Source organism: Abramis brama (assembly GCF_963993115.1).
Source record: "Abramis brama genome assembly, chromosome: 23".
Lineage (NCBI taxonomy): Eukaryota > Metazoa > Chordata > Actinopteri > Cypriniformes > Leuciscidae > Abramis > Abramis brama.
The window spans coordinates 2,171,370-2,311,805 of record NC_139985.1 but is presented as its reverse complement, the minus strand read 5'-3'; the positions used below and the strand labels follow the sequence as shown (position 1 = coordinate 2,311,805).

The 140,436-nt window shown below is 36.9% G+C and overlaps 7 protein-coding genes and 1 long non-coding RNA gene across 20 annotated transcripts; 5 read left to right on the top strand and 3 right to left on the bottom strand.

The window, feature by feature from the left end:
• The first annotated feature begins 7,371 nt into the window (after positions 1-7,371).
• LOC311074862 (uncharacterized protein) lies at positions 7,372-9,194 on the top strand. The gene is made up of 2 exons (XM_084101789.1): positions 7,372-7,459; positions 8,484-9,194. Exons 1-2 carry the CDS (start codon positions 7,426-7,428, stop codon positions 9,071-9,073), a joined length of 624 nt encoding a protein of 207 aa, XP_083957915.1. The 5' UTR covers positions 7,372-7,425; the 3' UTR covers positions 9,074-9,194.
• Positions 9,195-13,361: 4,167 nt separating this feature from the next.
• Positions 13,362-13,682, bottom strand: LOC311074866. Its single transcript, XR_014604378.1, has 2 exons — positions 13,609-13,682; positions 13,362-13,544 (listed from the first exon to the last, which is right to left on the bottom strand). It is a non-coding gene; the product is annotated as an uncharacterized lncRNA (long non-coding RNA).
• A 14,579-nt stretch (positions 13,683-28,261) lies between these two features.
• On the top strand, positions 28,262-52,787 carry LOC311074568 (uncharacterized protein). The gene is made up of 11 exons (XM_084101275.1): positions 28,262-28,489; positions 30,754-30,816; positions 33,587-34,255; positions 37,403-38,197; positions 38,317-38,424; positions 38,562-38,738; positions 43,864-44,553; positions 50,731-51,540; positions 51,663-51,779; positions 51,902-52,009; positions 52,146-52,787. Exons 2-11 carry the CDS (start codon positions 30,762-30,764, stop codon positions 52,322-52,324), a joined length of 3,708 nt encoding a protein of 1,235 aa, XP_083957401.1. The 5' UTR covers positions 28,262-28,489; positions 30,754-30,761; the 3' UTR covers positions 52,325-52,787.
• Positions 52,788-53,112: 325 nt separating this feature from the next.
• Positions 53,113-72,001, top strand: mfn1b (mitofusin 1b). 2 transcript variants are annotated; one of them, XM_084100621.1, is made up of 19 exons: positions 53,113-53,196; positions 53,873-53,909; positions 53,986-54,122; positions 54,321-54,456; positions 54,541-54,703; positions 56,786-56,910; positions 56,999-57,107; positions 59,367-59,474; positions 59,574-59,712; positions 61,193-61,254; positions 63,567-63,688; positions 64,682-64,808; positions 65,103-65,207; positions 65,322-65,424; positions 67,123-67,349; positions 67,995-68,177; positions 69,336-69,532; positions 69,881-70,015; positions 70,872-72,001. In XM_084100621.1, the coding sequence occupies exons 3-19, from the start codon at positions 54,008-54,010 to the stop codon at positions 70,939-70,941; spliced, it is 2,226 nt and encodes a 741-aa protein (XP_083956747.1). In that variant the 5' UTR covers positions 53,113-53,196; positions 53,873-53,909; positions 53,986-54,007; the 3' UTR covers positions 70,942-72,001. The 2 variants fall into 2 exon arrangements, with proteins under 2 accessions (XP_083956747.1, XP_083956746.1); XM_084100620.1 differs by having other exon boundaries at positions 59,574-59,727.
• Positions 72,002-74,577: 2,576 nt separating this feature from the next.
• Positions 74,578-91,437, bottom strand: gnb4b (guanine nucleotide binding protein (G protein), beta polypeptide 4b). The gene is made up of 10 exons (XM_084100366.1): positions 91,232-91,437; positions 85,505-85,603; positions 85,316-85,354; positions 84,114-84,220; positions 83,769-83,832; positions 82,432-82,594; positions 81,396-81,462; positions 80,849-81,050; positions 77,919-78,135; positions 74,578-76,847 (listed from the first exon to the last, which is right to left on the bottom strand). The coding sequence occupies exons 2-10, from the start codon at positions 85,559-85,561 to the stop codon at positions 76,741-76,743; spliced, it is 1,023 nt and encodes a 340-aa protein (XP_083956492.1). The 5' UTR covers positions 85,562-85,603; positions 91,232-91,437; the 3' UTR covers positions 74,578-76,740.
• Positions 91,438-97,279: 5,842 nt separating this feature from the next.
• shroom2b (shroom family member 2b) lies at positions 97,280-128,854 on the top strand. 12 transcript variants are annotated; one of them, XM_084100358.1, is made up of 11 exons: positions 108,222-108,268; positions 116,108-116,209; positions 116,583-116,600; positions 117,110-117,241; positions 117,321-119,583; positions 121,455-121,534; positions 122,948-123,505; positions 124,662-125,159; positions 126,128-126,293; positions 126,586-126,858; positions 127,944-128,854. In XM_084100358.1, the coding sequence occupies exons 2-11, from the start codon at positions 116,118-116,120 to the stop codon at positions 128,214-128,216; spliced, it is 4,353 nt and encodes a 1,450-aa protein (XP_083956484.1). In that variant the 5' UTR covers positions 108,222-108,268; positions 116,108-116,117; the 3' UTR covers positions 128,217-128,854. The 12 variants fall into 12 exon arrangements, with proteins under 12 accessions (XP_083956478.1, XP_083956482.1, XP_083956479.1 ...); XM_084100357.1 differs by lacking the exon at positions 108,222-108,268 and adding an exon at positions 113,559-113,802; XM_084100352.1 differs by lacking the exons at positions 108,222-108,268; positions 116,108-116,209; positions 116,583-116,600 and adding exons at positions 97,280-97,643; positions 102,542-102,690.
• Positions 128,855-129,062: 208 nt separating this feature from the next.
• On the top strand, positions 129,063-133,420 carry LOC311074075 (claudin-34-like). The gene is made up of 2 exons (XM_084100365.1): positions 129,063-129,504; positions 129,967-133,420. Exon 2 carries the CDS (start codon positions 130,141-130,143, stop codon positions 130,867-130,869), a length of 729 nt encoding a protein of 242 aa, XP_083956491.1. The 5' UTR covers positions 129,063-129,504; positions 129,967-130,140; the 3' UTR covers positions 130,870-133,420.
• A 3,286-nt stretch (positions 133,421-136,706) lies between these two features.
• On the bottom strand, positions 136,707-138,347 carry LOC311074383 (claudin-22). Its single transcript, XM_084100951.1, has one exon. The coding sequence runs from the start codon at positions 138,318-138,320 to the stop codon at positions 137,646-137,648; it is 675 nt and encodes a 224-aa protein (XP_083957077.1). The 5' UTR covers positions 138,321-138,347; the 3' UTR covers positions 136,707-137,645.
• Positions 138,348-140,436: the final 2,089 nt, after the last annotated feature.

Here is a 140,436-nt window from a genome sequence, read left to right as displayed (position 1 = left end):
TTCCTGGTCTGTCATATGTGTCGATCATGTCTGTGGCGTTGCCTAAACCAGCATTACAGTTTTTCTCAATCGATTTGGTACATTTCTCCAAACTCAGGTAACAGCTCTCAAAACAGTTAACACAGCAAACTAAACACACTCTTATGTTGGCGAAACAGTTAAGTATTCACTGCACAATGAAACACAGTATTTTATTCTAGTAATGCATTTATTAAAATTCAATATTAACATCAGAACTAAAAGTGTGTTCTCTGTTGATTTGATAACAAATTCAGCTGAAGATACACAAATAAATAAATGAAAATACATGTTTTTCATTAAGTTCTTTAATGAGGAGTTCAGGTGTATAACAATGAGTTGTCACCCCACAAAAAATATATTATGCAAATAAGTATATAGGTAAATAAAAAGTACTGCATTAATTGAATCAATTAATTTATTGATAATGCCTCTCAATTACGTCTGGCCAGAAAATTTCATCAACATCACAGCAAATATTTTCACGAGTCATGCATCATGGGAAAAAACGCCTTGAATGCTGTATCCATCCTTGACATGCTTGTGCCCCAATATCTCCACTGGCCTCTTCCATCGCTTGAAGACTTACTTGGTTGTAAGGGTTGCGATCATGTACCTTCCATCTCCAAGAGGAGAATAATTCCTCATTTGGATTCAGGAAAGGAGAATATGGTGGAAGGAACACTATCGTGAAATGTGGGTGATTCTCAAACCACTCTCGCACTAGTGCTGAATGGTGGAATTGGACATTGCCCCAAACAACTACAAAATTCTGCACCATTTGCTCCTGATCACCCTGCAGAAAGAGGATTTCATTGAGGAGGTTTAAATAATGTAGGAGCCTTGCTGTGTTGTATGGTCCCAAGACAGCATTGTGTGCCACAACTCCAGTTGTAGAAATTGTGGCACAGAGAGTGATGTTGCCTCCTCGTTGTCCAGGGACATTGACTGTAGCACGATGGCCAATCACATTTATCCCTCTTCTCCTTTTTTTGTGAAGATTGAAGCTTGCTTCATCAATATACAGGTACTCATAATGAGTTGCACTGCTATCCAACTCCAAGGTTCTCTAGAGTAAAAAGAACACAAGGTACAATACATTAAGTTAGTGTTTTACAGTAATGGCATTAATTGCGGTCAATACTACTGTGAAACTGTTGCTGAAGTTTGAGTTCACACTTTGAAGACGCAGTATACTGTACATACTGTAGATATGCCTAAATCTTTTCACTCACAGTAGCATGGAATAGTTTATGGACACATACTTAAAATTCAGGAAAAATATATATTTGTGTTGACAGTAAAAGTGCAGTAATTGGGTTGCACATACTTGAACAAACTGGAATCGCAACTCCTTCACTCTAACGGAGTTCCTCTCAAAGGGCACTTTGTATACTTGCTTCATTCGGATTGCATTTCTCCTTAGAAAATGATTAATTGTGGAGAGACTGCATTGGTGGATATTGTGGAACAGTTGATTGTCCTGTGTTATTCTTTGCTGAATTTCTTTGAGGCGGAGGGTGTTGTTCTGGACCACCATGTCAACAATGGCATGCTCAAAGTCATGTTTGTCCACCTGAATGCTCTCTAACTTCAATTCTGAAAAATGTTTGGACAAGCATTGTAGAAATCTAGTCGTCAAATAATCTAATGTCAAACAAGACTACATGGACCCTCATTGTAGAAGTAGAATGATATAATTAACGGTTTTCCCTCTGAAATGTGTGGATAATTGAAGCCACTGTGGATCTGTTTATATTGGGCTGAACTCTCTGCCCAGCTTCTCTCAGTGAGAGACCATGATTTATAACATGGTCAATAAGTGTGGCTCTGATTTCATTTGAAACACGTGTGTACCTTTATCCTTCTACCTCTCCTCCCTCCTCTTACACCTTGCGCTCCTCTTCCTCTCTGTCCATCTCTTCTTATATTTTCTACTCTTTCTCTTTCCACTGTACCATTGCCCTCCAATCTATCCATCTCTTCTCCCTCTACTCCTCTATCTTCTCCTCTTCCTACATCCTCAGCTCTTCTTTCTCTTTCTCCTACATCCTCAGCTCTTCTTTCTCTTTCTCCTACATCCTCAGCTCTTCTTTCTCTTTCTCCTACATCCTCAGCTCTTCTTTCTCTTTCTCCTACATCCTCAGCTCTTCTTTCTCCTACATCCTCAGCTCTTCTTTCTCTTTCTCCTACATCCTCAGCTCTTCTTTCTCTTTCTCCTACATCCTCAGCTCTTCTTTCTCTTTCTCCTACATCCTCAGCTCTTCTTTCTCTTTCTCCTACATCCTCAGCTCTTCTTTCTCTTTCTCCTACATCCTCAGCTCTTCTTTCTCCTACATCCTCAGCTCTTCTTTCTCTTTTTCCTACATCTTCAGCTCTTCTTTCTCTTTCTCCTACATCCTCAGCTCTTCTTTCTCTTTCTCCTACATCCTCAGGTCTTCTTTCTCTTTCTCATACATCCTCAGCTCTTCTTTCTCTTTCTCCTACATCTTCAGCTCTTCTTTCTCTTTCTCCTACATCATCAGCTCTTCTTTCTCTTTCTCCTACATCCTCAGCTCTTCTTTCTCTTTCTCCTACATCCTCAGCTCTTCTTTCTCTTTCTCCTACATCCTCAGCTCTTCTTTCTCTTTCTCCTACATCTTCAGGTCTTCTTTCTCTTTCTCCTACATCCTCAGCTCTTCTTTCTCTTTCTCCTACATCCTCAGGTCTTCTTTCTCTTTATCCTACATCCTCAGCTCTTCTTTCTCTTTATCCTACATCCTCAGCTCTTCTTTCTCTTTCTCCTACATCCTCAGGTCTTCTTTCTCTTTTTCCTACATCCTCAGGTCTTCTTTCTCTTTATCCTACATCCTCAGGTCTTCTTTCTCTTTTTCCTACATCCTCAGCTCTTCTTTCTCTTTCTCCTACATCCTCAGCTCTTCTTTCTCTTTATCCTACATCCTCAGCTCTTCTTTCTCTTTCTCCTACATCCTCAGGTCTTCTTTCTCTTTTTCCTACATCCTCAGGTCTTCTTTCTCTTTCTCCTACATCCTCAGGTCTTCTTTCTCTTTCTCCTACATCCTCAGGTCTTCTTTCTCTTTCTCCTACATCCTCAGCTCTTCTTTCTCTTTCTCCTACATCCTCAGCTCTTCTTTCTCTTTCTCATACATCCTCAGCTCTTCTTTCTCTTTCTCCTACATCCTCAGCTCTTCTTTCTCTTTCTCCTACATCCTCAGCTCTTCTTTCTCTTTCTCCTACATCCCCAGGTCTTCTTTCTCTTTCTCCTATATCCTCAGCTCTTCTTTCTCTTTCTCATATATCCTCAGCTCTTCTTTCTCTTTCTCATACATCCTCAGCTCTTCTTTCTCTTTATCCTACATCTTCAGCTCTTCTTTCTCTTTCTCCTACATCCTCAGCTCTTCTTTCTCCTACATCCTCAGCTCTTCTTTCTCTTTTTCTTACATCCTCAGCTCTTCTTTCTCTTTATCCTACATCCTCAGGTCTTCTTTCTCTTTCTCATACATCCTCAGCTCTTCTTTCTCTTTATCCTACATCCTCAGCTCTTCTTTCTCTTTCTCCTACATCATCAGCTCTTCTTTCTCTTTCTCCTACATCCTCAGCTCTTCTTTCTCTTTCTCCTACATCCTCAGCTCTTCTTTCTCTTTATCCTACATCTTCAGCTCTTCTTTCTCTTTCTCCTACATCCTCAGCTCTTCTTTCTCTTTCTCATACATCCTCAGCTCTTCTTTCTCTTTCTCCTACATCCTCAGCTCTTCTTTCTCTTTCTCATACATCCTCAGCTCTTCTTTCTCTTTATCCTACATCCTCAGCTCTTCTTTCTCTTTCTCATATATCCTCAGCTCTTCTTTCTCTTTCTCATACATCCTCAGCTCTTCTTTCTCTTTATCCTACATCCTCAGCTCTTCTTTCTCTTTCTCATACATCCTCAGCTCTTCTTTCTCTTTATCCTACATCTTCAGCTCTTCTTTCTCTTTCTCCTACATCCTCAGCTCTTCTTTCTCCTACATCCTCAGCTCTTCTTTCTCTTTTTCTTACATCCTCAGCTCTTCTTTCTCTTTATCCTACATCCTCAGGTCTTCTTTCTCTTTCTCATACATCCTCAGCTCTTCTTTCTCTTTATCCTACATCCTCATGTCTTCTTTCTCTTTCTCATACATCCTCAGCTCTTCTTTCTCTTTATCCTACATCCTCAGCTCTTCTTTCTCTTTCTCCTACATCCTCAGCTCTTCTTTCTCTTTCTCCTACATCCTCAGCTCTTCTTTCTCTTTATCCTACATCCTCAGGTCTTCTTTCTCTTTCTCATACATCCTCAGCTCTTCTTTCTCTTTATCCTACATCCTCAGGTCTTCTTTCTCTTTCTCCTACATCCTCAGCTCTTCTTTCTCTTTCTCCTACATCCTCAGCTCTTCTTTCTCTTTCTCCTACATCCTCAGCTCTTCTTTCTCTTTATCCTACATCCTCAGGTCTTCTTTCTCTTTCTCCTACATCCTCAGCTCTTCTTTCTCTTTATCCTACATCCTCAGGTCTTCTTTCTCTTTCTCCTACATCCTCAGCTCTTCTTTCTCTTTCTCCTACATCCTCAGCTCTTCTTTCTCTTTCTCCTACATCCTCAGCTCTTCTTTCTCCTACATCCTCAGCTCTTCTTTCTCCTACATCCTCAGCTCTTCTTTCTTTCTCTCTGCATCTTCAGCTCTTCTTGCTCTTTCTCCTACATCTTCAGCTCTTCTTGCTCTCTCCATCTCCATCTCCATCTCCTCTTCCTCTTCTTCTCCCTCTACCCTGTCTATTACCTCTCACTCTTACACCTCTTCCTTTTCCACTGCTCATTCTTCTTCTTTTTATTGTCTTTTCTCCTCATTCATCTTCTTTGTTGTTTTTCTCTTCACCTTTTGTAGTTGTTGTAATTAAGACAGCTGTGTGAACAATTAGGAAATTGGCTTTTTCTGTGTTGAGTGGATTACTAACTCATCAGATATCAATTTGGGGTTAATTGAGGACATAAGGTGTGCAACTGACTATTTTACAATTCACAGAGTTTTGTTTGTTGTGTTTTGAAAATGGTACAAAAATGCTTGTGATCTTTGTGAAGACCAATGAAAAAGCTGCAAATGTTTTTCCTGATATATTAAAGATTTGGTTGGCTGTATGAACTGCTTTGATAACATTAGGGAATTTTGTGCACAGTGTTTTGAGAAAATTATGCTTTTGATTTGTAATTTGTATGAAATGAAGGAGAATTTATTATCTGTTTAGGACAATTACAAAGTGTACAGATCACTGTGTTAAATGTTTTGAGAGCATTTACCTGAGTTTGGAGAAATGTACCAAATCGATTGAGAAAAACTGTAACTGATGCAGGTTTTACATTTGGCTTTTTTGTAATAACCTTTTTAAATTTCCAGGCTTCCGGTTTGAATAATTTCTTATTTATGTCACTTGAAATAATCAAATTATTGTCTCTATAAATTATATCATGATCTGCAAATAAAAAAAGCGCGTTAGTGCAGTGCAAATAGATACAGACATTTAGTGAAAAAAAAAAAACATGTTTATATGAATTTATGCTATTTCACACTGAATATTAGAACATTTTGAATGTGACAAGTTGGTTTTACTCCTGCAAGCTGTAAGTTCTGTATTTGTCTTGGTTTTGGTTTGCCTTCAATCATTCACACAACAGCACTAATTGTTCAAAAGAACTCTTAAAAGAAAGGAAGTGATCGTCTGCATCTTCATATGTTAGTAATGCTATATTTTACATAATTCTAGTCTCTAGAGTTCTAGTCTCTCAGTTTTTAAATCTCGTCTTAAAACGTATGTGTTTAGGCAGGCTTTTATGTGATTTAATGTTTTTGCTGTACTGGTTTGATTGTTTAATGTCTTTTTTATGAATTTTGTAAGGTGTCCTTGAGTGCCATGAAAGGCGCCTTTAAATAAAATGTATTATTATTATTATTATATATTTTTTGTTTAATTAAAAAATATAAATGACAACAATGAACTACTCCATACAGAGATTGCATTGTCAGAGTGTTTGGGAATATTCAGACAGAGATAATATTTACACATATACCACAGATAGAAAATTAAACATTTTAGAAGTACATACACCAACAAAATAAATAAATTAACACATAACACTTAAAAGTATTTTCTTCTTCTTCCAATTTTAGTGAATAAAGACCAATTATTAAAAAGCACTAACCAGTACTATATTCTTCTTCATCTACAGCGTTAAACCTTGGTTTCCGGACATTTCTGAGTGTCAGAAGTTCTCAGGGCTTTGATGGTCTCGGGTGGAGCGGTGTCTCAATCAGGTCCGCTGCTCCGTCCTAATATAGGCTCCAACTGAAAGTGCGGTGTGTTTTGTCCTGGATATCTTTGAACTCACTATATGGAGTTATCTTTATGTCCTGTTATTCATTAAAACAGAATTCCTTGAGCTTGACATCATGTTCCCTTTGTTGGAGTGTCCAAAAGTACAAGTCTAGTTTAACCATCCCTAAAAGAGATATATATATTATAACGATGACTATAAAATCAATCAGGATCTTAGTTTTCAAAAGAGCTGTGTTATATTCTAATAGGCTATTAATTACTTTTGTATATGTATTATCTGTGAAACCATCAAAACAAAAACAGAAACCTGAAATTAAAACTTTAACCAGTTTACTTATACTTTAACAATATAGTAACATGTTTATTTTATAATTCTACAACTGCTGAGACCCTTTGTTTTATTTCTCTTATTGTCATTCCTAGTGTATGTGAATCTCTGAATATGTGTCTATTTGTGTAATGAGTATATTTGTTTGCATGCAGTGCAGTGCTGAATTTCAGCAATGAGAGCAAATGCACTCTGCAGTATAAAGCCCACTTTTCTGTATTTTTCAAAATACAGTGAGAACAACTAACTGGCGAAATAGGTGGTTTTATGATCCCTTTATGCATTGTAGATTTATTAACTAAAAAATAAAATCTTTAATAACATTAAGTTTGAAGCACTGTAGTCCTATGCACTATTTTAAGGATGTCTTTAGCCTACTACCTTTCTGGGCCTTGAAAGTGGCAATAACGTTGCAGTCTGTTGGGGGGGTCAGAAAGCTTTTCATTTTCATTTTCATTTTTGGGTGAACTATCTCTTTTAGGGATGGTCAAACTAGTCTTGTACTTTTGGACACTCCAACAAAGGGAACATGATGTCAAGCTCTAGGAATTCTGTTTTAATGAATAACAGGACATATAGATCAGGACATATAGATAACTCCATATAGTGAGTTCAAAGATATCCAGGGCAAAACCCACCGCACTTTCAGTTGGAGCCTATATTAGGACGGAGCAGCGGATCTGATCGACACACCGCTCCACCCGAGACCATCAAAGCCCTGAGAACTTCTGACACTAAAAATGCCTCGAAGCCGACGTACCAACCGTGGAGATCGTAAGTGCTTTTTAATAGTTGGTCTTTATTTACTAAAATTGAAAAAAACTACATTTAGCATAGGCTAAGTGTTATTTGTTAATGTATGTATTTTATATTTAGGGTAATCGGGGTATTCTATAGGCCTACTTTTATGAATTCTATTGAGAAACCATGAGATAAAGGTGAATTAAGACTGAGAGTCAATGTTCATGTTTTGAACTATGATGTATAGCTGTGTTTTGCGATGTGTTTGTAGCCAAACTAAAAAATTACTTTATTTTGAATTATTACAAAATGCCATTATTATATTATAACAAATATTTTAGTTTGTCTTGTATTTTTTTTTTTATTATATCAGATAACTTTATAATCTGTCATATGGTCCTGTTACAGTGTGCCCCAGCCATGTTGTCACGTATCACTTTAATTCTTTCGGGGGAAATCAAGAAAAAAATTATACACTGTATTAATGAAACAAAACCCACATAATTGTATTAGACATGTGTGAATTTAATGTGAGGGGAAAAATGAATACTCTGAACCCCAAGTGAATTTACCCAAACTGAGAAAGTCAAAAAGTGTTAGGTTGTGCCCCGCTCTCCCACTACTTCTAAAATGTTTCAATTTCTAACGATGGTATATGTGTACATATTATGTGTCTGAATATTCCCAAACAGTTCATTGTTCAAACAGAAGGTCATTGTTGTCACATTTAAAATAAATAAATAAATATAAAATGTATTATGTAAAATATAATATTACTAACATATTATGAAGATGCAGAAGATCACTTCCTTTCTTTTAAGAGTACTTTTGAACAATTAGTGCTGTTGTGTGAAGGATTAGGCAAACCAAATCTCAGACTAAATCACACCAAATACAGAACTTACAGCTTGCAGGAGTAAACCCAACTTGTCACATTCACAATGTTCTAATATTCAGTGTGAAATAGCATTCATTCATATATGAACCTGTTTTTTTGTTTGTTTTGTTTTTCTGTATCTATTTGCACTGCACTAACACTCATTTGTTTTATCTGCAGGTGAACGTGGTATTCTTTATAGAAAAAAGAATTTGACTGTTTCAAGTGACATAAATAAGAAATTATTAAAAAAGGAAACCTGGAAATGCAAAACGGTTGTTAAAGAAAAGCTAAGTGCACAACTTGCATCAGTTAATGTTAGTTTAGGCAACGTCATAGACATGATCGACACATTTGACAGACCAGGAAAAGCCTATGCAGAAGGCACCTACACTCGATCTAGAGAATATGAAGACGCTTTTGAAGACAAACCAGGAAAGAGGATTCCCAAGTGTGGATTCTGTGCAGAAGCAGGAGTTGGACGAGCTCGAGCTGAATACAGTATATATGAGGCTGAAGCCAAAGGTCCCAACGCCTCGTTAGGAGTTGGAGTCAGTATGGTTGGAGCCGGAGTAATGGCTCGGGCAGAATTAGCCAGCGCATCGGCTAAAGCCGGTCCACTTGGTGTGAAAGTGGGACTTGGACTCGATACGGGTGGATCTATTGGTCTGGGTGGGGTGGAGGCCAAAGTCCTGGGAATTGGATTCTCAATTGGTCCAAAAACCAGTATATCTGTTCTGGGTTCAGAAGCGTCTTGTGCAATCATGTAGATATAAATGAACCTTTGATATTTTGAACATTTGCATGCACAATTATATACAGAAGCACAAAAACAGAAACCATAAAAAATAAAACCTTTAAAAAAAAGCAGAATTAGTGTTGTTGATGAGCTATAAATCCATAGTATTAAACTTTAACAATATGGAAAATTTTTTTTTTTTTATAATCATTACATTATAAATTTATAATCATTTATAATCATTACATTGTTGAGACTTTTGTTTGTATGTGGTTATGCAGGTATGATATTGCTTTTCTCTGTACTGTCATTCATCTTCATTTATATAGCGCTTTTAACAACGTAGATTGTTTCAAAGCAGCTTTACAGAGATATGTGTTCATTGCCATGTGTAGAACTGTTATAACGTCCACAGAACTTTCTAGAGACATCAATGTTTCCATTTATGCAAAACTGAAAAATAAAAACCTTTAAAGCGTTCTTTTGTGTAAATATTCTAGCAAATGTTTTTGTCTTTCCATGATATTGCATAAGATGGTGAACTGTGATTTTGTTTTAATCAATTAATTATTTCATCATTATGGCAAAAGATATAAAGAGGTAAAAAAGTTCAATAACTCTTGATAAGTGATTCTTCTGTGGTAAAAGCCATGAACTAATAGTCTACTAAATGGGGCAGACATTAGTAAAAAAAAAAAAATTTAAATAAACTTGGGGTTCTTATATAGAAAAATGTAATACAAATGAATATAGAAAATTGAAGATGGAGATTGTATTAATAATAATAGTGGCCGTTGCACTTTCAATGTTTGGGCTCAAATGATAGCAGCAAAAAAACTGATTTCAGAATCAAACTGAACTTCAGTCATTCCAAAATAAAAGTCACAGAAGAGCAGCGTCGACTCTCTGCGTCATTTGAAAAGAAACAGTTAATCAAAAATTCAATATGGTGTCATTTCTTAACATCATGTCGCCCCAAGCCATATGCTCATAGTTTATATAAATATTAAACATAGACAACAGTCTATGACAACTTTTAAAAGCCTGTATTTCACTTCGAGTAACATTGATTCAGTCTTGTCAAAAAATAAATAAAATGCAAATTAATTGTCTCATAGCCTTGAATATTTGTTGTTGTTGTTGTTGTTGTATTTGTATATATTTTTGTCTGTATTTTAGTGATTTAACATATTTTTTATTTATTAAACTAATAATAGAAATAGTTGCGATTTCAGAAAGACTGTTGTCTATGTTTAATATTTATATAAACTACCCGCATATGGCTTGGGGCAACATGACGTTAAGAAATGATGACACCATATTACAGTTTTTCTCGATTGCTTAAACACTATAACCAGCCTTTTGAGCAAAAATTTCAAAACCATAATGCCATTTATCAAAAATCCCTAAACTATAAACACTATTCCCTGTTTTGACACATGAGTCAGATTTGTTGAACTGTCACTGCAAAACTCTACACACAAATCCCTTCATTTCTCATTGCCTAGACCATGTTGTCCTTTAGAAAGCACTAGCATTCAATATTGTTCACTCAAGTCAGCACAGCTTCAGCTCAGTTAGACACAATTACCCAGGTGGAAACACTAACAGTCAAAATTTAACACACATCAATCAGATCCTTCAATAGATAGCCTAGATAAAAGGGCCCAAATCAGTTTATTGAGTTATGAATAATGGATCCAGAAAGCATTTAAGGAAGAGATCAAGGAGGGATAAGGAGGAGGAGGAGGAAGGGCAAGAAGACAAGCAGTCTCAGATGAAATTCAAGCCACTCTAGTTGCCCATGTCTTTGTCCATGGTATATGACTATGAGGGAGGCTGGGCTACGAGTAAGGCCAAATTTGAGTCGCTTTACCGTCGCCTCGAGAACCTTCAGGGAGGTGTGGTGGCAAACAAAATGTTATCACTGAATAAGAGACAAACATTTCCAATAGTCTTTGATGAGGTTTATTTTCTTGCAAGAAAAGGCCAGCAGTCGTACAGTCACACAGAGTGATTACAGTATTTCACAATTGCTAAAACACTAAACCCCATTCTCTGAACCCAATGCTCAGTGGCCTAAACCCATCTGTCGAATCAGTCACTCTGTAGGCAAAACCTTAAACAAGTTCAGGTAGTTACAGTTTTTCTCAATTGTTTACACACAAATACTGGTCCTTGAGACACAATGACCACAACATGTAACTCATTCACCAACCCCCTGAACCAATTCTGCTAAACTACAAGCACAATTCCTGCTTTACACTCAAATTGCAGATCTAAACACACTTTTTTCAAAACACTACACACAATTCTCTGCTTTTGGCACTATTTTTTATGCAGAAATTCTCTTGTTTCCACAAGGAACACACTGCCATTCAAATATGCACACTGACTCATCACATGGGCAAACACCCGTCACACAGTTTTACAATTAGCAATCAGAGCTTTAGCATAAAAGAGCAACAGGTGAGCTCTTCAACAGGTGAGCTCTTCAACAGGTGAGCTCTTCAACAGGTGAGCTCTTCAACAGGTGAGCTCTTCAACAGGTGAGCTCTTCAACAGGTGAGCTCTTCAACAGGTGAGCTCTTCAACAGGTCAGCTCTTCAACAGGTGAGCTCTTCAACAGGTGAGCTCTTCAATGGATCAATGGATGCCAACATTGGATTTTTTACTGTAGTAAAGGTGATGATACACAGGGCAACTTTTTGAGCAATGTTGCTGGGCAATGTTGCCATCAACGGGCAACCCAAGCAACAATCACTCGGCAAGATTGCCCTGCAACATTGCTCAAAAAGTTGCCCTGTGTATCATCACCTTAACTGTATACAGTCAATTCTTCTGTTGTTTTGTATGTAGACCACTGTATGTACAACTTTGTGTTGGTTGGGATGTACATTGTTTTTGTGGGAAAAATAAAATGTATTTGTTACCGTGTATTTGTGTGTTCTGAGTATAAAAACAATATTCTCAAATATTTTACAACACACTTGCAGTGGTGGTCAGAATTAATGGCACCCCTGGTAAATATGAACAAAAATGGTGGTAAAAAAATAAATCTGCATTGTTTATCCTTTTGATCTTTCATTCAAAAAATCTGCAAAAAATCTAACCTTTCATTGAAGTAAAAGAATCGAAATTGGGGGGGTAAATCACATTATGAAATAAATGTTTTTCTCCAAAACACGTCGGCCACAATTATTGGCACCCCTAGAATTTTTTATGAGAAAAAAAATCTCTGAAGTATATTCTCATTACAGTAATGTGTGCCTCATATACTTTGTGGTATGTTACAGTTTTTCTTGATTGTTTACACACATTTTCTGAAAGCATGCCTCATATTCTCAGAACTCTACACACAAATCCAAAAAAACACACAATGGGCAAAACCCCTCAATTCTCCTGCAAAATGAAACTTTACATTCAAAACAATGTTATTTCTTCTCAAAATGGTATTTTGTTTTCAAATGACACACACAAACCATCATATGAATAGACATTTATAAGAACACTGATGTGCTCAATGTAAAACACTATGATGAATGGAAAACACTTCTTCTCCATTTATCATAATGACTTAGGCCTTTTTTTGTTCAGTGTTACACTTTCTACAGACAGTACATACATAAGTGTGTTGTAAAATATTTGAGAATATTGTTTTTATACTCAGAACACACAAATACACGGTAACAAATATATTTTATTTTTCCCACAAAAACATTGTACACAGTGTACATATGTAATATACCAGCCATTCTCGACCTGACTTCCACTTTTCGTCGAAAAGTCTTTTGTTTTTCTTTGTCTCTTCTTCCTTTTTGGTTTCATCGTCAGGTTTTCTCTTGTGTGGGGTGTGACGGTTAGTAACTGTGAGACCGACGGTTATAGTTGAACACCGTCATTAGAATAACCGCAATTACAGTTTTTCTCGATTGTTTACACACATTTTCTGAAAGCATGCCTCATATTCTCAGAACTCTACACACAAATCCAAAAAAACACACACAATGGGCAAAACCCCTCAATTCTCCTGCAAAAGGAAACTTTACATTCAAAACAATGTTATTTCTTCTCAAAATGGTATTTTGTTTTCAAATGACACACACAAACCATCATATGAATAGACATTTATAAGAACCAGTTGAACACTGATGTGCTCAATGTAAAACACTATGATGAATGGAAAACACTTCTTCTCCATTCATTATAATGACTTAGGCCTTTTTTTGTTCAGTGTTACACTTACTACAGACAGTACATGCATAAGTGTGTTGTAAAATATTTGAGAATATTGTTTTTATACTCCGAACACACAAATACACGGTAACAAATATATTTTATTTTTCCCACAAAAACAATGTACACAGTGTACATCCCAACCAACACAAAGTTGTTCATACAGTGGTCTACATACAAAACAACAGAAGAATTGACTGTATACAGTTACAGTAAAAAAAAAAAAAATCCAATGTTGGCATCCATTGCTCCATTGAAGAGCTCACCTGTTGAAGAGCTCACCTGTTGAAGAGCTCACCTGTTGAAGAGCTCACCTGTTGAAGAGCTCACCTGTTGCCCTTTTATGCTAAAGCTCTGATTGCTAATTGTAAAACTGTGTGACGGGTGTTTGCCCATGTGATGAGTGTGTGCATATTTGGATGGCAGTGTGTTCCTTGTGAAAACAAGAGATTTTCTGCTTGAAAATTGTGCCAAAAGCAGAGAATTGTGTGTAGTGTTTTGAAAAAAGTGTGTTTTAGAACTGCAATCTGAGTGTAAAGCAGGAATTGTGCTTGTAGTTTAGCAGAATTGGTTCAGGGGGTTGGTGAATGAGTTACATGTTGTGGTCATTGTGTCTCAAGTACCAGTATTTGTGTGTAAACAATTGAGAAAAACTGTAATAATACGCATCACTAACTGTATTTTAAAATATGTTTGAAGCATTTCATAAGCTGTCATTTTCAACAACCTGATTTTAGACAACCTGTGGAGTCGGGGAAGATCTAATTTTTTAGTTTTGTTAAAAGCTGTTCATATACTGGCAATAAAAAAAGCGATTAATACATGAAAATTCTTTCATATAGCCTATATGTATTCAAACAAATAGTAGATTGTTGCGGTTCAAAGTTGAATTGAAACCTAGAAATAAACTAAAGTTTGATGATGATGATGGATGAAAAAAGAAATGCTGTTATTGTAAATGAGTAAGAAAAAAATGATATTCGACAACACCACCAGAAGGGGAGACAGAGAGAGAGTTCTGTTCATGTCTGGATAAAGATTATATATTGAATGAATTTATTAGGCTATTATTACCTTATTTTATTAATTACATGGCACTTTATTTTAATTCTATTCTATATTTAATTTTCTTGTCCTTATTTGTTTTGTATTTGGTTGTAGAGAAATACTGAACATCTGCTGAAGATCTTTATAGAAGATTTAAAAAGAAGAAGAGGAAGAAGAAGAACGTGACGTTCATTTAATAAGGTTGCCCCCCTGGACATGAGTTTATGGAGGTAGGCTAAAGACTACCACCGCTTAATAGAATAAAAAAAATGTTTCTGTTGCTGTCAGTATTGTTTTTGGAAATTAGGCTACATTAAAATGCAATGGTCTCGTTTCAAAAGCATTGGTCAATGCTTGCGTCGACTTCACTGTAGCCTATATGTGCCCAGCTTCCTTTCCGTGAGTTCTGACCGAAAAATGGAAAATATCAAGCGCTTCCGTTTCAGAGTCCCTGTTTCATGTTTGTTAGCCCAGGACATTTTACAAATCCAGACCAAACGATGTTCTACGGCCATGTCCGGAATAAAGAGTAGCCTCCATGTCACACAGTAAGATTTTGGATTTTGACCATATACCTCGCAGTCACAGATCATATCAAAGTCAGTGAGCTTAGCTATACTTATTGTATTTCGCCACATGGTGTCACTGTGGCCTCAACCCTTCGCCTTCGCTTACTCTGAGCTCGATTGCTATGTCTGAGGTAAACCACGCCCTCCTCATTACCCTACGGTGGAAGAAATGTAGGAAGAAATAAATGAAGAAATAAATAAATGTAGAAATACATAAATGTATAAATAAATAAATGTAAAAATAAATGTATAAATAAATAAATGTATAAATGAATAAATGTAGAAATAAATACAAGAATAAATATGGAAAAAAAATAAATATATACATAAATAAGGAAATAAATGTATAAATAATTATTTATTTTCGTTTTTTTGCTTTTCTATGTATATTTATTTATATATATATATTTATTTATTTTTTCTTTTTTACATTTATTTGTATATTTATTTATGTATTTATTTTTAATATTGGCAGCTTTGGAATTCCATAGTTAGTTCCATAGTCAGAAAGCTTTTCATTTTCATTTTCATTTTTAGGGATGGTCAAACTAGACTTGTACTTTTGGACACTCCAACAAAGGGAACATGATGTCAAGCTCTAGGAATTCTGTTTTAATGAATAACAGGACATAGATAACTCCATATAGTGAGTTCAAAAACATCCGGGGCAAAACCCACCGCACTTTCACTTTCAGTTGGAGCCTATATTCGGACGGAGCAGCGGATCTGACCGAGACAGGTCTTTCTCCGCTATAGCCCCTATAGGGAACTCTCTTCCCCTGGCTCTTACAACAACCACACTGCATTAAAGTCTAAACTCAAAACCTATTTGTTTAACCAGACTCCATCAGTCATGACATGTTTTTCTAAAACATTTTCCAGAACTCTGTATTACAATCATAAATAATGTATCCTTACCAGGGCTTGACATTAACTTTTTTGCTAGTTACTAGCCAACTAAAGATTACTAGCCACACAGCATTTTTACTAGCCACATTTATGTTGTGAAATTACCTGATAAAAGTTGACTTTGGCGTGCTAAAATTTACTTGAACTAGATTTACAACCCTTTTAAATGTAAAACCACTGTACACACCCAAATCAAGACTACATAAATGTATAACAATACAGGTCATTATCATTAGCTCTGATAAGGTTGTGTGTAAAGCTCATTTTTTTTAATAAAACCATGTATTACGATAAAGACATCAAAAAGTAGCTTCTTATTGCATAATAAAAGTGGTGCATGGATGTAGAAGATTAATAAAAAAGATAAAAAACTAAACTGAAAAAACCTTTAGCATTAGAAACACTGTCTGTTTAAATACCAGAATCAGACTCAGAATTACTTTATTGAGCCACAATGGGAAATTCTTTGTTACAAGTATATGCCCTACAATCGGAGCAATACATGATTTTGTTGGCTGGAAAATATACCAACCATTCTCGACCTGACTTCCACTTTTCATTGAAAAGTCTTTTGTTTTTCTTTGTCTCTTCTTCCTTTTTGGTTTCATCGTCAGGTTTTCTCTTGTGTGGGGTGTGACGGTTAGTAACCGTGAGACAGACGGTTATAGTTGAACACGTCATTAGAATAACCGCCAAAACCGCGTTAGTAAAATATTTTTTACAAACATTTTTTATCATAGAGAATTTTTATCATAGAGAAATTCAAAGTTTAAGTCAGCAGAGCTGGAAGCTTTTTATTTTGTACTCGTACATTTTAATTGTTCTTCATGTCAAATGTTTGAGTACACTAAATTATTCATTTAACTTAAAATTTTCATGTAACTTCTATGTGAACATTTTTATTAGTATAAGCTTAGGTAGCTATAACAAGATTACTCAATATATGCTAACTTGCTATTTTGTTAACATGTTAACATTAGCATAGTATAGCGTTTGCTGTATAATACAGTATAGAGCTTTAAACATACTGGTATGTGCTCTCAAACCAAACCGCATGTACCACTTGTCACCATGATGGTAACTTTATTAAAAATATGCATAAATTAGCATAACAAAACATGAATCACTACTAAATCTCCCACTTAACATTAATCTTGCACAAAATAAATTATATTTTGAGTGTTAGGGTTTACAGTGTTCGATTGGAAAGCGATATGCAACTGCAGTCGCTCATGTCTTGGACTGGGCAACTGACTGTTTGTTCTTTACTGTTACTGTGAAGCGTCCTTGAGCTTGGCAAAGGCGCTATATAAATTAAACATATTATTAGGCCGCTATATAAAGGCTGCTATTATTATTAATATTAATATTATTACTATTATTTACAAGGTTTTGGATGTTTTTGTAAGAACTGATTTTCCTGCTAAGACAAAACTCACCCTGCAATAAATCCATAAAATGCACCCTGGACAGAAGATAGCAAAGACAGAGCACAGGACATTGTCCTGTCCAAACGTTTCTCTTTCCTTATCTCTGCATCCCCCTCCCTTCCCCCTCCCTTCCCCCTCCCTTCCTCCCCCCTCTCCCTTCCTCCCTTCCTCCCCCCCTGAGTCAAGTCACCAAAAGTTCACTAAGAATGTCTATATATCACATATGATGTATCTTGTAAATCTAGTGTTTTTCCTTTTCATGTTTGGTATCATTTTAAGTATCTCAGTGCAATTGGTAAAATGGTCTTAATTTCATTGCAGTCATTGGTTTAATGAGAAAGATTGAGAACTTAGGAGAATCCTGCTCTCCTCTCTGGGTGATGTCTCTTCCAAGATATCTCCTGAAACCAGGTGCTACCCCCTGGGGTACATGAATTGACCCCAAAATATTGGTACAACCCTTTTGTTCTGCTCTGGGTATTTAAGGCTAGGTGACAGAGCAGTCTTTGGGACCCTTTACCAGGAACGACCCCCATACAGTTCTGTTTCAGTGTTCTCCTGTTGGAAAACACTCACACACCACTGTGTGTCTCCGTCAGGAATGCATTGCTTACTTTTAGAGTCATCTTTGAGTAATTGATGTCATGAATTTATTATTTATGAATTGGCTTTTAATCACTTCTGTAATTGGCATGATACATGTTACCTGACAAATAAATGTTACATCTTGATTTATTCTGCATTTTTCAGAAATCATTATTTTTTAGTAGACTAAAGTGCATTCTGGTGTTTCCGCAAATCTCTGTCCAGGATATATCAAACCGAAGGCACTATGAATGGAGCATGGGGCACATCTTAGGGAGACCTTCCGATTTCTGACTATCACTGACTTAGCACATTGCAAGCTCGCAACTATAAAAAAAAAAATCACACCTTTGTTATGAGTCAGCAGTGAGCGGCCGCTTAGGGTAAAATAGTTGCACTGCACCCTCTGACTATTTCAGAACTGGCTAATTTGTGATCGTGAGCGCACATTCGCGTGATGTCTCAAAGCGACACCAGGTCCTTAATGAACGAATATTTGAAATTATGAGATGCCCAGAATAATCAAAGATCTAAATTAATTCATAATCAATATTTATGATTATTTTCTAATCAGAAACACAATCTAAATTTGATTATCATTTGAAATTGGAGTCAGATTAAGCGTAGAGCTATAGTAATATTGAAACTAAAATTCTAATAAATTTAGTGAGCTTCACTGGAGTGCTGAAAATACATACACGCATTACACCTTCGCCCAGGCCGCTGGACTCCGTCATTGGGCCAATGGGTGGTCCTTACAAAAGGATAGTTCACCCAAAAATGAAAATGCAACTTCTGTCATTAATTTCTCACCCTCATGTCATTCCAAACCCTTGAGGCCTTCCTTCGTTCATCTTCGGAACACAAATTAAGATATTTTTGATGAAATCCAAGAGCTTTCTGACCCCCCATAGACTTCATATATACACTCACCTAAAGGATTATTAGGAACACCTGTTCAATTTCTCATTAATGCAATTATCTAATCAACCAATCACATGGCAGTTGCTTCAATGCATTTAGGGGTGTGGTCCTGGTCAAGACAATCTCCTGAACTCCAAACTGAATGTCAGAATGGGAAAGAAAGGTGATTTAAGCAATTTTGAGCGTGGCATGGTTGTTGGTGCCAGACGGGCCGGTCTGAGTATTTCACAATCTGCTCAGTTACTGGGATTTTCACGCACAACCATTTCTAGGGTTTACAAAGAATGGTGTGAAAAGGGAGAAACATCCAGTATGCGGCAGTCCTGTGGGCGAAAATGCCTTGTTGATGCTAGAGGTCAGAGGAGAATGGGCCGACTGATTCAAGCTGATAGAAGAGCAACTTTGACTGAAATAACCACTCGTTACAACCGAGGTATGCAGCAAAGCATTTGTGAAGCCACAACACGCACAACCTTGAGGCGGATGGGCTACAACAGCAGAAGACCCCACCGGGTACCACTCATCTCCACTACAAATAGGAAAAAGAGGCTACAATTTGCACGAGCTCACCAAAATTGGACAGTTGAAGACTGGAAAAATGTTGCCTGGTCTGATGAGTCTCGATTTCTGTTGAGACATTCAGATGGTAGAGTCAGAATTTGGCGTAAACAGAATGAGAACATGGATCCATCATGCCTTGTTACCACTGTGCAGGCTGGTGGTGGTGGTGTAATGGTGTGGGGGATGTTTTCTTGGCACACTTTAGGCCCCTTAGTGCCAATTGGGCATCGTTAAAATGCCACTGCCTACCTGAGCATTGTTTCTGACCATGTCCATCCCTTTATGACCACCATGTACCCATCCTCTGATGGCTACTTCCAGTAGGATAATGCACCATGTCACAAAGCTCGAATCATTTCAAATTGGTTTCTTGAACATGACAATGAGTTCACTGTACTAAAATGGCCCCCACAGTCACCAGATCTCAACCCAATAGAGCATCTTTGGGATGTGGTGGAACGGGAGCTTCGTGCCCTGGATGTGCATCCCACAAATCTCCATCAACTGCAAGATGCTATCCTATCAATATGGGCCAACATTTCTAAAGAATGCTTTCAGCACCTTGTTGAATCAATGCCACGTAGAATTAAGGCAGTTCTGAAGGCGAAAGGGGGTCAAACACAGTATTAGTATGGTGTTCCTAATAATCCTTTAGGTGAGTGTAAATTCTAAATATAAAATACATCTTCAAATAATAAACCTAAAAAAATAAGTAAGCAAGAGAGTATTTTGCTAAATATGTATACTATATTACATATTTATTATATTTTTATTTATATCATTAAATAAAGTTATTATAATAAAAAACGCATTACATTTCATTTGAGTTATTTTTAACCTTAAATAATACTACCAGCTGATAGGGCTCTCTATGTTTACAGCATTAGGTACGTTTTTTTTTTTTTTTTTTTTTGAGAAAAATGTGTCTATCTTGTGTACCTAATATTTATCCAAATGAGTCAATATTGAATCAAATCACAAGAACTGAATTGAAATTTTTGTCAAGCAATAATAAAAAAACGTAGCTTACCAGAAATTGTACCATGTAAACATTGTAACATGTTGTCACAAAACCTAATAAATTTCTGTTTAGTTACTAAAATGTTTTGACAATCACAATACACTTTTTTTTTCTTTTTTCTGTGTGTTTAGTAGTACACGCATGCGCAGTATCAGCTGCTCGTGCTCGTCACTTCTCTCAACATGTCTCAGTCAGTTCAGGGAACTGTTGGAGTAATAGGCGTTTATATACTGTCTATGGGCTACTCCGGGATATTGGTTTATTCCGACTCGCAGGGACTGTCAGGCATGTCTGAAAGTGAGTAACTTTAGTAACTTGTGGATCTGCGGTAAACATTTGTTCGTTTCATGTGTCATTAAACGGATAAGAGGCTCTCGGGAGTAAACGTCACATGCTTTTGATTTTCCCTGCAAAAACGACTCAAGTCCTTCACATACACATCAGTCTACAGGCTTTCATAGACATATAAGGAGTCGGGGAAGGTCTCATTTTTTAGTTTAGTTAAAAGCTGTTCACATATTGGCAATAAAAATAAAACTATCTATTGTAAATATCTGGTGAGATATAAATTCTAAAAATAAAATATATCTTCAAATGATAAACCTAAAAAAATAAGTAAGCAATTGTGACGCTTACTTGGTCATAAGCAATACTCTTTTGAGCAACTAGACCAGAGTTACACTCTCCATCTTCAATTTTCTATATTCATCTATTTGTATTACATTTTTCTCTATAAGAACCCCAAAACATTTCCTTGAGTCAGACTTATTCTTATATAATTGATGTGTTAGTTTATTTGTGCAGTTTTTTTACTACTAATGTCTGCCCCATTTAGGCTATTAGTTCATGGTTCATGGCTTTTACCACAAAATAATCATTTATCAAGGGTTATTGAACTTTTTTACCTCTTTATATCTTTTGCAATAATGATGAAATAATTAATTGATTGAAACAAAATCACAGTTCACCATCTTATGGAAAATCATGGAAAGACAAAAACATTTGCTAGAATATTTACACAAAAGAACGCTTTAAAGTTTTTTATTTTTCAGTTTTGCATAAATGGAAACATTGATGTCTCTAGAAAGTTCTGTGGACACATTATAACAGTTCTACACATGGCAATGACAGTACAGAGAAAAGCAATATCATACTATAACTGTCCCAGCTATTTCGAACCAGGCCTGCTACAGGCGAATGAGGGGGGAATCAATCTTGCACTCTACCCTACCGGATACTGTGTTCAGGGTATACATGAATCAACAAAAGACAAGAAAGAAAATCTTTTCTTAGCATATATTTTACATAAACAGTTCACCATAAACACCAAACAAACAAACTCAAACATTAAATAAATCACACAAAAAGTAATGGTGTGAGTGGATGAGTATGAAATGTCCCATAAAGATGTTGACGAATAATGGGGTTGATAAAGTAAGCAGTCTTTAGAATGAACAAATGGTAGGAATTGATGAAAGGAAGTATTTGTCCTTCTGGTTGAGTCTTTGAATACAATCCTTGGGCAGTTGCACCCATGCAACCAAGCAAACTCCCAATCCAGCACTCAAGGGCAATGTAAGTCACGTGTAATACAAAAATCCTCTACAAAAGCAAACAACTCATTAACATTTTTACAAATTCTTCAACAAAGCATACACAAAAGATGAAATAAGAACTACAAACTCACAGCTGAGCAGCAAACAAAATATTTCTCAAGCCAGGATTATTAGTGAGAACAGCAGATACCATGTGGTTACTCAAACCAGAGAATGTCTAATAAGGGGAGAACTTCCACTCTCAGTAAACTTCCGGCTTCTGAACTGGTTGCAGTTCCACTCTGGCTCCACATGAGGGCGCTCACAGGACGAGTGCAGAATGAATGGAGGTCTATGGCGCTATACCCCTCAAAATCCACTTTTCTCAGGATTTAATTTTTTGTCTAGTAATTTGAATGTTGTATTCGAAAGGAGATGCAAAGAAATTACACATTGCTGGGTGTTAGAGTCACTTATTTGCTTTAAAAAGTCTTTTAAAATGTCAATGACGTCATACACATCGTACGACCAGAGATGCTTTACGGCAATCCTTCAGTCGCTTTGGTGCTTTCGCGCTCTGCACTTTCTCTTCTCTCGAGGCATCGACAACACAGCTGACACAGTGAAATACACGTGCTAGAAGAATTTTTGTTTAGTTTGTTTCTGGTCCCGATTCGGATGCCACGATGCCATCAAGCGGTATCTCTGGTCGTAATCAGTCCTTCACTGACCAATCAGCGTTCATTAGCAGAATGCTAGCATGTTATGGGCAACAACAACTCAACCTGTAAGAAATCGAAAGGACATAAGTACTCGTTCATTCAACTTTCGACCTATAACCCATGTTGAACTTGCAAAACCTACAATCAAATCTGAGATTTCTCAACGGCAATCGGGTGAAAGAGACAAATTTAGCCGTCTAGCCTCATAGACTCCCATTCATTCTGCACTCATGGGCGATCACCCCCAGTGGAACTCTGGTGGAACTACAACCAAAATTCGGTACAATAGGACTTAATAGGGAGTGGCCAGGCTCTCCGTAGACGGGCTCTGCTCAAACTGAAGCTACCTCTTTCTCTTCTACTTCCTCTTTTATCCATAAGGAATAGGTGCTACTGGTGTCCCCTAGTGGATGGGATGAACACAGCACTGACAATAAGAACGAATAAACCATGTGACAGCCAGTGACTGTTACAATACCTGCATAACCACATACAAACATTTATTCTGAAATGAAAACAAAAGTCTCAACAGTTGTAGGATTATAAAATGTAAAAAAAAAAAAAAAAAAAAACATTTTATGTTTCCATATTGTTAAAGTTTAATACTGTTGATTTATAGCTCAACAACACTATTCTGCTTTTTTTTTTTACGTTTTATTTTTTCAGGTTTCTGTTTTTGTGGTTCTGTATAAAATTGTGCATGCAAATGTTCAAAATATTAAAAGTTAATTCATATCTACATGACTGCACAAGACACTTCTGAACCCACAACAGATACACTGGTTTTTGGACCAATTGAGACTCCAGTTCCCAGGACTTTGGCCTCCACCCCATTCACACCAACAGATGCTCCCGTATCGACTCCAAGTCCCACTTTCACACCAAGTGGACCGGCTTTAGCCGATGCGCTGGCTATCTCTGCCCGAGCCATTGCTCCGACTTCAACCATACTGGCTTCAGCTCCAGCCGAGGCGTTGGGACCTTTGGCTTCGGCCTCGAATACTCTGTATTCAGCTCGAGCTCGTCCAAATCCTCTTTCCTGGTTGGTCTTTAAAAGCGCTTGCATATGTTCCAGCTCGAGCGTAGGCGCCTTCTGCATAGGCATCTCCTGGTCTGTCAAATGTGTTGATCATGTCTATGGTGCTGCGTAAATCAGCATTAACTGATGCAAGTTTTACTTTTGGCTTTTTTGTAATAACCTTTTTGCATTTCCAGGTTTCCTTTTTTAATAATTTCTTATTTATGTCACTTGAAACAGTCAAATTCTTTTTTCTATTAAGAATACCACATTCTTCATCTGCAAATAAAACAAATGAGTGTTAGTGCAGTGCAAATAGATACAGACAAAGAAAAAAAAAACAGGTTTATATGAATTTATGCTATTTCACACTGAATAGAACATTTTGAATGTGACAAGTTGGTTTTACTCCTGCAAGCTGTAAGTTCTGTATTTGGTGTGATTTAGTCTGAGATTTGGTTTGCCTTCAGTCCTTCACACAACAGCACTAATTGTTCAAAAGAAAGGAAGTGATCTTCTGCATCTTCATAATATGTTAGTAATATATATTTTACATAATCTATTTTATATTTATTTATTTATTTTAAATGTGACAACAATGAACTTCTATAATTCTCATAGTGTTTGGGAATATCCAGACACATAATATGTACACATATACCATTGTTAGAAAATTAAACATTTTAGAAGTAGTGGGAGAGCGGGGCACAACCTAACACTAATTCCCCACATGTCTAGTACAATTATGTGGGTTTTGTTTCATTAATACAGTGTATCATTTTTTCTTGATTTCCCCCAAAAGAATGGAAGTGACATGTGACAACATGGCTGGGGCACACTGTAGGACCATATGACAGATTATAATGTTATCTATTAATAAAAAAATACAAGACAAACTAAAATATTTGGTCAATTAAATACAATTCTTAACCTTTTCATATAAAATAATGCCATTTTTTAATAATTAAAAATAAAGTAATTTTTTAGTTTGACAACAAACACACCGCAAAACACAGCTATACATCATAGTTCAAAACATGAACATTGACTCTCAGTCTTTATTCACCTTTTTCTCATGGATTCTCAATAGAATTCATAAAAGTATAGAATAGAATAGAACAGAACAGAACATAATAGAATAGAATAGAACAGAACAGAATAGAATAGAACATAATAGAATAGAATAGAACAGAACAGAACAGAACAGAACAGAACAGAATAGAACATAATAGAATAGAATAGAATAGAACAGAACAGAACAGAACAGAATAGAATAGAACATAATAGAATAGAATAGAATACAGGGTGGGCCATTTATATGGATACACCGTAATAACATGGGAATGGTTGGTGATATTAAAGTCCTGCACCATCTTGCTGGAAAAACTCAGGGAACGTGCCAGCTTCAGTGCATAAAGAGGGAACTGGATATTTGAAATTGCTACATGATGATGTGTTTCCCTCTTTATGCACTGAAGCTGGCACGTTCCCTGAGTTTTTCCAGCAAGATGGTGCACCACCACATTATGGGTGCCAGGTCCAAGCATTCCTAGATGAACAGTTTCCTGGAAAGTGGATTGGTCGTCGTGGGCCAGTTGAATGGCCCCCAAGGTCTCCCGATCTGACCCCCTTAGACTTTTATCTTTGGGGTCATCTGAAGGCAATTGTCTATTGTGTGAAGATACGAGATGTGCAGCACCTGAAACTACGAATACTGGATGCCTGTGCTGGCATTTCTCCTGCGGTGTTGCTATCAGTGTGTGAAGAGTGGGAGAACAGGGTTGCATTGACAATCCAACACAATGGGCATCACATTGAACACATTTTATAAGTGGTCAGAAACTTGTAAATAACTCATGAACGAATAAAGTTACGTTGAAACCAAGCACACCATTGTTTTTCTTGTGACATTACCAATAAGTTTGATGTGTCACATGGCCCTCTTCCTATTGAAAAAACAAAAGTTGTATCCAAGATGGCCGACTTCTAAATGGCCACCATGGTCACCACCCATCTTGAGGAGTTTGCCCCCTCACATATACTTATGTGCCACAAACAGGACTTTAATATCACCAACCATTCCCATGTTATTACGGTGTATCCATATAAATGGCCCACCCTGTAGAATAGAATAGAACAAAACAGAATAGAATAGAATAGAATAGAACATAATAGAATAGAATAGAATAGAACAGAACAGAACAGAACAGAATAGAATAGAACATAATAGAATAGAACAGAACAGAACAGAACAGAATAGAATAGAATAGAATAGTTCTAATAGGGCTCATTGTAACGCAGTGTGACAACATGCCCCACCTGCACAACAATATCAGCATTAAAGAACTATCTCAACTGTTAAATTACAGATACAAATTTGTGTAATTTTATGAAAAATGATCTTAAGTAAGAAATTTACTTTTGTTATATGGTTAAAAAAATAAATGTTCAGTGATATCTTCCAAAGATTTTTTCATTTTGGCACAATTTTTTCTATATATAGCGTTGATATGGCAAAACCACGTGTGTTACAACCGCCCCGCGTTAGTGCCCCGCTCACCCTAAATACATACATTAACAAATAACACTTAAGACCAACTATTAAAAAGCACTTACCATATTCTTCTTCATCTCCATCGTAGGTTAAATATCGGTTTTCGGCCATTTCTGAGTGTCAGAAGTTCTCAAGGTTTTGAGGGTCGCCGGAGGAGCGGTGTCTCAATGAGGTCCGCTGCTCTGTCCTAATATAGGCTCCAACTGAAAGTGAAAGTGCGATGGGTTTTGCCCTGGATATCTTTGAAATCGCTATGGAGTTACTGGCACTTAAAACTGAATTCCTAGAGCATGATATATCATATTCCGTTTGTTGCAGTGTCCAAAAATACATGTAGTTTGACCATCCTTAAATGGATAGTTCACCCAAAAAAGAAAATGAAACCCTTTCTGATTCTGACTGATTTCTATAGACTGCAACATTATTCTCACTTTCAAGGCCCAGAAAGGTAGTAAAGACATCAACCTTGATTTTATTTTAAGTTTTTTTAAGAAATCTACAATGCATTAAATGTTCATAAAACAAACAAACAGACAAATAAATACATTATACATGTTTTTTAAGCTCACAGTATTACACAAATACACACACATATTCAGGGTTTGAAATGAACTTTTACACTCAACAACCATATACACTGAATGACAATAAGAGAAGAGCAATACATGTACCTGCATAAGTTTATATATAAGTTTATATACAAATATATTTATTTTGAAATGAAAACAAAAAGTCTCAGACAGTTGTTGTATTATAAAAAATAAAATAAAAAACATTTTACTATGTTGTTAAGTTTTCATTTCAGATTTCTGTTTTTGTCTTCATGGTTTCACATAGGCTATAATACATATAAATATAATAAAAAAGTAATTAATATCCTATTAGAAAATAACAGCTCTTTTGATAACTGAGATCCTGATTGACTTTATATTGACATTGTTAAAATATATGCAGTCTATGGGGGGTCAGAAAGCTCTTGGATTTCATCAAAAATATCTTAATTTTAGTTCCGAAGATGAACGAAGGAACGACATGAGGGCGAGTAATTACTGACCGAAGTTTCATTTTCATTTTTGGGTGAACTATATTTTCATATAGTCACCCTTAAAACCCTCAAGAGTTTACGTCAAAGATTTATATCAACTTACTTAGAAATTAAAATAGCTGTTCCTGAAAATAATGTTTTGTATAATAATAAATGTTTAGTTTTAGAATCCATTCATTGTGTTAGCAATCTTTAAAATAATACAGTGATAAGACAGTAATTATGTGATAAACATGTTTTATTTTGTTACACTTACTGATGTTCAACACAATAGGCTACTTGAGAAACATACATTTCGTCCCTCTGAAAAATGTGGACGCATGCTCAGCTCATCAGCTCATCGGTTCTCAGTATGTCGAACGTGTCCAAAACATAGACTGTAAAAAAATAAACAGTTCTCGGTTCTGTACTGGTGATTCGAGAACTGCTGTACCTGTAGCCTATGTTTAGTAGTACACGCATGCGCAGTATCAGCTGCTCGTGCTCATCACTTCTCTCAACATGTCTCAGTCAGTTCAGGGAACTGTTGGAGTAACTAGAATCATAGGCTACTCCGGGATATTGGTTTATTTCGACTCGGAGGGACTGTCAGGCATGTCTGAACGTGAGTAACTTTAGTAACTTGTGGATCTGCGGTGACGCAAGACGCGAACTGTTTTGAACGAGACCGGTTCACTAAAAAGAACCGATTCAAAAGAACGATTCGTTCACGAACCGGACATCAGTTCACTCAAAGTCAGCTTTATTGTGCTCGTGGCATAGTTACAAGTCGTAGGCTGAAACCAACAAATAGAATAACAAGTCCATATAGAAAAGAAAGGAGACTGTCAGCTTCGCTGAAACAGTCCAGAGCAGTGGTTCCCAAACCTGGAGGACCCCCAACACTGCACATTTTCTTTGTCTCCCTAATCAAACACACCTGATTCAACTCATCAGCTCATTAACCCATGTGATAATGAGCTGATGAGTTGAATCAGGTGTGTTTGATTTGGGAGACAAAGAAAATGTGCAGTGTTGGGGGTCCTCCAGGACAGGTTTGGGAACCACTGGTCCAGAGAGACAAACCACTCCGTTCATGATTATACCACATGTAACGATGCTCCTTATCAACAACTAGCACATGCCTTACAAGTGTGTGAGTAAACATGGTGTACAAGAAATGATTAGATAGACAGAAAAGGAGGTGTACCGTGTACACATATTTATCCTCCAAAAGCAAATCCCAGTGCACTTTCACTTTCAGTTGATGTCCTACTCTGTGCCTATTTTCGGATGGATCAGCGGACCTGGGGTGCGTTTCCCGAAAGCATCGTTAGCCAACTATGGTCGCAAGTTCCCTCGTTACCAATAGAGTTCAATGGACATTGCGATGAACTTGCGACCATAGTTGGCCAACGATGCTTTCGGGAAACGCACCCCTGATTGAGACAGAAATGTCCGAAAACCGGGGGCCTCATGTACAAAGACTTGCGTTGAATTCATACTTAAACATTGCGTACGGACAAAGCTGCAAATGTGCGTACGCACAAAAAACCCCCAGATGTATGAATCTCTGCGTACGAAGGATCCCACGCATATTCTCTTTGTACATCCCAGTTAACGTAAAATTGAGCGCACATGCACGAGCAGAACGCCCCACCCAGTCTCCTCCCTTAATTAAATGAATTTAAATATGGTAATGAGTCCACTTTGGCAAAAGAAAGCAGTAAGAAAATGGCGGCAAGAAACGAAACTTTACAGAAAGTGAATTGGAGGTGCTACTATCGGAGGTAGAAACGAAAAAAAAAAAAAAAAAAAAAAAATTATTTGGAACTTTGTCCTCCGGAATTAATAACAAAAGGAAAAAATATGAGTGGGAGAGTTTGGCTGATGCTGTCAATGCGGTGGGATCTGAAAGTCGCACTGTAGAGTAGACTGAGTACAGTTGAGATTTGATTTTTCACACAAAAATAGACACTGAAAAGAAGTGAATTTCCACATGACACGCCACATGACATTTCATTAGCTTGTAGACTAAGATATTATCAATCAATAATACCCTAGTTTATATTTTCCACAATTAGCTCATAAAAATAAGGTGCTTTTTGTCTCAACTGTACCAATATGTAGTACCCATTTCTAATGATGTGAACTAACCATTCATTGTAAATATAAAAAATAAAGACAAATAAAGAAAATAACAATTGGGCAGCATTTTTGTTTATTCATCCATTTATATTCATTCATTTTATTTAAATTAGCACTGGTTAAAATGTATAAAGCAGGAACAAGATATGTAACAATATTTATTAATAATACACAGTTTAAATATCACAAATATCAAATTTTATTTTCATTTGCGTCCTATGCTGGCTTATTACGACGTTTAACCTGTTATCATAACGCTGAACAACTAAACAGTGTGTTTCCTAATAGAACTCTATTAGGGGTGCAGTTGGTACACGTGTGTCTCAACTATCCCCCGCTGGCCACCTCGCACATTTCTCTAGATTTTGCAATTATCTTGCATGACACAATACCATGAAATATGCCAGTTTTTAGGGCACAGAATAACGTTTGTGGTGATACCAGTTACGTTTAACAGTCACATAAGGATAATAAGCTATTCATTGTGGAGAGTGCATGCAAGTGAACGTCATATCTTAGAAAAAAAACTTTTCCCGATGTCTTCGGATCGGAGATGCGTCCGTTGTTCAAATTTCCCACGATCAAAGAGGACACTAATACGCACGTGCACAGCAAAAATCACAACTTGTGCTTGCTGCGAACGCAAGTTATTTAAGGTGTCTCAACTGTACACATGTCTCAACTGTACACAGTCTACCCTAAATGACCTTAAAAAGAAATGGTCTGATATAAAGGTGGACATTAAACCAAAGCTGTCATTGCCATAGACTAAGGGTTGTATCAATTTGCATATGCTTTTATATGTTCTTACTTAATTGCATAATTGATAGAATATTTCCATAAGGCTCGTGTGACAATATATGTCATTTATTTTATAAATTGCAAATTAATAGCAATGCTTCCCACAGGTGGTGGTGCGATAGACTTGTAGAACCATTCGTTGTGTAATGTTTGCAACTTCACTTCATTACCTGTAAGAGTCGCCAACGGACAAAAACATGAGAAATGTACGTACGCCAGACATGAAACTGGCGTGAAGGAACGCACATTCTCGCGTTAATTTCACTGTTAAGGCTGATTTATACTTCTGCGTCGGACCTACGCCGGAGCCTCTACGCTGTAGGCAACGCGTTGGTTTTCATTTATACTTCTGCGTCGTTGTCCGCGTTCACGCGCGCAGAGGGAGCATGTGAAACACGAGGGAGCGGTCCTAGCAGACCAATCACAGCGCTTTCGTCCGCGTAGAGTTGACGCGTTGTTACATTTTTGGAGAGGTGCACGTCAGGGTACGCCGAAGGGTACGCGCGCTACACACAGCCTACGACGTAGCTACGGCGTAAGTTCGACGCAGAAGTATAAATTGGGCTTTAGTACATACGACCGTGAGCGTGAAAGCTGGCGTACGCAAAGTTTTTGTGCGTACGTAAGATTGATACATGAGGCCCCGGACATTTAAATATTTAACCTATGATGGAGATGAAGAAAAATATGGTAAGTTCATTTTAATAGTTGGTCTTTATCTACTAAAATTTAAGAAAAAAAAAAAAAAACTACATTTAAGTGTCATTTGTTAATTTGTGTATTTTATTTGTGTAGCCTATATATATTAATTCTAAAATGTTTATTTTTCTAACTGTGATATATGTGTAAATATTATGTGTCTGAATATTCCCAAACACTCTGACAATGCAATCCCTTTATGGAACAGTTCATTGTTGTCATATATGAAAAAAATGAAAAAATGAAAAAAAAAAAAATCTATATATATATATATATATGGTTTAATATGTCTTTATTAAACAAAAAATATATTGAGTTGAAATAAAAAAATATAATATAAATTATGTAATATATATATATATATATATATATATATATTATAGAAACAGAAGAAACTGAGACAGACTGAATCCAGAAGAACTGCGTTAACGTCTCCAAGACGCTTGAAGAAACCTTCCTGCAAAGCTACAGTATCTGAGAAGTTTTAGGCGCTTGTGTTTAAATGCTGTAAAGTGAGGATGATTTCAAAAATAATGTCATAAATAGATTTTTTGTTCATGTGTTCCAAGACATTTTACAAATCCTGATTGGACGATGTTTTACGGCCATGTCCAGGTTAGAGTATGTATGGTCACCCAATATATACACCAATATATAGCTCATTAAAATCACACTGTTATGATAGTTTGATTATAAAGTATATTTGAGACTATAGATCTGGCTATGAGAGACTACAGTTTGAATGAATCCATGACACACATTAACATTACAGTACAGAACGGCTCTTTCAGAATATTATCCTGAACATTGTATAAGCATTCGTTCGTTTCATGTGTCATTAAACGGATAAGAGGCTCTCGGGAGTAAACGTCACATGCTTTTGATTTTCCCGGCTAAAACGACTCAAGTCCTTCACATAAACATCAGTCTACAAGCTTTCATAGACAACCTGGGGACCTGGGAGGTCTTATTTTTTAGTTTAGTTAAAAGCTGTTCACATATTGGCAATAAAAAAGCGATTAATACATGAAAATTCTTTCATATATCCTCTTTAACACATTTTAATGAAAACAAATAGTAGATTGTTGCGGTTCAAAGTTGAATTGAAACCTAGAATAGAAATAAACTAAAGTTTGATGATGATGGATGAAAAAAGAAATGCTGTTATTGTAAATGAGTAAGAAAAAATTATATTCGACAACACCACCAGAAGGGGGAGACAGAGAGAGTTCTGTTCATGTCTGGATAAAGATTATATATTGTATGAATTTATTAGGCTATTATTATCTTATTTTATTAATTACATGGCACTTTATTTTAATTCTATTCTATATTTATTTTTCTTGTCATTATTTGTTTTGTATTTGGTTGTAGAGAAATACTGAACATGTGCTGAAGATCTTTTTAGAAGATTTAAAAAGAAGAGGAAGAAGAAGAAGATATTACAGTTATGAAGACATTAGAAAAGAATGTCAGATCTGATGGTGTCGAGCGCAGAAATGCAGATTAGCAGCATTCATAACCTGTCACGTGATTCTGTGTTGTGATAAGCTGCTGCATGACTGTAAATGACCCACAGTATCATGTTAACATGTAAAACATCCAAGGGTTAACTCACTTTAAACTTTAAATAAAAGGAAAGCTTTAATGTCAACAGATTGAGCTAAAAATGATTTAGCTGTCAGTTAAATCGAAGAAAAGTTTCCGTCAGAACTTGTTGATGAGGAAAATAAGGTCTTTATCAGTATTGTACATGTTCTGTGAACCTGCTCTCATTTATTCACTCTCAGAAAAAAAGGTACAAAAGCTGTCACTGGGACAGTTCCCTTCAAAAAGGGTTCTAATATGTACCATTTAGGTACTAATATATGCACTTTTGGTACCAAATACCTTTGAGGGACTAATATGCACTCTTTAGGTACAAAGGGGCAGGGCCACAGTGACCGCTTTTGTTGTACAGGGTTTCTGTTTTCTTCCACTCAAATAACCATCCCTCTTTTACCTCCATATGACTGATCAGACCTGATATTCTGGTTTGAAAGATACAGGTTTAAGACGCACTTACTCATTTGCCTCTATTCTGAGCACCTGAATGTCAAGTGCGTATGCTCTTGTACATTTTATTTGATTTTTCTAGTTCGTAGTTTGAATTTTTGCTCTAGTTTTTTACTTGTATGATTTCCACCGATAGTTTATGCTAGTTTATGCAGATTTTTGTTTGGATAAAAAAAGGAGGCAGAGCAGATGGAAGAAGGTAAGAAGTTTAAGATGTCAAATTGTCATTTGCTTTTCCCATATAAATACATTCTGTACTCTAAACAAAACTGTTTAGTTCTTTATCTGTAAACTTACCTAAATGTCTAGAATTAACTACATTTATTTTCTAGTTTAACAGGTTTTTATTTCATGAAAACTTTGTTTGGCATGTTTTAATAAAACCACGTGAGCTTAAACTGAAATCAAACATGTTTAGACACGACTGACAGTAAAAAAAAAAGAAAGAAAAACAACTGGAAATTTGATTTTAATGCATTTCCAAAAATCCGATTTAATTCGGATAGTTTGATGTTTTCTAACATATTTTTGTGTGTACGATTAATTTAAAACAAGAATCAAAACTCAAAATCAAAAAGTTAAGTTGTTTATTTTACAACTAAAATTTAACTTGAGTGTGAATCATCATTTTGAAACTATTTTTTTTGTTTTATAAAAATAATCACAATAAAATGTAAAAAAAAATGATGTCGTTTTTTTCTGACAGAAGTAAGAGCCGTTGTTCTGGGATGGCAGAAATCTGACAAAGCCTCAGTGATAAACAGCGTTTTAGGTGGTGAAGTTGCGTCTGACAAACACTTTGTGAAGTCTGTGAGGAATGACGGAGAAGCGGATGGAAGGAAGATAACTCTGATTAACACTCCATGCTGGTGGGAGAACTTTGGTTTGCAAGATTCCCCAGATGTCGTCAAACAGGAACTGGTTTGCAGTGTCTTCCAGTGTCCACCGGGACCTCATGTGTTTCTGCTGGTCATTAATCTCAGTTTGCCTTTCATTGAAGAAAACAGACTCAGCATTGAGAAGCACTTTAGTCTGTTTGGTGAGAGAATCTGGAGACACACTATAGTGCTCTTCACACGAGCCGATTCACTGAAGGACAAATACAGTGATCAGCGCATTAAGAATCCAGATCTGCAGAAGATCATACAGAGATGTGGAGAAAAATATCACATCTTTGATTTCCAAAACAAAAGTGCTGCCATTCATGAACTGCTTATCAAGATTAACGATGTTGTGGCAGAAAACAATGGCAAGCATTTTGAAACACATGATGACATGCTTCTAGAGATGAAGATAAAGAGAAATGAAAATGAAGAAAGAGCAGAAGCCAGACAAAAAATGTTGCAGGATAAAAGAAATCTGCTGAAAGAAATGGGTAAGTATAAAGCACATATATGCACACAAGTCAAAAGTTTGGCTATCTTAAGGGCTTTTAACACAGCTTAACCCTGTGTTACCGTCGTAAACCCCTGTAAACACACTTCTAATTCAGCACTGCTTTTGTGCTGTTAAAGGGTTAGTTCACCCAAAAATGAAAATTCTGTCAGTAATTACTCACCATCATGTTGTCCCAACCCCGTAAGACTTTCGTTCATCTTCGGAACACAAATTAAGATTTTTTTTGATGAAATCTGAGAGCTGGCTCAGCTCAAAATTTCTCTTTATGAGGTTTTTTAACCTTAATATGAGTTCCCCTAGCCTGCCTATGGTCCTCCAGTGGCTAGACGTTTTGATGGGTGTAAACCAAGCCCTGGGTATTTTTGAGATAATGAAAGCTCAGACGGGCGAATCTAGAAATCTAGAAAGGTCACCTCCCCTTTCTCTTCTTTGCCCCGCAAAGAGAATTTTGCCCGCCTAGTATGAGAAAATGAGCTGCGCGAGCGCAATATTGTTTTTTCCTCGAGAGACATCATGGCTTGCAAACGAGCGAAGCATGGCAGTTACTCAGTGTTTGGATGTACAAATGAACACAAAAGTATTTTTTTACTTCCTTCATCCGAGCCTCTGAAGAACCAGTGGGTTATGGGAATTTCTGATGTGTAATTGTTCAAGTTCAGACACATAATCTTTCTCTCAAAGTCGTTCAATACTGTTTATGCATCAGTAAATCAAGCCAGTGACCAACGATTAACTTCACGTCGTTTCTCTTAGTAGGATGAAAATAATCTTATTGTGATTAATACTGTGATTAATATACAGAAAGCGATCAAAGAACAATCCCTTTCCAATCGCCCAAGCTGTCAATCACACAGCGCGAGTTTATCTGGACACTTGCCAAAACTCGTTATGAAATCAATGACGCTGTTACACTGCACAACGAAGCTCATGTTTGCATTGGTGAAATCATTAGTGAGTGCAGAAACTGCGTTGCAATGATAAGATCTTCATTCACGTGATCAACAGGCTGTCATCTGCTCAATGCTCATCACTGCAACCTTTTATGTGAAGGGAATAGATCTAAATACTTCAAAAACATCTCATGATTCGTTAATCCCGATAGCTGTAATAGTAAAAACGTATAATAGCTGTAATAGTAAAAGTGTTCGAGAGAGTTCCACATGTAATGCTAGATATTTCATATGCAAGCATGTCAGCCAATCACAGCAGTGGGCGTTTACACTGAAGTCTCACAGCAGCCAATCACAGCAGTGGGCGTTTATACTGAAGTCTCACAGCAGCCAATCACAGCAGTGGGCGTTTACACTGAAGTCTCACAGCAGACACGCCCCTTCAAACAGAGCGTTCAAATCAGAGGCTAAAATCAGGCTACGAAAAATGCCTTTTATTTCTAAATTATATCAACTTTTGATCTAAAAAACCTACTAACATTATAAGGGCACCCCAGGAAACTAAAATAATAAAATAATCCATGCAATGGGACCTTTAACAAATCGCATGCGCCGTCATCCAATCAATGTTCACTGTAAATATGCAAATAAAGGATGTTTACCCAGGGTTTAGGAATGTTGTGTGAAACAGAATACCCGGGATTAATTGTTAACCATGGGTAAATTATGAGCAAACATGAAGCAAGATAATCCAGGATTCCGTTTACTGGAGTCTTCGAATGACCCGGGGTTAATTATTTCAAGCGTGAAAAGCCCTTAATATGTTTAAAGGGGTGGTTGGTTATGATTTGACTTTTCTAACTTTAGTTAGTGTGTAATGTTGCTGTTTGAGTATAAACAACATCTGCAAAGTTACAACGCTCAAAGTTCAAAGCAAAGGGAGATATTTGCTTTTTAAGGACTACAACAAACGGCTGGTAGAGACTACACGACATTCCTTCCGGGTTAGTGACATCACCAACCCTAGAATTTACATAAACCCCGCCCCCTGAACACGATTTATAAATTATCAAGACAGAATATGCTAATCAATGACCAGAAGATAACTACACATCAGCTTCATAAATTCATCAACTAACCATTCAGAAATGTCCTGTTGCTTCTACATGTTGTCGCTTCTTCTTGAGTCTCTCCATCTTTCTGACTCCGGTTTGAACATAAAAGGCTAAAAGTGTTTGAAATTTTCAGTGCATGTGTGTGTGAGGTAAAAGGATAGAGCTGGTAAGTCCCGCCCATCCGTAAAACCCCACTGGACCTCTAGATTGAAAAATCGTCAATGCAAGTGAATGTGAGAAAATAATTATTTTCTGGTCCCGTTTGAATTGTGCCATGAATGTGAACTAATGTTGTCTGTGAATTTTTTATATCATTTTTCATGTTACGAGTTTGACAGTATATTGTATGATTCTTTGGCTAGCAGTTGTGGAAAAGACATAACGAGAAAGACTACATGTCGCCTATGTGACGTCACCCCATAACACATTTTCTCTCCACTTGTCAAATCACGGTGCTAATGCTGCGATAATCTATGGAGACAGATCGAGATGCCTGTGTGTTTTGTACCCAAATGTCACCATTCAAACCAAATGGGCTGTTCTTTCTTCAGATTCCCGTCTGATGTAAAAACTAGGAATCGCTGGATAAAACGGATGTTGTAGTCCACAAAGTGCTCTCACACAAAGTCTAACCGTATCAAACTTCTACCCGCTAAATTGTAGCATTCTTCACACGAAAAATTATGTTAAAAATTTACAGACAGCATATGTTCACATTCATGGCAAAATTCAAACGGGACCAGAAAATAATTATTTTCTCACATTCACTTGCATTGACGATTTTTCAATCTAGAGGTCCAGTGGGGTTAGCAGAAGGGGCGGGACTTACCAGCTCTATACAAGCTGTTGAAGCTCCGCCCTCTGTGCTGGGAGCAGCAGCTCATTTGCATTTAAAGGGACAGACAAAAACTGTGTGTTTTTGCTCACCCTCAGAAATTTACAACTTTAACATGCTATATAAAATATCTATAAAATAGATATTTTGTGCTAAAACTTCACATACTGTACACACTCTGGGGACATCAAATACATTTTTTTACATCTTGTGAAAAGGTCCTTTAAACATCTAATAAAATTCTAAAATTCTAATTCTATTTTTTGTTTGTTTGTTTTTTGGAGAAGAAGCTGTGGCTCCGCTCTGTAAACTGAGAATCGTTCTGCTGGGTTGGATTCTGTCTGGGAAGAGTGCAACCGCAAACACCATCTTCAATAACGAAATATTTCAGATAGAAAAATCACAAACGGGCACAAATTATACAGGTGATGTAAATGGCAGAAAAATAACTGTGTTGGACACCCCAAGCTGGTGGAAGTTTTTCCCCTCTAAATTCAACCCGAAGTTTTCTCAGGCTACAACCCTGGAGAGCATGAGCCAATCACAACACATGCAATTCCCTCACGCCTTGATCTTGGCGATTCCTATTGATACTTCATTCAAGAATGAACAGAGAAGAATCATTGCAGAGCGCATGGCCATTCTTGGAGAAGACGTCTGGAGACACACTATAGTTCTGTTCACGTGGGGCGACAGGTTTCCAGACATATCAGTCGAGCAGCACATCGAGAGTGAAGGTGAAGCGCTTCAGTGGCTGATTAAGAAATGCAGGAACAGATATCATGTGTTTGACAACACAGACAAGAATCGAGCTCAAGTCACAGAGCTGCTCCAGAAGATCGATGAGATGGCGGCAGAAAACTGTCTGTTCAGTCTCAAAAGCGTTGAAGAAGAAAGTGTTCATGTGTCTGACACACCAGATGACGAGGAAATAAGTCTGAACAGTGACCAGTTACTGAAACTGATGTACCAGGAGATGAAAAACAGGCGTAAAGAGATGAAAATGAAGCTAGAAGAATTAGGGATGGATTTCAGTGGATGTATGTCAGACGACGGGAGCATAGAACATCCTCCAGACGGTAAATTGTCAATTCTGTCTAATTTCCATAGACATATTATAGCTGCAAACAGCAAAGGACATCTATAAATGTCTTAATGTTGCATTTGAGCACTTTTCTGTGTCATCTTCCTCTTCTAGTGTCGGATAATGATAAACTCAAGGAGAAGATAAGGAGAGAAATAAGAAGATGGGAAGCAATTATATTGGATGGGATGTTGAACGTTCTGAATCCTGAAGCTTCATATGGTGATTAATTTATAGATTTACATGATGAATCACATTGCTTAAAGGAAAATATTTTCTTCATTTTGTTTTACATAGTTTAACAACATGCCAAAATTCATTCTCTGCCACTTATTTTTTCATATTCATGACACATACAGGTGAAATGATTCAAAGCACAAATGCAATGGTGAAGGGCTGGCTTCAGAAATGTGAGGAATACAGCACATCTAAAACATCAGGATTTGAAACAAACTCAGAACTCAGTAATCCAGTAGAAGATCCACAGAATCCAGAGATGTCAGATAATGCATCGGAAATTCAAACAATGCATGCCTAAAATCCAGTTTTAAAACCAATTTAATTTGCAATTATTTGTTAAAGGTGCTCTAAGTGATGTTGGGTGACGTCACTTCTTGTTGATGTTTAAAGTATTGTCAAACAAAACAGAGGCTAGCTAGACCCTCCCTCCTCCTCATCCGCGCAATAGACTGTAAAAAAATATGGACGTAGTGTCCGTGACGTCACCCATAGGTTTCTGAAGAGCATTTTTGAAGCCTAAAGTGGGCGGAGCCGGCCGTCGCCATCTTGGCCTTGCGTCACTCCCGGATAACAGAAAATGGGCAAAGAGAGGCGGGGCGTGAGTGGAGCTGTTAGCTCAGGCTGGGGAGGTAATGCTATAACGTTATGCTACTGACAGTACCAAGTCTGCGCCTGCACAGGGTCTCGCGCTAAAGTGACAGTTGATGATGTAAAGCCAATTAAAAGTTCCTATTTTTGCCCTTCGAAATATTATAATAGTTAAAAGACATGGCTACAAGTGAGACTGTGTATCGTGATTCTGTACTATTCTGCTAGTTGAAAATGTATTATGCAGTAACTTAATATTACTCTGAGAGAGTGTGTGTGACAGTGATTTATGAGCATACATGTCAGTCACTTTTTTTTTACAGTCTATGGTCCGTCAGCGCGGCATCGCTCGTCAAGTTCGTAGAGAGCTTATATTCAGTCCATTTTAAATTCTGATTTTGGCCGCCTCTCAAATGGGTTAAACCATAGATATATTGCCTATGAAGTTCAAGTAAATGCGCTAGAAAATCCGCACTCATTCAAGGATGTGCATTTATTGCATGGACGGAGAAAGCGCCGACGCCTGCATGATTTCATCTGACGGTACATAAGCATATTATAATCTATCTGTTCCGTGAGAGCAGAAGGAATGAGCCTTTATTGACGTTTTTAAATCTGAAAACTCCAAAAAGCAACGAAATTGTCAGACATCCATTAGTGCATGTTCACAGAGGAAAACAACTGAAATACAGCGCTGGTTGTTCTCTCGAACGATACTCGACGACAACGACGGAATCCTAAGCCGTGGGCGAAGTAATGGGTGTAATAAATTGTATGAAATAATCCCGAAAAAAAGCACAAAACACTGCAGAGATGGCAAGTTCAGCAGCTAACATTTACTGAGGTGAAGTGACGGCTAGTAACAGCAGACAAACGGCTAGCATTGACATCAGCGGCAATCCACCTGTCACTCAAGTGGCCACACCCATGCAGAACTTTAAATATTAATCAACTAAACGGATGAGTTAAAAAAAAATTCACCCCCCTCACAGTTGTCATGAAGATGACATGAAAATTAGCTGTATAGACCAAAGCCACATACAGACACCAGGCTGTAAACACGTTTTTTTCTGCTGTAAAATTTGGCATTTTAACATGGGGGAGATACAGATTTGACTCACTTTTGACACCAGCCTCAAGCGGCCAGTCAACGAATTGCAGTTTAACACACTTCCGTGTTGGTTTCAAGAGAGAGACGGGGAGGTTGCCGCTTGATCCGCGCACTAACCCCCCAAACCCCACCCCCAAATTCTTCTTGTCGGTTATTGGCTGGAATAGCCCAATTTGTTTTTGTTGCAGTTTGTGGAGCCTGGGCTGTCTACAGAGACCGCATTTTTTTACAGTGTGTTCAGGGGACAGGCAGCTAGTGGATAGTGAGGAGATGTTTGCTGTATGTGACAAAAAATGTTTTGGCCTAAAAAACACGTGACATCGCTTAGAGCACCTTTAAATATGTGTTTTTCTAGTTATTGTTTTCTATTAATATGTTTGAGTTCCTAGAGCTCTTCCTGTCCGATTTTAGGGAAAAATCGGATCTATTGGAGACGTCAAATATTTCTTAGGCGCGCCAAAAGAGCACAGACACAGTACAATCAACATGGGAAAATCTAGAGTAAAACAAGCAGCTGTGAAAAATATGATACACCAGTGTTTTGCCAGATGAGAAGTTTATCTATGTATCATCTTTTTACTCTTTAAATTCCTTTTATAACTGTTTATTTTGAGATTATTTGAATTCCTTTCTGTGTAAAGCACTTTGAATTACCATAGTGTATGAAATGTGCTATATGAATAAACTTGCCTTGCCATGCCTAGGCTAGTTTTAATTAAAATCTGATATTGTTGTATAATATCTAAATATATAGGCTATATATATATATATATTACTTTACGTTATAAATTTCATCATAATATTACTGCTAATGTAATGTATCAGCAAAGTATGATTTTGATGTCTGTATAATGTATCATGCATATTTAACTTTTTACATAATTGCATTTTATCATGTTTAATCGATAAAACTCTTCCGCATTGGATACACCCGTGCATCCTCGCTCATGACTCCTCAGGAAGCAGGAGAAATGTATAAATAAATAAATATGTAAATACATTTTTTTTTTTCATTTATTTTTATAGCCTACATTTATTTATATCTATTTTTATTTATTTACACATTTATGTATATTTGTAAATCAGCGCTAAAAGAAAGTTTAAAAGAAGTTTAAATTCAGCAGTTATGAACCTGCTGTTTGGTATTACTACATAATTTTGAAGTCAGTCTTTCTTCATTGACAGAAATTCAGAGATAGCTGTGTATTCTGATCAAATAAATTTTCGCCAAGTCGAAGTGCTCCCAAGTGCTATTCCGCCATACATTATAGTTATCCTTTTTACCCGCTTAGAAAAGCGCCACGTTTTATTTTGTGTCACCATACTTGGTCGTGTAACTACTCGTGTAACTGTATTTAAATAGGGAAAACTGGAGGTGTTTGGTCGCATCTAACTTCATCTCTGTTTGGGACCTAATGAATGAACTGGGATAAGCTAAGTGCTATCAAAGTGTCGCCGCGCGCCAGAGCGATTGAGTGCACGCACTGAGACGAGAGAGGTATGTATCAACTCGTCTTAGTTAAGGGAATTACATGGTTAATTATGAAAAAACGGTGGAGTGTTCCTTTAAATAGCAAATGCATTTGCGCCCATTCGTGCGCCCATGGGCTGCTGGTCTGAGCCATTGACCAACTGAAACCTGGTCTAAAGTCAATGGCGCAATATTTTTTTTGTTATTTAAAGAGCGCGTTAATGTGAGCCTAAAGGCGGGTCCACAACGCGCGTACACTCTGCTTATTAAACCATCAGGGACGAGCATCAGCGCACAAACATGCCAAATATTAAAATTAAAAGGATTACAATGTAAAAGATTATTAATACAGAAATAGTTGAGATTTCAGAAAGACTGTTGTCTATGTTTAATATTCATATAAACTAACAGTATGGCTTGCCTTGGGGCGACATGACGTTAAGAAATTATGACACCGTATTACAGTTTTTCTCAATTGCTAAAACACAATTTAAGAAACCTTGCTCCATTTTCTGAAAACATTAAACACAAAACCTCATCTTCAAGCACTATTCACAAAACCTCTGACTCCTCTCACAAAATGAAACTTTCGCCTCAAAACAGTTTTACCTGTGTTCAAAATCAAACACTGCTCACAAATCATAGACAAAGTGATCAAAATCATATACACTATCAAGCAGTCAGTAAACAATACACCAAAAAACAGAAAACACATTGTTCAAAACATATAGTTTTAGCAATTGAGAAAAACTAATACATGAAAATTCTTTCATATATCCATTTAACACATTTTAATGAAAGCAAATAGTAGATTGTTGCGGTTCAAAGTCGAATTGAAACCTAGAAATAAACTTTTAAAGTTTGATGATGATGGATGAAAAAATAAATGCTGTTATTGTAAATGAGTAAGAAAAAATTATATTCAACAACACCACCAGAAGGGGGAGACAGAGAGAGTTCTGTTCATGTCTTGATAAATATTATATATTGTATGAATTTATTAGGCTATTATTATCTTATTTTATTAATTACATGGCACTTTATTTTAATTCTATTCTATACTTATTTTTCTTGTCATTATTTGTTTTGTATTTGGTTGTAGAGAAATACTGAACATGTGCTGAAGATCTTTTTAGAAGATTTAAAAAGAAGAAGATATTACAGTTATGAAGACATTAGAAAAGAATGTCAGATCTGATGGTGTCGAGCGCCGAAATGCAGATTAGCAGCATTCATAACCTGTCACATGTGATTCTGTGTTGTGATTGGCTGCTGCATGACTGTAAATGACCCACAGTATCATGTTGACATGTAAAATAAAAATCCAAGGGTTAACTCACTTTAAACTTTAAATAAAAGGAAAGCTTTAATGTCAACAGATTGAACTAAAAATGATTTAGCTGTCAGTTAAATCGAAGAAAAGTTTCCATCAGAACTTGTTGATGAGGAAAATAAGGTCTTTATCAGTTTTGTACATGTTCTGTGAACCTGCTCTCATTTATTCACTCTCAGAAAAAAAGGTACAAAAGCTGTCACTGGGACAGTTCCCTTCAAAAGGGTTCTAATATGTACCATTTAGGTACTAACATGTGCACTTTTGGTACCAAATACCTTTGAGGGACTAATATGCACTCTTTAGGGGCAGGGCCACAGTGACCGCTTTTGTTGTACAGAGTTTATGTTTTCTTCCACTCAAATAACCATCCCTCTTTTACCACCACATGACTGATCAGACCTGATATTCTGGTTTGAAAGATACAGGTTTAAGACGCCCTTACTCATTTGCCTCTATTCTGAGCACCTGAATGTCAAGTGCGAATGCTCTTGTACATTTTATTTGATATTTCTAGTTCGTAGTTTGAATTTTTGCTCTAGTTTTTTACTTGAATGATTTCCACCGATAGTTTAATGCTAGTTTTATGCAGATTTTTGTTTGGATAAAAAAAGGAGGCAGAGCAGATGGAAGAAGGTAAGAAGTTTAAGATGTAAAACTGTCATTTGCTTTTCCCATATAAATACATTCTGTACTCTAAACAAAACTGTTTTTAATTCGGAATTTTTTTATTTAATTCGGATAGTTCGATGTTTTCTAACATATTTTCGTGTGTATGATTAATTTAAAACAAGAATCAAAACTCAAAATCAAAAAGTTAAGTTGTTTATTTTACAACTAAAAATTAACTTGAGTGTGAATCATCATTTTGAAACTACTTTTCGAGACTTACTATAAAAATAATCACAATAAAATGTTGTCATGTTTTTTTTCTGACAGAAGTAAGAGCCGTTGTTCTGGGGATGAAGAAATCTGACAAAGCCTCAGTGATAAACAGCATTTTAGGTGGTGAAGTTGCGTCTGACAAACACTTTGTGAAGTCTGTGAGGAATGACGGAGAAGCGAATGGAAGGAAGATAACTCTGATTAACACTCCATGCTGGTGGGAGAACTTTGGTTTGCAAGATTCCCCAGAAGTCATCAAACAGGAACTGGTTTGCAGTGTCTTCAAGTGTCCACCGGGACCTCATGTGTTTCTGCTGGTCATTAATCTCAGTTTGCCTTTCACTGAAGAAAACAGACTCAGCATTGAGAAGCACTTTAGTCTGTTTGGTGAGAGAATCTGGAGACACACTATAGTGCTCTTCACACGAGCCGATTCACTGAAGGACAAATACAGTGATCAGTGCATGAAGAATCCAGATCTGCAGAAGATCATACAGAGATGTGGAGACAAATATCACATCTTTGATTTCAAAAACAAAAGTGCTGGAGTTCATGAACTGCTTATCAAGATTAACGATCTCGTGGCAGAAAACAATGGCAAGCATTTTGAAACACATGATGACATGCTTCTAGAGATGAAGATAAAGAGAAATGAAAATGAAGAAAGAGCAGAAGCCAGACAAAAAATGTTGCAGGATAAAAGAAATCTGCTGAAAGAAATGGGTAAGTATAAAGCACATATGCACACAAGTCAAAAGTTTGGTTATCTTAAGGGCTTTTTTTAACACTGCTTAACCCCGTGTTATCGTCGTTCTAAACCCCGCTTTTAACCCTATAAACACACTTCTTTTCCTCGAGAGACATCATGGCTTGCAAACGAGCGAAGCATGGCAGTTGCTCAGTGTTTGGATGTACAAATGAACACAAAAGTATTTTTTTAGTTCCTTCATCCGAGCCTCTGAAGAACCAGTGGGTTATGTGAATTTCTGATGTGTAATTGTTCAAGTTCAGACAGATAATCTTTCTCTCAAAGTCGTAAATCAAGCCAGTGACTAAACGATCAACTTCACGTCGTTTCTCTTAGTAGGATGAAAATAATCTTATTTAAACTGTGATTAATATACAGATAGCGATCAAAGAACAATCCCTTTCCAATCGCCCAAGCTGTCAATCACACAGCGCGAGTTTATCTGGACACTTGCCAAAACTTGTTATGAAATCAATGACGCTGTTACACTGCACAAAGAAGCTCTTACTGTACTTACCTCATGTTTGCATTGGTGAAATCATTAGTGAGAGTACAGAAACTGTGTTGCCATGATAAGATCTTCATTCACGCAATCAACAGGCTGTCATCTGCTCAGTGCTCATCACTGCAACCTTTTATGTGATGAGAATAGATCTAAATACTTAAAAAACTTCTCACGATTCGTTAATCCCGATAGCTGTGATATTAAAAACGTATAATAGCTGTAATAGTAAAAGTTTTCGAGAGAGTTCCACATGTAATGCTAGATATTTCATATGCAAGCATGTCAGCCAATCACAGCAGTGGGCGTTTACACTGAAGTCTCACACAGACACGCCCCTTCAAACAGACCGTTCAAATCAGAGGCTAAAATCAGGCTAGGAAATATGCCTTTTATTTCTAAATTATAACAACTTTTGATCTAAAAAACATACTAACATTATAAGGGTACCCCAGGAAACATTCTAAAATAATAAAATAATCCAGTAATGGGACCTTTAACAAATCGCATGCGCTGTCACTGTAAATATGCAAATAAAGGATGTTTACCCAGGGTTTAGGAATGTAGTGTGAAACAGAATACCCGGGATTAATTGTTAACCATGGGTAAATTATGAGCAAACATGAAGCAAGATAATCCAGGATTCCGTTTACTGGAGTCTTCGAATGACCCGGGGTTAATTATTCAATTCAATTCAATTCAAAATTTATTTGTATAGCGCTTTTCACAATACATATTGTTTCAAAGCAGCTTTACAGAAAGTGCATTTCAGAAATGTACATAGAGAAATACAGTTAGTTAATCATGTATTGATTTAGGGCATAAACATATCGCCAGCGTCGAGTCGTCTCTTCACAGGCGCCGAGTCGTCTCTGCACGGGTGTTGGGGCATCTGTAGTTTCCATGAGAGGCTGAATACAAACTGGAGCTGACGATCTGTATTTACCTCGGGACTAGCGTCCTGAGATAACAACAGAAAAGCATATGGGAAATAATTAGCGTAGCTGCTGTTCGTAATAGTAATGCATTCAATCTGATTCAACTGTAGTATAAAAGGTAAGTATTATGTGAATGCTTGGCTAAAGAGATGCGTCTTTAATCTAGTTTTAAACTGGGACAGCGAGTCTGAGCCTTGAACAATATCAGGAAGGCCATTCCAGAGTTTAGGAGCTAATTCAAGCGTGAAATGCCCTAAATATGCTTAAAGGGTTGGTTGATTATGATTTCACTTTTCTAACTTTAGTTAGTGTGTAATGTTGCTGTTTGACCATAAACAACATCTGCAAAGTTACAACGCTCAAAGTTCAAAGCAAAGGGAGATATTTGCTTTTAAAGAAATCGCTTTTTAAGGACTACAACAAACGGCTGGTAGAGACTACACCACATTCCTCCCGGGTTAGTGACATCACCAACCCTAGAATTTACATAAACCCCGCCCCCTGAACACGATTTATAGATTAAGACAGAATATGCTAATCAATGACTAGAAGATAACGTCTCGCCGGTTTCACACCGCAAGCGTCAGCGGCGCGTGAGCAGCGCGTATTTTTTTCGGCGTTATTCAATGAGTGCATTCACACCGCACGCAGAGGCGGCGCGGCAGCGTGTAGCAGGAGCAGAGCAGGAGCAGCAGTGCAGCGATCGTTTCGGCGCCGAGTCTATTTTTGCTGCGCCGCTTACGCTGAATTAAAGTGACAATGCATTGATCATGGCCAAAATACACCGCAGTTTTATCCAAAAAGCGCATTGATGATATCTATTGTGTTTTAAACAGTCGATCAAATGACCAAAAACAATTTAAAAAGAAAACAAATGTCCAAAAACAAACTTGTTGCCCGAACTATAAAAACAAAGATGAACCAAAAGTTATATAAATGAAATTATTAATAAAATAAGCTTCTTGACAAGTCTTTTCTCTTAAATGTATTTGAAAACGAAATAAAGCAATGCCAACTTATCCATTATAGATATACTCTGTCTGTACAAAACCCGCTGTTCAGCCGCGCGTGACAAACGCTGCCAGTGTGAAAGCAAAACGCGAGTGTCCTGCTCCCGCTCACCATATGCACTGCTCCTTTGCTGCTTACGCTCTGCTAATGCGTGCAGTGTGAAACCGGCCTCTTGGTTACGTATGTAACCCTCGTTCCCTGAGTAGGGAACGGAGACGTTACGTCAGTGACGACGAATGGGGTTTAGCTTAGAAAGCCTCTCACCAACGAGCCAATGGCAAGAAAATGCCATGGGTCTGCGGAATTTGCATAGCGTAACTCCGTCCCACCTCATGGGTATATAAGGAAGTACGCCGGCAACATGCAGATATGTCTTCGCTGAGGAGCCGACACTGAACTCAGGCGTTCCAGCGGTACAGCGGAAATGGCAGGGAGACGTAACGTCTCCGTTCCCTACTCAGGGAATAAGGGTTACATACATAACCGAGACGTTCCCTTTTGTGGTCACTACGAGTTACGATGAATGGGGTTCCCAGTCTAATCACGCCACCTCGGCTGTCTTCCAGTGCCCTGAGTAAGTCTGAGCTCCCTGTCGTGAGACTGGCACGGACGAAGGACTCCTACTCCTTACAGTGGAAATACATGTGGGGGTCGCCCAGAGGGGGAAACATGCACATAGAGGCACCTAGCCAAGTGCGAAAGCTGCCGGTGGCATAACTCTGGCGTTGACGTCGACAGTGCTGGAGGAACTCAGGGCCTGCGGGAGGCTCATCTGAGGAGAATATCGCACGTATCCCATCTGTGGAGAGGAATGGCGAGCAAGCGAAGACACCTGAGTAGAATCTAGTACCGGCTGGTTGAAGCGAGTACATGAAAAGAAACTGGCTCCACTCGGAGATTGTAGAACCTCGCGAATTTGTTGGGTGTCGCCCAGCCTGCAGATGTCTGTTAGCGAGGCGCCATGCGCTAGAACCCAAGAGGAGGCCACACTCCGAGTGGAGTGGGCCTTCACACCAAGGGGGCAGGTTGACCTTGCTGCTGGTATGCCAAAGCAATGGCGTCCACTATCCAGTGAGACAACCTTTGCTTGGAGAGAGCCTCTCCCTTCAGCTTCCTACCATAACAGACAAAGAGCTGGTCTGAGGTCCTGAAACACTGCATTCTGTCTACGTAAGCACGGAGGGCGTGTACTGGACAGAGCAGTGCCAAGGCTGGGTCTACCTCCTCCAAGGGCAGCGCTTGCAGGTTCACCACCTGATCTCGAAAGGGAGTGGTGGGAACCTTGGGCACATATCAATTCCATGGGCACATGAATTCCAGGCACGCTTCGTCAACCGAAAATGCCTGCAGGTTCCCTTCCCTCTTGATGGAGGCCAATGCAACCAGGAGTGCTGTCTTAATTGACAGGAACTTAAGCTCCACTGATTGCAGAGGCTCAAAGGGAGCACTCTGCAGGGCAGTTAGCACCACTGAGAGGTCCCAAGAGGGAACAAGAGGAGGGCGAGGAGGATTCAGTCTCTTCACTCCTCTCAGGAACCTGATGATCAGGTCGTGCTTTCCCAGAGACTTACCTTCAAGGGTATCGTGATGTGCGGCAATGGCGGCAACATACACTTTCAGGATGGAGGGAGACAACCTTCGCTCCAACCCTTCTTGCAGGAAGGAAAGCACGACACTGATCGGGCATTTCGTGGGGTCTTCACGTCGGGAAGAACACCAGTTGACGAAGAGGTTGCACTTCAATGCATAGGCATGTCTCGTGGACGATGCTCTAGTGGAAGTGATGGTAGCCACCACCGCTGGTGGTAGGGTACTCAAACCTGCCTCGTCCCATCCAGGAGCCACACGTGGAGGTTGCAAAGATCGGGACGAGGGTGCCATTGGGTGCCCCGTCCCTGAGAAAGGAGGTCCTTCCTCAGAGGGATTGGCCAAGGAGGTGCTGTCACGAGGAGTACTAGTTCGGGGAACCAGGTCCGGTTGTGCCAATACGGGGCAACCAAAATGACCTGCTCCTCGTCCTCCCTGATCATGCGCAGGGTCTAGGGACAGGGCTAGCCCGAATGGGAGAACCGCGTACTGGTATGCCTGCCCCTCGAAAGCAAACTGTAGGAACGGTCTGTGTCGAGGAAGAATGGAAGTAGGCGTTCTTCAGGTCGATCGCTGCAAACCAATCCTGCGGCCGCACGCATTCATAAATGTGTTTGGCCGTGAGCATCTAGAACGGCATCCTGTGAAGGGAGCTGTTCAAGACGCGCAGGTCCAACATTGGTCGTAACCCACCGGATTTCTTTCTTTTCTTCGTTTTTGCTCACCCTCAAAAAGTAGGGATGTCCCGATCCGATCACGTGATCGGAAATCGGGCCCGATCACGTGGTTTCAGACTCGATCGGAATCGGACGTTACCTCCCGATCAGGACTCGGATATATATGTATATATATTCTCATTATTGTTTAACACATCTATAGTTATGCGGTGGCACAGAGTTACGCCGGTTTCACACTGCACGCGTTAGCAGAGCGTAAGCAGCGCAGGAGCAGTGCGTATGGTGAGCAGGAGCAGGACACGCGCGTTTTGCTTTCACACTGGCAGCGTTTGTCACGCGTGGCTGAACCGCGGGTTGTGTACAGAGTAGTCTACTCCATAATGGATAAGTTGGCATTGCTTTATTTCGTTTTCAAATACATTTAAGAGAAAATACTTGTCAAGAAGCTTATTTTATTAATAATTTCATAAATATAACTTTTGGTTCATCTTTGTTTTTATTGTTCTGGCAACAAGTTTGTTTTGGACATTTGTTTTCTTTTTAAATTGATGTTGGTCATTTGATCGACTGTTTAAAACACAATAGATATCATCAATGTACTTTTTGGATAAAACTGCGGTGTATTTTGGCCATGATCAATGCATATCACTTTAATTCAGCGTAAGCGGCGCAGCAAAAATAGACTCTGCGCCGAAACGATCGCGGCACTGCTGCTTCTGCTCTGCTCCTGCTACACGCTGCCGCGCCGCCTCTGCGTGCGGTGTGAATATTCTAATCTGTTAACATGGGCGCCGAAAAAAATACGGGCTGCACCCTCTGCTAACGCGTGCAGTGTGAAACCGGCGAGTGCAGTTCCTAAAAGCACATTACTGGCTATGCAAACACTGTGGCACTTTATTTTTTTATTTTTTTACATGCCTGCTGGGTATTTTAAGTTGAGGTGCTATTTGTTTATATATTAGACTTTTTTTATATTTACTGTTGCACTAAAGTCCAAAAGTGAAGAATTTATGTTATTTATTACTTGATTGTTCAAGCTACCTCACAGAAGTGCTCTGTTTGTTAACAGAGTTGTTGAATGTTAAAATAATGTGAATTAAATAAAAAATAAGGAACATCCTGGATCTGTTTTTTGCTCTTCTTTATTCTTTTTTTATGTATTATAGAAGTATCGGATCGGGACTCGGTATCGGTAGATACTCAAAATCAAATGACTCGGACTCGAGGGCAAAAAAACCTGATCGGGTCATCCCTATCAAAAAGTGACAATATTAACATGCTGTATAAAAATATCTGTGGGGTATTTTGAGCTAAAACTTCACATACACACTCTGGGGACATCAAATATTTTTTTTTACATCTTGTGAAAAGGTCCTTTAAACATCTAATTAAATTCTAAAATTCTAATTCTATTTTTTGTTTGTTTGTTTTTTGGAGAAGAAGCTGTGACTCCGCTCTCTAAACTGAGAATCGTTCTGCTGGGTTGGATTCTGTCTGGGAAGAGTGCAACCGCAAACACCATCTTCAATAACGAAATATTTCCAATAAAAAAATCACAAACGGGCACAAATTATACAGGTGATGTAAATGGCAGAAAAATAACTGTGTTGGACACCCCAAGCTGGTGGAAGTTTTTCCCCTCTAAATTCAACCCGAAGTTTGCTCAGGCTACAACCCTGCAGAGCATGGGCCAATCACAACACATGCAATTCCCTCACGCCTTGATCTTGGTGATTCCTATTGATAGTTCATTCAAGAATGAACAGAGAAGAATCATTGCAGAGCGCATGGCCATTCTTGGAGAAGACGTCTGGAGACACACTATAGTTCTGTTCACGTGGGGCGACAGGTTTCCAGACATATCGATCGAGCAGCACATTGAGAGTGAAGGTGAAGCGCTTCAGTGGCTGATTGAGAAATGCAGGAACAGATATCATATATTTGACAACACAGACAAGAATAATCGAGCTCAAGTCACAGAGCTGCTCCAGAAGATTGATGAGATGGTGGCAGAAAATGGTCTGTTCAGTCTCAAAAGCGTTGAAGAAGAAAGTGTTCATGAGTCTGACACACCAGATGACGAGGAAATAAGTCTGAACAGTGACCAGTTTCTGAAACTGATATACCTGGAGATAAAAAACAGGCGTAAAGAGATGAAAATGAAGCTAGAAGAATCAGGGATGGATGTCAGTGGATGTAAAGCAGATGACGGGAGCAGACGGTTTAGCATAGAACATCCTCCAAATGGTAAATTGCCAATTCTGTCTAATTTCCATAGACATATTAAGGCTGCAAACAGCAAAGGACATCTATAAATGTTGTCTTAATTTTGCAATTGAGCACTCTTCTGTGTCATCTTCCTCTTCTAGTGCCGGAAAATGATAAACCCAATGAGGAGAGAAGGAGAAAAATGAAGCTAGAAGAATTAGAGATGGATGTCAGTGGATGTATGTCAGAGGACGGGAGCATAGGACATCCTCCAGATGGTAAATTGCCAATTCTGTCTAGTTTCCATAGACATATTATAGCTGCAAACAGCAAAGGACTTCTATAAATGTTGTCTTAATGTTGCATTTGAGCACTTTTCTGTGTCATCTTCCTCTTCTAGTGTCGGATAATGATAAACTCAAGGAGAAGATAAGGAGAGAAGTAAGAAGGTGGGATGCAATTATAATGGATGTGATGTTGAACGTTCTGAATCCTGAAGCTTCATATGGTAAGTTATTATAGATTTACATGATGAATCACATTGCTTAAAGGAAAATATTTTCTTCATTTTGTTTTACATAGTTTAACAACATGCCAAAATTCATTCTCTGCCACTTATTTTTTCATATTCATGACACATACAGGTGAAATGATTCAAAGCACAAATGCAATGGTGAAGGGCTGGCTTCAGAAATGTGAGGAATACAGCACATCTAAAACATCAGGATTTGAAACAAACTCAGAACTCAGTGATCTAGTAGAAGATCCACAGAATCCAGAGATGTCAGATAATGCATCGGAAATTCAAACAATGCATGCCTAAAAACCAGTTTGCATTGGTTTTAAAACCAATATAATTTGCAATTATTAAATATGTGTTTTTCTATTTATTAATATGTTCGCGTTCCTAGAGCTCTTCCTGTCCGATTTTAGGGAAAAATCGGATCTATTGGAGACGTCAAATATTTCTTAGGCGCGCCAAAAGAGCACAGACACAGTACAATCCACATGGGAAAATCTCACAGTAAAACAAGCAGCTGTGAAAAATATGATATGGTGTTTTGCCAGATGAGAAGTTTATCTAGGTATCATCTTTTATATCTCTTTTAACTCCTTTTATTACTTTACGTTATAAATTTCATCATAATATAAAGTAATTACTGCTTATGTAATGTATCAGCAAAGTATGGTTTTGATGTCTGTATAATGTATCATGCTTATTTAACTTTGTACATAATTGCATTTTATCAAGTTAAAAATAAAGAAATTGTTGAGATTTCACCATGACTGTTGTCTATGTTTAATGTACATCACATAATGTTGGTTGTCAGTGACATCCTAAAACATCATTTGTTTTATTTTTATTTTTATTTTTTGACAAACAAAGCTATTGAATGGCCAAAGGCACAGGATTCCTTTTGAAATGACTGATACTGAATGTAAATAAACAGTGAGTTATCTGTTCTCCTGTGACATTTATTTTGAAAGTCGGATTCTCTTCTGGGACTTTTATTTTGAAAGTAGTATTCTCTTCTGGGACTTTTATTTTGAAAGTAGTATTCTCTTCTGGGACTTTTATTTTGAAAGTAGTATGCTCTTCTGGGACTTTTATTTTGAAGTCTTAAAGGTTCAGTGTCGGTCTGTCAGGCGGTGTGTTTGTCATGTCAGGAGCAGATTTAACATTCCTGAGATTGGGTGAGATGTGTGATTCATGTGTTTTATAACATTTATACTGATTATGCGAGGATATCGATACATAAAGAAGGAAAGTAAAGTATTTTAATCAGGTATTATTTCTTGATTAGCAAATCATGTGTCTCGTGCGCTAACGCTAAAAGCTCATGTCACCTCTAGAAACATTTGACAATTCAACTAAGTTAAGTTACTGACAGGCGATTAAATAGGCTATTTAGTATTTATACAACCAGAGAGCAAATTAATCGTGTTACAGGATTCAGATTAGTAAATATTCAAGTTAACAGCATAGAGTTTATAAAATTGTACTTTTATGACTATCTTTTAAAATATATTACTCTTGCGTTTTATTATGGTCATTATTTGAATATAAACATTTAACTTAATCATATATTTGCATTTTACTCTATAAGCCAACAGGCTGATAATAATTTTGCCTGTTTTTAATATTACATCATGAGTTACTTTCACTTTTGTATTCCTGACATAACGTAATTGTGAACTGTACCATGATGTTTTTTTACATGATACTCCAGGTTACTTAAATGAAAACCATGGTATTATCATAGCACAAAACATGGTAATGCTATATTACATATTAGTTGATGAGAAGAGAATGAGAAGAGTTTCCATATTTATTAACCTCAAAATCAAATTTATTTGTTTAATTTCCCAGTTTTGACAGCTCTGATGTGAAAGTCTTGAAGATAAGAGTGAGTAAAAATCATTTATAAATGATAAAGCGATAATCCAGAGTAGCATCTCCTGAATTTGCTGATGTTTCTGAAGTATTCCCAGTACAGGTGTGGAAATGGAGCAGTCAGATCGTTCTCCGCTGAAGCGTTTTGTGCTGGCCAAAAAGAAGATCGGCGAGGTTTTCGAGCAGCTCTTAGATTACGTTCAGGAGGGCTCAGAGTTCGTGAAAGGTAATCTTTGATTTGACTGAAAATATCCAATCACACAGATTCTCCACTGACTTGATTAGATCAGTAGAAATGTGCAAAAGTTGGTCTAATACAGCAGACAGCAACAGTTGCCAAAGGAGGATTGGTTTGTTCGTTGCGAAGGGTTAACTATTGTAGTATTTGCATGTGTTTTGTTTATTCTCTTGTATTCGTCAACAGAAACCTCTAATAATGAGTCGCTGGAGAATATTGCAAACAGGAGCCAGCTGAATGAGATAGAGACGTACACAAGCAAACTGTCCGACATTAAAGGGGTGTTATCTCGCAATCATATGAAGGTGGCCTTTTTCGGCAGGTGAGTTTCGTGTTTGAGCAGAAGTTCCACATGTGTTTCGCTTCAGTAAATGTTACAAACATCCTCTGTTCGTTGTTTCATCAGAACGAGTAATGGTAAGAGCACGGTCGTGAACGCCATGCTGCATGACCGCGTGCTTCCCAGCGGCATCGGTCACACCACCAACTGCTTCCTCAGCGTGGAGGGAACGGACGAGGACAAGGCCTTTCTGAAGACCGAGGGGTCCGAGGAGGAGAAGAGCATCAAGGTAAAGACAAGTGCAAGTTTTCTCCTATTCAATAAACACACAATAGATATAGATATAGGCAAAATAGAATCGCCATTGACTAGTATATTTTTTTGTTTACTCGCCAGCCTGATATAATATTTTATATACAGTAGTCAACATTTGAAGTGTTGTCCTAAGACAAGGATGGGTATTGTTCAAAATTCATGTATAACTTTGATGAAAGGGTTTGATCCACTTCAAATGTTGATTACTGTATATGCGTATATATATCGTCCCCTTGGAATTATAAGGTTCTTTCTGCGTTCTGAGCAGTTTTGAGATATTGAGCTTTAAAGTTTTTGCATTCCATTCGACTGTAAAGAAAGAACCTTTTTATTTTCTAAATAAAAAGTTCCAAAATGTACACAACTTAAAAAACAACATCACATAATGTAAAGAAGTGGTCACAGAATAAGAATATGTGAATAACTAAATTTTGACAAAAATGTCAGATAGAACCTTATAATTCCAAGGGGACGATATGCCATCAGCCCTATTCAGACGGGTAAAGTAATTATTACCAGAGCTTCTCTGTGATTTTAGTCCCGTCCGAATGTGCATCTCATTAATCATTATGGACAATGTCAGTACAGATTACGGCGACTTTCACCTTCAGTAAAAAGGTCTGGAAAAATTCCCTCAGGTAACACTAATCCCGTGCGAATAGACCCGCTGTAAATATGTACTTAAATATTTCGTCATTTCCTGGTTAAAAGTAGTTTTCTGCGTTTTTTCATGTATGGAGACGCTTGAAAAAGCATCAGTTGCGTTCTAGACGCTGGGACGAGTCTGTGGCAAAACTCAAGTGTTTCACACACACCATTCAGATCAGAGAGAAGATCGAAAGCACTTGTTAGAGGCACAAAACATCTTTTAGCGTTAGCTAAGTGCCTATCCAGAAACTTGTGCTCTGCAAGTGAACGTCGTCTTGTGGCTCCATCTCAAAGAGGCACAAAATCTCTTTCTCGGACCTTCACCTGGACGGTTCCCCGCTGGTGGAATGATCCGCCTAACTCAACCAGAGTCCTGAAGACGCATCTTTTTCGGCAACACTTGATCCAGTAATACTAACAACTCTATTCTATATCTATTTATAAAAAATAAAATAAAAGTACATGTACTGCGTTAGATTAAACTGGGAAGGGTCATAGCACTTGCATATTGTTGTCCTATTGTTAGTTTAACTGCTTCTATTGTTCTAGAGTCGCTTTGGATAAAAGCATCTGCTAAATGAATAAATGTAAATGTGTATGTGTATATATATATATATTATGATTCCACCAAATCAGCTTATCTTTTGAAAAATGGCACAGCTTTTTTAAAATCTGAACGTACACTCTTACATCAGTCAATCAAGCATTATATTATGATAATCAAGCACTATTTAAAGATAGAAATTTAGTAATTATAACTAAAACTTGGTAACCATGCATGAATGCATATTTGTCATTTTAACTGAACTTAGGACTGGTGCTTAAGATATTGTTGGTCATTCAGTGTTTCTGTAAAAAAACAATAGTTATTATTATTAAAAGATAATAATACTACTACTAAATCTACTACTAATAACAATATACAACGCACTAAGGATTGATGAGCTGTTTGGTTCATGAATATTAATCATGCTGTCAGCGTTCGCTCGAACTGATTTGCTGAAATCAAAACGGGGAAGAGCGTCAGCCAATGAGATTGCCGTTTGCGTATTAGTCCCGCCCACTACAGGAGAAATCGGCATATCGTCTGCTTGTTCTTAAAAGCTGAATAATAACAAATGAACTGTTATTTTGACAGGAAATACAATAAAGAATATCGTTTACATCTGACGCATCGATTCTGTGTGGCATGCAAGTCTCTCTCTCTCTCTGCGTGTGTGAGAAACACAGCGCTCTCAGCAAAGCGACCGCGAATCGTGTGCCTTCACTCTAGAGTTTACACTACGTCAAATACTTTTTGAGAAAGTAAATAAAAAAACACAGAATTGCACATATAATAGTGTTTATAGTCATAAAACGGCCTCTTAAAGTGCATATGATGAGGGCCAAATACACTCTTCCTCTGCAGACGGTAAATCAGTTGGCTCACGCGCTACACATGGATGAGAGTTTGGATGCTGGCTGTCTCGTGAAAGTGTTCTGGCCCAAGACGAAGTGTGCCCTGCTCCGAGACGACCTGGTTCTGGTGGACAGGTACACTTCCATGAGCCCAAAATACCGTTGATGTGTCCCATTGTAGCGTCGTATGAAGAGTAAAGTGTGTATGTTTGACTGTTTACAGCCCTGGAACTGACGTCACCACACAGCTGGACAGCTGGATCGACAAGTTCTGTCTGGATGCGGATGTGTTTGTGTTGGTGGCCAACTCTGAATCTACACTCATGAACACGGTGAGTTAAAAACACTGGATTATTAAACTGTCAAACATTAATCTGACTGGCATGTGGTGTCACATGGTGTGAAGTGTGTGCTAATATGGGAAAGTATGCAGAGGAGGAGGAGGCGTTGCTCAGTGTTTGGTTGCGTTCGGTTCAGAGGAATGCAGTGCTGCCTTTAGATCACGCACAGACGGAGGCATGCCTGCTATCCCAGGATGCTTCAGTTGATTTCAGGGCCTCTCTCGGGGGATTTTCACAAAGGGCAGATAAACACTCCATTATAAATGACATCCCCTAATGTTCAGACGGCATTACTCGTGGAAAAACATGAAGAAAACTAAATTTAGATGATTTGTACCAGGGTTTTTATAAAACTAAAACCATTTTAGTTACTTCAAATCAAATAAACATGAACTGAAATGAACTATAAAAAAACAACTTAAGTTATTTAATAATAATAATTATTATTTATTTAAATTAGGCAGCATTTCTCAGATTCTTTTTATTTATTTTGATGTACTAAATAATTAAAACTTTAATAAAAATTAATAAAACCTATTAAAAAAAAAACATGCAACTACATTACTAAAACTTTAACTAAGATTAAAATGAAAACTATTGTCATGCTCTTAACCCTTCAAATTGTTCCTTTATATAAGAAAATACAGCATGCCAATTTTTATGGCAGTAACATAATAATTACTGGTAGCTCAATAGCTTTAAACTTTACTAAACTAAACAGATCATTTGAATTGGTATTGTACCTGGCTAGTAAAATTCCAAAAAAATCTCCATAAAAGCATCTAATGCACCATATATTCCTAAATATGTATTTTAGATACATATCTCAGTTTACTTATTGTAGAAACTAAATCCAAATTAATCCATCCATGACCCGGTTTAGCAGAATTACCTTTCCTGGTGGAATCAATACATATTTCTATTGATGATCACCTTGGTTACTGTTTGGGTTTAGAGCACATTTTTTGGTTTAAAAAATGACATTACGTTCCTTGAAATTGACGGGGAACTTTGGCCGAATCAAGCAGATTATCAGGAGGCACAGTCAACCATACATGCAATGAAAGTAGTCAATGATCACGCCGAGAGAGGAGTGGCTCTGATTCAGGAATACAATGGCCCTCTCACACAAAGAACAATTTTCTCTGAAGAACAACTGCAGTTTCTCCTTCATGTGGTGGAAGATCACCGACGGATCTATCCAGACTGCAAAAAGTCAACACTGGCTGCTGAGCATCAGAAATGAGGGATTGTTGAAAACTGTGTGCTTTTTTTGAGATTGTTGTCATTGTTGTCATGTCAGTGTTGCTCTGATTTCAATAAAATGTAGTTCATTTGCAGCAACTTTTAATATTACTTGCATATTCACAGTAACGCCGCACAGCTTAACATAGGCAATCTTCCACATGATTTAGCTACCTCTAAACATCATTTTTTTGATGTTTTGCATCAAAACATTTTGCAAAAAAAACCTTAACATTTTGCACAAAAAAAAATTGGACTTGATAAGGAACACCCTAATGAAAACAATGTAACCGTGTATGACCTGAAACATTTATGGTGGCATACTGTAAACATATGGAGGTGTTTAACTAAATTATAATGAAATGATTAGATGTTTAGATCAAAAGTATAATGAAATGTAAGCACAGATAAGTAAATTACACATCAAAGAATGTAAAACACGAAATTAAATACACTTTGAAATAAAATGTTGAGGATAACATGAATAAATAACATTTCATTTTGTATTTTACATTCCTTTTCATTTTACATTAATAAAATGTATTTCATGCCCTATTTATTTCTTCTTTCATAATTTAGTTTGTTACATCCCTCCATATATATGTGTGTGTGTGTGTGTGTGTGTGTGTGTGTATATGTGTATATTTGTATATGTGTATGTATATATGTATGTATATATATATATATATATATAGATAGCTATAGAGCACATAATATTTAATTATTCCCTTCTGAGATAGCCAATGTTTTAGATGTATGTTTTTTCTCATTATTTTCAGGTGTAGTTCTGTGTTCAAGTGCTCATTCTTCATGTTCCAGACTGATTTAATGCAGTAGTTTATTGCTGCTCAACAGCTGATTTGATAAGAGTGAACACATGTGTTGTCTTTACACTGCCAGTGGGTGTGGGTGTGTGTGTGTGTGTGTTTGTCCTTTACAGTGTTTCCATCACATGACCCCTAGTGAACTCAACCTCATCAACCTCTTTGTTATTTCTTTTTAAAGGAGAAGCATTTCTTCCACAAAGTCAACGAACGCCTCTCAAAGCCCAACATCTTCATCCTGAACAATCGCTGGGATGCTTCTGCTAACGAACCGGAGTACATGGAGGACGTGAGTTTATGTGGATCACTACAGATGTTCCCGAAGCAAAAAGAAATGTATCTCTGTCTCAGATATGTCACAGATGTGGGGTTGTGTTAACGGTCTCAGGTGCGTAAGCAGCACACGGACAGGTGTGTGAACTTCCTGGTGGAGGAGCTGAAGGTCGTGGATCGAGCGCAGGCGCCTAACCGCATTTTCTTCGTGTCGGCGAAGGAGGTGCTGAACTCGCGGATGCAGCGGGCACAGGGTATGCCAGAGACTGGTAAGAGTGGGATCTTGAGAGGGTTAACGTGGCAGACCCAGATACTCAATGCCCGCATGACATCTAGTGGATGGGAATCATAGATTTGGGTAGTAAAAATTTTTTTGTATTGTATTGTATTATTAACAGACATGGGACACACGCATCACGTCTGATATGATAGTCTATGTGCCAGAACGCCAGCTTTAGAGCCTTTTATGACAGTCACTGCTGCAATCTGAAGTGAATTACATACGTGATTTCGTGAGTTTGATCAACTGAAGTGAATTTTTTATTTTTTATTTTTTGACCAAAATTTATTTCAAATATGTGCAAGGAAATTGTTGATCAATTTGAAAATGTATTTATTTTAAACCTCTTACACAATTTAAATAAGGGGACAAGAAAATAGATTTCCATCTTGAAAAACATTTTAGGTAAAACATTTTTTATATATATATATATTTGGTCAAGAAATATATTTAGATTAAAAATATTTTTTTGAAAATGTATGAGGAAATACAAGTGACTAAAACATGTTGAGAAATTATTTATTTTTTAATATTAAAAAATGACTTATTTTAAGATTGATATCAGGTATATATTTTTGGTCAGTCTTCTACACTGTAACTTTTGTCCCTCTAGTGGTTAAAAACCAAATTGCATGCATTTTGCGGAAGAACATTGTTTTGATTGTGCTTTGGCTCTGCATGTCTGTGTGGATGAATAATAGATTCAAAATAGATGATGCTTTACAATGAACACAATACATATGACAGTTTATCTGTTCAATAAAACACTTACTCTCCTGTTGAGTAATAAAACACCATCATCTCCACATCGCTTTTACAACATTTAAAATCCCTCAGTTCTCCATCTCCTAAAGCCAAGCCGATGTTGATTCTTGTTTTATTACGAGCTCTGTCTCGCTCTCTTTTCTCCAGCAGACTCTCCTCTGTTCTCTCTCTCACACACACACACACACACTCGATCTGATGTTGATTCTTGTTTTATTACGAGCTCGGTCTCGTTCAGTCTCCAGCAGACTCTCCTCTGTTCAGTTTGTTTTAAACGGGTGATTCTCCGGAGGTTGGAGATTTAGCGGCTCCATGTCAACCATAATTTTGAATACATGGTACCTTTAATATATCCGCAAATATATTTTTCTGTTGTATGAGATAAAAAGAAAAACATACTCTCACTGCAAGCATTTTCAAACAGTACATGACTGGCTCTGAAATATTTGTGAGTTACTAATAAATGAAGATCACAAAAGCCACATTTGCAAACTGGCCATTCAGACTGACTGCGATTGTGACACGTGGTTGAACTGTTGGTCATAGTGTCCGTTCCTACTATGGGTTCCCCTGACGCTATTGGTGGGTTGCACTGTAGTGCTACAAGGTCCAAGTGTGTTCCCTATGAGTTACTCTGTTAAACCTGGAAGTGTGTTTAGAGCTTGATAAAGATGCTTGTGTGTTCACAGGTGGTGCTGAGGGGTTTCAGGAACGACTGAAGGAGTTCCAGAAGTTTGAGAGATTGTTCGAGGCAAGTAGGAGCAGATGTTGCGTTTGCTAGATAGGAGAACTCTGGCTGTTTTAGGTTACATAATAACACAAAAACAAGACTAACACCTGTTATTTTTATCAGCATTAATCAGAGTTTTTGTTCTAACCAGCGATTCACGACGAGCAACAGGAGATTATATTTTCGACACACAACATTATAAACATAACATCTGTGTCTGCAAACAATATATGTATACATAGATAACTTAGATCTTCATAAAACATGTTCAAAATAGTTTATAGTAGAATAAGACATAATTTTTATGTTGTCTATTTGCTGTCATCATCCTCCTGTCGCTGGTTTGTGTTAAGAAAAAAACAAACGTGTAGCATTATGTTTAATGAGCGTTCAAGTACTCGATGGCTTCCAACAGTGCCGACTAGTGGTTGAAGTAGTCGACTACCTGCAAGCCCTAATACAAAGAATGATAACGATAATCTCAGGTACTGATTATGCGCATTATTTAATGTTAAAATAATTTAATGTGCGTTTGAATATCATTTTGTGTTACCTGTTTATGTATTTATCCATTCTGTTGTGAGAGCAGTGTGTTTGCAGAAAGACTCCGCCCACACGCTCTTCTGATTGGCTGTGATTCTTGATTGATTTGGTTGCGAGTGCACTGCGTTTGCAGAGAGACTCCGCCCACATGCTCTTCTGATTGGCTGTGATTTTTTTTTTTTTTTTTTTTTTTTTTTTTTGGTCATGTTTCAATTTGTATTTAATAGCTGCCTTAGCAATGCAAACTACGATGGAAATTCTATCTACTGATTATTTAGTTGCTTTAGCGTTTGTTGCATTAGAACATGTGGATAGATTTGGATGATTAACTCATGTTTACAGTAAGCAGTGGGTGAAACAGTTTACAGATAATCTCAGTCCAGGTCGGCTGATATCTGTTTGAAGACTTCAGTGTGTGTCAGATAAAGAACCATCATCAATCAAATGTGCAATAGAAAAAATGTAAGTGCTGAAATGTGCAATCCCTATATGCCTTATTTTAGCTAGAACCATTGCATCACTAGAGATTTGTTAACCAGCACTAGTTATTTAAGAGAGTCCAGCTCTTCACACAGAGACTACAGGATAATGAATATCACAAACACACTTCAAAATTAAATTATATTGTTCATAATGGAAATGAAGCCTATTATTAGGAGCATTGAGATGTAAAACATCTTAACAGTCCTAAAATGTGCTTTATTTTCTTTATAAAAAAATATATAATTTCTTATTTTTTACATACATTTTGGAATGATGTTCTTGATAGTCACAATCTACATTTACATATTAATTCTTCATATTGATATTACATATTAAGACGACTTCTAGAGAAGCTCACTTCTTCTTTTGATATGATTGCGTGCAGTCAGTGTTTATCCTGGTGGAGTTTAGTCTGTCTCTCCACTGTGAGCGTCTCTGTGCACATGTAATCTTCAATCTGTGTCGTCATTGCTGAAGTCTAGATTTACTGAGGCGAGGACATTTTGTTTCTTTAGTTCAGTTTGAATTTGTTTCACCCTCTTCTTTCTGTTCGTTCGGTGTGGATGGAATTATTTTACAGTATATTTCAGTTTTTTTGTGTTGAAACAAATATACTTTTGTTGTCCCACAAATACAGTGATCAAAAAAAGATTCTGACACCACATTTAAATCTAGGACTTTACTTTGTTTAATTACATTATTATCTGAATCCGGTTTGAACAAAAATTTTCAGTGCATTTCTGTGTGAGTGCAAGCTCTTGAAGCTCCGCCCCCTGTGCCGGAAGCAGCAGCTCATTTGCATTTAAAGGAACAGACACAAAACAGTGCGTTTTTTGCTCACCCTCAAAAATAGACAATTTTAACATGCTATATAAAAATATCTGTGGGGTATTTTGAGGTAAAACTTCACACACACACTCTGGGGACATCGGAGACTTATTTTACATCTTGTGAAAATGGCATTATACCACCCCTTTAAGGGGACTAGTCAAATGGTAAATAAAAAATGTGGTGCTCTGAGACTTTTTGACCTTACTGTAATTCCTTTGGGACAACGGTTGTTTTCATGTTTGTCTTTTGCGTTCATTGCATTGTTTTGTTTATTGATGGTTTACTTTTATGTTCATGCTGCTGTGAGATGAATTGGAGAGTCGTTGACGTATAGGGTTTAGATTTGCTGCAGTTTTTGATTTTAATTTCTGACGATTTAGTTTAAGGCTGCAGCAGGTTTGAACCTTTAACCCTTTAAAGTCATAAAGTCGGCTCCTGTCACAGTAGCGTGTGTGTGTGTGTGCATGACCTCGCAGGAGTGTATCTCGCATTCAGCAGTGAAAACAAAGTTTGAGCACCACACAATCAGAGCAAAGCAGATCACTGAAACGGTCAAAGACATCATGGATCAAATCAACATCGCCGCCGCGGATAAGAGGTGCGTCCTGTTCTTCTGTCTTCTTTTCTCTTTGTTTTGTCACAGGAATAATGTACCAGAAGGTCCGGTAATCTACACTATCATTATTTTGAAGCGATTTGTCTTTGAAATGAGTCCAAAAAATTGATAAAGTCCAGTGTTGATAAAGTATCTCAAGTGACGGTATAAAATTTTCATATCACGATAACTGATTAAGCTTTTATCACGGTATTGAATTAAGTTGCAAAACTTAAGCGTTGTCCTCCTAACAGGCCTAATAACTTTTTGTTCTTACAACAACAAAAAAACTTTGAACCAGGGTTATCATCGTTAAATAAAACTATTATAACATTTTTGTTTGAAATAAAGCTAAAATAAAATAAAAGATAAATATTAGTTGAAAAACTTAAACTAAATGAAATTCAGAAATTTTGCCTGAAACTGAAATAAGTTTAAGTAAAAGCACTAAGATTAATAACTGGAAATTAATAACTAAAACTAAAAAATAAATTTAACCTAATTAGCAATCACCATGGTATAAGTACCATTATACCATGGTCCGTCTGAATACTCAATTCTGATTGGCTGGAATAAGTGGTTTAATGCACATGTAGTTCCAAGTCTGTTTAATGTATTAAATTAAATTTAAATAAATGTAATCTAACGCACTACTTTATCTCTTGTCTGATTCAAAGCAGGCAGAATGCTAGATCTAACGAGCCGTAACTGATGAATATAACCATCAATTTTACCCTTCCAGTCAAATCACAAACATTAATAACATCTTTAAGTTCTCAATGCTGGCAAATGACCGTGGTATAAGCGGGATAACTATTTTAATGCACTTCGTGGAGGCAACCACACCCTTCGCATTGCATTGGGCATTTCTTTGCCTCCAAGTTGTGCATTAAAATCGTTTAATGCACAGCTAGCCGTGGGTTATCCCTTACATGTCTAATCCCAAAGCTTCATTGTCATCGCTCATGTAGTCACACGTGTTGTGTCTGATCGCAGGGTCGTCTCTCTGGAGGATAGAGAGTATCTAATTGACCGACTGGATTTTGTCCGCAATCAACTAAACCTGCTCATCCAGGACATCAAGAAAAAAATCGAGGCCATCACAAAGGAGGTAGAAAACAAGGTAAACCCAGAGGAATCCACTAACGGTTCACCTTGACTACTTTTTACAACATGCATTTAAATTCCTGAGCAGGAATTCTGATTTTAAACATCAGAATTTCATTTGATTCATTCAAATTTTGTCGTAAGGGTTAGGTTAGCCTAATCCTAACAACAGTCTTAAATTTCAAGTTGTTTTTATACTTCCTTGTTAGTAAATCTTGCTGTCTGATGTTTATGTGTAATCTGACCAGTCTTTTGAATCCACAGCAGATTTAATGTTGTGTGAACGTCTTCCTGTGTTTGTGTGTCTCAGGTGTCGAATGCCATGGCAGAGGAGATCTGCCGTCTGTCTGTGCTCATAGACGAGTTTCATTCGGATTTTCACCCGTCACAAAACGTGCTTAAAATCTACAAATCTGTGAGTTCGCCCTCGCCCCTTAAAAGTCAAAATCAGAATAGACATTTATCAACGGTTTCATGTTTTGTAAATGGATGCGCAGAGTTGACCTGTGATTTTCACCCGTATTTTCAGGATCTTCTCAGCCATATCGAGCAGGGCATGGGCAAGAATCTGGCCTTCCGCTGTTCCGATGCTGTAAACGACTCTGTGCAGTCCTCTCAGAAAGACATGATCGGTATGTGAGAACACCAGGTCCCGAACAGACACAATGACCTGTGTTTGATATTTAAATGGCAGTAGGTGACAGTCCTATTAATAGATAATGCCTGATAACCGGTGAAGTGTTGCTTATTTAGTTCTTTACAAACATTAGTGTGTTATCTGGCTCTCTGGAATACTTAATTATGGTTGCTCAGGGGTGCCAATCTACTGTAACGACGCTAAACAGCAGTGAGTAAAATCTATATGTTGAATAATGTTAAATAATAATTCTTAGTCTTTTCTTCCCGTGACGGGGCAGTCGAGACAAGCTACAAGAGTTTACTTTGAATGAGATGCCAGATACAGTAACCAAAATACCAATAATAACTAGGAAAAAAAAAAGTATGCATAATGCAGGACTTTTAATTATGAATATGCCAAAATACACCAGGACTCTTATTTTGAAATGTATATGCATTACTATTCCTAGCTGCTCATTCAAAAGAATGAGGGAGATAAAATATGTTCTCAGCATATAATATAAATCCCGTAAAGTAAACATTGTGATAATTCATCAACAATTGATCATAAGCAATCTATTGGCGTAAATGAATTGTATTCATTGATTGCAAACTACTCTGAAAGTGCGAGCCTGTAGAACGCACAGCAGTGTATTTTGGCATGTTCATAATTAAAAGTCCTGCATTATGCGTACTTTTTCCCCCTGGTTATTTTTGGTATTTTGGTTACTGTATCTGGCATCTTATTCAAAGTAAACTCTTGTAGCTTGTCTCGACTGCTCGACTTTACTTTGAAGTGTGCACCACTCATATTTATCTAATGAAATTATAGCCTTTTTTTATTTGCACACATGCTTCTTAATGCATCTTACAGTTCGTTTACATCTATTTTGTCGTAAATTAAATGCTCACACACTGTCGAGCCCTGCGTTATCCCTCATGTATGCAGAGCCGGACAGTAACGGAGTACATTTACTTGAGTACAGTACTTAAGTACAATTTTGAGGGATCTGTACTTTACTCGAGTATCATTTTTGGGGAGTACTCATGACTTTACTCAATTACATTTGAGAGGCAAATATTGTACTCTTTACTCCACTACATTTCTATCCATAACTGTGAGTACCTGTTACTTCTTCTAAAAAAAAAAAAAAAAAGGAAAAAAGAAACATCTCGGAAACCCTCAATTTGTTGTTTCCCTCTCAAATGTGATTGGATTGTGCAGGCGCCACTGATTGGGACAGCCTATCAGCAATCACCTTCAGCTTTCCGCCAAAGTCAACTCCATGGTCAGATTTAGATAAGAGACGAAACCATGGACGAAACAATGGATGAAAACGCAGCAGGTCCACCTCGCCAGACTATTTCAATTTTCTGAACAAGTTAATGATAGTTTTCGCTTCAAGTGTTTGCTGTGTTTACCAATGTAAGCACTGTGGCAGTAGTAATGCAATATTTAGAAAATGTACTCTTGATACTCAAGTACTTTTAAAAACAAGTACTTTTACTTAAGTAGACATCTGACTGTAGTACTTTTACTTGTACTTGAGTAAAATTTAGCAAGGGGTATCTGTACTTTTAGTCAAGTAATGAAGCTGTGTACTCTGTCCGCCTCTGCATGTATGTAACAGTTCCCTGAAGATGCTCACTGCATGAGCAAGAGTATGATAAATGAGCGAGTTCAGTAATCGACCTGCCTATTCTCTTTCCAGAGTGTCTGAAGCCTCTGCTGCCCTCCGCTGTGCAGAACCAGCTCCACATGCTCATTCCCTGCAGGAAGTTTGAGCTCAGCTACGACCTGAACTGCGCCACTCTCTGCTCAGACTTCCAGGAAAACATTGAGTTCCAGTTCTCTTTGGGCTGGACCGCCCTGGTCCACCGTTTCCTCGGTCCTGTCAACGGCAGACGTGCCTTGATGCTGGTGGATCAGAAATTGCAGGTACAGTCAAACCAAACATTATTCAGACACCATTTTTTTTACTAGTGGGTGCAGGACACTATAGTTATTTTATGCAAGTGAGGACAGCATAATAAAGTAAACTGCGACATGTTATATCAAAATATTCTTCATATAGTGACTACCAGTAAAAAATTTTAACATTTGGGGCCAAAAATTATTCAGACACTTTGAGCTGATCATGTTTTGCTGAAGTGTTTTTTCTTTAATGCTAATGCGACCTTTTTACACACACAGACTGATCAAAATTAAGCATTGCTTTGTAGTTGGTTGAGCTAAATTGGTATTATCTAATTGTGTAGTTAAATTTTAACAACTGACAGATATTCAACAAAATTCATTTGTGAGACAGTCTAACAGAAGGATGGACAAAACCAGTGAAATATCAATTGATTTGATAACTCTGAGCTCTTGTCATATTTTATTACCATTTTCTGTAGGGAATAAACTGTGATAATGTGAGAAATGTTGAAATAAATTTTGGTTTGACTGTACATGCATCAGCTAAAGTGAAATCTGCGTTACCATTGGTGTACAATGAGATGCTTTTTGATTGTTTTTAGTCTAAAATGCAAGCGAAACAGACTCGATTTAAATTTTTAATGGTCTATTATATTGTTTTTTAAGCTGACGGCACCGCTCACCCCTTCAGCACCAGCGGTGGTTCAGTCTCAGATCCCCAGAGCTCCTGGAGGTCAAGGTCAGATTCAGGCTTCAATGGCGCAGGAGGAACTCATGATGTCAATGGTGAACAACCTGGCCTCTCTCACCTCACGCACATCTATGAGCGTGGTCATCGTTGGAGGAGTGGTGAGAATTATCTCAGTGCTTCCTTGTTAATGCTTTACAGAATTCCCTATATTTTATATATGTGACCCTGGATCACGTCACCAGTCTTGAGTCGCACGGGTATATTTGTGGCAATAAACAATACATTGTATGGGTCAAAATTATCGATTTTTCTTTTATGCCAAAAACAATTAGGATATTAAGTAAATATCATGTTCCATGAAGATATTTTGTAAATTTCCTACCGTAAATATATAAAACATGTATTTCTGTGAGTGAATGCAGCACAATCGTGAACATAAATGCACAACTTTAAAGGAGATTTTCTCAATGTTTAGATTTTTTTGCACCCTCAGATTCCAGATTTTCAATAGTTGTATCTCGACCAAATATTGTCCTATCCTAACAAACCACACATCAATGGAAAGCTTATTTATTCAGCTTGCAGATGATGTATAAATCTCAATTTCAAAAAATTGACCCATGTGACTGGTTTTGTTGTCCAGGGTCACATATGTGGTTGGTCAGTTTGTGTGACTGTCGGAAGAGTTTTTTGGCCAGAATAAGCTGAAACGTGGCCCAGCTTTCAAAAGTCAAAAGATGTGATCATATTAGTGAAATTTCGTCACAAAAAAAGCGATGTATGAAGCACAGCTCACACAGATGTCACTTTCGAACCAAGCAGCTTTCTTTTGTTCAACATGGCGAATCTGTGACCAACTGGAAATCTGCATGGGGAAATATTTCATCCTCATGAGAAATTCCCAATCACTTCGATTCCTATTGAAATGACTGAATTTTACCCATGAAAGTGCAAATGTGACGCACCTTAAGACACCCAATATCTGTAATGTGTTTGAATCATAAATTGAGATACTTGTCATTATTAGTAGCTGTAGTGTAAAAGTGTGGTGACATTAGTGAAACTTTGGCAAAATAAGTAAATTGTATGCAGATCTTTCAAATCAAGCATCTGTGAATTTGCAAGACCAATTTGATATGTTGTGAAACCTGCGTTAGGGAATGTTTTTGGCCTCATGTGAAATTCCCAATCTTGTGAATTCCTATTGAAATGACTGGATTTTGTCCGCAAAATTAACCGAACAACTTTAAATGTGAACTTGACTTTCCTGGGTGGAAATAAATGCATTGAAGTTCATCTCGATACCTTTTGTTTAGGTGTGGCGAACAGTTGGCTGGCGTCTGATCGCTCTCTCCATGAGTCTGTATGGCATGCTGTACCTGTTTGAGAAACTCACCTGGACAACTAAAGCCAAGGAAAGAGCCTTGAAGAGACAGTTCGTGGAATACGCCACCGAGAAACTTCAAATGATCATCAGTTTCACCAGCTCAAACTGCAGCCACCAAGTGCAACAGTAGGAGTTCATCTGGATATTCACACCCGAGTCCATTTCAAATTAGAGTTTAGTCCGTGAGGAAGCTGTTTGATTTCACTTCGGGTGAAATTAATGTCTGGGTTATGGTGTCCATGTAGACAATGCAGTTAACAAGTTGTTTGAGATTAATATGGCTTCATGTGCATAAGTGAACTACTATTGATCATTTGCTGGTAATAGTATAGCAGTATAATAAATTTTTCATTGCTGATCAGAAATTGAGTTCATTGCAGCACAAGTTTTTTTTAAATTGTGCTTTTATTGTGCATGCAAATAGAAAATAATTTAGTTCCTGTATGTTAAAGTGTTCTTGTTTGTCGGATACAGGGAAATTGCCAGCACATTTGCCCGACTCTGCCAGCAAGTTGACATCACCCAGAGGGACCTGGAGAATGAAATCCAACGCCTCACTGACAAGATCCAGAAGCTGGAAACCGTACAGAACCGATCTAAAGTGCTCAGGTCAGCCCACAGATCTTGAAACAGTATTTGAGATATCACTGAGCATGTTTACATACACTGATAACTCCCAAAATATGCTTATTGAATTAACCCGTTGTCCCAGTTTACATGTAATACAATAACTTGACAATGCAAGTAAACCACGTTTACAAGACTTAATTAAAAAAAATCAGGCCTCTGTAGTGATGTCAAAACTTAATAATTTGTGCATTTCATTTGTTTTATGTGAGATGTGATGTTGAAGAGGTCTTATTATCAGTCTTGATTTTGTTTTCGGGCTCTAATACAATTGGTTTTCATGCTTAAATGTTCAAAAACACATTATTTTCCTCATATTCTCCATTGTTGCGGCTCCTCTCTTCCCAGTCTGTCAGTAACGCTCTGTTTAGTTCCTGTCTCTATGAAGCCCCTCCTTCTGAAAAGCACACTGTGCTCTGATTGGTCGGCTGGAGCAGTGTGTTGTGATTGGTCAGGCACTTCGAGTGTGTTACACTTACCATAACAACCAGTTCCACACAATACTGACTAACTCAACCAGGCCCCGCCTCTTTATTCTGCATATTAATTATTTAAATGAGGAATATTGTGACGTGTTTGTTCCCGGAAGAAACTCAAGATTACAATGGAGAAACACTGACACTGATATAGAGAAGAACTAATAGCTTTTTCATGTGTAAACACCAACATTACACAAAAGAAAGATGAACATGTAACAAAATAGGTCCTCTTTAAAAATGCATTTTGAGATTTCTATATTCTGTTGTGCTTTAAGTTTCATCTTAGAAAAGTTTTCCACATCTGTAATATTGGTTATTTTGGGCTGTTTGTAATAATAGACATGTTTTCTTTTTGACAGACATAAAGCCACAGCTCTGGAAAAGCAGTTGGAGGATTTCAGCTCCCAGTATCTGCGTCCTCAGCCCTGAATCTGAGTTCACACGAACGCTCAGCTCCGCTCAGAGAGTGACGTAGCTCGTGAAGACTGTACGCCCTGCTGTTTAGGGAATTCTCAGCTCAACAGATGTTGCAAGGAATGTGGAGGGGAAAAATGTTACTTTTAGTTTAACTGTAAAATGAAAGCTGGCTCAGTGCGGTATTTTGGTTGAAGTTTTTCTGTACGGAGATCGTCTCACTTGAAACTAAAAAACACTATTTTGTAAACTGTGAAGCAAAACATGAGGGAAAAAACAGATGGAATTTTGCAATAGAGGTTCTGTAAAACTTTTTTCCTAGAACAAACTTACTTATACCAAGCCTTTTTCACCGAGCCTTTTTCTTCCGAAACAGAGTTCATGCCATCAGACAAGGAAATCCGATTTTGTAGATTTGCCTTTTGATCACAAAGCCTATTTTCTATACGTTCCTTGGTAGTAGTTTCAATGAATCTAAGTCGGTATTAAAATTCTCTTCATGAATTTCCGGTTGTTTCTAAATATATGTAAAATAATGTAATCCATTGTAAAAGCTCCTCATATGTAATAAATATAATAGAATAAAATTGAATAGAATATAAAATGACTAAATTGTTCTATGCATTCCATTACTGTGGGAAACTAAACTCTGATGTTTTGATGTTTAGATTTAATGCTATCAATCCCAAAGAAAAAAAATTCTACATATTGAGATGTAAGGTTTTATTAATAGATAAAATATTTGTATAATCAATGGGCGGGTCTATTAAGCATAATGGGCGGGTCTAAGCCTGTCAGATCTGCCCACTGTGTTGAATAGAACCACCCATTTATTAAACAACATTTTATTTATTAAAGTTTTGTTTCATTGATTTTAATATAATTACAAAAATTACTACAATATTATAATCCTTAAATTAAAAAAAATGTGTTTTCGGATAATGCTTGATGAATGTTTGATTGACATCTGTTTTAGGCAATTAGTGTTATCAGCCATTTTGCACCTGTGAGTTCCTGTCATTTATAGTTTGCAGTTGTAAAATGTTAGAAAAACACCAGGGAACAAAATTCTATTAAAAATTACTTTAGAGAAAAAAAAAAAAAGCTCCGTCCATCAGCAACTTCGGCTCGTTCTGTAACTAACAGGTAAGTCGTTTTGTTTCGCAAACATCTTTTTTTATGTGTTATTTTGTATGGGGTGGATGGATCGTGTCTGGGCATTGACTTGACGCGCGAGATTCTTTCTACACTTTTGTTCAAATTTTATAGTTCAAGTATAATAATCCACAACGATATAATACTTGGGCCTATTGTGAATAAATTTCGATGATGTTGACACTGGACATGACACGCTTTTTCGACACTATTCGTGACAGAGACGTGCAGGTTTGCTGTAATGTACATTACAGCAAACCTGCACGTCTCTGTCACGAATAGTGTCGAAAAAGCGTGTCATGTGCGTGTGTTTTACGGTTTCTATTAAAGTTGAGTAATGGCAATATTGTATCTTTTATTTATAAACCTTGTGTCAAGTCAAAAGTCTTTTTGTCGACTTTCGCTTGGAAAATCGCGCGCTTTTTTCGATCAGCGCGTGCGCCGGAATTCTGAGAGGAAATGGCGCGAATTTCTGAGGTGAGTTTTTAAGACAAATAATCGTGGTTTATGACATATTAACCCTCTGGGCTTCTTCGTAAATGGGTCACACTTAGCTTCCTCCCGGTCAAAAACGGACGAAGCCTTACAATTTAACTTTATTTTTTCCCAGGATAACCAATCAAATATATTTTTGTTCTATAATATTTTCTGATTATTATTTAGAATTTTTAGAGGTTTTTTTATGATACTTTGCATTAATTATATAATTTTTATGAGCTATTTTTTTCCATTATAATTATAATTTTTTTTATTATTTTTCAATAAATGCAACATTTCACATCAAAATAGAGTGCAGGCCTAAAAAAGTGAGAAGAGCGCCATCTAGTGGCTTCAAAATATATTAATGTGTCATGTCCTATAACCGCCTATAGGCTGCCTATAGCTTTTTTATTATTTATTTATTTTTATTCCCATTCAGAAAGAAAAAAATTAATTACTAAGCAACCACTGAATGGAACAACACAAATTATATATCATTTTAAAGCTTAGGATCTCAGCTTTTTAATGCATCTAATTTACATTTATTAACTCCTAACCAGTGCTGAGTAATCCCTCTAAAACCGAGTGTACCGCCAGCAGGCGCCACCTAGCTGCGAAAATATTCATTACCATATTTTTCAAAAATCTTGCCTTGATTAACACAAAGTTGATGTCATTTGAAAGCTTAGAGTCTGAACTTTACAGTGAATGTATCCACTTTGAAAAACTCTTAAGTATTGCTGAGTTATTTGCTGATAAATAGAATTTCTTTTTTTTCATAATCTATAAAATAATGTACTGCAATGTGTCAAAAACATCATACAGCTCATGAAACATTCACAGATCATTGAAAATGGCACTTCATTTTTTACAGCATATTATTACAACTAAAATGAGCCCAAAATTAACATAATCTATTGCTTTTATGACAAGATATTCTTCATGGAGAAAAAATTGCCCATGAGGGGGTGTCAAAGACTGTACAAAAAGGCTATCTCTTTTCCAAATGCTGTAACTTGATTCCTTTATCCAAAAATTATTATTTTTTTATCCAGATGCAGCTAACATGTAGGGGGACTTCACTAAAAAATAATTTTCCTCCTACCTTATTTCCTTCCTGAGTTATTCCATGACAAATAAGAAATATGCAAAATCATAATAAAAATTATATATATATTTTGTCTTTTATCCGCAGTTTCTCTGCAGGACAATGTCCAAATGTAATGTCATTTATATTTTCAAAAAATTTAAAAAGAGTTATTTCAAACGATACCTACCTTTTGACTCTCCTTGCTATACTTTTGGAGTTATTATGATTATATAATTTTTATATAGTTTGGAACAAAATTTGCTGTTTCAGTCTTACCAGTTCATTTCTCTCTGTGTGTGTGTGTTTGTGTGTGTGTGTGTGTGTGTGTGTGTGTGGTGGGGGGGGGGGGGTGTCTTATTTGCACTCTTGATGTTTTAGAGTGTCACCCCTTCATTGCTGTGCACTTTTTTTCTCGTATTTCCCATTCATTTCCTATGTCGGTAATTTTTGACCGGGAGGAAGCTAAGTGTGATTATTTTTTTTACGACCCTTTAACATATCCGAATCATGTCCATGATTTTTTTGTGTGTTCACATAGCTAATACAACAAAAGTTACCAAGTGTCATCCCATTCCGATGAAGCAAAAAAAATTAAAAATGTATAAGTTTTCGGTCATTTTTGACCGAAGAAGCCCAGAGGGTTAACATAATGGCAACACAATTTTAATTTGTTGGATACTTGCAAGACAAAAGAAATTGTTGGATCATATGAATCAGGCAATGAATCTGTCCCTATATTTTCTCCGTCGCTCACAATATCTTTAATTACGTTTAGGAGGAAACTTTGAAAATGTTTTGATCAGTTTTTTGTTTGTTTTCAGTTAAAAGAGGTCATCTTGACTTTACCAAGAAATAGGCTATAGTATAGCCCAAATAACCACATTTAAATTTGCAAATAGAGACAATCAAAAAGAAACATCTTAACATATGGTTAAAAGTCTTTTTATTGGTTACAATATCAGTGTATGGCAGCTTTATCACCATGTTACTTTACAAATACCAAAAAAACAAAACAAAACAAAAAAATTGAGGAACAAAATGTTATTAAAATTGATTATTTGAAAATATGGCACTGTGAAAGTCTATACCAGGCACCACAGTCCTGGCTTTATTGGCTCAAAGAAGGTAATGTAGGATACAAATGAGCCAAAAGTATATAATGAATACTTAAAGCATTGGGGTTCTAACATGTAAAATACTCTTTTGTTGCGGAGTTTGAGTGGTTTGGCATGTTTGGAAATAATGCGAAATAATTTGAAAAAGTCATCAATGTTTTTCATTAAAGCCCAAAAGACTACATGACTATATAAGCCAAGGATAAAGACAGTTAGATGTTAAAACTGTCCTTTTCAGCTGATCCGGAACCAACCACTCAAATCTTCAACATGATCATAATAAAACAACCACAAAAAGAATCACTGATTGGCAATCGTTCAACCTCTACATTACCAACAATAGAAATCTGACTTAAATTCTAACCAATACAAATAATACCAGCAGACAAATTTCCTGTTTAAATTGTAGAATTCAAAGTGACTTCTAAATGAGACATTGCTACTAAAGACATCCCTTTTCACAGTTAATCATCTTAAAACTCAGCAGAAAAAAAACATTTAAACCCTAAATTAACTATTTTACGGTGTCTTGAACGGTGAAATGGTTTTATTTATGCTAAAAAGCATTTTCATACTGTAAATACACTTTAATACCTCAACATAATTTCAAGCCACTTTCCAATTCCCTTTTATACAAAAAAGGTGAAGAGAAAGATTTTAAATTCTATTCACAGTTATATGAGGTGTTAAGAGCATTAACAATGGCACAAATATCATTTTTAATCAGGCTTGTTAAGGTGAAAGAATATCAAGCTGGTTACTGACACACATCTCAAACAGCCTCGATCCGGCAACCACAACAAACACAGAGACGTACTGTCAGAACCGATGGCACTTATAAATATGGCGAAAGTGAGTAAACAGCTTCATTGCTCTGATCTACAATTTTTTTTTTATCCACAGAAAAAAAATAAGCCAAATATAGTGACTGAGTGAGCAGTTAAATCATCCTGACCAGGTAGTGTTCTTCATTTCCACCTGTTTGCACACATTTACATGCAAAAACTGAGAGATTGCAAAAAACTTTGAAGGAAAAACAGTCTCAGCATTCAAATGACTCCTAATCAACTATGACGCACACAAAAATATTATATATACTTCTTTCAATATGCTCCATTTTTGTAACACTGCAATGTTAAAAAATTTAAGAGGAGGGTTTGTGGCCATTTCTAATCAAAAAAAAAAAGAAAAAAGCAAGTGTTATGAATTAATTCAAAGCACAGATTTCCTTTGTAAGCACCAAAAAAATAAGAATTGATATACTAGGATTAGTTCTGTTGTGATCACTAGTATTTTAAGGCTAAAGTTCAAGGGCAGAGACATTATAAATTTCATTATCAATCAAAAAGCAAGACTCCTAAAAACAAGGTGTCGTAATGCTTCGAATTAAACATTCAATCTCAAGGCTGAGAAAATTCAGTGCCTTCGTTCCAAACACCAATAAATGATTGATTTAGTGGCGTGTAAAGAAAAAAAAAGAAGTTCGGAGGTCATCTGCATGTTTTATGCTTTTGTTGTCCAATGCATGAAAACCTCCATAAATTCACAAACTTTTTGTAATACAGACTGCAGTACGCAACGTTCCGACTAGTTTAGCGTTGTTTTCTATGTACACAAAACAAAGTAAAATACAAAACAAAAAGAGAAAGATTAATAAAAATGTCATGGGCCAATGATCAACTAGAAAAATATATACATGAACACTATGTATGTATATACTATATGGTATATACATACACATAATGCTGTACATATATACCATATCTATATTCATATACATGTATATTTACATATTACACAATGACACTTTAATAATCTCTTATTATGATTCCTGTGGCCGATTGGCTTTCCCACGGGATTGAACTACATACTGAAAATCATGTGTAATAACTGGAATGCAGAGGACTTGCTGTGGAAAGACGTAGAAATGGGACGGAAGGAAACTGGACCTGGAGATTTGTTTTAATACCGCTCTCAGTTCCAGATCCGAAGGAAACTGTCCCATGATCCCGTGGCCACGGCCATTCCATCATCATTTACTCCTAAACAGCTCACCCGGTTGTCGTGACCGGCCAGGACACCTGACAGAGGGAGCGGTGCAGATTATTATAATGCAAATCCATTAGGGGTGTTAATGGTTCTCATTAAGATAAATAATAAATAAAACGGTATTTATGTTTTTGAATTTCGTAAACGTAATTTCGTAAACGTAAATCTGAGACTTTGTTTCATATCAATAGTAACAAAGCACAAAGATTATTGGGATTTATTGGATTGGATCGGATCGATTCTTGGGATTTAAGAATCGATATCGTTTCAAAAAAATGAGAATCGATTTAAATCGAGAAATCTATTTTTTTTTTTTTTACCCAGCCCTATTAAAGGACAAATCCAGTGAAAAATGAACCTGGGGTTAATTAACACATGGTTACCGAGTCGATCGTTCCCTGCGATGCGTTTTCATGAAAATCGAATGTAAAGAGTTTTATCTCTAAAAACAGATTAGCTCATAACACTAGTATATGGGGCACAGAGTAAGTAAAAGTAAATCGCTAGTTAATACCACTAACAAGGCTCAAAATACAGACAGTTTAATAAGAAGAGACTTTATAAAGACAGTACATTACGCGTTTACAGACAGGCGTCATCTTGGAAAACAGTCTCGACTAATCGAGTCACGAACGCCGTGCTACGTGAGCTTGTTGATAGGAATTACGTTTGTGAAATCTAACGTAGCACGGCGTTCGTGACTCGATTAGTCGAGACTGTTTTCCAAGATGACGCCTGTCTGTAAACGCGTAATGTACTGTCTTTATAAAGTCTCTTCTTATTAAACTGTCTGTACACTAACAAAGTTCTCAATGCTTCGGTTTGCATGTAGGGACCCTCATTATGCTACTGTGTTAGTGTGAGGCTATTTTGAGCCTTGTTAGTGGTATTAACTAGCGATTTACTTTTACTTACTCTGTGCCCCATATACTACTGTTATGAGCTAATCTGTTTTTAAAGATAAAACTCTTTACATTCGATTTTCATGAAAACGCATCGCAGGGAACGATCGACTCGGTAACCATGTGTTAATTAACCCCAGGTTCATTTTTCACTGGATTTGTCCTTTAAATATAAAAACTCTGAAGGGCATTTGCTCTCACCTGCACGTTCGCCTTTTAAAGTGTCCCAGACGTTGCAGTTGAAGTCGTCGTAACCGGCCAGCAGGAGGCGTCCGCTCTTGGAGAAGGCCACGGAGGTGATGCCGCAGATGATGTTGTCGTGAGAATACATCATCAGCTCCTGATCCGCGCGCAGGTCGAACAGCCTGCAGGTGGCGTCGTCTGAACCTGTTGTGAAGGCATTTCCGTTCGGAAAGAACTGCAGGAGTAAACAACAAAACAACATCAAATTCATCTACTCATGCAGTGTTACACAAGAGAAGCTTCCAGAACATAATATAAACCACCCAGTAGTATTGGTTAGTAGTATAAAAATTTGGTATAATTAAGATTTAGGAATACTTTTGTTTCTAATGCTCACAAATATTAGATCAGAAATATTGTGAAATATTACTGATCCTGAATGATCCTTCAAAAATCATTCTAATATGATGATTTGCTGCTCAAGAAACATTTCTGATTATTATCAATGTTGAAAACAGTTGTGCTGCTTTATATATTTTTTGGAAACCATGATACACTACCATTTAAAAATTAGGGGTAAGAAAAAAACTCTGCGATGACGCATTAAATTGATAAGATGTGACAGTAAAGACATTTAATGCGTTAAACAAAAATGTTTTTCATTGATTTTTTTCTATTCAAAGAATGCTGAAAACAGGGTTCCCGCGGGGTCTTAAAAAGTCTAAAATTCTGAACTTTAAATTTAAGGCCTTAAAAACGGCCATATTTTCATCCGCGGTCTTAAATTTCATTTAGTCAGGTCTTAAAAAGTGTTTACCCTCGTTTATTTCCAGAAACGCTGGCTGCAGAAAATTATTATAAAGTAGCAAAAAGTATCGAGTCGTAGCCTACAAAGCGGAGCTCTAGAGCAGGGTCTCCAACACGTCGCTCGCGGCCTGATTGGAGGTCGCTCGCCAAGAGGCCGTTCACATATCGCGTCTTTTGTGCGCTCAAGTTCGTTCAAATGTAGGCGCGCGGTAAGCGTGCTCATAATAGAAGCGACGCGCTCGTTTTTTCCAGGCGCTGTCTCAGTCAACATCAAGGATGGGGGTGCACCCAAACACTACGGGTGTCTTTCTCTTCTCCGTAAATAAATCTTGTAGCAGAGCTACAGCAAGCGTTTTTCGGTGGTGGAAAATCCATTAGCTACTAAAACTTCTTTGTCGTTGTGGAGACACAGGGCATGGTTGCATAGCAACGACAGACGCCACGGGAAAATCGGACCTAATTTTACTATTAATAATAAAAGATAAGCTAAAGTGCATTGTAAATGTCAGTAATTTATCTTTTTGGACTCATTCTTTTTATGAAAAATTATTTAAAGTCTGAAATATGTGAGGTTTATCTTTTTATAAAACCTTTTTTGTCAAACCTTTATTTTAACTTGTACATGTTAGTATATAACATGCACAACACTTTTAAAATGTTAATTTTTAATGGTATTATTTTAATGTTTATGTAAACAAAAAGTGCATATTGATGCTAAATTTATTTGTTATTTGCTGGTTTTCGACATAAAACTTTGAATTGATTTCATTGTGTAGTATTAATACTTTTTGAACAGGATTCTGTGATAACCATGATCATTTTTGTCACTATAATCATGAAATTAAATGTTCATGCCATTTCATCTCTAGTTATTATCAACTATGATCAACTAAAATCAACTAATTATGTGGGGTTTTTTTTTACAGTATACCGGTAATATGCAAAGTACAATTTTCTATAAAAAAAAATTATATCTGATTCTGTTCTGACACGCGTTGTTGGGTGTGGAGGAAGGTTGCTAATGTGATTTATTTGTAAATTAAATTAATGCTTTTTCAATTACTGAATTCATTGAAATAAAATGAATTCTTTGATTTGAACATTTATTTGGTAATGCGTCGTGTAGGTCTTAAATTTCAATCTTTATGGTCTTAAAATGTCTTAAAAAGGTCTTAAATTTGACTAACTGAAACCTGCAAGAACCCTGTGAAAAACAAAACGTACCACGGTTTCCACAAAAATATGAAACAGCACAACTGTTTTCAACATTGATAATAATCAGAAATGTTTCTTGAGCAGCAAATCATCATATTAGAATGATTTCTGAAGGATCATGTGACACTGAAGACTGGAGTAATGAATGATGCTGAAAATTCAGCTTTGATCACAGGAATAAATGACGTTTTACTACAGTAGTCAACATTTGAAGTGGATCAAAAAAGTTAATCAAAAATAGCTTTTTTAAATAGTAATATTTCACAATTTTTTTACTGTATTTTTGATCAAATAAATACTGCCTTGGTTCTTTTAAAAACATTTAAAAAAATCTTAAAGGGGTCATGAACTGGCTTTTTAATTTTTTTTATATTGTTGTCTGAGGTCAACTTAAGACGTTCGCTTGGTTTTTACATTAAAAAGCATCTAAATGAATGAGTAATAGGCTAATTTCTACCCTGGTTTTGAGCCTAGCTCCTGAAACGCTCAGTTTTTATGGGCGTGTCTCATTGAAGACTTGGAAGTAAACGCCCACTGCTATGATTGGATAACAGTTTTGCATATTATAATGAGCTTCATGTAATGCGTGAATCGGTGGGCGGGGCTAAACAGGCAGTGTTGAAGTAGGCGTTGATCATCTTCTGCGGAGGCGGTGTTTGATACCCTTTGACCTCATAGATCCCCACTTTGAAAAACCTGGCGTTCGCTGTGCCTGGTGTCAAAAGCTTTTATTAGACTAACAAGGAAGTTTTCAGTTCTGAAACTTACAGGATATTCTTATAGTATGATGACCTCTTATATGTCAAAAGCTCAAGGAAAATATTTGATTTCTCAGTTCATAATTCCAAACTTTTGACTAGTAGTTTATATTTTAATAATTGAACCAAACAGCAAGCATGATTTTAAAGGTAGGTCTAAACACTCACACAGACGGCGTTTATATCCGAGACGTGGCCAGTGAAAGACTGTCTGCACATCCCGTCTCTGATGTCCCACAGTTTGGCAGAGGCGTCGCAGGCCCCTGACACGAACGTCTTAGAGTCGGGACTGACCGACAGACTCATGACATCACCCGTGTGTCCTGTGAAACTGGTGGTTTGTTGGCCCGTCTCAATGTCCCACAATGCACTGCAACAAAAGACACAGAAGCAAAGTTGAAAATTTCGTTTTAATTAAAACCAAACACTTTTAATTCAAAGCAACATGGAACAAAACTTTTTTGTTGTTACATTTAGCATTGCAATACGCGATGTAGCTAAAACAGCATGGCGCTAGCAATGACTAAGTCATAGGTTTGATTTTCAGGGAATGCATGATCTAATAAAATGTACACCTTTAATGCAATGCAAGTTGCTTAAAAAAAAAAAAAAAAAAGTCTGTCAAATTCCAAAATGAAATAGGAAAAATAATTCTTACTTATTGCCATTATGGCACTTATTGAGTTATTGTATGGCGTATGGCACATGAACTCACCATGTGGTGTCGCCAGAGCTGGTGATGATCTGATTGTCATCAAGAAAACGACAGCAAGACAGATAACCTACAGGGTTGTTCATAAAATAAAATAAAATGATGTATTGCATTCATTAATTATGCATTGTATAAAATGGCATACAGAAAGAGTTGAAGTAGAGCAGAGTTTCCCAAACAGGTTTGTGAGTTAGCTAAGCTAATAATTATTAATGCATTAAACTATAAAACAAATGTCAAATTTGCATATAATACACTACAGGTTTCCTAATTTAATATATTTTAAAATGTAATTCATTCCTGTGATGGAAAAGCAGAATTTTCAGTGGATTGAATAAATGCAGTCTTGGTGAGCAAAAGAGACTTATTTCAAAACAAACAAACAAAAACAACTTAATTATATAAATAATATAAAAATATTAAAATAAAAACAAATCAAAATAAAGCACTTGAAATATCTGTGTACCTGCATGTCATGTTTACATTAACTGGCATCACAGAACCGCAAATATGTTGTTAAAATATTGAAATATTAATTTATCTCAGTAAATATTAGAGCTACTAATAGATTAAAACATTTTTAAAATCGCACCCCTTTTGTGCGATTAATCGTGATTAATTGCATATTTATCTTGAAATTAATATACACAGGACATACACAGGACAGATAAAAACATGATCCTGATTGTGTGTGGAAACAACGCTGTAATGTGTCTGTGCATAAATATAACACGGTTTGGTTGCACACCAATAATAACAGACTCGCGCGTTCTTACTGTACGACTCCTGTACGTCACCACCATCGTCTTTACCTTGATTACAATCCGCGTCCATCAAAACTTTACTAGCGAGAAGCTGGTTTGCTTTATCCAGCCGAGAAACGTAGTTCGCAGATTTAAGAATTTTGACTTAATCTCATACGTTAATATGTAAATTTTGACAGCCCTAGTACATATTTTAGGTCAAAGGGGTTCGGCTGACAAAAAAAGCTGGTTAATCCCCTTTTTAGAAGAGAGGAGATGAATAAAGGCGACTCTACCTGTGTGTCCGGCCAGTTCTCGGTTGACCCTGACGTTGCCCTCACGGGTCTTAAGGCTGTAGGTGGAGCAGATGTTGTCCAGGCCTCCACAGGCCACGTAGTTCCCGGACGGGGCGTACGCACAGGTCATGACCCAGGAAGAGCGCAGGGGGATGGCGTGCATCTGAGTTAAAAACATACGATATTCTTCAGTAATACAATAAGCAAAAACTGAAGATAAACAGAAAACAATCCCCATCAGGACTGGGCTGCACTGTAAATAGTGGTGCAATTAGCCATGTTTATCAAAAGTTGCGAATTTAATTTATGCGCAAAATAAGAATTTTGCATAAAACATTTGCGAATAAAGCAGTGTTTCAATCCTTTAAGTCAAAGAGTGCAACTGGTGCAAACATTTTTTTTTTTAAAGTATATAACCACTGTATATAATAATTTTCTTATATAATGAATTACTTGCATCTCAGAGCGCAGATGAAACAATAAATTAAACTATTAAAAAAAATAATAATTTTGCATATAATACACTACAGGTTTCCCATTTTAATATATTTTAAAATGTAATTCATTCCTGTGATGGAAAAGCTGAATTTTCAGTGGATTGAATAAATGCAGTCTTGGTGAGCAAAAGAGACTTATTTCAAAACAAACAAACAAAAACAACTTAATTATATAAAATAATATGTAAATATTAAAATAAAAACAAATCAAAATAAAACACCTGAAATATTTAATTTGTGCACCTGCATGTCATGTTTACATTAACTGGCATCACAGAACCGCAAATATGTTGTTAAAATATTGAAATATTAAAATATTAACTTAAAATTTCAGTAAATATTAGAGCTACTAATGGATTCAAACATTTTTAAAATAGCCGATAAAAAAGTTAAAAAGTCTTATTGCATAAAGTTTTTATAAATGCACGTGTTAGTCGTGTAAGACAATTATACTGAACCGCTTTGATGACAGACTTTGCTCAGGCATATTCAGTAAATGTGTTTCCATTGTAGTTTATGTGCATGTTTTCTTGGATAAAAAAAAGTTAAAAAAGTCTTATTGGATAAAGTTATGCACATTTAATTTATGTGCATCTTGGCGTTTCCCTCCAGCAGTTTTTATACGATTTCCCAAAATGCGAAAGAAAAATAGGTGGATGGAAAAATAGCTATTGTTAACTTAAAGCAGATTTAACTTACAAAAAGTTGTTTTGTTGGTATAAATCAATGTATTTAGGTTGATTTGGTGATGCTTAATAAGATCTTTTGATTTGAATAAAAATCCTTTTTTTTTTTTCTTTTTTTTTTTCTCCAGTGTACATGGCTTTAGTATCTCATTACCTTGTTTGTCGTATAACCATCCCATATGATCAGTTTGCCATCTTGGGAGGCACTGACAAGTAACCTAAAAAAGAGCCAAAGAAATGATATTCATCCACACTGCAGCATATCCATAATGAAATGTAATTAATATGGGGCACAGATGGGATTTGAGTAACATGGTGGGAAAGGCCTTATTACAGCTCCATGGAAAACGAACACCAGGGTCCCAAGCGTTTCTTCATGTAATATTAATCACACAGTTGAAAGGAGGCCCAGAGTGTTTAAAGCAGCATTTTCTGTGTATAAAACCAATCGTGATGGTTAGGGACCCTCTGAGAACGTGTCTGTCAATCAAACACACACCTGGAGTCGCTGCCCCAGTGCATGGCGTAGATTTTGGCGAGATGACCTCTGAGTGTGCGTCTCGTTCTCATCTGGATCCGCCCCACTGAGTCCAGGCTCGCTGTCATCTGCCACATGAGCCCAAAACAGCAAGAGATTAAAGATCACACGATATCATCAGCTCCCATGAGGCAATGGCACATCAGAGATCTTACAGCATCATCTTCTATAGCATTTCAATGCTCATTTATAGAGTATTTACACTAAAGTCACTAAAAATGCAAAAACTGCTGGTGATTTTTTTTGAAGTTTCTTCTGCTCACCAATGATGCATTTATTTGATCAAAATACAGTAAAAAAATAATAATATTGTGAAATATTATCACTTTTAAAATAACTGTTGTTAATATTGTAAAATATAATTTATTCCTGTGATCAAATTTGAATTTATCATCACAGTCTTCAGTGTCACATGATCCTTCAGAAATCATTCTAATGTGCTAATCAAGAAACATTTCTTATTATCATCAATGTTGATAACAGTTGTGTTGCTTCATATTTTTGTAAACTATGATACACTACCATTCAAATGTTTGGGGCAAGTAAAAGAAAAATAAATTAATGCTTTTATTCAGTAAGGAAGGACGCATTAAATTGATCAAAAGTGACAGAAAAAGACTATGATATTGACTATGAAAAGACTATGAAAGTTATGATATTACAAAATAATTCTATTAAATGCTGTTCTTTTGAACTCTATTCATCAAAGAATGCTAAAAAATATTGTTTCCACAAAAATATTAAGCAGTAAAATATGTTTTCAAATAATAATCAGAACCATTATTAATAATAGAAAACCAATAATAACTGATGCAAATCATCATATTAGAGTGATTTCTGAAGGATCATGTGACACTGAAGACTTGAAATGATGCTGAAAATTGAGCTTTTATCACAGAAATAAATTACATTTTAATACATTCATGTAGAACACTAAATTTAAACTAATATTTCACAGTTTTTACTGTATTTGATCAAAATAATGGTGAGTGTAAGAGGCTTCTATCATAAGCATTAAATCTTTTTTTATCTACTTTTGACAGATAGTGTAAAAAATTAATTGCAATATTAATTATTCTAAACTTTTGACAGATAGTGTACATCGCCACAGCAGTTTGTAGATAACCTGGTTGATATCAACGAATCAATGATTTGTTTCGTACCTGCGAAAGTGTGGAGTCACTGCAGGCTTTTCTAGCATCCTGAAAAACAACAATAATTCATGACACAAAACTTCCCAATCAAAACACTCAACAAAGGAAATATATTGTTTGCATGCGAGTCCTCTCATATGAACGTTTCCTTTTGTTGCCTCAGTCCAAACACAAGCACTGATGAACAATTCCTCTTACCCGGATCTGGTTGCGAAGCTGTTCCGCTTCCTGACGCAACTGTTCCAACTCACTCATTGTTCCTGTTTGACCTACACCCGAGACGACAACGTGCTGGACCTGCAAGAAATGAGGAATTATACACTATTATGACTTCATTCTTACATTGCATGCGCTCATCTATCAATCAAACATTGCACTAGTGATGCATGCGGTCATGAATCACTTAAAGGGGTGGTATAATGCCCTTTTCACAAGATGTAAAATAAGTCTCTGATGTCCCTAGAGTGTGTGTGTGAAGTTTTAGCTCAAAATACCCCACAGATATTTTTATATAACATGTTAATATTGTCACTTTTTGAGGGTGAGCAAAAACGCACAGTTTTTGAGTCTGTCCCTTTAAATGCAAATGAGCTGCTGCTCTCAGCACAGGGGGCGGAGCTTCAAGAGCTCATGTCATTTTACCTCACACACACATGCACTGAACATTTCAAAAACGTTTAGCCTTTTATGTTCAAACCGGAGTCGGACAATGATGGAGAGACTCAAGAAGAAGTGACAACATGTAGAAGCAACAGGACATTTCTGAATGGATAGTTGGTGAATTTATGAAGCTGATGTGTAGTTATCTTCTAGTCATTGATTAGCATATTCTGTCTTGATAATCTATAAATCATGCTCAGGGGGCGGGGTTTATGTAAATTCTAGGGATGGTGATGTCACTAACCCAGGAGGAATGTCGTGTAGTCTCTACCAGCCGTTTGTTGTAGTCCTTAAAAAGCAAATATCTCCCTTTGCTTTGAACTTTGAGCGTTGTAACTTTGCAGATGTTGTTTATGCTCAAACAGCAACATTACACACCAACTAAAGTTAGAAAAGTGAAATCATAAAATCAACCACCCCTTTAAAATGCAATTACAAATGGTCAAAGGACCAGCTTCCTTTGAGCAAATCCATTTCAGCAACTTTAATTAAACGCACAAACTGATCTGAGAGCTGTGGGAAATGACGGTGAGCTCAGAGGGTCTTCAAAACCCCGCCAACTACTGCCAAATGCCACCCATATGTTCACTGACCTTTCCGTCAAATCATGCGACCGCGTCTCAATGTCTCCCTCACCTTTGATTCCATACGAACATGTTAAGAGTTAGAAGATCTACTACAAACTCAAACAGCATCTGTGCGTTAACAGTACATGGTTTGGTTACTAGTCCAGCATCTCTCACACTGTCATCTGGCACAACCCTAAACTGGAGGCTAGTTCGTTTTTTATGATTAGAAACAAATAATGTGACTTTGCGTCCATCAAGTTCAAAACAAAATCAAATGAGATAAAGCACCTAATTTTAACCTAATCTTTTTTTCAATGCAGTTTTGAGGAGAAAATTTACACATGGTTTGTCTTAAAGCAGATTAAAAACACCACATACTAGACAAATAAACAACATTAAAAGCTTGATTTGCACCACAGGGGGACTTTAAGATTAATAAATGCTGTGAAAGTAATTTCATTGTTACCATGATATAGTTCACAAATGAAACCTTATTATAAAGTGTTACCAGTTCATTCGATTATACAAAGATAGTCATTTACCACATGGTTATTAAAAACTAGGACATTTTTTAATTACATTGAATTTCCAATAAATAAATAAATAACAATTATGATATATACTGATTACTCATACCATTAGGTCATACTGCCCAACTACTAGACAGCAACACCCAACTTATTCATAATACCAAGGACTACAACGATAGAGACATTTTTTAAATAGTTCTGTCTTCAAACAATGTTTATAATTTGGGTTTTGACCTTTATGTAATGCTGCATGCATGATTTTAAAAGTGATCAGACACAGATAATGTTTCCTGAGTCTGGCATTAGTTTATCTTTGGTCGTGTGTAAGACACAGCTGGGACTGTGTGTCGGCCTTTGGTTGGAGTGATTTAAGACCCTATGGATTCAATCTCACATCAGTGCAAAGGTGACGTCATGCGGCAACTACAGCCTCAGCCTTCACATAATCCACGTCGCTCTCCTTCAGACTAGGGCAGCGCAATTAATCGAAATAAAACTAAATCTCGATATGGCTTAGTGAGATTATCAAGTTGCAAAGTCTGTAGCCGCGTTTCCATTACCCTTCAAATTGCACAAATTAAAAATACGCCCAATGGAAACACGTCAATTTTGCAAAAACTCCCATTTATCGCAAAAAGGTTTTTACGCTCGCATGAGGTTTTTCAGGCAATTCGAAAAATTAAAATTTCGCAAAACTGCAATGGAAACAGTGTTTGCACATTTACAGGTCACCTGACGTAGATGACGCGTGTGTTTGGACCGAATACGAGACAGAGTTCTTTATTAAATTCATAAAAGACAGAAGAATTAAAGGAATACTGGATTCTAAACCTCAAATAAATGCCACAATCAAGACCTTGAAGCAGAAATGAGGGAGAAACACCCAGAAACACCTCATATGTGTCGCTCACAGTATAAGGGTCTTTCCTTGCCATTAATGCTTGGATAACACACATACGTCTCCTTCGATTAGTAATAATGGCCAGTGCAGTGGCTGAGATATACGCAAACCTACCAACATCCGTCGCCATGATTTTTTAAATGACTTATCTCGAGAGGAAGAAATGACGTTTTAGTCACATAACATCGGTTAATGGAAACGCCGTCATTTCGCAATAGTTTTTTGTCGATATTTAGAAAAGAAAAAAAAATTGCAAAAGTTTTGCACAAATCTGTAATGGAAACGCACCTAGTGATATGATTAAAGGGGTACTTCATCCCTGGCAAAATGGGCTTTCAATTAAACTTGGCTTATGCATTAGAAACAAGGTTTTAAAAAATAAATCTGTGCTACCTTACCTGACTAGAGAAAACACAGAGAAAAGAGGCTGTTGTCTTCCCTTTTGCCAAATAGGTGGGAAAACTGTAACACCCATAATGCACTGTGCATGTCCAAGGCCACTCCCACCAGTCTGCTGTGAATACACTTGACCAGAGTCAAATACCGCCTTGCTTTAGTAGGAAATACTTCTTAGCAAACTTTTAGCCATAATGGTGTCTATCGACTTGTATTGACTAAATTGACTAAATGAGTAAATGTTTAGAGTGTTGGGAGTGAGTTACTTTCGGTTTCCAGTGAAGGATCCAGCGCGTCGTAGGCAGCGGCTAAAGGGCTGCAAAAATTTTAAATATGGAAAGAATGGCAAACAGGAAATCTGAAAAACCTCAGTTTGTTGTCAACATTTCAACGTACAGTTTTTTAGGCCGAATGTAGGGGATAAAACGGAAAGAAAAACGTGCAAAAGGTGTCGCGTAAGGGTAAGAAAGCTGCTGCCATAGTCTTACATTTGTACCATAATGCTGTTTAAAGGGATAGTTCACTTTAAAATGAAAATTCTGTCATCATTTACTCACCCTCAAGTTGTTTCAAACCTGTATGAATTTCTTTCTTCTGCTGAACACAAAGGAAGATATTTTGAAGAATGTCAGGAGCCAAACAGTTAACTGGAACCATTGACTTCCATAGTATTTTTTTTTCCTACTGTGGAAGTCAATGGTTCCAGTTAACTGTTTGGTTCCTGACATTCTTCAAAATATCTTCCTTTGTGTTCAGAAGAAAGAAATTCATACAGGTTTGAAACAACTTGAGGGTGAGTAAATGACAGAATTTTCATTTTAAAGTGAACTATCCCTTCTTTAAAGAGTCCAGTTTTCAGTGATAAACCAACCCTTACAATGTTCTGTTAATAACCCTCTGCCGATCTGACGATGTGATACAGAAATGCTTAAGTATAATCTGTAGTTTTCACGAAAAGCCCTGGAGACGTCAAAAGACTTTTGCTGACTAATAAACGTGAATTTCTCGGTCCAGGTAACACAGAAAACAGAGTAAACATTGTTCATTTAGATATACAACCGACATTGTAAATAAACAATACAAAGCTGGTTGAAAGTCGGCGAAGTTATACTTTAAATAAATAGGCTGTTTTAGAGTGAAGTACAGCATTGTGTTATTTTATATGATTTAACGTTTGATATATAAAGATTTTAAGACAGCCATAAATATCAGTATAATATTTTTACTGAATACACACTTTTTATTAAACGATAAAACATTACAACAGTAAAATTTCTTATTTAGTTTAATATATCTTTAAATAATAATGATAAAATTTATAAAAATCAAAGAAAATGTCAAATTGTGCAAAAAAACCCTGAATTTTTATCATAAAAATTGCAATAACACTTTTTCCCCCTAAATCGTGCAGCTCAGATCAGCTTGGCACGCTCTCAGTGGGCACAGATATGCCATGCTGTTTTTTTGCTCCATTAATGATGACAAAATACACTGCTGAGCCCCATACCTGACACTATGACAGAGGACACGAGTATCTTCACCCTCCTTTTACAGTAATACAAATATGACAAGCTGTGTGCTTCTATTTAATAACCCCAATAAAGAAAAACTGCAACTGAAAATCAATTCCAGGAAACAAAAGGGGGAAAAAATAACTATATTTCACACATTCACAAAATTACAAATCTATCTATCTATCTATCTATATAGTTCAGATGCAAAAGCCTCTAAGTGCAATCTAAAATTTTCTTCTAGAATGATCATTTTTATCAACCTTGTATATTTAAGTTCAGTAATTTCACTTAAATGGCAATGAAAATTACCGATTAATTGTCATTTAAGTGAAATTACTGAACTTAAATATACAAGCTTGATAAAAATGATCATTCTAGAAGAAAATGTATTTATTTATTTATTTATTTGTATTATTTTTTTTACAGGTGAACATCTTCATGTACCTAATAAATACTGAAATCTGAAACGATTTTGTTTGAAAATAATGTCTGCTAGGCCATTTCTAAATCCTTAAAATAATAAAATTACACAATAACCTACAATATTAAAGAACACACAAGACTGTCCCATAACTGCATAGAGTAAGACGGCAAATTAAGCCAGTAAGTATATCAAAATTATTCATGCTGGCAGAGTTTAAAGTCTCTGGATCTGATAAAAAGACACACAAAAAAAAAAAAAAAAAAAACTTAAGGTGGATCAAAACGGATTTCACCAAAGGTAAAGTGAAAGTAAAACTACCAGCTTCTGCTCGAAGAATCTCAGTGATTGCCGTCCTTCACCAAATACTTTAGATTTAATTTTTAATAAGATTTTATTAAGATTTTATTCAATTTAACTAAGCTGGAAGATATAACCACTAAGGAAAATGACTTGTGAAGTTCGTTCATATAACGAAGACTTTTATTAAAAACAACGGGCAGTTCATGTTTACTGTAGTAACCTGAAGTGTCTTTATCAAGGACACAATAATACTGTCATCCCAGCTGAGGGTTGAACCTGCAATCTTTCACTCATCACCACAGATATTTAACCACTACACCACACTGTCCATTAAGATGATTAACTCCTGCCAGGAAACACTTAACAGATTATAACGGTTGGAGTTCAGACTCAACTCTTGTGTGTATCAGGCCTCCTGTTGCTTCTTCTTTAAACAGAACAACCAGCAGATTATAATTTAACTAATTAGCTATACGAAGTCAAGATTCAACCCATCATTCACCCCTAAAACAGTCAAAACAAGTTCAGCAATGCGTTTAAATCACCCAGCAGGTCCTTTTACGAGCATTTTACAAGCAGGAAATAGACGAGAGAAGAGAAACACAGCGTACGATTGTTTTTTCCCCCTCACCTGATCAGGCTGGTTTGGGCAAATTCAGCTCCTTTCAGATCCCTGGCATGTTGATAAGCGCACAGATAAATTTCAAAGCAGCTCAATTAACTGGAACTCAATTTTAAACACATTTAAAGGGCCACGCAGCCCTCACGCGAGCTGAGAGTCAATTTTCACCAGCAATCTCTTCACCACACCCATAAGGGAACCGGGAACATGGCAACAGACTCGGCGGAGGGGTGGCCCGACAGACATCGCGTATCTACAAAAGCCTAAAATCGCTGTCTAAAAGCATACATATGATTTATATTACCTAGATACAAATAAAACTACAATATACATCCAAACTCTGTGTTTATCGTTGAACACACTCGGAACTGTAGTTGTTGGTGCTGTTGTGTTCACCTGCGGATGAATGGTACAGTCCGTCCGCTGCCTCAACAAAGCGCCTGTAGGAGAAACAGGAAACGTATCCGCTACGTGTTTGAGTCTCGCAGGGAAACTTGAAACATTGTTTCTGTCGTAGTAAAAGTTACATTTAAACTTTAATGTATGAACGTTCGGAAACATTTACACGTTGGTCTGATTTAAAGTTCCATTGCTATTATTCTGCGACTTTTGTGCAATGCACTGTAACAGTATGTTGTGATAGATAGATAGATAGATAGATAGATAGATAGATAGATAGATAGATAGATAGATAGATAGATAGATAGATAGATAGATAGTATGTACCATAATTAAGTGCAATAAACATTTTTTGCACATGCACACACAAAAGATAGATATAGAATGATAGATAGATAGATAGATAGATAGATAGATAGATAGATAGATAGATAGATAGACAGATAGATAGCATGTACCATAATTAAGTGCAATAAACAATTTTTGCACATGCACACAAAAAAGATAGATATATAGAATGATAGATAGATAGATAGATAGATAGATAGATAGATAGATAGATAGATAGATAGATAGAACGACAGATAAATAGATGGATAGGTAGATAGATGCACATGCACACAAAAAAGATAGATATATAGAATGACGGATAGATAGATAGATAGATAGATAGATAGATAGATAGATAGATAGATAGATAGATAGATAGACAGACAGATATATAGATAGATAGATAGACAGATAGATATATAGATAGATAGATAGATAGCATGTACCATAATAAAGTACTATACACAATTTTTGCACATGCACTCAAAAACAAAAATGTAAAGCACAGATAGAAATGTATTTTGTATACATTATCAGCTTATTGTACATATATAATTTTGGGGTGTAGGCTATTGTATATTGTGTTAAATGCTAAGAGCAATTCAATTACACTATTTCAAAATTTATGATAAATGCACTCACATTTGGAAATGTTGAATATTTAATGGCATCAATGAAAGCGAACAGTGGGAGAAGAATCAATGGCGTGAGTTGAAAGCGATCTGTTCTCTGTCAGAGATGGTATGGGGTCTTTCAGGGCTTTAACCTCTTTAAAAGGCTTCCAGATGGGGTCACAGCTCCTCAGTTATTGTTCTCATTAAAATCAGAATCATATTAGTGACATATATATGGCATATATACTACATGTATGAGGAAAATAAGTGTCTCGGTCAGCCGTTCGGAAAGCAGTCCCTCATGATGGCTGAGGATCTGCAGAGGAGCATCAGTAACATGCCTTCTAAAAAAAGATGCAGCATGGCTATAAATAAAAGTGTTAATATGGAGAGGATACCCTGCTTTTGTTGTCTCAAACACAGGCACGTATCCAAAATGTGGAACTGAAAATCTTTCTTCTAAAATAGTCAAGAACATTCTAAGTAAATGAATAATTTTTAATTAATTATTTCACTGTGGTTATACCATGAAATACCAAGAAAAAGAAAAACATTTGAGTGGAAAATCGTAGCTGTATACACAAACTAATACCAGAGAATATCTACAAAATACATTTTGGACAGCGGTGCATTGTAAGAGCTATAGGGATATATGTAATGTACAGTGCAAATGCAAAAAGCTGAATTCATCACTACATATATCTCTAGGGGAGGCTAGTGGTTGCCATGGCAACCGTCACAAATGGCGACTGACGTCAGGCGAGGAGGGACTCCACAGAGAGGAGCAATACATTATGCCTAACTGTACATTCATATGAAAGATAAATACGAGTGCTATACATGAGAGTGAAAAAGTAATGCATGCAAAACAAGATATGACGCATCATGAGCACTATAATCAAACCAATCAGTTTTAATATTGCATCAGTAAAACCCAAAGCCTAGATGTATTATACGTTATTCCACACATTTCTAAGGCCTCTGAATGATCAAAACTTTGCTGGAAAACCTGTTGCACACAATTTGCTACATGCCTTGCGTCTGATTGATAGTTCATGTTTTTGTTTAGCAAGTAAAAGGCATTTTAGTGTAATTGTAAAAAAAATTAAGATTAATACTTGCTGGGCTGAAGCAACTCAGGTTTGCTTGATTATCCACGCATATTTTCTTTTTTGTGAAAAATAATGTTCAAATGTGAGTCTCAAATATCATTACCAGGCTTTGAGGAGGGTTTACCATCATTGTACTGCATTGCATTATATATTTTAAAAACATAAAAATAAACATTAAAGCAAATTATTGGCAGAATGACGACTGATATTATAATATGCATTTTATAGTATCTGCTATACTGTTATAAAAAGTATATTTACATTACAAGCTTTTTGGCCCTAAATATCAGCATCTGCACCAAAATTTAATATTTATGCTCAGTTTGAGTGTTTTTTCCCCCTCCATATTCTCACTATATCTGAGCCATAAAAGCCTGATGTATCAATTATGATGCTCAACCAAAACACATACTGTATGCAAACTTTTTTATTTTTATTTTTTATTTTTTTTTAAAGATGTTTCAGATGATTTCTTCATATGTCAGGCTTTATATGTATCAGGGTGTCTGAAGCTGGTCTTCTATCCTGCAGTCGCTCAGTAGGGGGCAGCACTGCGCTCTCACAGAACTGAACATCAGGGAAACTGTGAAGTTTGGTTTGTTAATTAAGGATAAAAAGGTATATTATGTAATAAATAACGTGTTGCTTTTGCTGAAATACACAATTGTAAAAAAAAAAAAATCCTCCACGATTATTGTTTTTTAAGGATGAATTTCTAGTATATTTGGAGACTTTGAGAAGGATGAAAAGTCTCAAAGCATTGCATTTGTAAAACGTCCCACTCCACTACTTTCCGCTCTCTCTCTCTCTCTCTCTCTCTCTCTCTCTCTCTCTCTCTCTCTCTCTCTCTTTAACTTTGTCTTTAACTTACTGTTGGGAATGGTATGTATATTGTGATGTGATGACTGAATGTAAGCTCAGTCTTGTTTGTAAAACTTTCAGTTATTAATGCCTTTCTTATAATGTTCAACAATATAAGAATAATAATAAAAAAGAAGAATCTTGGACATGGACTTGAGAGTATTGAACTTCCTCCTGATCAACTGACTTTCCTTTCTCCTCCAGGTCAAAGGTCACAGCCAGCACTGAGTCCTTTACATTCACAGTGTCAGTCTGAAGATTTAATGCAAGCCTTTTTTAACACATTCTGTTAGATAATAATATATTATCTATTTATGTTTAAGGTTTACCTGTGTGATTTCCTCTTTTCCTTCAGGTCTTTTAAGGGACTGTCGTTCTTTCCCTTCTGTTTAGCGCATCGCTGGAATGATGCAGATCCCAAACGCCTCTCGTTCTTCCACCACATGAAGGAGCGTTTGCTGGTCTTACTGGTCAGTGTGACCTCTGACCTTCAGTCACACACTCAGAGGCGACAGTCTCCTGAAGATCTAATGAAACACATGTGAGTCTGTCTCTATAGTCTTCATTCTCTCTCTATATTATGAAAACGAGAAGATTCAAATCAAGTGAAAGTAGCTAATGGAGATATATTTACCTGTGACGTACAGTGAATTCTGTTCGAGTACTTGAGTTAGTACTTACTTGACTGTAAGTAAAGCTTGTGTAATGTGTACCAGCGTCCGTCTCTTTCAGACCATTAATCGTTCGGTCACAAGAATCATTTATATACTGGGATCTGCAACTATTTCTCCATTATTTGATCTGCGTTTCCATGACATCGACTGAAATACAAATAAACCTGAAATTCTCGCCACTGGGCAGATGCTAACACAAAATAACATGTTGTGATACCATGATATACCACGTTTTAACATGATTTACCACAATTTACCACATTCTAGCATGATTTACTATGATTAGTATGATGTTAGAATGATGCTAGCATGATTAGCATGTTGTTAGCATGATTAGCATGTTGGTAGCATGATGCTAGCATGATTAGAATGATGCTAGCATGTTTTTAACAAAGATGCTAGCATGATTAGCATTTTGCTAGCATGTTTTTAGCTAGAAGCTAACATGATAAGCATGTTGCTAGCTTGATTAGCATGTTGGTAGCATGATGCTACCATGATTAGCATGTTGCTAGCTTGATGCTAGCTTGATTAGCATGTTGCTACCATGATGCTAGATTGATTAGCATGCTGCTAGCATGTTTTTAGCAAGATGCTGTTGCTCGGTGGTTGCTAGGGTGTTCTGGGTGGTTGCTATGGTGTTGCTAGGCGGTTGCTAGGGTGTTCTGGGTGGTTGCTATGGTGTTGTTAGGCAGTTGCTATGGTATTCTGGGTGGTTGCTATGGTGTTGCTAGGCAGTTGCTAGGGTGTTCTGGGTGGTTGCTAGGCTAGGCAGTTAGGTAGTTTTACAGCACTGAAGATTCGAAGTAAAGAACATGATAAAGACTAACAAGTGAATGAACGAGTCACTATGACGCTATATTCGGGATTCATGGCAGATTCACTCAATATTAATAATCAATATAGTTTTGGTGTTTGAGTATAAAATGCCTGGAATTATTCATTGACGTGGAAGTGAACGTCTCCACATTAGACACGCCTCATTACAAAAGCTGAATGATGATTATAAATAATATGGGAAACACACAAAAAAAGTGACTCAACTCAAAATGAGGAATCTGCCGTTTTACATATTTTACAGCAGAATTAACAGATTAATTTCAGTTCTGGTCAATCATACGAAATCATTTCCTCATTCTTGGGAACTGGAAATGAGCAGTGGACTTCTGTGACATCACTCAATAGAGTTTCGATTAACATGATCCTTTATTTGAGCATAAAATGAGAATAACTGCATGGTCTGCGATTTATTTGGTCATTTCTACACCAGACGGAACTGCTTCTTCTACTTATAAAACCTCCAACTTTATTTCAATGTTTATTTCATTTTATTCATTGCTGTTTGGTCAAATAAACAAATAAAATACATTCAATAAATGTCAAATATTTAACAGAATTTGCACCTGTATATATATTTATATGTATGTACCTATATATTTATTTATAGTTGTAGGTTTGGTCAAAAAAAAAAAAAAAAAAAAAAAATATATATATATATATGTATATATATATATATATATATTCAAAATTTGTAAATATTTAAAATAATATATGTAAAAGATAATATAATCATATGTGGATTATTTTTTTATTATTTATTTTTTTGCTGGTTTGGTCAAATAAACAAATAAAATATATGTAATAAATGTCAAATATTTAACAGAATTTTTACATGCATATGTGTATTATTTATTTATTGTTGCCGGTTTGGTCAAATAAACAAATTAAATATATTTAATAAATGTTAAATATTTTAAAGAATTTGCATCTTTATATGTATTTGTTTGTATGCACCTATACATTTATGTATCTGTTGTTGTAGGTTTGGTCAAATAAATAGGCCTCAATAAAATATATTCAATAAATATTGAATATATTGAATGTTTGAATGTACATTGAATATTAAATGATATTATTTAAAAAAAAAAATGTTTTAACAATAAAACGATGCAAGAATAAGTTGATGTGTTTGACAGTCTCGCCTCAGATGATCGACAGGTGGCGCTGTTCTTCTGATCCTAATGGAGTTTGATCATGTTCAACAGTTTGAGCTCAAACTACATTCATGAAACACGCCGCTGGATTCACGCAGGATATCTTGAGCTCGGGTGTGTTTGTTAATTCTCGTGTTTATTGTCGCTGAAAACACACTTTGAAGCCGAGATTACAGAAGATGCGCGAGAGCAGCGGCTCCTGTCAGCTTTACCTGGAGAGTTTGTGTCACACAGGCGAATGAAGAGTTTCTGGAGGCGTCATGGAAGAAGTCGTGAACACCAGAGAAGACTGTGAAGTTTCAGCAGGAGATCATCTAGAAGAGGAGGAGGAGGATGAAGATGTTGAGTTGATGGAGTTACAGCTGAGTGGAGGATCACCGTGGGGGTTCACTCTCAGAGGAGGACTGGAGTATCACGAGCCGCTCATCATTACTAAGGTACTTACAAACACACACACACTCACACCTACACACCTATGATGATATTTCAGGGAAATAACTGGAGATACGCATACCCTGGAGTACTTTTGTGCATTAATATGATAATCAATTCCTTAAATTTGAAAGGCAGCGATGCTATTTTCATGAATCAAGACCAAGTGAATGTTGTGGGAAAATAATATGATAGAAAGGCCTGTGTGTAAAATATAACTTGGAAAATATTTAGTTTCTATTAGGTTACAGAAAATAAAAAAAATAAAAAAAATAAAAACTGTTAGATGTATAATGTCTAGTTTTTGTTGTGTTTATTAATGAATTTAATTATATAGGCTTAATATATCAAATATAATAATATATTAATATCATTTTAATTTATTTTAATATATTCATATATTGTATTTCTTTTAATCGAATTATGTTTTTTTTATAATTTTATATACTTTTCATTATTTTTATTATTATTATTTAGTTTCTATTAAGTTGAATTAAGTTTTTTCTACTCACTACTTATTTATTTGAGTTTAATTTTTGTTGTCTACTTTATTTTGTAATTATTTTCATATGTAAAAATACATTTATATATTAATTTATTGTATTGTATGTGTGTGTGTGTGTGTGTATATATGCATATATATATATATATATATATATATATATATATATATATTATGTATTTAATTACAATATTTGTTGTTATTATCATACCATTTTTGTTCAGTGTTTTCCTCAACTTTTTTTCCACTGGACCCCAGTTTGAAAACCTCTGCATTTAAGCACCATAGTATTACCATCTGATTCTGTACCACGGTATCGCCACAGTATTTTCAGTTAGAGTCATTAGTATTCTGAAATACTGGATTTATTGTGCTTACAATTTGAACACCGTAGACTTTTTGAATATGTACATGTTGATTGAAAATTTGGTGCAAAGTTGTGGAAATCTCAACATTATTATGTCAATGTTCTTTATGTTACTGAACATCCCTTCTCTTTACTGTGTGTTTGGGTTAAAATATGACCCCATCATATGATACACCACCAAAACCATATACACCACGGTTGATTGGATGTTGAGATGTGGGCGTGGCACTCAGGTGTATGCAGATGAGGGGGTGGGGCTTAAGCACACTAAATGATTGGTGAATCCTGCATATGTCATCAACATAGGAATCAACAAGGTCCACTTATGACATTTTGATTAAATATTATGAGCTCAAAACAAATTTTTTTATAAATAAAACATATGCAAGGATGAATTGCTGACGGTAAGATCTGTAACATGCATTTACAAAATTTCATGCCGACTTTAGCAAACACATGATGTTTATGTCGTTTTGTCGTCTGTAAATGTAAATTATACAGGGTCACTGAAAGGTACATGAACACTATAGTCACACTTCATTGCACAACATAATTGCACTAGAAGTGTCAAATGTGTCATTTATTACACAAACACACTTGACATTTAACACTCACACATACATTTCCTGTGGATTTCCACCAAAATGGCTGGTTGATGGTGTTTAACGTTTGACAATGAAGAAATTAAGACTAAATATTAGTATTGTAAATTGATAAATATACTGTTAAATAAAATGTATAATATTTTTATTAAATACTTACTTTTTTATTTTACTAGTAATATTTTAGTTTCATTTAATAACAATAATATATTATTATTAATTATATTAAATATTATGAATTATATAATAAATAACAACAATAACAGTTATTATTTTTTTATGCTCATATTGATAAATAATCACTATGATTTTTTGCCAAGTTGTGCAGCCCCACAAAAAAGCGCAGCAAAACTTAAACTCACAGTTTATATATTTTCACCCATTTTGTGTCATTACAGCATTTGTTGATTTCGTTTGTCTGTTTTTGGAGTTTGGGCCTCTGTGGATTAAACTGCATGACCATAAACAAACAAACAAAAGATCTAATTTAAATTCCTAACATGTTTTTCTGTAATTTCCTGTAACCATATTCTTGTGTAATTCTTCAGCATTGCTTTAATGTTAATTATAAATATAATTTGGAGTGTTTGTGAATCCTGAGTCGCTTTCACTGCGTTATCGCACTTCAAAACCACAGAGGTCACGTGTGTGTGTGTGTGTGTGTGTGTGTGTGTGTGTGAGAGCACTACTGAGTGTGGACGATCTGAAACCTTGCAAATCAAGATTACAAACTGATCTGAAATCAGCTGCTTTGGACTTTATGGGATGTGAAACGAGCTGTAATCTAGAGTTTCAAGCTCCTGAATATTTAAGTGCAGCGCTCGGGTGTCCAGCTGATGGCATCAGATCTCAGTGTGTTTGAGTGATGAGGTCTTTGTTCATGTCCTGTCCTCATCATGGTCCTGTAGGGTTGATGTTGGTCTCGTCTAATAGTGTTTTCTCAACTAAACTATGGATTGACTCTCTGAGTCACTTATAAACATAACACGCCTAAAATACACTCACCTAAAGGATTATTAGGAACACCATACTAATACTGTGTTTGACCCCCTTTCGCCTTCAGAACTGCCTTAATTCTACGTGGCATTGATTCAACAAGGTGCTGAAAGCATTCTTTAGAAATGTTGGCCCATATTGATAGGATAGCATCTTGCAGTTGATGGAGATTTGTGGGATGCCCATCCAGGGCACGAAGCTCCCGTTCCACCACATCCCAAAGATGCTCTATTGGGTTGAGATCTGGTGACTGTGGGGGCCATTTTAGTACAGTGAACTCATTGTCATGTTCAAGAAACCAATTTGAAATGATTCAAGCTTTGTGACATGGTGCATTATCCTGCTGGAAGTAGCCATCAGAGGATGGGTACATGGTGGTCATAAAGGGATGGACATGGTCAGAAACAATGCTCAGGTAGGCCGTGGCATTTAAACGATGCCCAATTGGCACTAAGGGGCCTAAAGTGTGCCAAGAAAACATCCCCCACACCATTACACCACCACCACCAGCCTGCACAGTGGTAACAAGGCATGATGGATCCATGTTCTCATTCTGTTTACGCCAAATTCTGACTCTACCATCTGAATGTCTCAACAGAAATCGAGACTCATCAGACCAGGCAACATTTTTCCAGTCTTCAACTGTCCAATTTTGGTGAGCTCGTGCAAATTGTAGCCTCTTTTTCCTATTTGTAGTGGAGATGAGTGGTACCCGGTGGGGTCTTCTGCTGTTGTAGGCCATCCGCCTCAAGGTTGTGCGTGTTGTGGCTTCACAAATGCTTTGCTGCATACCTCGGTTGTAACGAGTGGTTATTTCAGTCAAAGTTGCTCTTCTATCAGCTTGAATCAGTCGGCCCATTCTCCTCTGACCTCTAGCATCAACAAGGCATTTTCGCCCACAGGACTGCCGCATACTGGATGTTTTTCCCTTTTCACACCATTCTTTGTAAACCCTAGAAATGGTTGTGCGTGAAAATCCCAGTAACTGAGCAGATTGTGAAATACTCAGACCGGCCCGTCTGGCACCAACAACCATGCCACGCTCAAAATTGCTTAAATCACCTTTCTTTCCCATTCTGACATTCAGTTTGGAGTTCAGGAGATTGTCTTGACCAGGACCACACCCCTAAATGCATTGAAGCAACTGCCATGTGATTGGTTGATTAGATAATTGCATTAATGAGAAATTGAACAGGTGTTCCTAATAATCCTTTAGGTGAGTGTATAACTCTATGAAATCTTTTTAATTATATCCCAGATTCTGTATTTTCTGATTCATGGATTCTGTTTTAATGGTTTAACTAATATATAAAGACTGTGAAGAATTAACATGATAGATATGTGTAAAATATTACTTGGAAAATTCTTAGTTTTTTATGTATTTTGTGCTTAGTTTTTGTTTTATTATTTTAATTTATTTAATTATATACATTTAATTTATTGTATTTCTTTTATTCTAAGTGTTTATATAATTTGATATACTTTTTACTAATTTTTATTTATTTTAATCTGTATTAATATTATTAGCATTTGTATGTGTAAATATCACTTAGAAGATACTTTTTTTTTTTTTTTTTTTACATTTTTCTACCACTACTACTAGATGTAATATTTATTTTTAATTATTTAATTAATTAATTTGTGTTGTATTTCATCAAATTGTATTATTTAATTATTTTAATATATTGTATTATTTATTTTAATCAAATTATGTGTATGTATTCTTTTTATACTTTTTAATTTGTTTTATTAAATTTAATAAAAATGATAAATAATAATATATTAAGAATATAATAAAACATCAAAAAGCATGTCTAATCAGCTGAATTAATACATTTTAAACATTTATTAACATTACATTTGTCTTGACAAAAATAGGGCCGTATGAAATCTGTTTTATTTATTTCCCAAAAATCTTTATTTTCTGTTATAAATTTTATGGATTCCGTTTTAATGCTTTAATTAAACATAATAAATAATAAAATATTGAAATATAATAAAAAATATAATCAAAAAGAGTTGAATTCATAAATTGTATTAATTATTAAAGTATTAACACTGTGAATTATTTGGTAAAATATATATGATTTGTATTGTTTATTATTTTTATTACATTAAATTAAACCATTAAAATGGAACCCAGATTTTACATTTTTTTGGGAATAAATGTTGTTGACTACATTTTTCCTGTCACGTATCATTCCTAAGCAGAACTTCCAGCAGATCTCCAATCAGCAGAAACACAGACCACATCCTTCCCATCATGGAAGTTGCAAACAGATATCCCATAAATAAGCGTAGACGTGTCCGAGATGAGCAGGAAAAGCGCTGGTGGTTTTCTCTATTCCTGGTTCTGTTATCAGGGGTTTGACTCTCGCCATGAAGCAGATGTAGATGTTTCTGTTTGTTTTAAACTCGTGTGTTTTGTTTGTTTAGGTGGAGGACGGAAGTGGAGCGGCGCTGGGTCGAGTCCAGATCGGGGATCAGATAGTCAGCGTTAACTCGGTTCTTCTCAGCGGTTACAGACTGGAGGCCATTTGTCTGGTGAAAAGCTCACATAAGACGCTCTCTCTGGGAATAAAACGGTAGGATTCCCTGTTAAAGTCCACGTGACATCAACACTGACCCGGTTTGATGGTTCATTTGCTTTTGCTAATTGATTGACGTCTCCTCCAGCCACCTGTCATAGAGACACTGGCAGATACATAATTATTACACGGCTCTGTGGAATGCTTGATTCTGATTGGTCACTCGCTCCATCCAGCGGTTAATTATTCCCAGATAACAGCCGCTGAAACAGAAACACAGGCTCATCCGGGTCACTGAAGTCAGCAGCGCTAGGAATGTTTTTTCTTCGTGGAAATTTTGCATTTGGTGAGCTAATAAAATATTAAAACTCAGTCGAATCAATATTTTGTGTACAGTTATTTAATAATGCCATCCAGTATCGTGGACTCGCTCTCTCGTTTTATTCAAACGCAGCGGCGGCCATTTTGTGACTATAGTTTTGTACACTGTTGGATTATGAGATGCAAACAGGCACGATTTTAAAACAGTTTAATCTGAAATCAATATCTCTGATCTCCATAATTATTTATGTGGTGAAATGCTGTGTAATAAGTGTTATGAATGACTGTATACCGTATCTCTTAAATGTCCGTCTAGTTTGAACTTGCCGCTGAAACTGCTTCTCCACGGAAGCTTTATTGCGTTTAAAGACCTAATAATATATTTCAACTCAGATCAATATTTCGTGTCTAATTATCTACTTATGTGGCAAGTAGCCGTGTAATAAGCGGGATAATGTCCGGCTGGATGTACGTATATGGCAGGAGGAGTACGACTAGCATGTGATTTCACATTCAGAAACCATGCAATCACTTCCCCAAGTTTCCTTTCTGAATATCCTATTTTAACTGGAAATACGTCACATTACAGAAGTAACCCTTACGTTGTGTTTGGAGAGGAAATTTTCACACAGACTAAAACTTACTGACTTCGCTCACACAGGGGTTAACACTTCCCAAAAACTGTGGGATCATTTTTTTACTTTTTGGGGATTTTTCCCCCCAAACTTGGTACACTTGTGGTGTTCCTGTTCAAAAATGACTGTTTTAAATCTCTCTTCATGCTGTATTATCACCAAATATTGGAATCAATCTTTTTGTTAACTTGTTTTCAGGACAGGTTTTGTGTGTGTGAAACTGACTGATCGTAGGCCTCATGATCTGAGCTTCTGTTGGTCAAAAATGAATGAGGGAGACAAAAATAAGAGAAACATTAATTTAGTGTTCAGGAGTGTGTTCATCATGTTCACATATTTATGTGTGTGCTTGCAAACATAAAGGCCTCAGACCTGTGCATGTGTGGATACACACACTCTCTCACATACACACACTCGGTCACTCACATATACACATACACATACACAAATACACATACTCATACACACTCAAACACACTCACATATACATACACATTACACACACTCACTCACGCACACACACTCATACACACACACTCACATAGACACACACACTTACACAGACTCACACACACACGCACACACTTACACTCTCTCTCTCACACACACTCACACTTATACACACACACTCACATATACACACACACACACTCAGTCACTCACATATACACATACACAAATACACACTCAAACACACTCACACAAACACACACATATACACACACTCACTCACTCACGCACACACTCTCACACACATTCGTACACACACATACACACAAACACATACACTCACTCAAACACTCTCTCTCTCTCTCTCTCTCTCACACACACACACAGACACACTTGTACACACACACTCTTTCACACACACACACACACACACACACACACACAAACTCACACAAACTATTTTGAGGATCACAGGCTTTCTTTTTCATTTGATTTTCTGTTTAAATAAAGATCCAGTCGATGAGCAGCAGATTTTGACCTTGAATTTCGTTCTTCAATCCCAGAGAAAAGCTCGTAGAGTCGGCATGAAATGCACACGCTAGTGGCTTTGCTATCGTGTTGTGACAGTGAGATGACAAAACGCAGAGTGAAAAAACACAGGGTGAGACTTTATCTGTCGGAATTTATCTGTCGGCTGTTGATTGTATTGTGAAAGTAAGTGTTGCATTTTGATTAAAGATTACGAGGTAAAAAATGTACTTAAAAAAATAATAATGCACTGATGAATTTTTCATAATAAGACCAATGATATGCATGAAAAAAATAGTGTCAGTTTCGATTTCTTTCTGTATTTAAGAAAACTCCATACATTTGAGTCACACATTATCTATGAATTTAAATCTGGATCTGAACTGAAGCATTCTGGTTTTCCTCTGAGATTTCGTAGTTATGCTGACGTGTTTATGATTGATACTTTTGCCAAACCACAGTATGTGCTCTGTGTTTATTGTTGCTGAGCCGTGGAGTTGAGTTTCGCCTCAGCGTCTGATGGAAGGGGTTCGCACTGTGAATATCACACAACCCTACTGATATTTTTAAGATGTTCCTCTCTGACTGGAGTGCTTTAGTCAGCACGTAGTTGGGTTAATATGGTAGTTACATTTGTATCCTCTTCAAGGACAAAATTTAGGCCTGAGTGTATTTCTTAACCTGGTGTAAACAAGTTTTCAGCCAAGAATTCTGCCCATAAATCTATTAAAAATCAATTTTGACTTTTTGCACGGGCAGGGTGAATCCACCCAGAACACCCTAGCAACTGCATAGCAACACCCTGGTAACCACTAAGAATATCATACAACTGCAAAGAAATGCCCAGGCAACCACCCAGAACATCCTACCAAGATCATCCTTCTAAATGCATAGCAACACCCTGGCAACCACCAGAGCATCCTAGCAAATACATAGCAACACCCTGGCAACCACAAGAGCATCCTAGCCAATGCAAATACAAATACAAAAAAAACCCTGACAACCACACAGAGCATTCTAGAATCCTAGCAAATTCATAGCAACACCCTGACAACTACATAGAGCATCTTGACAAATGCATTGCAACATACTGTCAACCGCAATGAACATCCTAGCAACTGCATAGCAACACCCTGAAAACCACCAAGAGAATCCTGACAACTGCTTAGCAACATTCTAGCATCCCAGAAAATGCATGGCAACACTCTAGCAACCATCCAGAGCATCCTAGCAACTATATAGCAACACCCTGGCAACCACACAGAGCATCCTAGAAAATGCCTAGCAACACCCTGGCAACCACAAGAGCATCCTAGCAAATGCATAGCAACACCCTGGCAACCAAAAGAGCATCCTAGCAAATGCATAGCAACACCCTGGCAACCAAAAGAGCATCCTAGCAAATTCATTGCATTGCAACACCCTGGCCACCACCCAGAGCATCCTGACAACTGCATAGCAACACTCTGGCAACCACCCAGAGCATTCTAGCATCCTAGCAAATGCATAGCAACACCCAAGTAAAAAGTATTCATGAGACCTGATAATGTTGATTGGTTTCTCTTTGTAATGCTTAGTTTGTTGTATTTTGTATGTTTGTAAGTTTGGTTAAAACTGAAGCACGATGACACAGGAACGAGCAGGAGCAGTCGTGTGAGCGTTCCGTCTCCAGCCTGTGTTTATCCCAGGCGTTGCGGCAGAAATCAGCATGACGTTTGTGAATGGGTGACACCATTATTTGACACTGCGGAACAAAAGTTGCGTCATCATTGTGTGCTGGTGCACGCCGTCCCACAAAAGAGGCCCGAGGGCCGGCCATTGTGTGTCGACACGGCTCTGCCGGGCTTTCATGTGCAGGACTGGGGCCTTTGGGTCAGTGTTTCTCTTCTTGAGGGAGTTTATATGTATGATGAGGCCATGAGACTTAAAAAATCCTCACCCACAATCCTGTGTAGAGTTTTGTGCAATGCTTCCTACCCAAAGTGTGCAGTTGTACAGGACAGAGATCCACTCAATACTATTTAGAGCATGTTACTGTAATGGAGCAACTTTATTTGGTCGATTTTATTCATGCATACTGTACACAAACACATCAGTTGTTGGTCAGTGTTACTGTACAATCCCTTTGTCGCCCCATCAGAGTATTTAAGGCCCTACAGCGCCATCTAGTGGTGTTTAAAGTGACTGGAAATCATTGCATCAGATCATGGCTGCTTCTGAAAGTGCATTCTTATTTTGAATAAGTAATTACGTTCTATATAGTATGAATGTGTGTAGTATGAATATAATCTGGACGTGCTACATCCGCCTTGATGTCAGTCATTTATCATTTATTATTCATAAATCCTCTCCCGTGGCCTCATGGGACAGTAAAGTGTCCATCATATACTAGGACATCCAGGTACTTTTAGCCTACTGTATTGCTTTATGAGTACTGTGAATCTTCTTTTGTCACATACTGTTTTTCACCTACTATATAGTAGTGTGTGTGATTTCGGACGCAGCCCATGTGTTTTTTATCAGCGCACAAACAGCTTAACAATGGACATGTTCCACTATTTTAGAATCATTGTGGTACTATTATGATTATTATTAATATTTTGAATTAGTTTTTATTTTTACATTTTCCGTTTTCATTTTAATTTGACTTAGTTTGAGTCATTTTGTTGTTTTTGTCATTTCTATATAGTTTTGAATTTTTTCTTTCAGTTTTAGAGTTGTTTTAGTGCATCAAGTTAAAAACACGTAAAAAATGAATGAGCTGAAATAAAATAAGTTTAATTTTAAATTTCAGTTATGGTTATTTTAAGTAATGAAAATGTTTTTGTGTGTGTGGTTTTAGTTTAGTTAATAAACCAATTAATTAATAAAAAAATTGACTTAAAAAAAAAAAAAAAAATCAACTGACAAAAATGTCAAACGTTTTGTGCATCTTTCAATACAATAAATGAAATTTGTTTTTATATGTTGCATTATCCAAATTCTTTTTGAGGCTATTGTATGCACATAGATATTAAGAGTTTGCAAAATGCATGTCAACTTTATTTACAACAATTTTAATCAAATATGATCAAATTACAAAAACAAAACTGAAACAACTTGTGCACAATTTTTATTCTGGCTTTAAAGCACCTATTTATTTTTATATTGTTTCAGGGTATATTTGAAACTTGTAGTGTCTTAGTCAGACTTTTTGAGGTGGGCCAAACTGCTATTGGATATTACTAACTGTACAGTGATGCAAAAGTCATTAAGCATTTTATAAAATATATATATTTTTTAAATCAATTTGATCATTACTACAACATCAGAGTTCTGTCCTGAGCCGATGACGCCTGATCCCTGAATCCAATTACTCACAGCAGAAGTTTACCAGGAAGAAAACAACAACACACACACATTACACACCCACAACCAGATAAAACTATGTTTGAGTATTTTTAAATTTTTATAATTCTAGAGATGTGCTGCATATGAGACTGCTGACGTCATGTTTCAGTCCTGATGTCTGTGTTCTTCACTATAATGATAATCTCCCCCTGTGTTGGAGAGATGGATGAGTCCATCGCCTAGGTGAGTTTGTTTGGCGCGCTGTGATTGGCTGCTGGCCGTGAGCCCTGGGCTCATAGTAAAGCACACAGACTGAACTCTGAACACGTTCCACTATGAAGATGGACACACTGCTAGATTCAGATCGACAGGTATCTGCTCTTTTACATCTCAGTGTCTGTTTGTAATGATGCGTGTAATGTAATATGTTTGGTTTATAGTTTACATTTGTTTGTAACATGTATACATTTACATTTATGATGTCCATATATTGATTTGTGATGGCTGCAAACAATATAGTAGGCTAAGAATTTTATGTACACATGAAGGTACAGTGTGTTTTTTTGATACATAATATGTTTACACTATTTTAAGGTGACAATGTTACATTGTACTTGTTCAGATAAGTATTGATTAAAATGTACTTACTATAGGGTTACGGTTAGGGTTTGGCTCAGGGTTAGTTACTTTGTAATTATGCATAATTTACTGTTATTAATAGTAAGTACATGTAGTAACGTGTAACTGTGCCACCTTAAAATAGTATTAACCGTATGAATTACAGCTGAAACTAAACTATAAGTTCGACAAAATAATAGAAAGCTTGATGTCAGAATGACATTTTAAAGACTAGACCAGTGTTATTTTAGTACAATTGAGAAGATATTATAGTTTTTATTAATATTTTGAAGTAGTTTTTATTTTTAGGTTTCCAATTTTCACGGTTTTAGTTTTAGTAATTTCTGGTGTTTTTAATATGTCTGTTTAGTTTATATGTATTTTTATTTCAGTGTTATTTTTTATTACATCAAGTTAAACTAATTGAAAATGATAAAACATTTATTTCAATAATTTTTTTGTGTGTAACTTATGTCTATTTAGCTTTTATAGTATTTTTTTTTTTTTTTTTTTTTTTTCAGTTTTAGTTATTTTATCAAGTAAAACTAAATGAAAATGACAGGCTTGAGATAAAATAAGTATATCTTTTTAAATATTTTATTTTATTTCAGTTAACGTTTACGAATTTCAGTTAATGAATTATTAGTTATTTTGGTTTTAGTTTTAGTGAAGTGTAACAGCCCTGGACTGTACGTGTTTGATCGTGGTCTCGTGTCCCGTCGTCTCGGACTGTCCTCGTTTGCCGTGACACCTGTTACATCATGAGCGGGTTTGACGAGGGCTGGGGAAGCTCAGGGATTTGAGACGCAGCCAGATTTAGAGAAACTGCAGGAGCTGATCTCATATGAAGATTTGGAGGTTTCGTTTTCAGGAGCTGGTTAGAGAAGCTGTTGGAAGAGGACATTAAAGGAGTTCATGACTTTCAGTTTTATTTATTTATTTATTTATTTATTCACTTTTGGCTCAGATGATTCTCCTTAAATGCTTTAGGGAAGAATATATATAAAAATAGACACAATAGTTGACAATACAGTAAGAGTATAGAGCTGTAAAGTATAGAGCTCAGAAGATTTAGAAACGAAAGGATCTATCTCTGTATCTCTGACTTTTGCAGAGATTGAAGATTCAAGAGTATAGGTGTATTTATTAGCTAAAATCTGCTGCAGATCAGAAATATACAGTAAAATATCTGTGAAATTTACAGCAAAAAACAGTTACCAGAACTTTACTGTAAAAAACACATTAGCTAGAACTTAAATTACTGTAAAAATATGTCCTTAACTGAAATAATCTTAATATACTACATTGTTTTTTTAACCTTTATATAATATTGACAAACACCTTAAAAACAGAAAGACATAAAGAGAAAGAAACATGATGAAAAGTATCTTTTCCACAAGCTGAAGTAAATAAAGATTCACAGTGTCAAAATAACCACATACACAAAACACCATTAACGAGATTATGGTAACAAACACAACTCTAAAATACTGCATTAAACATTCATTTAACAACATAAGATGGAACATAAAAGGCTAACTTATAACTAATAAGTCTAATAAGCAATTTGCGCACTTATGCACTGTTCTATGTCGTTTTGTAGTATAAATAGTGAGATTAGTGTGTGTTCACTGTCAAACTGAATATTTCCCCCCAAAAAAGTGCACTTTAAATACCTGGATGATGCACTTAATTAATGGAAAAATGAAGTGTGGAATATTGGACACTTCATGCACTCAAATTAATGAAAAAAATGTCCTTATAAAGTCTATACTACACGGTTGAGGACATAGTGTATAAGTGTGTCATTTGGGACAAATAACTAGTTATTTCAATGGAAAATTGTTAATTTATGTTTTTCACTGTAAATTATAAGATAACAGATCCAAAAACTGTACATTTAACAGTATTTTAATGAAATGTCCACTTGACTGGTTGCATTTTCCCAGTCTTTTACAGTTACAATTACAGTAGTTTTTACAGTGTGTGCATTGAAATGATTGTATTGTTTATAGTATGGATCTGTCCGCTCTCTCGCTGGCTCTCTGTGGCCCGTGTGAGCCGTAATCCTGCTGATGATCATCACGGCACTTTCTATTGTTGTGTGTCTGTCTGGCTCTATTCAGGCCTCAGTCCAGGTTAATCACTGGGTTCTGAACGGTGACTCAGCCAACGGACAATTCAACGAGCTGATAAAGATGCAGTAAGCGATTTCTGTAATGCAAAGTACTGTCATGAAACTCTAGATGGCGCATGCTGATTGGTCCTTAGCTCAGTCTACTTGCAATCACATCGTTATCTATAGGGCACAGCTGATTGGGTCCTGCTGTATCAGTAGCCAATGAGCTCGCTGCTCAGCCTTCAAATACTTCATCAGCGTTTTCTGAGCGCGCTTTCAGAAACCCTCCACCTTCCCCAGCTCCACCTGTATAGATCTGCTACGGGTCATTCATGTACGCTATATTGTACAGCAGCAGCATGTCTTACTTGCTCACATCAGTGTGTCGTGTGTGTATTGGCAGTAGCAAGTCCTGTACATGCTCAGCAATAACAGCAGCAGCAGCGTAGCAGATCTGTCCCGCCAAGACCAAGCATATCAACATTGTCATATTCATTTCCATGCCAAACACTCCAAGTCCCCTATCTTGCACCCGGCGCAATTGACTTTGTACACGACGCATGTATCATTCCTATTTTGCACCCGACGCACAGCGGACTTTTCCCTCCACAGACGCACGTCCGTAAATTAGGGAATGAACTTGCGCTCCCGGGGGCGGTTCAGAGAAAAGAGGAGGCATGTTCCGGCGCAAACGTTCCCTGGTGCTATTTTGCAGTTTCAGAAAACAATCCCGCCACAGACCAGGAGAAACCTCGTCTAAAGTCAGTGGCGCGTTCAGATGCTATTTTAAGGGCGCATGCTTGGCCATAATGTAGTGTGTGCACAACACACACACACTTTGCTTCTCTCATCTACACAGACGCAGCAGTTCACATTTTTGCAAACCATACATAATTACAAGGAAAAATATTAACACACGAGGGAAATCATTGTTGTGTCCATGAAGATGTGAAAAAATAGGCATAAATCTAGCTTACACATTTACCCAAATTATTATACGCCTGTTTAACCGAAGCTCATCTGGGTGTGTTTCTCCATCCCCAATGTCACTTCTCTGTGTTTTACGGCCTTGACGAGAACGACGGTCTCCTCGGCTGTGAACCGCTCCTGGCAAATCCGCCGTTATAATAGCAATCCGCCATGGAACAAGCGCGCCTGCTCTTAAAGGGAATGTGAGATGTCGCTCTGATTGGTTTATTTCACATTATGCCCAAACCACACCTATGAGTAATGAAGCTACTTCAGACCAACACATTTTAGATTTGCGTCGGGCGCAAGAGTCATTTATCCCGCCGGTATAATAGCAACAGCGAGATCCACCCACAAAGTCACTTGCGTTTCGCGTTTGATACTTGCGTTTCAGATCGTTAAAATAGGGCCCCAAGAGTTGTCATGAGTAAGTGTTTGACTTTTTTGAAATCAACATCCAAACACACACACCCCTCCCTTCATTGCTCCGCCCCCAAAATAACAAACACGCTATGCAACACGTGAGGCAACAGCAACAGCATATCTTGCTTCTGTGAAACAGCAAAAAACAATGGGTCTAATTCACTAAGCATGCGTATATGCACATATTTGTGCTTGAAATGTGCGTACGAACAATTTTAAGAACAAATCACGATTCACCAAAAAATTTGTAATAAAATGTATTCTAAATGTACGAAAAAATATAGGAATAGCTGAAACCACACATGCGCAAAAAGCACTTTGTACGGCCTTATAATCGTGTTAAGAAGTTATAGTTCATCGTAATACGACTAAAATTACAGCGGGGGAAATAAGTATTGAACACGTCATCATTTTTCTACAGTAAATATATTTCTAAAGGTGCTATTGACATGGAATTTTCACCAGATGTTGGTAACAACCCAAGTAAGCCATATATACATACAAAGAAACAAACAAAAATAAGTTCAGAAATTAAGTTATGTGTAATAATGTGAAATGACACAGGGAAAAAGTATTGAACACATGAAGAAAGGGAGGCGCAAAAAGGCATTGAAAGCCAAGACAACTGCTGAAAACTTACAGTACTTAAAAAGCAATCCAGCCCCCTGTCAGTGGAAATTAATAACAGCTGGTTCAGTCCCAAATGATGGCCTATAAAAAGGTCTCATTGCCAAGGTGTCACACAAGACACATCTCATGATGGGTAAAAGCGAAGAGCTGTCTCAAGACCTTCGCAACCTAATTGTTGCAACACATAATGATGGCATTGGTTATAGGCGCCATCCTAAGCTTCTGAATGGTCCAGTGAGCACTTTTGGGGCCATAATACGGAAGTGGAAAGACAATAATTTCACCATAAATTTGCCTCGACCAGGTGCTCCTCGCAAGATTTCTGATAGAGGAGTGAAAAGAATAATCAGAAGAGTAATTTATGGTGAAATTATTGTCTTTCCACTTCTGGTGTAACTGGTAATAACTGGTATAATAATAACTGGTGCTTTCTCAACCCCTTTAACTAATTATTAGCATTGATTTAATTTCATAGAAAGTTTGCATTTTATTCTTTAATAATACCAAGAAATTAATAGGTTTTTTTTGCATTTCTGAACATGGTGGCATATATTTCAACATTTAGACAGAGGGCTAGTTTTTAATACGGTAAAATGCTGTATTTATAATTTTTACCTATAGCATATATTTATTTATTGTTATTTTTTCATTAATTAATTGTTAATATTTATTTATTACTGTTTATCTATTTAAACATGTTTATTAGTCCATTTGTCCTTTTTTTATTAGTCATTAGTCCTGCTTTTATTTGCCCATGATATTTGATAGACCTTCAGCCAATTAGATAAGCAGATTTCGTAGCATGTTACTATAATACTCCTCGCCCTCCCCGTCTCAAACGTCTGTAATCCCTCAAGGAAATCTGTGATGGGACGTGCCCTAAGACAGATACTCACTGTTTGTGTTGTTTCAGGCTGTGCGGTTGCATCATTGGTGTTTTCATCATACATGGGTTAAAGGCCAGACGCTTAACCTACATTAGCTTTTAGTTGTAGACACATGCCTAGAGGATAAAGATGTGTCCACACGTCTTAAAAAGCATTGGAGAAATTAAAAATATGCAGCCAAGCAAAGTCAATGCAGTAATGAAGCTCCTGATGTCGAACCAAACGCTTTTTCTGGTTTAAAGCAGGGCAAGAAACTGGGGTAAGTTAAGTTTGACTATTTGTCAGCATATAATGTTTTGAGCTTTATTTGTCGTACTGTTTGTGGTAATGCATTTATCTCTTTATTTTATCTCTTAGTGTTGGGGGGTAATGCATTACAAGTAACGTGAGATACGTAATCAGATTACCTTTTTCCAAGTAACTAGTAAAGTAATGAATTATTGTTAAATTTACAACAAAGTTACTGAGATAAAATTAGGGATGCAAGTTTCGACAGCTAAAAAAGGCATTATCGGTCAAAAATACAAGCTGAACTGAAAATTAAAATGTGATCTGTCTTGTCTGTCTTGTGTCATAAATTGTTGAAAAGGTCTCAAGTAGCAGAATACAACAAGCATAATCGTGTCAGGGAGAGACCAAACAACACCAAGTACATGTTAATAGTAAACACATGCAGCTTATGGGCCACAGTTTGGTTTGTAGCTTCATCAAACATTAGTAAACCATTGAAGTGTTTTAGTAAACCACACATTTATTTAGAGCAGGTGTTCTCGATTCAAACGAGCCCAAACACAATATAACACGACGCGCAGATCTTGGGATAATCCTCGTTTACACGCTGCTTTGCTAAAGCAATATGGCATCCGAGATCCGATCGCGTCACAACGATGCGCTGACGTTTTTCTAACGTCATTTGATAACATCGGGAAAGTTAATGAATAGAAACTGGATCTCAGGTATATGGTCCAAATTTCCGTGAACCATGAATTCGATTAGACACACGTATTTCGATACCGCTTATCAATTCCTATGTGCACATTTTAATGTGATAAAATGACTTTAGCAGGAGTTTAGTTGATACGACACAAGATTAGTCTTTTGTTTTACTTTCGACTTGACGTTACAGTCAGTTTTGCAGATGGTTACACTCTTTTTAAAGTGTTTTTTTAAGACGTTTCTTTTGGCTTAAAGGATGTTCTTGCAGCTTTTTCTGTCTCCTTAACAATTTCAGCTTTGGTCATATGCATTTGTATAGTGACTAGCACCCAAAAGAACATTAGATGTGCTTTTAATTGCCCTGATAGAGTCATTCTCGTCTTTGTCACCTCAGTTTGATCTGATTGGATAAACCAATATTGAATAATGATGCAATAATGAACTTTAAAACACTGTTGATCCTGCATATCGGTCATTATTCTGAATGGCAGTGAACTGATATGACGAATTGGCCTCTCAGACAGACAACAGATTGAGAAGAATGTGTAGCTACTCATCTCCCTTTGTGACAGATTGAATGGCTAAGCTCCCATTTGTCGCATGCAGTCGCTGCTCTGTTGTTCGGTGGGCATATGGTGACCCCGTCCATCCGGAAACATGGCTTTATCCCGGTTACCCTGAGCCGACTGTAAATGAGTTCGGAGCGAAGCATTCTGGTCTTATGTTATCAATACAGTAGGAGTGATGATAGTACACATTCATTACATTGTGTCATACAGCAAAATAATAAATATTGACTAACTGACTTTATGATCACTAATCAGTGTTATTTTAGTATCATTTATATACTATATTATAGTTTTTGTAATATTTTGAATTGGATTTGATTTTTATGTTTTCTGTTTTTATATGAAAAAAACATTTTAGTTATCTTGTATGTTTTTATTTTACTTTATTTTTATAGATCTATTTCGTTTTATTTTAGTGCTGCAACTTAAACTAAATATTAATTGTTAATATTTATTTTTAAAATAATTGTTTATTTATTTATTCCAAATGTTGGAATATTTATTCTAATATTTTTATTAATTTCAGTTAATGTTTATTTTAGTTTAGTTTTTTTATGGTTTTGGCTTTAGTTTAAGTTAATGATAATAACCCTGTGACTTATACATTAGGATGGATAATCAATCTCTCAAATCCTGTTTTGGTTAATGATTTGGATCATTAACTTTTAGTATAAATTAGCATGATTGTAATACTTTTCATGTAAAAACTCAATTTTACCTTTAAAAATTAAGTCATGGTTTAAGTCATTTTACTCAACTTTAACATAATTTAGAGTAAATCTACAATTTATTTATCTGGTTCAGGACAGACTAAAAAAAAATTTTCACTTAAGTGAATTAAGGATTTACTACACACATATATTTTTATATACCACATTATTTTTATTGTTTTATATATATAATTTTTTATTTTTTATTATTAAATATTTATTTTATTTTATAATCTTTTTAACAAAAATGAATGTTTTTTTGTTTTTTTTACAACATTGAGCAGTTCATATGTTTTATGCTCCAGTTGATCTACAGTATACACTGTGTTTTCTCTACCTTGTTGCGCAGGAAGATTAAAATGGTGGATATTGTAACTCAAACAATGCCTGCAGAAAGTGAAGTACACGTGGCCAGGAACTTTCTCACGAAGATTTTGAGAAGTTCTATGAGGTATTGTGGAGCTGTTGGCCTCTGTCTCGTGACCCCCAGCCCTGTACGCTCCTGTAGCTCTCACCCATCGACCCGTCCACCCCTGCCAGACCCGAGTATCACATCCTCTGCCATGTGGCGTCTTAGCTGTAGCTGTGCTGTTCACGTGCAAGACGGGGATTATACGCTTAAGCTTATTATCGAGCTGTCAATTTCACTGGCTTGTTTATAACCTGTGAGCGTCAGTGCAGAATCTCCAGTGTTTCCTGTTGTCTTGTTGATGAGTGCTGATCATTTGTCAAAAACATTTGAACAAATATTCTGCTTGTGTTTCTTACATAATTTGTCTTGATCTGATTGTATCCCCTCCTTTTCCACCTCACATGCATTTCAGGAATAATCGCTTCAAAGGGTACGTCTGGTGCAGCTGAATGAGTTATCATGAAATTATATTCTGCAAAAGGATTAAATGATGTTATTCACAGTTTCTATCTCTTAGAGCAGAAATATTCCTGATAGTCTGAATGATAACTGATGTTTTCTTAACACCTTTAACATTAGTAGTGTTTTTTTTTTTTTGCATTTTATTCTTTAATAATGTTTACAAAAAAATATTTTGCACATCTGAAGTGAAAATGGTGACTTGTAGCAACCCAACATTTAGACAGACATGTTTATTTATTATATGTAGATTTACATAAAATTCATTATTTTATTCATTTATTTTTTTCTAATTGTTCATATTTATTTATTTATTTATTTATTACTATTTTTAAAATTGTATCTGTCCTTAGTTCTAACCCGTTGTTGGCTATAATTATGTACAAAGTACTGTTACAATTTCTAGAATAAGCCTTTCTGAAAATTTTACAATTTTAATTTAATTTAATTTTCAGGATTAATTTTTAATTTTTATTTCAGGAGGAATGAATCATCATGTAGACCCCATTCGTGGCACTCTGCTAAATCCACAGATAACCCCCCCACAGACAGCCCTAAATCTGAACCCAGCCCTGCACCTGACTCCACTTGGCATACAAAATATGATGCAGGGTGAGATTCTGAGGGTGTGTATGCAATGAATTTAAATGAATCTCAGTCAGCATCATTTATTTTCTTTGTATTTTACCAGGTCACCCACAAAAGAATTCACCAGCTGTTGGGGACAGACCAATATGCGACAAGTGTCCTGCCAGTCCAGCTCAGTGGGAGATATGGAAAGTGTAGAGCCCTCATCTCACGCTTTCTCAAAAGAGCAGCCGTCAAGCAAACCCAATGGTGGAGAAGATCACCCAATGTTTTTATCAGGCACAACTGACCACAGTTCACCTCGGGGTGTTGCTCCCACAGAAGGGATTTTTTACAGAGGCGTTCCCAACGATCCTGGCGTTCCCAATGACTGCCACAGATACCTGCAGATCCCCATGGGCAACGGGGGACGAGTGAGTCCCAGTGTGGAGGAGCAAGCTAGCTCCAAATTCTCCTCCACTTGGAGATCCAACCATAGACCTGTGTGGCATATTCCCGAGAGCAAGATGACCACTATTCAAGCTCCTCCTGCTCCTCCACCTCCCTTGCGTAGTGATAGTTTCACAGCCACCAGAGTTCATGAGAAGAGCTTGGTGGGATCGTTCCCTGAAGGAATATCTGTATATCCACAACAGAAACCTCACTGCAGAGCTGTGAACCAACAGTTGGATGCTGAAGCGAGACACAGCTACAACCCACCTCCAAAGAAGGACTTCTTTCAGCCGTATCTTTCGGTTGAAGACTACCCAAATAAGCTAAAACCTTCCAAACCCTTTTCCCTGTCAAGCACTGATGTAAGACAAGGGCAGAACCCATTTACTTACGAGCTTCAGCATCAGAGACAGCACAGTGATGATAGTCCCTTTTCTGTGCACCCTAACGCTACAAGTTCACCAAATACCCAGAGTGTTGGGAGCTACTACCGAAGCCTTCAAGATTTACCCACCAACGCTGGCAGTCGAAACAAAGCCAGAACCAGCATGGCATTGGACCCCAATTATGAGGGCCAGGCTCATTTCCGTTACTACTGCATCACTGCCCAGCAGCCATCCCTGAAATCATCTACGCAGGGTTGGATAGGAGATGAACGAAGGTCTGAAATGGGAACTGCTCAAGGTGCTACAGACAGAAGCTTGGTTGGTTCTCAAAAGGCTGTGAAGACAAAGTATCCCCAACTCAATCTACCTGAGAACAAGAGCTCCAACGGCTACAGCAAACAGGCCATCAGTCCTGCATCTCAAGCCACGTCCCCTGTACCAAATCATGGGATTTCAAAGTCCAGCTCTGGGGAAAGAGAGACTCAAAAGAAGAAAGATGGAGTTAAGCCACAGCCTTCCAGGCACGTACCAAAAAACCAGATGGAGCAGAAGAACCAAATGTCCACTCAACACCTGGACAATCCGTGGATCAGCAAGCAGGATCACAAGATCTGTCCACACAAGACCCCCTTGTTGCACTCTCTGGCCCAAGAGAGCAAGATGGCTGAAAAAATTACCGTAACAGCCAAAGCAGGTGGTCAAGAATCAACTGATGCCACCGGTGGTAAACAGGGAAGAAGGAGTGACCGCTACGCCACAACTCTACGCAACGAGATCCAACAGAAGAGGGATCAACTTCAGAAAAGCAGGAGTGCAGCTACCTTGACCTGCTCAAGTGAAGTTGAGGATGACTCTGACATCTGGAAGTCTAATGAGACCTCCACATCGTCTTCTGATGGTTCCTTCACCAACACTTACAAAGATCATCTGAAGGAAGCCCAAGCCAAAGTTCTGAAGGCCACGTCATTTATGAGGAGGGACCTGGAGCTTCCTGGGAACGAATCTGCATCGGATCAACTTCCCAAAAGATCTGGGCCTGTTAATGGGCAGCTCACCCGCATTGGCGGGCGTAGACGGTTTCCCGTGGACAAAAAGATACATTCCTTCTCTGAACCGGACAAGATCAATAAAATAGGAGTTGAGGATAAAGCAGCTGGGTCCTTTGTGGACCGATACAAGTTCTTTGAAAGTTCCTGCAAACCAGTTCTCCAAAAGCCCATTCCCAAGCAGTCGCTGCTCATTCCCAATGAAGACCACAATGAGAGAAAGACTAGATTAACTGGAGACTGTGAAAGCATCCATCAAGCTCCCTTAAAACAAAGTAAATCGAGCCACGCTGACCTTAATGCAGAGGAGCAACAACGGCTCGGTACGTTTGCTGAATATGAGGCTACGTGGAACATGCAGAAAAAGCCGGTGGAAAGAAGAACCACGGGCAGATACCGTTCAGCTGAAAACATCCTGGACTCAGGCTTGGAGGAATCCAACAGCACAGTGTGTGTTCATGAAAGATCCCGTTCCTCCCCTTCTGCTGACTTCTATGGACAGGTGAGAAGATGATTCTTTGTTTTGTCATGATATTGATAATGTTTTTGTTGCCCAGACCATTGGATTGGGCTAAGAATTTTTAGCCGATTCTAAAGATTTTATTGGTCATGTGAATCACAGTATTGATTGCCTACACCAGGGCTATTCAATTGGCGGCCCGCGGGCCAAATGCGGCCCGCCAATCATCTCCATGCGGCCCGACGGCACCAACCTCCCTCCTCCTCTTTTCCTGGCGGTGCGGCTAATTCAGTTTGATACTCGCTCCGATTGACCTGAGAAACGTTTTACATGCGAATATTTCAGCAGTTATTATATGTGTCCCGAATTTATGTGACTTAACCAGCGATACCAATCATTCGTGAATGAATCATTATTTTGGTTCGATTCTAAACGCGCTTGCATAACGGTCTAAAACTATTCGGATTCATTCGGACCGCTCCATCACTGAATCATCTGAAGCGGTTTCTCGTTCAGTACAGTATAACAACAAATAGCGATTCTTTCAGTTGTTTCACTAGTTGTTTCAACACGGCCCAGCACGGAGTTGCGTTTACTCCATGGTTTACTCCCGGTCCCGGACACTATATTAAACAGCGTTGCGACAACCAGTGGGAAGTGTTTCAGTTCGACAGAAACCTCTCTGTTACAAACCACAAATCACTCGATGATTTAATTAGTATTAAATCGGAGGAAACAGCCTCAACATTCCCAATAAGACTGATGAGGAAAGCAGGAGAAACATTGTGGCATGAACGAAATTAGAAGACTTTAAATCCCCTAATCACCCTTACAAACATTTAGGCCTACCATGAATTTACTGTAGTAATTTACCATGGTTGGGCAGAAATGTGCAATATTTATATTGAATACTATGTAGTAATAGGTTACATAAATATAGTAAATATATATATATATATATATACTATAATATTATATATATATATAATAGTAAATATAGTGATTTATATTGCATTAGTTTTATTAAGTGGGTAGAGGAATATATAATTAATGCTTGTTATGAAATTATGTCAGTTTCTTTGTAAAGGTGCGTATAGTTTTTAACTTGTGTTTAGGCATTTTTTATACATTGGGAGTGAGTAGCCTGTGGTTAACAAGTCTCACTGTCAGAATATTTTCATTTAAGCATAACAATTATAAATAAAATTATTATTATTTCTCACCAACAGCTATAAGTTTGTATAAATAATTTATTTGTTCCAAGGAAAATAGTTGTACACAGCTGTAAATTATCAAGTTTTTTATTTATTATGGTTTTATATATTTGCATAGGCTACTGTTGGGTACCACATTTCCAAGTAAATACCATACTTTTTTAGAGTTACTTTAACTTATTTATTGAAACTGTTATGTTTCAATAAATAAGATAAACCCCCAAACCAACCCACCGGCCCACCTCAACTTTTCGATTTGATAATGCGGCCCTCGAATGAAACTAATTGAATAGCCCTGGCCTACACCAAACACTGATCACTAAACCTACCCGTCATTGTAACCTTAACCAATGAAATTAGCTGGATTGCGCCCAGTGGGATTTTTTTAATTTTTTTATAGAAAGATTAAAAATACGGGAAAATAATTAAACGGGATGATAGCAAGGTAAAATAAGGGAGAATCCCGGGAAAAATGGGAGGGTTGACAGGTATGGCCCAGACATCACTTTCAAAAGATTTAGAATTCAATATTCTCCCTATTTCATTAGATACACAATGCATTGTTTAGTAATAGTTGTAGTGGGTTTGCTGCTGGCACAGTGGATAAAGTATGATAACATGATCTTTAAGCAAGGCCAGTCCGTCCTTCAGGGAGAAGAATCTTTGGCATCTGTGTTAACGGATCCACATTCCTTTCAGAAAATCCCTCTGCCACCCAGAAAGTCTCCTGTGGAATCTCAGCCTGAAGCCAATGGCCAACAGGAGACCCGTATCACCAGGTTAGGAATTCTTGTCTTGTCTATGTGTTCAGATACAAGTAAGGGCCTATAATTTCATTGATCTGATAATGGACATATTAGGGGGTGGATCTGTACACCGAAGTCACGGTTCGGTATGTACCTTGGTTTTGGGGTCCCGGTTCGATCTGCGTCCTCATAAACCAAACGGCTTAAAAAAAACATACTAATTGGTGTTTTTTGAAATTCAAAAAATGCCAAAAGTTTTCTGTGATTGGTAGGTTTAGGGGTAGGGTTAGTGTAGGGGGATAGATTATACAGTTTGTACATTAGAAAACCATTACGCCTATGGAGAGTCCCCGTAAACCACATATCCAAGTGTGAGTGTGTGTGAGTGTGTGCGTGCATGTGAGAGAGAGATTGTGTGTAAGTGTGAGAGAGTATGAGTGCAAAAGTGAGTTGTGTTTCTACCCCTGCCATTCCTGCACAAGGTTGCAATTCTTAAATGTGATTTAACAAAGGTAAAGGGAAAATATTAACCATATATGCTGTTTATATTGCTTGTAATTAGGATGAAGTAAACATCTGTTGAGTATTTTAACATAAATTGTTTGATTTATGTTGAATTAAAAGCCCAAAAATGCAGCGGGTCCACCAGATCCACAAACACTGGCTGAATAACAAAAATATGAACACCACACAAGGGTTAAAATAAAAAAATTAAGGAATTGTTGATTTGTTGACCAATGCTGCACAGTAAAGTGCAACGGCTATTTCCAAAATTATTGGTTTTATTAACGTGTTGTGTGTAGCCTACAATGTCATTTTCTGACAATGGCAGATGCACAAAGTTCAATAATACGCTTTTTCAAGAAACATCTACATCTGCCTACTTCACCTCTCCACGAAGAGACAGCGAGTGAAGCGGCACTAAAGGCTTCACATTTCCAGGACATGCATATTTCAGAACTGGACTATAGTGCGACTTCCACGACACAAATTGGCACAACGCCAAACAATTTTGTCTCATTATAACAGTGGAAACAACTTCAGATACTCTATCATTTATGGTCATACAGATAAGAGTAAGACATCATTCAAAACGGTAAAGGGTCTTTATTTGTGTACACTCACAATAAAAACAAAACATTGTGCTTGTGTAAAATAAAGATTTCTGCTGTCCCGGTTTCTTTTCCGTGAAGTTTGTGGAGCGCGTCACAGAAATGAATCGAAACTCAGCGTATAGGCTTCTGGCAAGCTATTGTGTGTCATCTGAACTCTTGTTTTGGGTTGGTGGAAAGATAGTTTCGTCTTCTTCTGCTCTTTTTCCTATAATGGCTGTTAGCAAACAGTGTTGCATTACCGCACGCGCCCCCTTCTGGATTGGAGTGTGGATCGTGAACACTGAATGTGTTCATTTTCTGACTTAGTTTTATTGTAATTTCTATTTTACAGAGTATCCGGAAGGGAGCACAGTACACTCAACATCTCCGAGCCCATAACACTGAACGTTCTGGAAAGTGTTGCTGTGCCTCTTGCCTCTAACCAGAGACCCAAACCTGACACCAGGCAGCCGGCAACTCTCTCTTCAAATCATCTCCAGGTTCCCATGTCAAAGCAACGGCTTCCTAAAAACAAAGGTTCTGAACCGCAGAGGTCCGCCCAACCCTCACAGCCAGATACCATGTTCCCTTCCAGAGCTTCCCAGGAATTTAGGGTTCAGACCTCTTCTCCTGAGCCAACTCAAGAGCCCCAAAGACCGATTACTTCGCCAGAACATCTGGAGAGAGACGTACACCTGACTCCTGCACCAGAGGAGGCCCAGAGATCAGACACCGAGGGAACGTTATCTCATACGCCACGTCTTTTAGGTCGTTCCTCTCCCAAGCAGAACACTGATCTGACGGTAACCTCAGCCAGCAGAACACGTTCCCGTTCTCCTTCTCCTCAGTTCTGTCCACAGAAGCTCACAGATGAACCACCTGCAACTGTGCAGAAAAAGGATCCATGCAGGTAACTAAAGTATTAAGCCCTATTCGGACGGGATTAACTTTATAAGGGTAGATGGAGTAATGTAATTTTACCACAGGACATCTGTAATATTAATGGCCAATTCGCACGGGATAAGATATCTCAGTAAACTAGCAGAAGTGGGAGAGTAACTCGATTTACACACCGCCGTCACTCCTGTCGTCATGTGTGTATTACGTTGCGTCCTAATATCACGTGCGCAAACACATATAACCTATATGTATATATATAAAACAGTTATGTCCAGTCGAACGATGTATTAATTAACTTCAGATTGGATTGTGTTGGTAATAGGCACTTACCTAACGCTAAAAGATGTTTCGTGCCTCTAACAAGTGCTGTCGATCTTCTTTCTGATCTGAATGGTGTGTGTAAAACACTTGAGTTTTGCCACAGACTCGTCCCAGCGTCTAGAACGCAACTGATGCTTTTTCAAGCGACTCCATACTTGAAAAACCGTGCAAAACTACTTTTAAACACGAAATGACGAAATATTTACATACATATATTTACAGCGGGTCTATTCGCACGGGATCAGTGTTACCCGAGGTCATTTTTCCGGACCTTTTTACTGAAGGTAAAAGTCGCCGTGATCTTTACTGACATGTATGCATACATATGTGTATGTATGTGTATATAGGTATGTATTTTTGTATATGTATGTATATGTAGGTTATATATTTGTTTGTTTTGGTGGCTTCGTCAAATATGATTCTCTCCTGTAACATCTTAATATCATACTATACTGTTTATGTGAATACGCTTTGGACAGAGTTGGGACAGGTTGGGGTGGTTGGTTGTGAGGAAGAGCTTTATGTGCGAGTGTGTAAGTGTTTGGTGTTATCTTGAAGGGGTTATCCTCCAATAAAAATGAATTGAAAATGAATTGTCCTTGATGATTACTGAGATGCACATTCAGACGGGACTAAAATCACAGAGAAGCTCTGGTAATTATTACTTTACACCAGCTCTCCATGTTACTTGCTCCACACTAGTCCCGTCCAAATACGGCTTTAGATACTGATAGGATAGTAGACTGATCAGGATTATGAATCTGCCATTTAGGGTCATCATTATTGGAAGTTTCCCTGCTAAAAAGTCACATTTTGACTCATGATGAATTTGTTCCCTATTGCAGGAGTAAGACGGAGGAAACATCAGAGCCAAACACTGCTGGGCGGAAGGTCCCCATACAGATTGTCTGTGCAGAAAATGGTTCAGAGAGAGAAAACAGAAACTATGTGCAACATGTTGAATCATCTGGAAGCTCTGAGGTGCCGAAAACTGGCCAGCTAAAAAAAACAGATTCTCCAGAGAAATCCAAGTCGCTGTTTATTTCCTACGCCCATCCAGATCCCATCAAAAACACAGAACATCAGACGGTACTAGACAACACAGAGCCGACAAGCAACGGCTTGACCGAACATTCAGAGGAGGACCTGAAACGAGAGGAGCTGGCCAGAGATATCATGGGGAAGGACAAGAGTCTGGTGGACATCTTGGATCAGAGTAAAATGAAGACTACAATGGATCTGATGGAGGGAATATTCCCACAGGGGGAGCAGCTCCTGGAGGGAGTGCAGCAGAGGAGGAAAGCCATCAACAAACAGACGTCTCCCAAAAACACAGCGCAGAGGTACACCGTCTGAGATAGAGACGCGAATGGCACATTTACATTTACATTTATGCATTTGGCAGACGCTTTTATCCAAAGCGACTTACATTGCATTTCAAGGTACACAAAAACATGGTCACATTTCACCTGAAAATCAAAAGAGAAAAAAAACTTTTAGATTTTGAATCAATTAAAACTATTTTAGTGCAATTTAAGAATTGTTTAATTGGGACTTTTTCATGACAGTTGGGTAAATTTTTCCTCAAATTTCCTCAAACACTGAAATTTTACTGTGATGCATCTAAACGCTTAGCTTTTGAGTTTTTTAGTAATCATTCTGATTGATGATTATCATTATATACTCATTATATAAGTGATCCTCAATACAATACATTTTGTGCTGATGTAAATAATACATAATTTCTTCACGCTAAATGTAAATTTCATTATTTAGCATATTTGTATTATGGTAATGAGCATTTTCTGAAGGGTAAATGGTCATTAAAAATTGCTAAAAAAAAAATCATAATAGTCCTAAGGTTAATTTTTAAACCATAATGTAATTTCTTATTTCTTTCCCTTTTTTGTATTTTGGGGTAAATATGAGCCAGATGATGTTCTTCACAGGTTTGTGGGAATTTTTTAAGCAAAATGAGACATTCCTGTTTTGTCATTTCTCATTTGTTCGTCATTAGCTGCAATACGTACATGTTTTGGCCATCAGCTGTTCAACTGGAATTACAGTGTTTGTTGTTTTACTAATTGGAGTCATGAAGCATTAGATCAGTTAGAGTGAAAACCTGTACACTACTGCCCTCTACTGACACACACACACACACACACACAATATATTCAATTATCAAATAAACACACAAGTATAACAAGTACAATCTACTTGACTCTAAATCTGTTTAAAAAAACTTTATTTACCTGGTGATTTTTCACAGATTTTTTCTTTCGAGTGACCCATGAATGTTTGATTTCTGCAGGGTGGAGGACAGTTTGTCTTCGTCAGCGTCGTTGGTGAGCAGTTCGTCATATTACAGCACATCCGCACCTAAAGCAGAGCTCCTCATAAAGATGAAGGACATGCAGGAGCACATGGAGGAACAGGATTCAGAGGACGAACTTGATTATGACCTGTCCAACAAGAAGGTACAAGGGTTATATTCATAATTTTGTTGCTTGGTTTTTACTCCTGTTGTGCTGTACTGGTAGCAACGAGTCAAAATTGCATTGTTGAGAGAAAAAAAACACACAGATAAGTCACATTATGTGTGTGAATGCGCTATACAAATAAACTTAAGCTCTCGTACCTTGACATTACTGCATTATGTAAGTTGCAGCATGTTTCAAAAAGCATTTGTGAAGGAATGAACCTGGAAAATATGACAGTTGACGATTAAATGATCTGGTTGATTTCTCTGTAATTTCTGTGTGTCTGCAGCAAGAGTTGATTGACAGCTTAAGTAAGAAGCTGCAGGTTCTGCGAGAGGCGCGTGAGAGTCTTCAGGAGGACGTTCAGGATAATAACGCTCTGGGAGAGGACGTTGAAGCCACCGTTCAGACCATCTGCAAACCCAACGAGCTGGAGAAGTTTCGCATGTTCGTGGGAGACCTGGATAAAGTGGTCAGTCTCCTGCTGTCTCTATCCGGCCGACTGGCTCGCGTGGAAAACGCTCTCGATAACCTGGAGGAGGGAACGTCAGCGGACGAGAAGGTAACAGTTAGATGCATGTAAAGGTTTTTTCTGTAGTTCTGTCAAAGAACATGAGATTAAAGTCTCAGCATTTAATATGATGGAATAAACTTGATCTATGAGTCTAAAGTTGACTGAACTAGTCCTAATTTAAAGTGCCCCATTGTGATTTTTTTCGACCTTTCATGTAGTGTGTAATATAGTTGTTTGTGAATGTAAAAGGTCTGAAAAGTTACAAAGACAAAGTGGACAATAAATGGAGTTTTTGTCTCCCGAAAGAAAGAACGATTCTGAACTGTTTGAAACGAGTCGTCAGTAATTCCCGTCTCACTTCCTGCTGATTTGCATAATGCCAGCCTGTGATCTTCATTGGCTGAACAGCGTCTGCTTAGCCCCGCCCTCAAACACTGTAGTTGTATCTGAGACTGGAAGAGTTTGGTTCGTGTTGTTCATGTCGAGAAGACGCTGTTTTCTTCTGCCAAAGCAAATCCACTTTCATGATACGGTAAAACTGATCTATCACTGTGTATCAAGTGCTGAGGAAGCCGAAAGAGCTGAAATTCAGATTTGCTAATAAGCATTTGGTTGACCAATCACAACAGACTGGGCCGTCTGACCAATCAGAGCAGAGTAGGCTCTCGGAAAGGCGGGTTTAGAGAGACTGAATCCTTGATCTAACCGTTTCAGACACTGTGAGAAAAGAAGTGATGTGCAATGTACGGAAAGCCCTGAACCGCAACGAAAAAAGAAAAAAAATCCGTAAAAAAACAAAAAAAACTATTTAAGATTAAAGTCGAAATATTTCGAGAATAAAGTCGGAATATTACGAGAATAAAGTCGAAAAATTACGAGAATAAAGTCGATACATTTAAGCTTACAGTAAAAAGTTTTTGCGGTTCAGGGCTTCCGTAGCACTGTTTATTATGAGACAAAGTGTTTTTGGACCTTAGATGCATGTAAACCTATTTTAAGGACACTTCCACAAAAATAAAATTAGGAACTTTAAAATAGCTTAATTGGGGCAATTTAACATTAGTTCTACCAGAGAGAGAGAAAAAAACACATTTTAAGAATGTACAATAAAAACTCATGTGTTGTACTTTCAGCACACTTTGACCGAGAAACGCAAACTGCTGATTCGCCAGCACGAAGATGCCAAAGAGCTGAAGGAAAACTTGGACCGAAGAGAACGTCTGGTTTATGAGATTCTGGCCAGTCACCTCAGCGAGGAGCGTCTGGCTGACTACCGGCACTTCGTCAAAATGAAGTCAGCGCTCATTATTGAGCAACGCAAACTGGAAGATAAGATCAAACTGGGGGAAGAGCAGCTCAAATGTCTGAAGGACAGTCTGCCGCTGGACCAGAGACTTCTATACTGACCCGATCGAGACGGGTTCAGCAAGACTCGAGACAGCAGATATTGAGCATTGATTTCAGATCTGCTTGTGTGCATTGCATAGACTTATTATGTTCAAAATCATTCTGATAGTCATAGAAATGCTTTGAACTTTTAAATGATTCCAGTTTTGTTTAGCACTGGTGAATTCACGCGTTGAATATCCACTCACGTTTTCAGGGATATGCTGTCTAAAAGTTTGAAAGGATCTCTTTTAGTCCGTATTAAGGTTTTTTGTACCTGTATTTACGTTTAACTAATTAATTTTGCTACTGAATGCTAATGGTGCTATTAACAGAAAGGTTTCTACCACATTAGATCTGCTTGTTCTTAACTAGATCCGCACCATTTTACTCATTTCAGCGTAAATGTTTTGAACTTTCCTGTTTGTTTGTTTTTTTACTGAATGAAATAACCATGATTGGTAGGAAGGAGCTTCAGAATATCTCATCTCGTATGTAAAATCTTGATTTGTGGCCCATTTCCCTGCTTTCCAATCTCACTGTGAACCGGAAGACTCTTTTATTGCAGGCTGGTGATACACCGATCATAGATGCGCTTTCAGTGCACTTCTGCTGAAATACATTTGGAATAAAAATAGAAATATTTATATACTGCAAATTTGCTGTTAAGTTCTTGTATGGACAGATCGCAACAGTGAATTCATCTGGTTTACATCACACTTGCCATTTGGTTTTATTCACAAACATTTTCACAGTAGTTTTTATTGATTTTACAGTATCTTATTAATAAGTTGTTTAATGTTTTATTACTCGTTCTGAAGCCTCACCCACACTTTATGATTTTATGAGTCGCTGTGTTTTCCAAGATGATGCAAATGATTTCAAATTCCTTATTGGTTTGATTTTATGATTGGTGAGCCGTGGTCAATCATTCACAGAAACATATTCACAGGCTTGTTTACACTGGATTTCTGAGCTAAAGGAAGTACGTTTTACGTTTCCAGTACAACGCCGAGCGTCGATGAAGAAGCAGTAAAGATTCATGGATCAGGGGAACATGTGCTGATATGGTAATACGATCAGCTTTTCATTATAATTTATTTGAAACTTTAATTAGACTGTATGTGTATTGATTGAAAATATATTTTAAAATATCCACAAACAGCTTTGATCACAGGAATAAGTTACACTTTAATATGGATTAAAATAGAAAATTTTTAATTGTAATAATATTTCACTGTTTTTACTGTATTTTTTATCAAATAAATGCAGCCTTGGTGAGCAGAAGAGACTTCTGACGTCTGACCGGTAGTGTAAATAATTCATTAAATGAACACCAGGCTTATCATCGTTAATTACTATTTACTATTTTATTTTGACAAAAGAGTAATAAATAATAAACCTATTATATATATATACATACATACACACACACACATATATACATATATATATATATGTGTGTGTACAGTATGTATATATATATGTGCGTGTGTGTCTGCATAACATAAATATACAGTGTGTGTATACAGTATACATGCATACAGTATACACACGCGCATATATATATATATATATATATATATATATATATAATAGGTTTATTAATTATTACTCTTTTATGTGTGTTATGCAGTGTCTGCATTTGGGCACACAAAATACCATATGGCCTTTAACTGAAGTATTACATTTCTCTGTTTGTTTTCTGAAACAAAGCAACAGGAAGTTTATGATCTAAACTAGATCTCTGTCTGTCTCTCTTTGTCTCAGAGGGATGTGAGGTTTGTTTGCCAGGTTACTTGGAGACATTGGTTAGTTAAACCCACACCACTCCTGCTCTGAGTCGCTGAACTCCATTAAGAGCCATCAGCGGCTTCAGAGAAGACGAGGCTCTTCAGGATGGATGTTTGTCACATTAAAGAGACTGAATCTGAAGTCTAAAGCATGGCTTATCTCGTCCACACGGCTCATGCCCAGTTCGTGGCTTTCTGGCTCGGGACGGTCGGCTGGATTCTCATCATAGTGACCCTCGGGCTGGTGGAGTGGCGCGTTTGGGAAGTGTCTGACCTGTCAGTCATCACTTCCGGTCTGGCTTGGGTGGGTATTTGGAGAGTGTGTTTTTATAGTCATACTCTGATCTTATCCAACAATCAGATCATGTTCTGTCAGAGGATTGGTTTGTTGGAGTCGTTCACGCCACCAGAGATCGCATCGGCTCAGGTGCTCATGTTAGTGGCTCTGATTCTTGGGCTCATTGGAAACGCTAGCGTCGTTTACGGCCTCAGGAATATTTACTTCGGACTGAACCAGTTTAAAGCCATCAGACTGGCGTTTTACACCGGCGGGTTTCTGTTCATCTTCACCGGAGCTGCTGCGCTCGTTCCCGTGTGCTGGAATCTCCATTCAGTCGTAAACAATCAGACTATAATATTCCCAGCAGAGTTTCTCATGCCTCCCGCTCCTGTGAAGCAGCACATCGGACCCGGGATCATCGTGGGGATTTTTGCATCCACCCTGTTGGTCTGCAGCGGGGTGGTGTTTCTGTCCTACAGGGTCCCGGTCGTGCTGGGGCCCAAAGTGAGGCCCTCGTGGCCTGGAGAAGGATCCTCGGGGATCCGTGTTAACCGCCAGGGAATTGACAATCCAGCTTTCCAAACGCAGAATAACAGTTAACTCATCCTTTTCTTCGGGTCATTTTGAACCGAAAATTATAATTATTATTATTATTATTTTATGTTAAAATTTGAGTGTTTCATCAGAGGGGTTCAAGACCCTAGGACTTTTGTCGCAATTGAACCACGAATACACACACACTAAAAAAATGAATGGATTCGAGGAGTTTTGTGGTTGAAATTTTAAAAAAGTAACAAATCCTTCAATCGTGGGTCAATTTGACCCCCATAGGAATTAATGTAATGCGAGGGATGCTTCAGTACACATAGAAAAATCTAAAATTGCTCAAAATTCAAACTAAAAATGCTAAAAGTTTGCCAAGAAAATTATTTAATAATGTCTACATGTGTATCTGAATGCATACTGAAGTAAAACCCAGCGGAAACGGCTCATTTGCTTTATCTAGTGGCAAGAGTCATGAAATATCATGTTACATTGTTTTCCACAAGAGCAAGTCGCCAAAGACACCCAATGTAAGATATTTTGAGCTGAATGTGAATAATTTGCTTAAATTACTATTTATTTATTGATCAAATCTAGTAATTTAAAGGTAAATAACAAATAAAATAAAAAATCCAAAAAAATGGAGGTTCTATCTGAAGAACAATGGATTTAACATGGTAATGCACTGAGGGATTCAAAAATGGATGTGCCATTATGTATCCTGTTAAGAAGACATTTCTGTGTAATGTATTTGAATTGTTTAAAGGGTCTGTCATTGTTCAAAACACTATTTGAGTTGCTGATGGCAAGCTCTGTTTGAGCTACAGGAATATTTGTTGAAATTACATTGAAGTATGGAATAATTGATGTTACACATAGTAAAAATACTTTTTATGTACTTTTCCCAGTTTGAGAGATCTCTGTTATACAGTTCAGATTTATTTGTGTAGCACTCGCAATACATATTGTTTGTTTTTTAACGTATGAAATATAATTTTCGAAAGACAAGTTGCTGTCTAATTTAGCAAGAAGATGAAGTTACAGTACATCCTTTTATTAAAATTCTATTCTAAGAGATTCTGTGAACAGGTTTTTGGTCCAATAAATATTACCTCAGTCTTAAATTAATTTAATAGAAGAAAAGGAAGAAAATATTTTATATCTTTAACACACTCTGTCAACGTGGATAATTTAGAAATTTCATCTGGTCGTTATGAAATATATAACTGAGTATCATCGACATAACAGTGGAAACTAATTCTATGTTTGTATATTGAAAATAGCAGAGGGCCCAAAACAGAGCCTTGAGGCACTCCATAATTTACTGGTTAACTTGGATAATTCCCTGCTCAAATAAACAAAATGGTAACGATCTGATAGGTACGATACCTTAAAGCCTGTCCCTGAGTACCAGAGTAATTTTGTAGTCGATCTAAGAGTATTTTATGATCTATAGTGTCTATAGATCTAAGATTAAGATAGTGTTGAGAGACAGTCAGAAGCTAGAAGTAAGTCGTTTGTAATTTTAACGAGCGCAGTTTCTGCGCTAATATGAACTTTTTCATGGATATTATTTTACAGGAAGGAGCACAATTGAGTGGAGACTTTTTCAAGTATTTTATACATAAATGGAAGATTTAAAATAGGTCTGTAAATTGCCAATTTATTTGGATCTAGTTGATATAATGAGAGGCTTAATAAGTCTCGGGACATGACCTGGAGATAATGTTGAGAAGAGGCTCTTCTCATACGAACTCTTTCAGTAAGAAAGTTTTGTGGGTTTTGGATCTAATAAACATGTTGTTGGTTTAGATGTAATGATAAGTTGATTTAGCTCTTGCTGTTCTAGTTGTAAAGCACTGCCATTGTTTTTGAGGGGAGATAAGTGAGATAAGTAAATGTCACAAAACATTGTCAAAGGTTGTACATTTACAATTGTATTTCTGATGCTTTTGATTTTCCAGGGAAGAATTTCATAAAGTCATTATCTGATTATAATCCCAAAGTCATGAGCACAACTGCATTAAACTCCAGTTCGACTATAAAACACGGTTCATTACTGTAGAAAGAAGATAAAAGCATGGACAGGGACTTATGAGACCGGCTGTAATCCTGATGATCAAGACAATGAAGGAATTAAGGGGATTATTTCTTTTATCTTTCTTAGCTTGATCCTGCAGGAACATTGTGATTGAAGGGATTTTTTTGTACAGTGATTGTTGGGTAAGAAGCTTCATGTAGACATAAGTTTGTCCACACTGAGAGAACAGGTTTTATATATATATAATTTATTTATTTTTGTGGGTAAATACTTAATGTATGTACTTCACTTGTGATAAAAAGTACAGCAGTTTTGATGTCACAGATTGCCTTTTCAGTGCACTATTTGTGTTGTAATGCATGTAAGCTTTACCATGTTGTTTCACTACCTCAAAAAAAAATATTATTTCATAATTTATATTTAAAGAAAAACAGTAACAAATGCATTTCGTTGTGCAAAGGATTGTGGATAATGTTGGCTCAAAAAGCATACGCTCCCCTCATAGTTTGATATTGGAAGCACTAATATTACACTGTAAAAAATGATTTTTTGGTGAAGTAAATACTACTGAAAAAACAACAATGTAATTTACATGAAAAAGTTAGTTCAGGCAAGAAAAAAAAAACGAAGTAAATTCCATATCAGTACTTAATTCAAGCGTGTAGAAATGAAAGCGTAAATATCAACTCAATAAAATTAAGTAAAAATTACTCAGCTTTTCTGATACTGGGGTTCCCATCATGCACTGGACCTTGAATAATTAATGAGGTTCATTTTTCACTGGTTTCCAGCTGTATTTACACTGTTTTATCATTGCTTTTGTTGTCAGGATTAGTAACTTGACATTTTGTGACATTTCGAGTAAATTTTCTGCTCAAAATGACACATTCAAACACAAAAACGATCCATCAAATGTTACCGTCATTGTGTATTGTCTACCAAGTATTGAGGTCTTTGCATTCACATGATACTTAACATCTGACATACTGTAGTATAAATTACTTAGATAATCTAAGTAAAGCACATACTATAAATGACTAGTATAATTCAATATTATTGTTTGAGTGAAATGTAATGCAAAGGAAATTTCAACTAAATCGATATTAATCAACCTTTTACTAGCCAAGTTAAAATTACCTATTTTCTGTGTTACTTTCACTTAACTAGGTTAAGTAAAGTTTACTTAATTCCATATTCCAAGTAAATTTAACTTAAAGATTTCTAATTAAAGCTACTGATGAATATGTTTAGGTTTTTACTTGGCAAATCTTTGTAAATTTACTAGCATTTTCTGAGTGAAAAAAGTTGCCTAGCTTTTTTCAAGTAAATCCTACTCCAAATTTTTTTCAGTGTACTTTTGCACACTATTTAAGATGGATAATGTGCAAATTGGCAACTGAAAACCTTAATTAGCTTGTTTAGTAAGTTTTGTATTAACCTCTTTTTTATATCATTGTCATTAATTGTTGCATGTTTTTTTTATATATACTTCACCATTGCAGCACTTTACAGGAATTCTTTACAATAAGGTTTCATTAGTTAAATAAATTGGTTAACATGAACTAACAATGAACAATACTTCTACAGAATTTATTATTCTGAAAATTACTAATACATTTTTAATATCAAAGATATATTTTAACAATAGTTAATGCACTGTGAACCAACATTAACATTTTTATTAACTAACATTAACCAGGTTAATAAATACTTTAAGAATATACAGGTGAAACTCGAAAAATATGAATATCGTGCAAAAGTTATAATTGTGATGATTATGGCTTACAGCTTATGAAAACCCCAAATTCAAAATCTCAGAAAATTTGAATATTACCTGAAATCAATAAAAAAAAGGATTTTAAATACAGAAATGTCAGCCCTCTGAAAAGTATAATCATGCATATATAGTTATATATACTAAATATATTAGTTTCACCTTTTGATTTGAATTACTGAAATACACTAACTTTTGCACGATATTCTATTTTTTCGAGTTTCACCTGTATTGCTCATTGTTAATCCATGTTAGTTCATTCATTAATGTTAACAAGTGAGACCTTATTGTAAAATGCTAGCATTATTATAGTTGTTAAGGTTAAGACTCTGGAAGAACTTTAAAAGCCTTGAGTTATGGTGAGAGTCCTGAGCGTGCGTCATCGAGGCGCTGGCGTCCGGCCATGTCTGGTAGGTGTGGATCTCACATCTCGAGCTCTCGACCTCTCTGCAGACCCGCTCATGTGAACTCGAGCGGAGGATGGCAGTGGCAGGGCACGTGAAAGCTCTCCAGAACATCACTACACTAATTGTTAGACTGGAAGTACAGTCTGTGCCAAAGCAGTTTTTTCTGAGGTCCACATTGTGCCAAGACCGATGGCAGCAGAACAAAAGGCCTCTCTTACGCACGTCAGAACCAAAAACAAGCAGTAAACCCAGATTTCTGTTCACAAATCAAATAATACAGTCATTTAGATTCCTGTAGCTCAAAAAAGGATGCACTGCGACTGTATACCTCGAATGCAAGTCACACAAGCCTAATTATTCAGCATGTTGTTAAATCAGCATCATTAAAGTCAGCATGAAATGAAAATTCACACTATTTTATAAATGCATGTTATAGATCTTATTGTAGTTAATCTGCCCTAGTGATGTATTTTAAATATTTATGTATTTATTAATATAAATACCCTGCAATTGTCCTTTGGGTATACTAAATTGGTGTACTTAAAGTCTTCTAAATTGGAACAACTAATTTTGTACTTGGTATACTTTAGTTATCCAGAAATAGTGCTGAGGTTCAACTAAAGATACTGAAGTATATATGATTGTGCTAAAGACTAATGCAAGAATACGTTAGGTATATGATGTTTGTCAGTCGTAATAGTGTTAAGTAAAAGTGTTTTAAATACACAAACCCTGGTTTTTTGTATATTTATCATAAATAAATCCAATTTGTTTCACAGATAGAGATATTTTTTAACATGTTCATAAAAAAATGTATATGTAATTCAAATAAATTTAAGGCCAAATGTTTTGTTTTTAGCGTATAGCAATGGTAATTCTTTACTCTCACTCCAGAGATCATGACTTGGAGGATGTGTTTCATCCATACGGCTCATTATCATAAAGGAAGTGGGCATGAAGCCGTCGGCACCATGTGCTCCTGATAGTGAAGAAACCTTTGTATGTAAAAGATGGCAAGATTAGCATGCAACATTATAATGAGTCCATTGTGGAAAGACAACAATGAGAACTTTCATCTGACAGCATGAACCCGGGTCGGGCAGAACCTCTGAGAAGATCCGGTCCACGCAAACACAGTTAAAACCTGAAGAGATCTGGACATGATCAAAGACACATTCCTCCAGCAGAACTGGGACACCATCAGGACACACACATCAGAGATCACACACTTACATGGATATCTTTTATATAATGATGTCGTCTTATGTAATGCAATTTTGTCTCAGTGAAGAGAACGGAGGGTCATGTTGAACACACTCGTCACTTTCACCATGTGTTAACATTGTTTCTTTCAAGTTATGCAGAACAAGATTAAAAGTAATTCTCCCTTCCAAGATGCAATAGTTGAAGTAGATGAAATTATACTGCACATTTCATCATCATATAATCAAATCTAGATCCGTTTGTCTATAAATCTCTCATTATATTTGATATTTTTACTACATTTTTTATATATTGATAATATATGCATTCAAAAGTCTGAGAGGAACTTGGAAAATCTAATTTAAACTTGGAAATTATATATAAATAGAATACATATATAACATTTACATGAAAATGATATATATATGCAACTTAATGCGATTTTTTAACTGGTCTCAGACCTTTCACTGCATGTGAATTTAGTTTATTAAGCATTTTAAAATATTCTTTCTTAATTTATGATCCTCACAAGCAATATTGTCATAAACATATTTGCTTTAACCTGATAAATTAAAGCCAATTTCACAAAGTAAAAAAAAAAAAATGAAAACCTCCATCTCTCCACACATCACATGACAAAAACATTAAGGTGATTTATTGACTGATCATCACAACTTTGGTACTTTGACATGTCAGAGAACACAATATATAATCTCTCATTCACTCGCTCTCTTTCAGCGCTTTAAAATATATAAAAACAGACAAACTGACAAGCTTGAGGCTGGTTTTTCTGGCAATATTTGGATAATTAGCATAAAATTGTCTTGATATATAAATGACCTCATAGTCATAAAAGTGCACTTTCTTGGAAAGTTTGCATATTTCATTTTCACGATTAGTAAACTGTTTCTCATTAGAATCATATTCACATGTGCAGATCTGGGTGTCAAACGAGCTTATAACATGATTCATAAATAGCTTGCAACAGTACTGATGATTTATAATCTAAATTAAGGGTAACACTTTACAATAAGGTTCCGTTTCATTTAACATGAATTATGTTAATTATAACATTTACTAATACATTATTGAAATCAAATGTTAATATTATATTTAATAGACCTGAGCTGACACGAACTAACAATGAATAGTTGTATTTTTTTTCCATTAACTAGAATTAACAAAGATTAATAAATACTGTAGCAATTGTTAGTTGATGTTATTGAATAATAGGACCTTATTGTAAAGGGTTACCAATCTGATAAAAAAATAAAAACAGAAAGTAGCAGCATTTATTTACAATCAACTCACATATATCTGATCAATCGAGACCATTGAATAATTATCAGTGCAGCAAAACATTAGTTGAAGCAAAACTGTGTGTTTAACGGACCAGAGGTTTAATATCTCACACATACTCTGTCCTCCTGCGTGATGGAGATCGTTCCGGACGCGTAACGCGCGCTCTGTTTAGCGGGATAGACTGGTGTAGTGGGCATGTTTCCTCTCGCAGATACAAGCAAGAGGTGACCAACAAGAAGCCAGCCACCACATGCAAACACCCAGCGGTCCACCCGAAGAAGAGCGCGTCTCCAAACTCCCAGCGAGGAACCACGCTCGGCACGCTCTCGTCGAAGAAGCGCAGGACCGTCAGGTGCGCCACATACGACACGGGCACGAGCGCGAGCACTCCTGCAACCAAGCCAAAGATCCCACCGAGCATTTTCAGGGTCCGCTTGGCCTCGAAGTTCTCCGTGCGTCTGCAGCTGTTCACCAGGTGGATGCCCGGGATGGAGAAGGACAGGCCGATTAAACCTGCAGCCACCGTCGCGCACATCAGGATTCTGGCGAGGCGAATGTCAGGAGGGAGACCCAGCAGACTGTCGTACGGCCGGCACTCGGTGACCCCGAGGTCCTGCACCACACATGTTCCCCACAACCCCAGCTCGAAGCTCTCCGTGGGCAGGAGCTCCGTGGAGAGCGTGAGCCAGCGGGGCATGGCGGTGGTGAGGAGCGAACACAAGCAGGCGGCCAGCGACAAACACACACCCAGCAGCTCCAGAACACACACTCCAGGGTCCATGACCACCTCTCCTCCTCCTCCTCCTCTTCCTCTAGTAGTTAGTGACTGAGGAGTGGCATGAGTGTTTGCTGAGGAGTCGCCGCGCGTCATCTCTCGCGTCGGGTGGGCAGAAGCGCGCGCCCTCTCTCTCTCTCTCTCTCTCTCTCTCTCTCTCAGCACAACAACATCATTCACATGTGCAGATCAAATGAAAACACACACTGGCAGAGAAATTCAGTGCGTCAACTGATGTTTTTGCACTGATAATAAGTCAGTGACCTCTAATGATTTGAGTGGTTGGATTAGATTAGTCGGCCTACATCATTAATTAGGTTATACTTTACAATAAGGTCATATTACCGGTAGTTAATTAATAAACCATCTGGTGCTGCTCGCGTGTCGTGTAGGCTATAGTAATTTTTACTATATTTTAGTTTGATAATTTTTTATTTTTTATTTTGAGGGGATTTTATGGTACTAAATTGTATCTATGTAGTAGTTATAATCCATTTATTCACTTTTTGAGCATGGGCCTGGAAATGAAATTTCAAACTTAAACTGTGGTAAATCTCGAATGTTTTGGAGCACGACAAAGACGACACTTGGCAGATTATTGCTGAAGTGAAAAAAGTTTAAAAATGTGAACTTGAAAAAAAGTTACATTTATTGTTATGAAAAATGCACAAAAAATACCAGTCAATTTTTATACGTGTCTGACTCTAAAACTGTGAGAAAATCAAAGTCATAAATCTAAACAGGTTGTGTTCCAAATTTGAGGTTGATATCTCAAAAAATGAGCTTTCAGTAAAGACTGTGTTTGTGTGCAGTACCAAACGCTTCCACTAGAGGAAATTCGCTTCCCAGTCGTTTCCAATGCGCTCATTTTTGACCGCAAACAGAACAAGTTTGACTACTTTTTTTCAGGATAATTTAATCTTTTCAAATCAACGCCATGATTTTTGTGTTCAAATAGCAAGTGTCTAATGTGAGTGTCTAATGTCTACTTTACCAAGTTTTGTACCATTCCAATGAAGTAAAAGATTAAAAAAAAATGGTCAAAAATTACCAAAGAGCACCAGAGGGTTAAATGTAGTTAATTCTAACAAACAGAACCTTATTGTAAAGTGTTACCCTTAATTTTGATTAAAAATCATCAGTACTGTTGCAAGCTTTATGAATCATGTCATTAGATTTGACACCCAGATCTGCACGTGATTTTGACTATCCCTTTAAAGTTAATAAAACAACAAAACACAAAGAAAAAATCACTCACTGACTGAGAACTTTAATATAGCTTTAATAAGAATCAGTGTATAATTTCTACAGTGAAGTCTATGTAGTGTTTTAATTTGATATTTGTTCATTTAATTTCTTTCTTGAGTGCTACTGTTAAATACACCCACTGTAGCTGAAAAAATAAAGCACTGTTTATTTCATTTGTATATTATGTTGTGTAATGTGTATCGTAATGTGTATCTTTGTTCTCATTTTTTTATTTAATATTTTGTTACCTTGTAAAGCTTTGTTTTTAAAATAGGGACATTAGTGTGGCTGTAATGCTCACTTATTAATAGTAAAACCAATTTGAAAAAGAATCGTGATAAAAAAACGTGAATCGTGATTTTCCTGAAAAAATCGTGATATGATATTTTTTGCCATATCGCCCACCCCTACTATGAGGTAATTTATAAGAAAGACAATGTTATGCCAATTATACAAATACTACTTGAAAACCAGCAGCAATGTCAATTTCTATAGTCTGCTTAAAACACTAAAGAGAGAAAGTGAATGTAAGAAAGATGATATTATACCTCATGTTTAATTCAATGCACACTTTGCCAATGAGAGACATTTAGAGAATTGACTATGTTTACTTTCCTAATTCATGTTCTTGGTTTTATTAGTTTATTTTAAAATAAACAATTCATATACAGCGCAGAATAGAGAAGGAAAACCTATAAGGGAAAGCTCCACCGAAACAACATTTAATTTTCAAAAATAATAATGATAAAACAAACAAACAAACAAACAAATAAATAAATATGTATGTATAGAAATGAAAAAAAAAAAACAGAGATAGAAATTTAGGAGGATGAAAATATGAAAATTGATGAGTTAAATGACAATTTACTTTATG

Excerpts from the sequence above, each read along its gene's own strand:
- LOC311074862 (XM_084101789.1), top strand. The coding sequence starts at position 7,426 with ATGCCTCGAAGCCGACGTACCAACCGTGGAGATC. Across the intron at positions 7,460-8,483 it reads ACGTACCAACCGTGGAGATC|GTGAACGTGGTATTCTTTAT; the intron begins GTAAGTGCTTTT and ends TTTTATCTGCAG.
- LOC311074568 (XM_084101275.1), top strand. The coding sequence starts at position 30,762 with ATGAGGCCCCGGACATTTAAATATTTAACCTATGATGGAGATGAAGAA. Across the intron at positions 51,541-51,662 it reads CATAGAACATCCTCCAAATG|TGCCGGAAAATGATAAACCC; the intron begins GTAAATTGCCAA and ends TTCCTCTTCTAG. Across the intron at positions 52,010-52,145 it reads GAATCCTGAAGCTTCATATG|GTGAAATGATTCAAAGCACA; the intron begins GTAAGTTATTAT and ends TGACACATACAG.
- mfn1b (XM_084100620.1), top strand. The coding sequence starts at position 54,008 with ATGGAGCAGTCAGATCGTTCTCCGCTGAAGCGTTTTGTGCTGGCCAAA. Across the intron at positions 57,108-59,366 it reads AATCTACACTCATGAACACG|GAGAAGCATTTCTTCCACAA; the intron begins GTGAGTTAAAAA and ends TTCTTTTTAAAG. Across the intron at positions 67,350-67,994 it reads TGGTGGATCAGAAATTGCAG|CTGACGGCACCGCTCACCCC; the intron begins GTACAGTCAAAC and ends TTGTTTTTTAAG.
- gnb4b (XM_084100366.1), bottom strand. The coding sequence starts at position 85,561 with ATGAGTGAGTTGGAACAGTTGCGTCAGGAAGCGGAACAGCTTCGCAAC. Across the intron at positions 81,463-82,431 it reads AGAACTGGCCGGACACACAG|GTTATCTGTCTTGCTGTCGT; the intron begins GTAGAGTCGCCT and ends ACAACCCTGTAG. Across the intron at positions 78,136-80,848 it reads CGGATATAAACGCCGTCTGT|TTCTTTCCGAACGGAAATGC; the intron begins GTGAGTGTTTAG and ends TTACTCCTGCAG.
- shroom2b (XM_084100352.1), top strand. The coding sequence starts at position 97,467 with ATGGAAGAAGTCGTGAACACCAGAGAAGACTGTGAAGTTTCAGCAGGA. Across the intron at positions 102,691-117,109 it reads CTCTCTCTGGGAATAAAACG|GAGGAATGAATCATCATGTA; the intron begins GTAGGATTCCCT and ends TTTTTATTTCAG. Across the intron at positions 119,584-121,454 it reads CTGCTGACTTCTATGGACAG|AAAATCCCTCTGCCACCCAG; the intron begins GTGAGAAGATGA and ends CATTCCTTTCAG.
- LOC311074075 (XM_084100365.1), top strand. The coding sequence starts at position 130,141 with ATGGCTTATCTCGTCCACACGGCTCATGCCCAGTTCGTGGCTTTCTGG.
- LOC311074383 (XM_084100951.1), bottom strand. The coding sequence starts at position 138,320 with ATGGACCCTGGAGTGTGTGTTCTGGAGCTGCTGGGTGTGTGTTTGTCG.